Genomic DNA, 139,165 nt, shown 5'->3' on the forward strand with positions numbered 1-139,165 from the left:
TATGCTCTATCTATACGAGATATGATATATCCTCCTCAGCACGCATGAGAAACCTGAAACCCCAATGATGATGATGATGACGAAAATCCTGTTGTATTGTGTAAACGGAAGACTTTCTTTTTAGGACTACATATAGAGGAAATTGGAAATGCTTGTTTACAGAGCGTGACAAAATTATAATGATAGTCCCATTAAAAAAACTGAAAGTATCAGAATCGTTAGCTTAAAACTCACTCCGACTATGCGCGAACTTCATTCGAGAAACACACAACAAAAATCTTGAGACCAAAATGCGTTTACTAACAGATATACTCGTATAAACTACAGATCCCCCACAAAAGGAAGAGAGAAGCCGGCCTACCTATCATTAAATATTACTAGTAAATGTATACCGATTAGTTCGTTGACCAAAAGTCAATTACCAATTATATTGTATGTCTCTCACACACAACACACACACACCACACAGAACAAAGGCAGAAGCAGACAGAATAGGGGATTACATAACTGAGAAATTTGCATATTAACATATATAGGAGATTATTCATTTCGGTAGCCTATGGAGAACTATGTTGTTGAATTCGTAGATATTTTTGTTGTGCGTTGAAAATGAAACATAAACCAAAAGCAAAGCGTAAGATGAAAATATTTTTAAATTGTAACTTCTGTCAATTAAATTGTAGACTGGTGCATGTACCAAAAGAAAATGAAAATGAAAACTGTAAAACCAAAAAGAATTTGTTAACATCATCGATGGATGATGGTCCAAGATGGACGGATGGATGGATGGATGGATGATAGGTTCTGTTCTGTCCCATTGGAGTTTTTTGTTGTGCGTTCCAATAAAGTGCTTAGTATTTGTGTAATATACTACATATATATCATAGCTAATTAGTGCGGCATTATCCCAGCCTAGTGCGGGTACTTTTCCCACTCAGTGTCCAGTGCTTTGCCCCCCAACCAGTGTTGAGTAGTTTGCAAAATAAAAGAGTTTCTAGTTGTTGCGCACCGAACACAAAATTATTGCAAAATGTAATTCGCACAATTCGATGAGGCAGATTATTCAGGATATATAGCGATGCCAGAGAGATATACATACTACCTACATATAAACAGATACAAATATATATATATTTTGGGAGCATTTGATTCCATTTGCAATTGTTAGTCGGCTTGGCTGAAAAGGAGCTGAAGGAAGGGACCTCCCATATTGATCTACCCCCAGTTGCAGTATTCATTTTCAGCTTTATCGAATACAGAATACAGAATAAAGAGCCGAACCGAACCGAACCGAAATTGTATAAAAATCCACTTAGAACAGAGCACAACTCAGAGTCAACGCCATGACGAACGGTACATAAAATATAGCTATAGAAGGATTTGACAAGCAAAGAAGGGGCTATACACGATTTAAGATGAAGATACAAACAGATGAGATGGTAGTGGTGTTTATTTTTCTACCAACAGATTTGCAGGCAATGAAAATAGATGGAGTACTTACAGAGCAGAGCAGACAAGAGCAGAAAAGAGAAGCATCAGCAATTAGTAGATCAGTCAGTCGTCAGCCGTGTGTGTATATACGAGATACATATATATAGTATATCTACCTACATACAATATATATATATTTTTGGAAAGCAAATCAAGTATCTAGATGAATTTTGGCCACGGCCAAGTACTAAGCATATTCGCAGAAACGATATTAATTGATGTAAATGTTGAAAACAAAAAATGTGCTTTGGTTGTTTGTTTTTCGAATGGCATATGGTACATTCGTCGTTGTTCTTCGGTTATTCTAAATATTATATAGACAACAAACAGATCAGATCAAATCATGTGTGCAACTTGTATCGTATTTAAATAATATGGCCATTCTAGCGAAAACAAAAAATGAAACACACACAAACGCATGATGTGCAGAGCGTCAAGAGAATATATATAAATATATATACTATACATATATGTAAATGTAAAGTCATTACGAAAATGAACAACTTTTTCTGAAAAATAAAGTGTATATTCAAATATCAACATAAGTGGTATATTTTGTATGCTTTGGGAGAGTATTTATCGCTTGAGAGCTCGATATTATTTCTATATTATGTTTATGAGGCAGAAGCCAGATAAGCAAAGGACCTACTTTCCTACAGTCGGGGCACGCTACCCGATATTAGCTATTACATCTATAATTTATAGCCAGAGGCGCAGCTTAACGAAATTCCCTATTATTCTTGATCAGGGATTATCTTACGCTTGGTGATTACCATGCATAAATTCATCGTTCATGATCAGCAGAAAAGGAGACTAAAAATATAACGTTACCTTTTCTTGTTACGTGATTTATAGCTGTTGTTCAAGAACAAGCATCACTTAAGTAACAGGTAGGTATCACAGGCGTTCACCAGAACTCAAAAACATGATACCTGATCAGTGGTCATGACTCCATTGCCATGCTGTGCCACTCTCTCTTTTCTCGCCCTTTCTTTTACCAGAATCTAAGCTGCTGGTATCCCCTATCGCTCTCTCGACTTTTCCCTTTTGTTCTAAGCTTCACTTTCATTCAGACCGTCTGCCTTTGCAATTATTATTGATCTAGCTCTGGAGCGTCTTGACATAGTCTTCGATTAACTGTTCACCTGACTTTGTCCTGGCTCGGCTTAATCCTTAAACCGACTCCTGGGAACCCAGTCTTAAAGCTCTACCTATGTACATATCTCGAACGTTTCGCTTTTTAAACTTTTTTTAAGTAATCATAGAATCATTATACACAGAAAAAAACTTAGAGACACGTGTGGCATTTGCTCAGGCTTTCATTTAATAGAAAAATATACATAAATACATATATGTACATAGATACATACATATGTATGCAGATATGCCATAAATATGGATAATTTATCTTCTAGAATTTAACAAGAGAACAGATTTTGTTGTCGCCTAACGATATGAAAAAAATTTCTAACTACGAGTACTAGATGCATGAGAGTCGAAAGATTGAGTGAGTGGGTGGGAGGGGGGGCCAGCAGAAATCACATTTCATACAATCTACTGGCACAATTTTGAGATAGGATAGGATGAGCGTCGCGTTGCTTGGCGATTGTTATTGTTGATGCACTGCTCTTTAGATATAATACTTTGGCAGCCAGAAAAGTATGAAATGAATTTTGCCACTGCGAAAGTTTGTAACGAATTAAAAAGATGCTAAAACAATCGGCTCGATCGCTGACAAGGCAGTTAGCTAGGGGTTAATGTGTGAGACTAACTAAACGTACGACTTAGAGGCTATAACTAGAAGACTTAACGACTAAAGGAGCTTTGATTCACTTTTGCAAACTGGGCCTGACTCGAGTGGGCCGGAGCCTGGCCCGCTTCTAGACTTGTGTACATAAATAGTTTTTAACTAGCTTTTTACAGAGTGTTTTGGAAAAAATTTACACTTTTTGGTTGCCCTTCATTCCTCTGCCCTATGTTACGTGCATATCTCGCTGCCGGCGGCGCAGGAGTTGCTCGAGACATTCGCATTCAACGCCCCCGTGCCCGTGGACATGCTGGCGGGCAACGCGGCTGCAGGTGCGGGCGAAGAGGTTGAGGATGTCGCGGATGTGCTTGGTGTGGCTACTGTGGCGGGTGGTGGTGGTGGTGTGGTTGTGGAATCGGGCTCGGCCTGCTGTGCCTGGGACGTACTACTTGTGATGGCATTGTTCGTCCGGCTGTTCTCCAGCTTGGCCCGATTGAGCGCCTCCTCGCGCTCCTTGGCATCAAAGTACCAGACGGTTATGGCATAGCGGGTGCGATGGGCGGGCTGCACTTCGTGAGGATTGCGTATGTCCGACCAGAAGAAGATCAGTCGATCGAACTTGGGCTCAATGTCGGCCACAGTGGTTCCAGGCGTGGGTCGAATCCTATAACATAGTCAACGGATTACTTAATTGTCCAAATTCAAAGGAGACAGGGAGATCTATCAGCTTACCGCAGTATTCCACCGCTTTCTCTCGCATCCCAGTTGATATTCAGGTAGTAGATAGCTGTAATGACGCGGCCGTCCTTGTTGGGATTATCCACATGCATGACATAGTGTGTGCCCGATCCGGGATAGCAGGCAACCATCGCCTGAAGAGGGACAACCATTGCGATTAGCATATCTTTTGAGGATTCCCATAGTAACTGCTTACCCTCGTGCGCTCCCTGATGTGATAGTTGCCCAGGATGCCATTGTCCTTCATGGTATTCACGCGATAGACCACAGAATCAATCTGGCCAAGGAGGGGAAACAAATTAGTCACAGATCCTTTGATTCTAGAGGATGTCACACACTCACCTGATTGGTCAGATACCAGACGTTGCTGCAACCGGGCTCATTGCCGCCCACCCACTTGATCTTGTCCCCTCGAATCTTATCGCCACGCACCGCCGAGGTTGGGGCATCGGGCTTCTGGTTGTGCACCAGCTGTCCATCGTGGAAGGCGCCAGCATTGTACATGCTCCGCACTTCGTTGAGGATCTTCAGACCCGTCTCCATTCCCAGGAAGTCATCCACCACGGACAGGCCGTACTGGTTCATGTCGTTGATGATGTTCCGACACAGATCCTCATAGCGTCGTTCGCTGTGTGGGGGGAAGACAGAGAACAAAGAACTTTGATGAGTATCCAAGCCAATTGCATTTCAAAGATACATATATGTATATGGAAGATCTCTTTCAAGGCCCTCTATTTAGCTTTCTATCTATCTATCGATAGATAGATCTATAGATGCCTATCTGGGTGAGGTCACCTTGGGGGAAACCCCACCTGGCAGCATTCTACGGGTCTACTGTCGTCTACTGTCTAGACCTGCCTCGCCTGCATTTCCGATCTATTTATAGACCAACTACTGGGAACGGTTCACGCTGCGATATGCAAGTTTGATTGCATTTAAGCGTTATTTATTTGCTTTGGGTACATCTATAATAATGATATATACACAATATTTTACGACTTTTTTACGATGCCTCCATAAAACCAATATTTTTCCCACAAATCTCTCGGGCAGTCGGTTCTCCGTAGTCACGTAGGCCAGCCACCATCCAGATCGCCCCCAAGCACAACACTCATACGAGTATCATAAAACAGCACGAAAAGAAATAATAATAATAAAGATGAAACATTTCTCACAAGTTCAGAATTGCTTTAAAAGGAAAGACAGTCCAAAAACCGAAATAAATTAAAATTACTGAAACGTGTTGCACGTAGGATCAAGGGACAGCACGCCCGCCCGACCACATATGCTACAAGTTTTCAAATATCAAGTTTTTTGATACAAATTCATAGATTAAGCAAACAGAGAGAGAGAGATACAGATACGCGGCATTGAAGTTCACAAACAGAAGCCGTTAACCGGTTTAATTTTTGGCATTCATAACCGATGAAATCTGTTAATCAGTGCAAAAACCTCAGGAAAGAAATCAGTTGGGGATGCAATAAATGTACGAGCATCTATCCACAGAACGTATACTTCCACATAAATAATACCCAATAACATTGTATTCCTTTATAAGCACTAAGCATCAACTATAATTCCCTTTAAGGATCGGTTTAATTTGTATTCTTTCCACATAGAACTCAGTTCATCTTCTATCTCTGAGGACATCTTAATATTTCTGATGTATGATCCTTAGCATCTTCATATCGTTCCACTTGTAGTCCCCCTAGTATCCCTTTTAATTACCGCTTGTCCAAGAGTTCCCGAAAGAATTGTTCGGCATTGGCAGGATGCGCCGAGTGCTTGAAAAAGTTCTGATAGTCCGTTGTGGTGGAGGTTATCATTTTGCGTGGATCACTCAGCGTAGCGTAACCTTCTTTTGAAACTGTTCTGAATCACTTCTATTATCACTCGTCCGATGATTGTTCAGTTAGTCAAGAGCTCTTTGCAGATAGATCATTTATCTTAGCAGGACTGCAGGAGTTCTGTCTGAGCGACTTTTTAGCAACAATTCTCACGCACAAATGAAGAAAGTTTCAAACCGTTCGCGGGTTTTATGTGCCCCGAGAGAGTGGCGGAGAGTGCCACGCGCGTGAGAGCGAGGGAGAGGGAGAGCCGGTTTTATCGTATTGGTATAGGGCGGCTAAAGCTAATGATTTTTGTTGGCCTTGGCTTGGTGTGAGTGCACAGGTATGAATAATTGCAGATTGCATTTGTTTCAGCCAGCTGTTGCGTTTATTGTTTTTGTGTTTCTGTATTTGCAGCTGTTTGTTTTTATTAACATTTGTTTCTGCCTGTCTTTCTTCCTTAGTCACGTTTGTTTATCGTTCTAGCGCTTAAGCGTTTAATTTAATTGGAAAAAAAACGAGGCGATGCTCCGTTAGCACGAACCGCTCTCGACGACGATTTTGGACGAATGCGGTAGAGCGGCAGCATTTACTGTTGCCCCCCGTTGGTTACCTCATGGGCGAGAGTGAGACAAAGTAGTGCAGGTTGTCAAGGTATATTAATAGAAGGTAGGGTATTGCCAGAAGGCTCTCTTACGATTGTTCCCTTCCTGTTGAAAAGCCAACCTCTAACAGAATTACCAAAAATCGAACAGAGGGAATGCCTCACCCTACATCATTGTACCTTGGCTTGGGGAGAGTAAGAGCTGAGAGTGAGAGGAGAGTATTGGGGGCCTGGGAAGCGACAGTAGAGCAAAGCGATAAGCACGTCGAGTGTGAGTAAATAATTGACAAATGAAAACGGCGACCGCAGCAGCGACCGCAGCAGCAGCAGATAACAAACTTTGCGACTTGCACAGACAGAAAAGTATGCCAAAGCAGGGGAATGGAACGGGGGAATTTGCTGATGCGAAATATGACAGTTGCCGGTCACGGCGCCTCAGTTTTGATTCGTTATCAGATCAGAATATCAAATATATGATTGGTATGACTGGGATTTCCTTCCGTTTACCCTTCAAGCGCTTGCAACGCCCACAGCAGACAGCAAACACACTCGAAACAAATGCAAACAAACCCACAAAGCAAAGCAAACGCAAAGGCAAAGGCAGAAAAAGACAAGCGCAACAATCGTCACGTAGCCCAGCGCACACCAACACATGCACACAGCACGAAACGTACGCGAACACGCACACGCACACGCGTTAGTTGACCAAACGTTAGAGAGAGACGCCAAGCGAGCAAAAGGGAGTGCAAGAGCCACAGCAGAGCAGAGGGAAGCAGCGAGGGAAATGTAAAAATACCAAAAATAATGATTCAACAAGAATACAACAAATAAATTAAGACTAGGAAGAGGATGGGGATGGGGAAACAACATAAAACAAGAGCGTGTGTAGTAGCTCTGCAAAATTAGGTCAACGGCCCAGTTCAAAGTCAGAGAGGAGAGCACACAGCGGAATGAGTGTAACTAGCTCTCTCTCTCACTCTCTGCGTTCATACATACATACATACATACAAATGTAGTGTAATGATCGATTGTTAGCGCTACGAGCCCTTCGAGCCCTTCTCGCTTTTTTGGATGAATTACGTGCGACAACTGGCGCGCTGGCACGTGTACCACACGCAGGTCTCCCCACCACCCCCCACAGCCGGTTTCAGCGGGTGGCGGTAGGAAGAACACCCGCCAGGGGGTCGGGGTGCGGGCGGCGCACACGCACTGAGACGACCTTGATGACGTGCGTCTGTCTACGTAGTACAATACTATTTTTGTTCCGTCTGGTGTTTGATTTGTTGTGCGAGCGGCGATGGGTATGGGGAGGATGATTCGAGATCTATGGAAGATTTTCAGTCCATCTGACGACTATCTGAATTATTGCCCTCATCGTTTGAGAGGGAAAAGGCGGACATGTAAAGTGCATTCCAATTAGGCGACCAACATGGACCCAGGATCTACAAAGTACAGGTATAAAGGAGAAACAATCTGGTAATGGGAGTTAACATCTCTGAAAACTCTTCTGTGAACTTCTTTTCCAGGTATAATAAAAAACTGAATCTGCTTATTAATCTGCCATACTGTTATCTGGCATAAACTAATTTCGGCATCTCTGCGAAGTGCAAAGCAAATCCCTGCTTAAATCCACAGTATATTCGTATCTATCATGAGTTTCTTGCATTCCCCCATGTCGTAATTTCCACTGAAAAATATTTTATATCGTATATATTTTATAATCTATAAACAATCTGTATAAATTACGCATATTACGATTAGTGCTTCGAGTAGTTCCATCTGTACAGCCTGTTTCGAATGCTGTTCAATAAGTAAAAGAAAAAATAGCTAAACATTTCATAGATCTGTCAAAAGCATAGGTAAATATCCATAAATTAAAGAAAATAATGGTTTTCTTAGATTTTGCATTAAGTTAAATCCTGATTTACTGACAGATGGTAATGGGAACTCGCTTGTGGCTTGGGAACACCTAAGGAAACGTCTTATATGGCTTACAGCCTGTTGGGAGAACCCTTAATAAACCTAAACAAATTATAATTAGCTTCTGATTGAGAATAGTCAACAATCTACTATCAATTCGTGACAAGGTCATAGCCCCCCCATAGAATCGACTTTGCACTGGGTATTGCCCTTTCTTATCCGACGGAGACATTGATGCGGTTCCAGGCGGTTTGCTTTCTTGAAATTTTTGCGCAATGCTTTATTTATCTTGCCCCAAAATCCCAAGAACCCCAAACCCGTTCCCAATCCCGGACCCCAGTCGCTTGACAGGCGAACAGACGTGAGCAAAAGACCCCCAGCCCCAGAATTTTGTTAACACATTTATAAACAATGTAGAATTTTGTGCAAACCCCCTCTCTCCAATGAGATCATGCCACTGCTAATTGTTTGACAAAGAAAAACCTCAGTTGCTCATCCCAATCCCTATCCCGATCCCGGCATGAGCTGCGGGGAGCAGCAGCAGCAGCAGCAAGTAAACAAAACAAAAGCAAACGAGACGCAAATCGTACTACGATAAATGATAACAACATTTGAACGAAAGACTTGCGTACGCGCGGCACGTACGCAAAATCGGAGACGACCACCCAACTGAATGGAATGACAGTACGTAACGGAACGGCACGGCACGGCACGGACCACCCACCCGGTAAGCCCCGAACGATAACAACAAAAGGAACGAAACGCGCAAAATTATCGATGATTCAGCAACGAGCAACGTTTGCAAAAGAATTTCCACGTATATAGACAGGGTGTGCAAAAACCATATTTATGGTATCTGTTAATGCCGGTTCTGGTGTGTAAAATGAAAACAAACACACCTATGAGAAAAAACAGCAGAGAAAGTAGGGGAGCCTCGGATGCCGACGCTGTAGATACCCTAAGGAAAAACAATCATCAGGTAATCCATGCTACTATGCTGGAGATTATTATTAGTAGGGATTATTCACGAGTCTTAGCTGACAAAAAACAGCTGATTGTTGGCCTTCAAGCAATACAATATTTCATCTAAAATGTTGAACCTTTTTCGAAGAGAGTGTCCCTTCTCTTATGGGACATTTGTGCAGCAATGACTGCGAGTGGCACAGAGTGCAATCAATCGTAGAGGATATAGTATTAAAATTCTGCCTGTTTCGGTTCAGCACAGAGACTGTTTCTCCAGGAAACACTCGGATGAGATATGTATATCTCTCTCCCGGTTTCCATTCACTGCCCTTTAGAGGGTAGCCCCGTCCAGTGAGGGTATTTAAAAGTGATTATACACAATTTTTGGTACGGACAAACTGCGCAACAGAATAATTACAATGTCAGCGCTGTCCGGGTGTCGGTGTCCGGGAAAATGCGACTGCGGGCAGTCGAATCGCAACGAGCGACCGCCATATGCATTCGATTCCCGGGCACGTAATGCCCAAAGGTAAACATTCGGCCCGCTCTCCCCTCCCAGGAGCCCCCCCTCTTCTCTCCCACGGAACTCCGGGCACAATCTAATCGCCTCCGAGGGGGCAACAGCACACAAGCACGGGGCATGAGATTCATAATTTCCGAGCTCAAATAAAGAACTTTGAGTGGGGAGATGGCGGATGGCGGCACGGAGTGGCCGGGAAGAGTCATCCGTCATAAGTCATCGCACGTAACGCTTATCGATAATTGCCACGATATGCAAGTGAGAAAGGAATGCACACTAATCTGCCTTCGCGCACACACTTCACCTTCGTGGCAAGATGGTTTGGCTAATTGCGCAAAAGTACTTCGAGTGTGCGGACGACAACTGTTTCGACTCGAAATGTGATCTAATCAAATGCACAATAACTCGAATATCAGTTGTGGTAGGTGATATGGCAGATCCCACGTAGCCCAAAACAAATATTTATAAGTACTTAAGAATGAAGAATGTCATTTATTAAAGCTAGATCTATCGCTCAACAAAGAACACAAATGATATGCACCAAAGGACTCCCCTAGCTATAGGAAAACCCCTTTCCTCTGTCTAAACCGATTTGAAACAAACGTCACAAGCATGTAATCCCCAAAAACCATTCGAAACACACACGTTAGACGGTTAGGAATCAAAAAATACAAACAGAACAAAAGATCTCCTAGCAAAGGATCGACAGAAAAAAGACCACCGACACCACAATAGCGAGGGGTAGCCCAGAAGGAGGATGGAGTACGTTCGTCAGCCCTGTCCCATACGGATTGTGGAGGACGCCGGCGGTGCCTTCTTGATGGGCACCATTGGCGGGAGTCTGTTCCAGTTTTTGAAGGGGTTCAGGGATGCTCCCATGGGGATTCGGCGCGGGCTCTACGGCGGATTGGATTCCGTCAAGTTGAGGACACCCGTAATTGCCGGCAGCTTTGCCGTTTGGGCCGCCACATTCAGCACTGTGGACTGCACAATGATCCACTACAGACAGCGCGAGGACGCTTGGAACTCGATTGTGTGCGGCGCTGCAACGGGTGGCATTCTCTCTGCCCGCCAGGGCATCCGGCAAATGGCAAACGGTGCGCTGATCGGGTGTTTGGTGCTGGCCATGGTCGAGGGAGCAGGCGCAGCAGTGGCCAAAATCTCTGCAGCCGAACATCAGTCCATCGCTCCAGGAAAGGCCCAAGGCAAGCAGCAGCGTCCACAGTGGGACGTGCTCCAGGACGAGTCCAAAAAGGACTGCCACATGGGTACTGGCCCCCACTCGTTGTCGGACCTGGTCAAGATGGCCAAAGTTGTCTAGTTATCCAGTGAATTCTTCCCTAGAAAAGCCTTCTATTTCTTGGCAAGGTAAATCCAAATTATGTTCATGTTCGTATCGATTCATGTTGTGATCCTCACTCTCCGTCGAATGTCTCTGGAGTGCATTAAACGGAGGTGTCATTTATGTCGTTGCGCAGCCACACACTCACCTGCCCGATCCCATGAAGCTGGCGTCTGCCAGGCCGATCTGGTAGCTGGAGCTCTTCTCCCCACTGTGGTGGTGGTGGTGATGGTGATGGTGATGGGTCTGCCGCTGGCTGCCATCTCCCGATTGTTGGGTGTCCCCCTGTCCCGGTTGCCCGAGGAGATTCAACAGATTGTCCACCTCTGCCGGCCAGCTCTGGGCCTGATGGGCCGGCGTCATCATCTGGGCCGTGGAGCAATTGGCGCCAGCGCCACTGCCCTCCAGGGAGGTGGCTGCCACGGCCTGCTGCAGCTGTTGCATCTTGTTGTTGTTGTTCTTCTGGCGGGCCAACAGACGGCAGTCCTGCCGATGATTCGGCCAGTCCATGTGCTGGTGCGCCGCCGAGCAGTAGTAGATGGCCTTGCACTTGGCGCAGCGCAGCAGCTGCTGGGTGGTGCCGCAGATGGAGCAGCGCGGCGTCTCCATGTCTCGGTTCCGGTTGCGGTTCCCCGTGTCCTTGGCGCGTCCCCTGCTCATCATCACAGCATTGCAGTGGGCGGCAGTGGGCGCCGACGTCCGAGTTTAACCTTGAGAGCGCGCTGCGAGTGCGACTGCTTTTTTTGGGTGGGTGTGTTTGTACCTTCGCCCCCCGTCACACACACACACACAAACAAACAAACACAACCGCACAGAAATACAACACACGCGCGGATAAGCAAAAACACACACAGATAGAAAGCACCCACACACGGAAACGGGGCTGCGTCTCAGATTATTGGCGATTTCAGCTGGTTCCGACGAACGCTATCAATTATTTTGCAAAAATACGGCCTCGGCTCGTGTTAGCCACTTGTGCCCTGCACCATTTCACTCTTGGCCCTCTTTTCGTGGGTATTTAATCACGTAGGCCACACGAATATATGCCAAATAAACTACAACAAAAAAGCGCATACACAATGCAGGTGATGCTTTATTCTGCTTCTTATCGGCTTTTCTCTCTTTAGTTGCGCTTTTCACTAGTCCACTTTTACGCCCCGCACCCTGGAGGTGCTAACCTTGACCTGGTTTAACGATTATCAGCGCATATTATGCGAAAAATAGCGCAAATTAAAATTTTTAGCCTAAATTTCTTTACGAGCTAGCGATGGGCGTGGACCGATACCCAACGATAGGCGATAGCTTCATCGCGCCCACGATATTCGGGCACTGTGCAACACTAATAGCCGGCAACTATCGATAACAATATTTTTGTAAATTGTCATCACTGCTACGGTATATTTACGGTATCTCGGTATATAATGGTATATTTTGTCAATTTCATCAATCTATTATATTTATTTTCAACGGTATATAGAAATCCAATAAAAGCAAGTATTTAGAACAGGCCAGTCAAGTAGAAAACTGATTTATTAATCATATAAAATTATGTGGGCAAAGCAGAGAGATCTATATAGCTGGGAATATTCGACGGAAGATCAAAAACGAGGAATATGTAAAATAGAACTTAAATTCGTCAGTATTTTTAAGGTATATTTTGAAAATAAGACGGTATGTTTCGGTATATTTCTGAGGGTCGGACCGTATATTTTAACGATAAATCTGCGGTCACACTGATAAACAGATTCTGTGACATCCGGAATTTTTTTATTTTTTAAGACAATTTCCCTTTAATCAGTGATAATGCCGTCAACAGAACGTGTTGCCAAGGTGGTGCTGGTGGATATTGAAGGCACCACCACGTCCATCAGCTTTGTGCATGATGTTCTCTTTCCCTATGCCAAGAACAATGTGAAAAAGTTCCTCGAAGAATCCTGGGAGAGCAGTTCGGAGGTGAAACAGATTGTCCGAGAGCTGCAACAGGTGCCCCAATACGCGGAGTACACTGCCACGTTGCGTGTTCCTCCAAAGGAAGTGGATGTACAGGTCATCACAGACTTTGTGCGCTATCTGATTGACAAAGATTTGAAGGTGACGCCGCTGAAAACGCTCCAGGGCCTTATCTGGCAGCAGGGCTATGAAACCGGCGAACTCATGGGCCAGTAAGATCTTAATCTCAGATAATTACTGCCTAATAAACCAATTATGAACTTGTATCCCTTCGCAGTGTCTTTGATGATGTGCCTGGGGCCTTTGAAGCTTGGCGTGAGGCAGGCCTTCGGATTGCCGTCTACTCCAGCGGCAGTGTGGCCGCCCAGAAGCTTATCTTCAGGTACAGCATTGTGGGGGACCTGTTGACCCATCTCAGCGCACACTTCGACACCCATGTAGGCCATAAACAGGAGTCCCAATCGTATGCAAACATCGCCAAGTCTTTGGGTGAAGATCCAAGTCACATTCTCTTCCTCACGGATATTCCTGGAGGTAAGTGCCGGATGGCTGCCAGAATACATTCATTTAATAGTGTTCTTTCCCTTGCAGAAGCTGCCGCTGCTCGTTCCGCTGGTCTACAGACTATTATTCTCCAGCGTCCAGGCAACACTCCCCTGACCGATGACCAGAAGTACAGCAACGAGCTGATTGCAGACTTCTCCTCGCTCCACACCTTGCAACTGCCCGAATAAATTGCTGCCAATGGGATCATCCAAAAAAGTATACATGTATTGTGGCTAGGTGCTTCAGAATTAAGTGCTTCTCTAGAGGAAGGCGCGGTCCACGCTGCACAAATCATCGCCGCTGTCGTGACTGGGTGTCTCCTGGTCCCTGGGTCGACGTGCGGATCGCTTGCTACGCTGCGACTGGCGCGAACAGGACTTCTCCGATCCATAGATCTTACGCAGCTGCTGTATCTTGCCATCAGCGTCCCCGGCCGGGCAGCTAGACTTCTTTCTGCGCTGCTTGCTGCTCTCGCACGCGTGTCGCCTGCCCTCGCTCTGGCAGGTGTGGCTCAGCTTGCCTACCTCCGGGCCCCAGAAGGTGGGTCCCTCCAGCAGCAAGGGTGCGGACTTGACCCGCTGCCGCATCATGGTCATGTGCAGATCGTACTGACGCTCCTGCAGGGCCTGCTCCGCCTTCCGCGTGGCCAATCGGATGGATAGCAGGGCTTTATGGGATTCACTAAAGGACACACAAAAATAGTTAAGCGAATTAAAGGTCTTCAGATCCTCGAGGGATACTGCACTCACTTGAGCGACAAGGACTTCCAGGCGGGCGTCTTGCGAACCTCCCAATCGAAATGTGGCCTGGGATCGTGGTAGGTGCAGTTGTTCTTCAGCTCCTTGACCTTCTTCCGGGACACTTCGGCGCGCAGAGTGGCTGCCAGATTGGGACGCGCCACCGGATGAAGGGGGGACACGCTGGGCGTCCGCTTTGGCATATCCTCCTCCAGCTCGAAGATTCTCAAAGGTGGCCGACACTTTTCCTCCGGTTCTGACTGCATCGCTGTAATCTTTGGCTTGCGTCCCCTGCCACGACGTCCGCGCCCTCGCCCAGTTGTGGAGGCACTGCTGCTGCGCTTGGAAGACACGGATGGCGACTCTATCTGAATCTTGGGAACCACCTCCTCCTCCCCCTCCTTCTTCGGAAGGAAATACTTGCTCAGTTTTGGCTGGCCAGTTCTAGGTGGCGTGAAACTCGAGTGCGGGGCAATCCCGCCCAGATCGTTGACGCTGAAGCATCGGCGCAGCATCTCCCGGCGGCACTTGGCTCGCTCAGCCGTGTGGCTTCCGGGCGGACCCGTTGGATGAGGCTTTTGTGCCGTCTGTGTGCCACTGCTGCTGGTGGTCTTCGGCCGCTTGAACTCCTCCTCGAAGCTCTTCAGGGAACGCTTGAAGTCGGCCACTTCCACGGCATAGTCCTCCTTGAAGCTCTTCAGGCGACTCAGATCCCTCAGGCACTTGTCGTACTCCTCGCTTAGGCAACTGGAGATGGGAGTGATGACTACTGCGGGCGTGGAGCAGCGATTGGCATGGCTATGTGCTGTAGCTCTCAGTGGTGTTGGGGTGGGTGGCACTGAGGCGGGAGCTGGATCCAGCACCAACGGAAGTCTCTTCTTTTTCCCCTTTCCCGCGCGTTTTTTTGACTTTCCCAAGGAGCTGCTGCTGGCACTGGCACAACGCTCGGCCGGGGGCTCGGCTCTGGGTTGCGCTCTGAGCTCACGGCTGGTGCTTCGCAGGCTCTCCAGTGTCGAGTAGAACTCCTCCTGGTGCATGTGCTTCACATCACAGTAGTCTTGAAAAAAACTCAAGCAATAAGTCACCATGAATTATCCTTTCGGAACCACCACTCACCAGGTATACTGTCGTAAAACTTGGCCAGCGATCGAATCCCTGTCTGGGTTGTCCATCCAGGTGTCTCCGCCTCCATAGAGTCGGTGCCTTTGGCGCGCCCCGTCTTGCCCGTCTGCTTCTTGCCCAGACACAGCTTGGGACGATTGTAGACCGGAGCCGGACAGTTGTTGCATGGATCTATGGGCACTTTGAGACATGAATTCAGATACGCGCGACCCGAGTGCGTACTCATGCTGGCGGGCGGAATGTGTGAAAAATAGTGGAAAAAGGAGCTTTATCAATATTGTGAAACGACTGTTTGGTGCCATTGTTGCCAGCGGTTACCTCCATGGCGTTTGTTTTTGTGCATTTCCGTTTTGGCCGATCCATTCGCCAGGTCACGCACAGCCCGGACATGTCTACGCAGTCGCCGGAGTGGCTTTAATTGTCCCATATATTGTTAAACCTATATTTTAGATCATTTTAAATGATTTTACGATTATACATTTTTTTAGTAGTTTAAAATTAAGTACGAATTGCCTTTTTTAGTGGTTTTTCACGAAATTTGTTTATAAATGTTATATTTACGTTAGAATATAATACTTATTTTGGCTGTACTCATAACCAAAGGCCCATCCTATATAAATATATCCGTAATTTGAATACATATAACGACTTATATCGTATTGAAACCAGACCTTTTTTTATGCGACCCTGAAGCCGGAGAATAAGATTTTTATCACCCAAATCGGCTTTTGAGTAGGGAAAATCGTAGCAATACATTACCCTGGAGAGAAGGATATTATAGAATTGAGGAAATATTTGTCATCTCAGGCTCCAATAAATGCAGAAGCTAGTCAGCCTCTGTTTTATTACTATCTTCAACGAAATTTTACTTAGATCATAGTCTGCATACAGAGAACAAGAAATGTATTGGGATCGAGATATATAACTGAGAACTGTACCTCAGCGCAAGATCACTACCTTGCAATACATAAACTGTTAGTGGTATACCAAAACAGGTTTTTATAAATAAATATTCCTTTATTTAAGCGCTATACTTATTTCCTCATCGAACTTCTCTATTACGAAGTTCCATACAACGAAGTGTTCTATATAATGAATTTATTTCCAGAACACTGAAATTCTATATGCTGCAAAAACGAATTCTATATTACGAATTTTCCGTATAACGAATTTTCCATGAGATTCGCTATACGGAAGTTAGACTGTATATTTTTTGGATTTACTCATAATTGCGTTTTGGATACGATATGTTCTTTTATGCAACGAAAAAATGAGTTGTTATTTTGAATGGGCTATAAAAAGGGGTTTGGACTACAGGTAAAAACAGCCAATGCAAATTACAAGGAATCGTACGAACCTCACCTCGCATGTGACGTCTGATTTTGTCTTCAAGGTATATTAAGCATAAGGGGTGGACTTTACTTTGCTGCGTTGCACTTTCTTTTTCCGTTTTGCCCATTGTCCATACCCTCTTTTGCTCCCATTATGTAGAAAATGTGTAGTTACCGTGTAGTTGTCATTAGTGTTTTTTTTACCTGGATCCAAATAGCCCCCCAGTTTCGGTGGGAGCCGCCAGTCTGCACTGTTTTCCCCCGTTCGTTTGCCTAGACGCGTCGACTTTCGTTTCGTGTCGGAAAAAATACTATTTCGAAGCGGCGTATTTCCGCCAACATACGATTTTACCTGCGTTACGTGTGAAACCTTTTTCGCAAACGTCATTGGTGCTCAGACGAATAGATCAAAATTTGGCCATAAATTAAAGCAACCACAGCAGCAAGATGAGGCTGTACGCCGCAGCAACAGTTGCGCTCTTTTTGCTTTTGGGGGGCCAAGCAGCTGGTGTGGAGCTGATGGACGAGGAGGAGGCGGGGAATGATCAGGTGAGTGTGTGTGCGTGTTTTGTTATGATTCAGCAGCGCGAAAATTGCGACATTTAACGCTTTTCCGTGAGTGTGAAGGCCAATAACGCTTTAAGTGTATAACGAAATCCCGAGTGACTAAAGCTTTTAAAGGGGGATAAGGGCATAACGGTTAAATATTAAGAAAAATAAGCTATTCACAGTTAACTCACTTTGCTTGCTTTGTTACCACACACACACACACATGCAATACATACCTCACACACAAAGAAACGTACATGCATGGGCAAGGTGTACCAATATAAGGTGAAGCGGTCTAGAAACCCGTTCTCTCAATAAGTTACTATTTTTTTTGAAAGCAGAGAGCAGACAAAGAGTGGAAGTGATAGTGGAAAGCAAAATAGATAACTAGACGAAATAGCTCACCTTGTAGCAACTTTACCTTGTACAAATATGCGCCATATTTTCTTGTCTATTGTTTGCTCTCTTTTTTAACCGTTGATTAGCGGGCATGGTTCGTCTCTTTCTTTCGCACTTATCAAGCCGGGAAGGGACTGGCGAGCGTCTGCTTTGGATTCAATTTGTTCTACGTCGTGTTTTTTAAAATATGTAGTAGAATCATGTTAGTCAGCTGTTTTCTTATCAGTTTGACCGATTGCACCAATTTGATCCATCCTCTAACGCTATTTTAGTATATTTTTATTCACGATCGGCGGGGCTCTTAATTATACTTTTGAGACCGATTAGACTTTCTTTGTGTGCGCTGATTTTTTCACGCGACTTGCGAATCTTTGGAGGCAAAATTGCGACTTAATTTTTGCCTCTACAATTGGATTGGAAGGGAACTTTTGTTATACTTATCAGATCTCAGATCTGGATAAATCTTGGGAACTATTTCCCTTAGGCTATTATTAACAGAAATAAAATATTTTCAACGGTGGTTTTTTTTTCCCTCATTTATTCAGCAACAGGCGTATGCAACCTAAATATCCAAATATTATATGACATGGATGGATTTTACAATACAAATCTCAAGAGATTTCAGCGAAATAACCAATGGAATCAAATATTCTAGAAAGCTGTTTTATATTAAAATTTGTTGATTGGGAAACATGAGTATATATTCCTTAACTCCACTTAGTTTTCATAGTTCCAAAAGGTTATATATTTTATCACCTCTCCAAGCCCGTAATCCCCTTATCCCCTTTGAAAGAGCATCCTCCAATGTGACACAATAACTCAACAAACATTCCATAATTGATTGTATTAACTAAAACGAGTATATATCTATCCAAATATAATTCTCAGCAATCTTTAGACACAATACAACGAGTATATTTATGTATATATAGGCAAACGCAAACGACTGAACGTGAACGGATTTTCAAACGATGATTAACTCTTCAATGAGTCAGAGAAAGGAACAGATTTCAATTTAAATAAATTAAATTTCTGTTTCTGATCCGATACCCCCAATTCCACCAAGTAATGTGCTAGATTAATGACTGGGGGAATACGGTTGGATGAGCCTCCACTCCTACTCCTACTCCGGCTCCTGCTCCACTCTGGCGGTGCCGGCTGGACACCAGGCACAGGCTGAGAGCAGCGTCATCAATATCAATTAAATTTCCGGCTGGCGGCAGCCGGGCAAAAACCGACAACGAAAAAATCTCACAGCATTCATCATACGAAAATATTTATATATGCAAATAATTAAATATAGCGTAAAAAGGGTTCAACGTGTGGTTGAAGCCACAAAAGTGGTGGCACGCCACTCCACTCCCTTACCGGGGAAGTGAGGAAGTGGGGCGTGGGGCGTGGGGCTAGGGGTGGATAGAGAGCATTTCCCGGGCATTTGAAATTATTTACCACGCGCGTTCCAAATGTCGAATTTTAATTTGACACACGCCTCAGTGGAAATAAAAATAAGTTTAAATAAATCTAGTTAAAATGCAGTAAGGGATGGTTGCGACTGGATGGTATCCTTTACCTTGGATTGTATGAATATCATATATCAGAGCACATAACATTTGCAATTTTAAAGGCTCTTCCATGAACGATATGTCGTTAAAGGTATTCGCTTAAATAATAACATAGTTCTTAGGTGAACGGAAATATAATCGTATTATAAGACACTTTTTTACGTGGGTCAGGCCCACAATATCTCGGTTAGAGTGCATCTGAATCTTTTCCACCTCCAGACCCAGTGGCAGGGATTGAAGCAGAGCAGCAGCTCAGTATCCTGGAGCCCCTGCACGACCATGTCCAGATGTTGACATTGTTGTTTACATAAACGGCCACCGTAAAGCAGGACAGGCGCATTTTCTTGCCGAAGAACAGGACTGCTCCTCCTCAGTGGGCGCCATAACCAGCTCCTTGTTGCGCACCTCATTGAACAGCTTTCACAGATCGATTTTGGTGTTCGAGTCGACATCGAGACCAGCATTCAGCCACTTCTTAAGTCCGCCTGCTCGGATTTGCCTCTTTGATTTGTCGTCCAAGCGCCCTTTTTATGGCCATCTTTCTCCAAACATCCAAAAAAAGGATATACCCACCCTTTCGTGGAGTAGAGGGTACACAAAGAAACGTTTGGAACGCACACTAAAAGCCCCCCAGAGACTAGGAAGAATGCATGGCGCAAAAATTTGCATAAATGAATATTATTGCGGAACTACTACGAACAACGTTGGATATCAAGTCAACACTTCTACGTACATACATAAATTATATGTACATATGTACGGGGCACATACTTATGTGCACATACATTTATAGTATATTATTATATGTACATATAAATATTCATTCAGCCAAGTCAGAGGCAAAGATTCGCCCAAAACTGGCTGCCAAATTACGAGCTACTATTGTCTCACAAATATCTCAAAGGAATGGCGATAGTCATGGGAGTGGAGTGCGCAGATGGAGTCTTGGGGCGGTTTATGACTGTCATTTAGGAAATCAAATGGGATGATTCAGAAAACCGACAAAAAACAAAAGGAGAAATCGAAGGAGGAGCCGGAATCCATCGATGTCTTTGCCAGCAAATTGTCGGCAATTGTCAAATGCGATATCTTTTTTCGGTCTCGTTTTGGATTTATGCAAATCAGTGGCACGATTCTGCTGACTTGCTGACACTCTGGGGGTCTGGAAGTCCATCGTCCAGCCGTATCCATCGATAGATACAGATATCCTCATGGCATTTGTCTGGCGGGCACATCCTTTGTATAATTTTGTGCATGATTTGCTGCCTAATAGAAATGCTAAAGGAAATTACGGCATTGCGTCTCCCACTAAATGGTCCAGTCCACCCAAGACACCCGGATCCAATCAGTCCCCACCCCACACTGTGCGGGCCCCCCCCCCGCAGAGCACAAATTAGCACCCAGGGGAGCAGTGGAGGTAAAGTTTATAATGAGCTTGGCCCCGACAATGGAGAGAGAGAGATAACCGACAGCCCCATCTGGCTGTTAGTGCGTGTGTCTCCATACTCTGATTGGAAATTTAAGCAGGCAGATGGTTGGATAGTGGTGCAGGGAGGGGGGGGGGGCCTCTGGCTAATGCATAAGGCTAAAACTATGGGCCAGGGGTGTGGGAGGAAACACATATAGAGTGAGTACAAGTGGTTCTCTGGGGTGGGTTGTCATGGCATCAGCAGGGGTTACCACAATTGCAGGTATTCCGATAACATCGAACGAGGATGGAACAAAGCCAATATCATTCCAAAGAAGTTGGCTATGAGCGTGCGAGGAATTTCTAAATTTCAGCTGCAAAAATATGAATACGAAATGCCACAAATCTGCAAATGAATCCGAAAGTGGCTGGCAACAAATTCCCACATGAAAATTGTAAGGAATCCAAAAATGAAGACCTAAAAATGAGAACAAGGCTGGAAGCTCCACTAAAATGTGGCCAAAATCTAAATCTAAATGAAGTTTAGACAAAAAACCACCTGACAAACGGGTCTTAAGCTGTTTTTATGAAGAAATCAGCTTGAGAACCCTGCCCTACCATAAAACCCAAGAAAAAAAAACCCTTCTCAACAAAAAGTCACTTTAAAATGAGAACCCACCTGCACAGCAGGGGTCCAAAGAAAGCGGTCTCCCCCCCACCCCCCTCCACACTCCAGAGACCAAGGTTAATGTCTTTATTAACACAAAAACACACGCCCAAAACGTGCGCACCTCATCAAAGGCCTAAGGAGGCAACCATCTTGACCTTGGAGCCGGGCCCCGACTATGCGTTGCACAACAACGTAGCTCAGATTCAGATTTAGATTCGGAGACTCTGATGTGTGCGGCGGGGACAGACACTAAAACTATCTCTGACAGATATGATACCGGTTTTCCACTAACGAATAAATTTATATCGGACCTGTGGCTGTGGCTGTGGCTGCGGCTGTGGCTGGAGATGCGACTGGGTGCTGGAGGCAGGTCATGCGTAAGTGGATTTCAAAATGTTAATTAAGAGCTGTGTAAAAAAAAACCAAAAAAAAAAAAAAAAAAAAACATTAAGTCACCAAAGAGAGAATATTACGGCGGTCTCTTGATGATGCTGGCTGCTGCATTTATTTGCACTATGAGGACGTCTGCCCCGCCGCCTGCCTGCCTGCCTGCCAATCGCTTTAATTAAACTTTAATTAAAAACAACAGAAGCCAAATTGCCAATTTCACAGTTTCGGCGTTTGAGCCCAGCGCAGCGGCAGAGGTGCAACGGCGACGCGACGCCTGCTCGTTGATGTTTGTGTTGATTCAATTAAAGTTTTCCAACACTGCAATCTGCATGGTTTAATGCGCTTATCCACTCACACTTGGGCATTCTTTTCGGTTGTGCGGCATTCCCACCGGCTTACGTGTGCGTGCGTGAGCGTTTCAGCCGGCGGTGTTTGCACTGCACATCTGAATGTGAGAGTGGATCCATTGTACATATCCCCATATGCCCCATATGTACATATGTAAGCGGAGATTATGGAGATCCCGGGGAATTACCCTGTCGATTGGCGGGGAATAAGTGTTGAAGAGTGGCATAAACAAGGGGATTCCGTCATAAAGTGCAAAAAGGATGATGTGGAAAAGCCCATGTCAAATCGGAAGAGAGATTCTAGCCATGAAGGAAGGCCCAGTTGGTCTGTAAATGCCCATTTATTTCCTTTGGTTTTATTATTAATAATAATATCTGTGTTGGTTTTCTTTAATGTAAACTCCCATCAAATGCAAACGAGCATAATTCCCATATTAACCACCAAATGTAATATTTTTTTGCAAATTTTCGTTGGAAACCAAAACATCCTCTGGGCAGAAATTCGCAGAAATATTTGACTACGAGTAAGAGCTCAATCAACCAAGAGAATATGAAATATTTTGATTAAAAACAAGCCTAAATTAAATGAAAATATTAACCGAAAGAACGTTGATGGTTTTAGCACGATAAATGCATCAGAAATTGAATGGGAATTTTCATTTGGAATTCCTCAAGTTCCTCAGACAAAAGGCTGGTTTCTTCAGCATTCATTAAGTTGCCCTGAACTCCAAACTCAAGCTTCAAGCCCTCTTCGAAATAAGCTTCTTATATGATTACCACAGACAGGGAAAATTTTCCATTAAGAAGTTGGAATATAATCAACACGTTGCAGCCGTCTCACCGCAACTCAAGTTACGGACTTAATAACCCCAAGATTCTCAGAAGCAGTATCAATTTCTATTGGAGGGCTGCAGCATGCCGCATGCCCCCACACCGATGCGAGACGTGCATTAAAACGTGGCATGGGGCGGGTATTGCATCAAAATTGGTTACGCTTCTGCATTAAAGTTTCCAGGACAACAAAACGGGTGAAGGGGGCGGGCTGTGAACAGCAGCATAACCCGGAAAGACCTTAACCCAAACCGAATCGAGTCGAGTAGAGTCTTGGAGGAACTTAAAATCCCATCATGGGCATGGCATGGGCTCTGCCATTGTTGTTTTTGCTTAAAATGCCATAAAGTTTAATTGAAAAATAAGGCAACGGCCCAACGAAATACCGAAGCCACCACCACCCACTCAACATAATCAGCTTCAGAGCATCAAGCAGAAGCAGAAGCAGCAGCATTCAACATCATCCAGTGGCAGCAGCCATCAGCATTCAGCCATCAACGTCGACTGCAGGCAGTGACGCAACAACCGCTGTCAAAAGTTTTTATGCATTTTTCGGCTTTTTGTCACCGCGTCAACGGCAATGAGGATGAACGACCGAAACGTCAACAAGACGTTAAGACAGAGAGACTCTCTCTCTCTTGGCCAGAAGCTCCCCTCCGCCGAGCATGCCCGTTTGTCGTCTGTCTTCTACTTTTGTGTAAATACCTAACAGATGGAGTGGAAAGGGGTATATCGATGAGGTCTGGCTGTAGGTAGCAGAAGAAAAGCCTTCCTTCATGGAAATTACAGTCGATTAGGAAGTACTTTGGAGACTATAAGGATAGACTGTGGTATCTATAATCACAGAGATATGTATATATCGAAATAAGCACCCACAACTAACCATTCCCAAAACAATCATCATCTTAATCGGATAAGATACTAGATATGTGCCCAATGGAAAACCAATTCAGACCATCTCCCACGTCTTTAGCGGGTATCCTTCTGTCGAAATATCGATTGCATGTATCCCTCTCCTACTGGCTGTTGCTGTCAATGGCAATGCATCAGCTTTACTTTACCAGAAACACAAGCAGAAACAGCAGCAGTTGCAGAAGTGGCATCCACATCGTCAGTGGCATCAGTGGCGGGTAGCCTGTTTTCGAAGTCAGTAGTTGGCAGCCTTTTTGTGATTTCGATTTTTAAATTATTCAGCAAAATCTGTCTGCGGCCGGGCCGGCCTCCTGTCAGTCAATCCATCTACGAGTATTTCTGTCAGTCATCGCCTTTTTGCATCATGTGGCGCCTCATCATTTATCGATGAATTTCTGGCTTGGCCAGATAATCGGTTCGATTCGATTCAGTTTCTGGCTCAGTTTCCGATTTGGAAGCGACGGTTAATTAGTTTTTGCGGCTTAACCAAAGACCCAGTGAAGCGTTGGCCCACTGATTGAGTTTATTGGTCGCCAGATGATGTCCCCCATGCCGTTGCCACAGCATTTGACCGCAATTGCAGCTGCAATTATGCCGAGTTCATTAGGCTTTAGGCCTCTGGCCCTTATGCCTCTGGGCAGACCAGAAGCCACAAAGAGAGGGGGAGAGGGGTAGAGCAGGTGCGCCAGTGTGTGGGGGACAGACGATTAACAATGTTTCTGCACTGCAGTCATTTATAATTAACCTTAAATCTGCCTACAAATTGGGTGGGTAGGGCAGGGCTCTCCTTTGTGTGTGCTCTTCTGAATATTAAATCAGTGAAGGACTGGAGTGGTGATGGTTACGGGGTGTTAAAGCAGGTTTAATGGGATTATTTTAGGATGGTTTTATGGGATTAAAGTTGTGTTTTCGCGGCTATCGAATTATGTGATGGTTTGGCGGCTTACAAGTTAACGAAATTTGTGAATTATTGAATGAAAATAGATTAATTCCCCCAAGTGAATGGTCTTCGATATTGTAGATCTTATTTTAGAGCTTTCCCGCACTGTACCATCCCATTACACGGCTTGCCTCCCCTTCACCTTCACCTTCACCCTCAACCCCCACACACACACATCTTAACCCCCGATCCATGCTTTTTGCCAAAAGATCTCTCTGTTTTCTGTGTGTATCCTTATACGTGTTTTGCTTTCTGTTTTGTCTTCCTTCCCTGCCCCCCAACAAAAACCACAAAACATTCCACAAAAATATCGAAAATCAAAACCAGAGAGCCGCCCCAGCCGAAGCCGAATCCGAATCCGAGTCCCCCGCGACAGAGACAACCACTGAGGCACAGGGCGTGAGTGAGCCACCGATCAAATTGGTGCATGTCCTGAATCCCGGAGAGCGGGAGTATCTGTCGCCCAATCTGATCGGCGTGCAGAACATAGCCATGACCTTCCTGCCGCTCTCGATGAACTTCATCAACATTATCGATGCCTTCCGGGAGATCACCAGCGGCGTGCAGTACGAGATCCTGCTGAATGCTGTGGACACGAAGGACAAGGAGAACGCGGACACCATCTGCCGCCTGGTCATACTCGAGAAGCCCTGGCTGCGCACCCAGTGGGGGGACAAGCATCGGGAGTTGGTCACCTCGAACTGCACGGATTCCGCGGAGAACTCTGTCTCCTCGGATCCGGCAGAGCGGGGGCGGCTGCTGAACGAGAAATACGTGAGTAACAGCATCTTCAATGGCGGGCAGAGGAACGAGCTGAGTGACTCCGAAATGGCCAATCTGGAGGCCCAAATACTCACGGGCGTGGGGCCAACGAAGCGGAAAGTCAGCCAGAATAAGTCCGCTGCTACTCCTCCAGCTACCACCACTCCAGCTTCTGCCTCTCCTCTGGCTGGTGATCCTGCTCCTGCTGCTCCTGCCCTGTTGGCCACCATAACAGTCACCGATTGGAAGCCAACGCCACCTGGGCCCACTAATGAGGCCACAACGGCAATTAGCATTGATGAGGCGGCCACCGAACAGACCCAGACTCCCCCCGAGAGTGTGGCAAATGATGGAGTGGAGGCGCAGGAGCAGGAGGAGGAGCAGGAGCAGGTGGATGCCACAACGCCGCCTCCTGCCACCAGCGAGCTCAACGATAATGAGAAACGTTGGCTCGACGATATCCTATCGGTGGGTGCGTATAATTTTGAAAAGACCATTCAGAAGAAGGAGGACAGCGAGGAGCAGCAGCAGGAGGAGAAGGAGGAGAAGGTGGAGACCATTCAGGAGGAGGCTACCACTATTATACCATCTTCAGCGACATGAATATTATATTATCATCATCATCATCACACACACACACAGCACTCTATCATCCCATCCACCCCCAAGCATCATCAGAACATCTCCTGTGTCTTTCTCTGTTTAGTCCCCATACATACTCGTAAATACTCCGTACTCTTTATATAAAAAACACTCAACCTAAATGCGAACAATAAAAGAAGAAAATGTTATTTAATTGAATTTATTTAAGCTTTGCCTTTTGCACACACCTGCCACCCCTGTCCATGTCCATGTCCATGGATCCCTGGTGGTGTGGGAGGGTGTTTGGGGGGACAGGGTAGGGTTGAGCATCCCCCGCCCCCACACAACACTTATTTCACCTTAATAATCAAATGAGTTTCCGCTTTCAAATTACGGCCGCAATCTGTTTAAGCCCGTGAGGAAGATGGTCTCTCGGGGAGGGGGAGAGAGAGAGCGGGAGAGAGCATCTTCCACCCACCTGTCTATATTTCTCGAGGGGAACGAGTGGGAGAGAGAAGCTTAGCCCAGAGTCCCTCGGCAAGTACCGTTATATATATGAGAGGTTAAGTGGGTTTGCTGTGTCTGTATTTGTGTGTGTGCAAGTGTCGGCGCCTGTGGTGTCGAGGGGGAGAGAAGAAACACACACACACACACACACACACACACTGAACACGTGAGTGCGAAGCAAGTGTTCTCATTATCCTTGTGCTCTACTTTTTACAGCGGTTGACTCTCTGCAGCAGGAGAATGCACAGTGGTATGAAGATCGATGGAGAGTGGAAAGTGAAGAGTACATTTTTACCTGAAGAATAGACACTCCCAAGAGATCGCAAGATATTAAGAGACTGTTGGAGAATGGTGGTAGAGTCTACGTATGATTATAACTGACTTATCATATCTTCTTTCCTAAAAATACAATACAAACCATTCCATGATATAGTAGTAGATATACATACCTACATACAAATATACAATGCTCTTCTTAGATCCCAATAAAAAAGATCTATCTTATAGGATCTTGAGATATTATAATGCACATACCACAGAAATAGTATACGATATGAAAAGTTCAGAAAGTTATGGTATTACGGCTGAAATAGCCCTAACAATGTTCTCCCTAGCTATGGGGATTCCTCTAAAAGAGATCTACCATTGTAAGGGATCTCCCAAAAGATCAATAAGTCAAATATTAGTACCATGAAGAAAGAGATATGAAAAGGTAAAGATATTATTTGATTTAACGCTTAAAAAAAGCAAACAAGAGCACCTACGAGTAGACTCCCCTTGAAGAAGATTTCTTTACTGTTTAGAGGGATTATAAATACTATAATGGAGTGGTAAATCACCTATAATAAAGTACAAATGTGCGTGCCACCAAATATCCCAATTAATACTGTATTTTCATAAAGATAAACCTCCTGAAGAGACCTTTTATGATTAAAGTAAAAAAATATACCAATACCAAAATATCATGCACCAAAAGATCTACTTTGAAATTTTCTACCTATCTTTTTGGATAATATAATATTCTTTGAAAAATGCACAATATTCGTAATCAATGGGGAAAAAGATGTCCTCTCCGAAGTAGAGTTCTAACAGATATCGCTATATCCCATATGCCTCGTTAAGCAAATGAATTCTTTAATCATTTACCCAAATACCCCCGAAATCTGTTGTGGATCTTCAACACAATTAAGTGCTCAACCATTCGAGAGGGAGATCTAAATGCGATTCTAAAATACCATAAAATAGAATAAATGAATGGAAAACGAGAACGAAAACAATTCCCACTGATTTCGCTGATTTGCGGCAACTGTCAGAAACTGTAGAATCGGTGCCACACTTGACTGTCAATATATATAGTGTGTGTGTGTGTGTGTGTGTGTATATGTGTGTGCGGAGATGTGTACAACGTACGTACGGAGTACTTTCAACCGAATGGATTTTACGGGCCATTGCACACACTCCCATCTGGCTCCACTGTTCCTCCGCCCTCGGGGCTCGTTGAAACATCATTTACGTTATAATTCTTATTGAAATACACATTTGAATTAACAGCTCAGCGGTGGGGTTGAGGCGGGCACTGCGACTGGGGAATGGGGACAGTTGTGTTGTGGCAGGATCTATGGGATGGCTCGGATGGGTGGCTGGGGCATGGAGGTAGGTGGATGAAACGGAAGGCTTAATGAATTCATGTTCGGACAGGCCTGTACTGGAAATCCCGTCGAAACATTGCTCCGCCGTTGCTCTTTCGCTGGTTTTTTTCCCCCTCCTGTATTTTTAATTATACACACGTCGGAGCCATTACATTTCATTCGGGCATTGTTGTCGCTGGCCCCCATCTACTCCCGTGCTTGGGAGGTGACCTGTCCTGGTCCAACGACTCCTCTCCTCCTGCCCTGTCAGTTACCTGCCAACGGCAGCAGAGCAGCAGTAGTATCATCAGACATTTTGGGTTGTACTACACGGCACAACGAGAATCGGCAGCAGAACCGAAATCCCGCACTCCGAGCCCATCATCAGGAGCATCAGGAGCACCAGGAGGAGGAGGAGGAGGAGCTGGAGCAGAACAGCTTCGCCATCATCGATGCCAAGAGGCAAACGAATTTCCAGCCAAAATGTTTGGTTTAATTGGTTTTGTGTTCGGCATTGAATGGTTTATGTGCCCTGCCGCATGTGTCTTCCACTGTGTTATTGTTGGGATCTGATCTGCCTTTAGGGTGGTGCTGGTAGTGGTGGTGGTACACACTCGTCCGTCGTAGGGTTTTCTTTGGTGCAAGTTTTCCGGCACATCCGTTTGTGCCGTGTGTCCCGTGTGTGTCTTTCTGTCAATTTTGGTAATGTAAATTCCGACTTGTCTTTGTTTCATTTGCATTTATATGTAATTTATGTGCCAGGTTCCACACTCGCATTCCATCTTCCCTCTCCAACGAGGACTGTCGGTCACAGGACTGATGTGGCGACAGCTGTGTGTCCCTCTGTCTGTCATCCTGTTCGCAATGGATAAGTGTATCTATTTCGGTTAATTAGCAAGAGGATTAACGAGCTCAAAGATACAATATAAGACATACACGAGTACAGTAGAGGGCAAAGAGGGAGGGAAGGCAATGTAGTTTGACTTGCGACCTCTGTGCTCTTTGGCGGCTAATGCTTGTATCTGTTGGATCCTTTTATATGTTATTCCAGCTCATTTAGAATGATGGACATATATGTTCATTCCCCATAGGACTAATAATTTTATTCATACTGGTTTCTTATGCTTTAAGCCTTAAGTAATGAGCCTTGGCCATAGAGATGCTCATGGCTTGAGACGAAAAGCTAAATTACACTACAAATCGTATCCAGATGGCACTATTTGTGCCAAAACGATGTCTAACAATCCAAACTAAAGCATATTTCTCTCTCTTTCACTGCATGCCTTTCCCGTAAGGCTATATCTGTCTTTCAGATAAGAAAGGTAGTCAAGTGGGCAATTATGGGCAATCTTAAATAAATCTCCAAGATTGCTTGTTTAGATCGATGAATATTAGTATTAGTATTATTATTGATAGGATTTGCTTGAAACTCGTCAATGGGGGGCTTTTGAGATCGCTGATTACGAATTTGTATCGAGTTCTTTTCTCTTCAAAAGATTTATCTTTAAAGGGGGAAGATGTAGATGTAGCAAGGCCGGGGAGTTATTCGTTTTAATTGAATTCATATTCGTAATTATTGACCCCGAAAGCCCCCAGTGACGAGTTTCCAGCAAATCCGATCAATTTTTCAAATGAGTTTCCAACATGTTTCGACAATATAGGTTTTTTGAGGTTAGAAAAAAAACCTTACGTGATGGAGTAAATCTGACCTTGGATTCGTGGTCAGGGCCCCAAAATACTTGGGGATAGGATTCTCTAGTCAGCCGCGCACTACACTTTTTTTTGTGGGGCTTTGAAATTTAGTTTTACTTTCTTCAATCTTGAATTGTGTCAGAGAACTTGCCTGCTTGTAGAGTAACTCATGTTGCACTTTTTTCTTCAGTTCCACAGTTGAACTGACCATTGTTGAACTCTAAACAATAAACAATATGGATTTAGTATCGCAGAGTACTCATATATGGTGGCTTTATCTTCCCTATCCTACAAGATCTCAAGCCCACAGCATACTTTTGACTTTCTATAACGCAAATCCTCTGGAAACACTATTCCTACAAACATCAAAGTCAACGAGAAATCAGTCACTCTAGTTTTATAGAAGAATCTATACAAAATTCATTCACTTCTATACGTTAGACACGGGCAGGAGAAATCTAGAAAACTAGGAAATACTTTACACCAAAATATTTGAACGGTGCGTATGGTGATTTCTCTAGCAAAACATAACCTCTAGATATAGATATTTATTCATTGAAAGTAGAAGAATAAAGCTCAAGATGAAGCCTTCCGACCTGAGTGCGCGCATTCGACAGATTTGGATCATGACCGGATGGTTGCGTCACGAGGCAGCGGCCGCCGCTGGCATGATAGTGTTGCGGCGGGAAAGGGAACAATCGACGGAGGACAATCAAGGCGAGATGCCCGAGGCGGTGGTGGCGGTGGGCCAAGTGGGCTTCGATACCGAGGGAAAGCCGCACACAGTGCGCATTCTTGACGACTACGTAGTGCCCTTTGAGTGCGGTCTCTGATTTGACTGTACTTTATTTTTTGGGTGTGGTGTGCAACCGTTATTCATTTCACCTTTTGACAAGTTATCCGATTCGATAGTCTCTCGATACCGATAACCAGTATCAGAACCGCGCCAATGTCCCTCCACACCCAGAGCTGCGATCACAATTAATGTTATAATTTGATGAAAATGTAAAAAAAAAATTTGATGTTATTAAAAGAAAGTTTTTAAGTGGAAACATTGTGGCATTTTGGGGTTCCCATAATTCGATTTCAATTAAGAATATTCTGGAGTATGTTCTCATTAATCATGTTCATTGGGCAACCACCTACGATTTCCAGGGATTGGGGGGCCACACACTTCATTGCAAGTGTTAGAGCTATCCAATACTAAGCCATTTCCCTGCTTCGCCTCCTTCTTTCAGTTCGTGCGCAGCAAGCGTGGCCTGAATGATGTACCCCTGGGTGGCAGCAAGCCTTTCGATGCGCAGCAAGCAGAGGAGCAGCTCCAGCGCACCCTGGACAAGCTTACAGCCGGCGAGGGACCGCATTACAAGTGAGAATCATGGACAAACCCAATCGAAAGGGGGATTTAATCAACTGTCAATCTGTTACAGAATCGTGAAAGTCTACACGGCCTCGCGTCAGTTGGTGTCGGGCACTTTGACTCGCATCGACGCCGACCTCATTGACGGCAACACGGATGTGCAACACCGCTGCATCGTCGAGATCTGGGCAAAGCCCTGGCTGGAGGAGGGACACGATATCACCTTCAAGTGCCGCAACCAGAAGGTGGTGCAGGCCCGTCACAGCCGCTCCGTGGAGTGGGCCGAGAAGAAGACGCACAAGAAGCACAGCCACAGCCACCATGCGCTGGACAAGGTGGACCATCTGTTCCACAAGTTTCAGATCCGGTTCGGGCGTCGCTACGACAACACGGCAGAGCGCCAGATGAGGCTGCGCATCTTCCGGCAGAACCTGAAGACCATCGAGGAGCTGAACACCAACGAGATGGGCAGCGCCAAGTACGGCATCACGGAGTTCGCGGACATGACCAGCACGGAGTACAAGGAGCGCACCGGTCTCTGGCAGCGCGACGAGCAGAAGCCCACTGGCGGGGCGCCAGCCGTTGTGCCGGCCTATGAGGGGGAGTTTCCCAAGGAGTTCGACTGGAGGCAGAAGAACGCCGTCACCCCGGTGAAGAATCAGGGCTCCTGCGGCTCCTGCTGGGCCTTCAGTGTGACCGGCAACATCGAGGGCCTGTATGCCGTGAAGACGGGCGAGCTAAAGGAGTTCTCCGAGCAGGAGCTCCTCGACTGTGATACCACAGACAGTGCCTGCAATGGCGGACTCATGGACAATGCCTACAAGTAAGTGATGGCTGAGCGAAGACATCTACGCATTGATGCTCACGCTTCCTTCATTTTCTGTGCCCTAGAGCGATTAAGGACATCGGCGGCTTGGAGTACGAGGCCGAGTATCCCTATGAGGCCAAGAAGCAGCAGTGCCACTTCAACAGGACGCTCTCCCATGTCCAGGTCTCTGGATTTGTGGATCTGCCCAAGGGCAACGAAACGGCCATGCAGGAATGGCTCCTCACCCACGGACCCATCTCGATTGGTAAGTGATTGATGGAGCCTTTGTCATCAAGCAAACAGCATTCTCATCGCACGTATCCTCTGGTTCCAGGCCTCAATGCCAATGCCATGCAGTTCTATCGCGGCGGCGTCTCCCATCCCTGGAAGGCCTTGTGCTCCAAGAAGAACCTCGACCATGGCGTGCTCATTGTGGGCTACGGCGTCTCCGACTATCCCAACTTCCACAAGACCCTGCCCTATTGGATCGTGAAGAACTCGTGGGGACCGCGCTGGGGCGAGCAGGGCTACTACCGCGTCTATCGCGGCGACAACACCTGCGGCGTCAGCGAAATGGCCACCTCCGCCGTGTTGGCCTAATCCCCGACGGCGGCCACGACCACCCCGTCAACCCGTCACCCCGTCATGTATGACTATATGTATATCTAGGTTAATATTCGAGCCATTCAGCAAGACAGAAGATATCTATCTTGGAGCTTCTACTCTGTGTACTTTCCGTTTCAATGTTCAGCGACAGACGCGACGAGGATATCGTTTAGTTTCATGCGAGCTTCATGCGAGTCTTGTAAACAGTATAATCATTTCGAACATCTGTAATCTCACGACAAATTCAGCATCCCCCTCCCACTTAATGCAGCTTATAAACTGAAATAAATTTAAACTACGAACTGTACGAGGAATCAGAGACTCATTCTCATTCTGAGATGGATAAAAGGTGTGGCGGGCATAGGCCCCCAATCGATGCCAGCCTTGGTGCATGCAACAGTTGGCTGTGGGACAGTGGTGCGAGAAGTGATGGGAAAGGAATGAACATGGAAAGGTCAGGAAAACAGAAACTGCAATTTAATTCTGTTTAATATTAAATGTAGAGCTTTCGGTTCCACAATGGGAACTCTGGTCTTCCCTATGGCTATGGTGTCTCCTCATCACACAGGCTGCGTCCTCATCGAAGTTATTGACTGCATTCTTGACACAGAGAACAGATCTCTCCTGATCATCTCCTGAATTGTAAACTGGAAGATCAGGAAACATCCGAACACATCCTAGGCGAATCCCTTGCACTCTATGAAAGGAGATCCCTACATTTGCGGCGAAGCCAAAGTGCCCCTCACAGGGTTTGGAAAATATAACCCTAGTCCTGATCGAAAGCCTAAACAGACAGGATCTTTCACATAATCCTTGTAATAAGGTCTCTCTTGAGTTTCTGGCTCGGTTGGATGGGTAATGCAGAAATGCTGTGATGCCTGAGGAGCATTTGAATATCTACTAAATTTCGCATACCTTTTATGCAAACTGCCAACCCACTGTGCAGCCGTGCAATATGCTAATTAGATTTAGACCACCAGGGCCAGCCCATTGGCGCAATGGCCCAATGGAAGCCACACAAGACTCTGGTTTCTGGTGCGGAACAAGCAAAGCTCAGTAGCAGCTTGGAGCGCATCACGAACAGTGGACGGTGGACAGCGGTAGAAGCAATGGCCATGGACGACTACGACGATGACAGTAAGTGAACGAAGGAGGCGACGTCCAGTAGGCAGCAGAGTGAGCCAATCCCATCCGCCCTTTTAGTGAGCAGCGTGGGCGTGACCACGGCACGCATCGAGAACCAGCATCAACAGCACCACCAGGGCCAGCACGGACACGGACACGGATATGGCCAGGGTCAGAGTCAGTACAGTGCGGGCGCCGTGAAGGTGGGCGGCTGGCGGTACGAGGATGCCAGTCGCTACATCGGGGAGTGGAATCAGCTGGGCCAGAAGCACGGCATTGGCCACCTGCAGTTTGCCGACGGCACACGCTACGATGGTCAGTTCCAGGAGGGCCTCAGCCAGGGCGTGGGCTGCCTCTGGTTTCCCGATGGCGCCAAGTGAGTCTCCCAATGAAATCAATAGTCCAATCCCAACGATACAACGATCTCTGTGGCTTGCAGATATGAGGGCGAGTTCCATCAGGGATGGTTCCATGGCTATGGGATCTTCTGGCGCGCCGATGGCATGAAGTACGAGGGTGAGTTCCGTGGCGGCAAGATCTGGGGACTGGGACTGCTTACATTTCAGGACTTTACGCACGGATTTCCGCGTAACGAGGGCTTCTTCCAGGACTGCCGCTTCATGCGACGACGACGCTGTCCCGAGGTGGTGCAGCGGGCCCAGAAGTGCGCTCTCCTGGCCCGCTCCCAGTGCGAGCATCCATATTGAGCTTGAGAGATGGCAAATAAACTCCCGTAGATCCTATGGATTGTGCGTTCTCTTGTTTCTTATTTCGCTTAAAATGTTAACAATAATTTGTTTGTTCCTTGGCTAATCTTCGTTGGCGGCTCCCACCAGGTACCAGGCATTCCTTGCCTGAACCGCCGTGTTCCTCACCAGACGCTTCGGATCGTCGAGGGCTGCGGCCAGGGCCAGCGTAACATCCACCTTGTGGGGCAGCAGGGCGAACGTTGGATACTTCGTTATGTCGTAGAGCAGCTGAAGGGCCGCGATCCGCACTTGCTGTAGGGTAAACGAAAACACAAAGATTGAGTCTAGCCCTAATCCCCTACATAGAGCATCACTCACCATTGTATGCTGGGCCTTGTACTTGGATAGCTCCAGGCAACTGGGTATGAGATGGCCCAAATGCGCCTGGAAATACGCATCCTGCTGCTGCACAAAGCTCTCGCAGATCCCCAGCGCAATGCACAAGGACTGCGCCTCATTGTGCTCCTCCAGGCTCCGGAAAAGCAGCGGTCCCAGCTGCTCGATATTCAGCTTGATCACCGCCTGGGGCGTGGCCTTCAGCACATAGACAAAGGCCTTCAGGTGGTGCACACAATAGTCGGCCAGCTTGCTGCCCATTTTGCCCATGATGGTGTGAAAGAACTTTTGCTTGTACAGGAACTTGACGACCGGCAAATCCAGTTCGGGATATTCGGCTGCTATGATGTCAAAGCCCAAGGCAGCGGCAGTGCTCAGAGTGGGATGCTTGAGGAGATCCGACAGCTAACAAGAGATCGAAGATGGGAAGAGGTTTACTTCCAGTTTGTTGGTTGATTAAATCTTCCGTTTGCACTTACATCTCCCACAATATCGGCGGCCTCATCGAAACCGGCCACCACCAGACCCTTGGCCACCCAGGCAAGGATCTCCACAGCCCGCACATCGCCCGTCTTGATGGCCTTCTTCAGTTGCTCGGTGATCTGCTTCACCTTGCCCCGGTTCCCCTTGGTGTTCTCCATTTTGTTCACCAAACTGCAGAGCAAATGGTGGGCAATCACGCGCAGCTGCTCGTTGTCGGTGGTCAGGGAGAGCTGGGTGAGATCGCTCAGCAGCCGCTCGAAGTGATCGTCCAGGCTTATGTCCTTGTGGAGGTAGCCCAGCAGACCCTTGGCGATGTACAGGTCCGCCGACTTCTGCAGCTGGAGCCCCGGCAGATACTCGCTGATGATGGCACTCTGCTCGGAGTGCGGCAGCTGCTGGATGATGCGGCTGAGGGCTCCGGCAATCTGTTCCAGGGATTGCAGCGTAATATCCTTCGTCTGCTGGGCCAGCTCGATGAGCTGGTGCAGCAAATTTGACTGCTGCTGCAGGTCCACAATGAAGCGCTGATCCTCTTGCGTGAGGAGCGTGTTGAGCGCCTCCAGAGCCAGCAGCCGCACAGGCTCTGGGTTGTCGGGCTTGAACATCTGCGTCATGACCAGGTCCAAAATGCGTTGTGTAAATGCCATTTGGGGGATCAGCGGTAGCAGGTTGGTGTAGATCTTCCGCTTGATGAAGTTCGAGAAGATCTCAAAGTTCCGAATGCCAATGTCGATGAAGTTCGCCTGCAGCTCCACCGGCTGCAGGGCTCCCAGGCCGACCGTGAGCACAGTGAAGTCCAGGTCGATGGTGGGATGGCTGATCAGCTGCACCAGCGCCTTGTATACCAGGGCCCGCTGTGCCTCACTCAGCACCGGGGCGCATTCGTTAAGTACAGACAGGGCTGCCTTCTGCAGCTCGAGGTCCTCCTTCTTGGCATCGAAGTCTTCTCGCTCGCACAGTCGAAGCGCTGCTATAACATCGTCCAGCAGGGGCACGCTTATCGTGCTGTCCAGTTTCTGGAGGGACTCGCGCAGGGCGGCTAACTTGTACACCTGGGCGACAATCTGGTATATCTTGACGCGCTGGTCCGGGGGCGACGTACTGAGATCCGTGGCCTGCAGCTTGAGGAGGAAGCTGTTCAGGATCTTGTCGGCGGCAAACGGGGCGTCTCCGGCCACGCACACCAGCGCAATGGCAGTGGCCGGATGGAAGAGCCGCTGATTCACGTCGCTCAACTGGGGTAACACCACGCCCAGCACAGAGGTCTGATAGCTGTGGCTAATGCTGGGCACATGGGCGGCTCGCTCCAGCAAGGCACCCAAGGCCTTGAGCGAGGCTCTTAGGATGTCCTCGTTGTCGGCGCCAGGAAAGGTTTCTGTCTTGAGCGCCTGCCAGATCTGATCAAAGTGCGGCTCCAGCACAGATGGGGGAAACTTTACGGCAGCTTGATGCTGGAATACAAATGGTAGCGCAGGTTAGTCGCTGTGAAGGTTGAATGAAGGTCGTTTGCTTGCCAGCAGCTCAATGGAGTCCAGTTTGGCCACCAGCAGCTCGCTCTCCAGCTTCTCCACGGCCAGGACGACCGTCCACTCGGCAAACTCATTGTTGGCCACCAGACAGTTGGTCAGTTTGGCCGCCAACTGGTCGCGTGTGATGGCCGTGGGGTCCTGCTTGCTGGGATTGAAGTCGATAGGGAAGTAGCAGGCGAAGATCTCGAACATTTCCTCGGCCAAATGCAGCAGCGGATAGTTGGCCATGAACTCGGGCATGAAACTGAAGATGATCTCCAGATTGCGGGGATCGCGCTCCCCATCGATGGAGGTGATCAGGCCGTACACAAAGTCATGAGCCATCGTCGTGAGCTCTGTCCAAAAAGACGGCGTATAAAAAGAGGGAAAATCGATCGGAGTCTCGTTCACATACCCTCCTTGAAGTTGAGCGTCAGATACTTGAAGATGTTGAACAACTTGGTGCGGTCTCCACGCGTCTGCGACTGGCAGGTTGTGTGCTGGAAGAAGGCCTGTAGGATCAGTGGAACATTACCGGCTGGCAGAGCCTTCATGTGAACCATTGCATCAATACCATCGATGATCGCCGGCATCACGTTGTGGTGATCCCGCAGTCGGTCCGTGTAGAAGGTGGTGAGGAACTCCAGCTGCTCCGCATGGAGCAAGTCCACTGGCAGGGCACACAGGACCGCGGACAACAAATTGGTGCCGGCCACGCGCTGCTCCATGTCTGGCGAGGACAGGGCGAAGCCCAATTCCTCCGCCAGCAGCGATATGTCATATCCGCCAGCGGCCAAATCTGGAAAAACAAAGAAACTCTCCGATGAGAACAGAAGCAGTCGGAGATATCAATGTCAACTTGCCCTTGGCGATTTTTGTGGCCTCCTTCTGAAGTTTCGCATCGCTTTTCAGAGCCTTCTCGAGGGTGGCGCGCGTGGGCGTTGTCATATTGGCGCCGTCGCTTGCGTGATGTGCTAAATTTAATATAAACTTCTAAGCACGTTAAGCCGTATTATTAAGAACCGATAACCGATGACGACCTTATCTATGGTCGCAGGGCTGCCAGGTCGCAAGCAGCTGCATATTTGATATGTTAAATTTAAAATTTTAGATAACTGTTAATTTACACAACCAATTGTGGATTGGAGCAGCTTCTTTTCTTTTGATGGTATTTTACTAGCCTGACTTAAAGGCATTCATGAAATTCGACTTTGCTAACTGACTAGCTGGAAAAGCAGAGACAGCCTTATGGAAAAAGCTTGCAGCGAGAGCGAGATAGAAATATGGCTGGCTGACTGGATTTTTGTGTTGGAAAACATCATTCTGTGACAAATAGTGGGTTAAATTCGCTCTTTTCATCGGTATGTTAGCGGTATATAACGGTATATTTCTGAGGGTGGGACGGTATATGTTATCGATAAATCCGCGGTCACACTAGCGGCCACACTGGTCATAACAAACACAGCAGTTTTTTTTAGATAGCGCATCGTCTTTAATTATTAACTAAATAAGTTTCGTTTTAACTTTAAGCTTTCAACGCCGTGTAATAAATCCAATTTACTAATGTCCATAACCGTAAGTTCATCGAGTGGACGCCAAAATGTCGGTGTTGAAGCTAGCGGGTGCTGGGAGATGTCAACGTCAGACGCCCGCCCCCACGTAGCTGAGAGCATAAATTGAAAATTGTATTCAAAAGTGAAAAATGCAATCTTCAAAGCCCTGCAATTGACTTGAAATCTATTTAAATCGCATTCATTTGCATATACGTGCTGTGTTTGCAATGTGTGAGTGCGCGCCGCTGAAACTTGAGCTCTGGTTATATTTTTTTCCTTCCTTTTCGCTGCCTTTTGCATGTGTGTGCGAGCGTTGAATTTTTTTTTCTTTTTTTGCATACGAAACGACGTTTTGAACGTCGTTGAGTTGAAAGAATCATTCAAAAGCGAGCCAACAAGGTCGAGCGCCTTATTCGGGCGCTGCTGCTACGGCCATGGCTGCTTCCAATGCGGGTTTATAATATTTTTATTACATTTTTCCAATCGGCATTTCGGCCGGGGGCCCACGTCCCGCCTTGGAAGTATTAGAAGTGGATGTGGAAGTGGAAGAATGGGAATGTGAATTGGGAGCGCGTTTAAATATACGCTCGTATCGTTGACAATTTGCCGATTTTGTGTGTTTGTGTGCTTTATAATTAGCAACGCACTTCGGTCGTTGGCACTGCCACTCGTACCGAGTATCTTCCTTTTATTTAGTTCTTATTCGATTGTATTTTCTGGCTGTGCGGCGGCTCACTTTCCATTTTTACCTGCAAGGCAAAGGCAGCAATGGCGGCAGGGGGCTCTCTCCATGTTTGATTGTGTGATTGTGTCTGGCATTAGTGTGTGTGTGTGTGTGCGAGTGTGAGTGGAGTGACGCAGTGCCACCAAAGTCGCTTCGCTTCCGTTCTATTGTTCGCACTTACTGACACCAGCCCCGCCCCCACTCCCCTCCCGACACTCCGTAGCAACGACAGCAAGAGCAACAGCATTAGAAGCAGAGAAACTCACTCTACGCACTCGAATGCTTTAATTGGAACTAATCTTTGTATCGTTTTTGGTTACAACGACAACAACCTGTTCTGTTCCGTTCTGTTCCGTTCCGTTCGAATCCGAGCAGCTACTGCGAGGTGGCAAGCAAAAGACAAGCAACTGTGTAGGAATGACCGTAATGGCCAAAACTACGTTTGAAGAAATATGCGAGAATGCCAAATTAGCCAGGGACATGGCGCTGACGGGTAACTATGACTCGGCCTGCATCTACTACGAGGGATTGCAGGGACTGCTGGCACGCCAGCTCAAAGCCACAGCGGATCCCATGCGGAAGGGCAAGTGGAGCATGGTAAAATGCGACGATAAACCCCCTCTGTCACACCATCCACTCACCGCTCTCCCTTGTTTACAGATCAATCAGCAGATCAGCCAGGAGCATGCCAAAGTAAAGGCCATACAGCGCACACTGCAGGACATATCGCTGGATTTGCAGACCACTAAATTTGCCCACAAGCTGCGCCACCAGCTGAGCGACGAGAGCAATGTGAACAAAGATCCCGCCGCCTGGTTCAAGCCCGATCCGGATATTTGGACGCCACCGCCCAAGGATCCAGATGTCTGGGGTCCGCCCAAGCCCCCACCCTCGGCCTCGGCCAGCACCACGCAGGCTGTGGGCCGGCGAGCTGCTGCCAACAGCCGACGCACCACCTCCACCGCTCCGCAGAGCAACCGTCCCAGCACAATCCCACAGATCACGAACCGAAACGGTCCGAGCACGGTGCGCAATGTTCGCCACTCGTCCGCCACCGCCGCCTCCACATCAAACAGCGCACGTGCCACCAATGGCCGGGCGGGGGGACGAAAACTTTCCACCTCAAACAACGATCGCAATGCCAACAACAACGACACCAAGGATGAGGACTCCGTCGCAGGCAGCAATGGCGGTGGAGCGGGCGACGGCGAGGGCGGCGACACGCAGGCCGGCGAAGAGGAGCGCAAGTTCCAGCCAAACAATCACATCGAAGCCGAGCTGGTCGACATTCTGGGTTAGTTTGATCTCTATCGTTACCCCTCCATTCCTAACCATTGTCCACTATCCATTGTCTGTTTCAGAGCGTGATATACTGCAAAGGGATCCCAAGGTGCGGTGGAGCGACATTGCCGATCTGCAAGATGCCAAGCGGCTGCTCGAAGAGGCTGTGGTATTGCCCATGCTGATGCCGGACTATTTCAAGGTGCGTCATCGCTTGTCTTGTTTACCCTGAACTCTGAATCACTACGTTATTATCTACGGTCGGTGTTGGGTCAATAAACGCTATCCGTGTTCCACAATGTTTGTAGAGCGGTTTGGTAATTTCCATGATCACATAAATCATCAGAGCTGTAATGAAATGGCAGTGAAGCACTCTGCAGGGAATAGGTACCCCTCTTGTGGGGGGGGTTTATCTATGGCATTGTAAATCCACGTGGAAGCAAAGAATCAAGCATTTCCCTTCAGCTCTGATCATTTGGAAGAGGATTCCCCCACTTTATATGGCACTTGCTGAGAAAGTTGGCACAATCTTATCTACAAATTGTGTGTGTGTGATAAAGTGATTCGTCGTCTGATATCTATGTACAATACACACATGTATCTACATATATATCAGTGGCACAAACAAGTGGTTTAATTGATGTATTTTCATGTCGTTGACTGGCCGTCATTTGCCGACTGATTGAGGGTTAGGCTTCCAGTTTTAGTATTCCTTAAGTAGAGTAGATTTATTCACGTAATTTCTCTCTTGCAGGGCATTCGGAGGCCATGGAAGGGTGTGCTGATGGTCGGACCACCGGGCACGGGCAAGACGATGCTGGCCAAGGCAGTGGCCACCGAATGCGGCACAACCTTTTTCAATGTCAGCTCTGCGACGCTCACCTCCAAGTATCGCGGCGAGTCGGAGAAGATGGTGCGCCTACTGTTCGAAATGGCGCGCTTCTATGCGCCCAGCACGATCTTCATCGATGAGATTGACTCGCTCTGCTCGCGCAGGGGGTCGGAGACGGAGCACGAGGCCTCGCGACGCGTCAAATCAGAGCTGCTGGTGCAGATGGACGGCGTGGGCGGTGGCGAGGAGCAGGCCAAAGTTGTTATGGTGCTGGCAGCCACCAATTTTCCCTGGGACATTGATGAGGCGCTGCGTCGGCGGCTGGAGAAGCGCATTTACATACCACTGCCGTCGGATGAGGGGCGCGAGGCGCTGCTCAAGATCAATCTGCGCGAGGTGAAAGTGGACGATACGGTGGATCTCACCTACGTGGCCAACGAGCTGAAGGGCTACTCCGGAGCGGACATTACCAATGTTTGCAGGTGGGTAGACGTTTACTGCAGGAAGACTGCTCTGCTGCGTCAAGTGGGATTCTAACCTCTCGTTTGTCTGTCTTGTTTGTTCTCGCAGGGAGGCCAGCATGATGTCCATGCGGCGGAAGATTGCTGGCCTGACGCCCGAGCAGATCAGGCAGCTGGCCACCGAGGAGGTGGACCTGCCCGTGTCCAACAAGGACTTCAACGAGGCCATGAGTCGCTGCAACAAGAGTGTGTCCAGGGCGGATCTGGACAAGTACGAGAAGTGGATGAAGGAGTTCGGCTCGTCATGATGGCGTTACCGTCGCCCCCCCACAATTTCTGGCAATTGTAGGAATATATTTTTGAATACCCTAAAAATAGGCGCTTAAGTTATTAAGCTTTTAAAGTGAGGTCCGAACCGTTCCGTACCGATCCAATCCGATCCGCCCGGGGAATAGTTGAACATATTTTATATATAACATTTTGCATATACACCACATACGGTATGAACTATATATATTTACATATTTATATACATACGATGGAAACGGAAGCCGTTGGAATTACAAAACAAAAGACTAACCGTTCTCTAAGAGGAAACCCAATGAAATGCAAATCTGAAATGGAAACGAATTGAAATCTAACGATAGGCAATATGTTTATACTATATACACACGCTCGATAGATAGATAGCTGGATGGAAAGAGAGATAGAGATACAACCCACGCAACAATCACAGACCACACCATGCACCACACAATCCTTCCTATACTAATAGTACTAAAATAGTTAACCCAATCTGCACTCTATACTCCATATATATACACGATAAGGAATCGCTTTAAACGCCGCCTAGCGTTGGGCCCCATCCATCCCCCCCATCCCTCCATTATAAACCACACTCCATGAATCGTTTTTACCTAAAAAGTTGTATTTTTAACAAGCAAAGCAAAGCAAACGTTCACTGTCTAACATTTAATATTAATTGTCGCTTAATTTATACATTAAATTACGTACTATACATATATCATAGTCTAGTGCAGGCAGATGATGGCCGATGGCCGATGGCTGATGGCTGATAGAGCAACTCAAGAAATGTTAGCTTAAACCACATGCAAGAAACGTTCCCATTGTCCATTCGTCGGCGGATGAACCTGAAGCAATATGTACTTAAAGTGAAGATTCTGAAATTTTAAACAATAAACACAAGTTTTTAACTCGATGAGATGTCGTTTATTAAATATTTCATACTTTATACTGTCTGTTGTAAAAGTTCCCCAACTACTGGATGCAATGCGTCATGCGTCGCCCCCGCCTACCACTCTTCTACTACAACTACTACTATGGCAGTACATGGTACAACCCGTACACCCCCATCTAGTACGGCCTCGAGGGCGGCGGCATGGGCATTAGGGGACCCATCATGGGATACGGCGCCGGGCCACCAGCCGAGGGATAAGGGGGATAGGGCATCGATGATCCACCCGCCGAGGGATAGAAGCCGCTGCCTGGCACATTTCCGTACGCTGGCAGATGTGCGGGACCTGTGCTGCGACGCTTCTTGCGTAGCAGATCCTGCATCTTCTCGGCTTTCAGGCGGCGCAAGTGCATGGTGCGGCGGCTGGCAAGAAACTCCTCCAGAAAGGACTCCACGTTAAGCTCGTTGTCGTTGAACTTTTTGACCATCTCCTCGGTCTGCTCCTCGCTCTCGGAGGCGGCTGTCTGCAGAAGGGCCAGGGCCGTCTCCTGGCCCACTCCGCCTGTCTTTTTGTTGAGCTCTGTGAGCTTCTCCTTCACGGAACTGCAGCAGTTGCGTCCCTCCTCGGACAACTCCGACAGCTTGCCGCGCAGCTCGATGATCTGTGGCTCCTTCTCGATGTTCTGCTCCGCTCGGCTACGATTGTCTTCGAAAATGGTCTTCTTTTGTTCCTTCAGCGCTAGCAGCACCTCGTCCACCTTCTCGTCCAGCTTTTCGTCATTGTTGAGCAGCTCCTTGAGCTGGTCCGAGCTGAGCGGCGCCATCGAGGTCTGCAGTTGGTTCAGATATTCCCGGTACATGACTAAAATTTACGTGGAAAAATTAAACTAAAAAAATTTATTTGCGACTCTATTTTTAATGACTATTATTGGTATGACCATCGGTCACAGGGCACCAGCGACACTCAGAAATATATCAAAAATATACCGTAAATATACAGACGAATTCAAGTTATATTTTACATATTCCTCGTTTTTGATCTTCCGTCGAATATTCCCAGCTATATAGAATATTTAGCCATGCCCACATAATTTTAACAGATTAGTGAGTTAATTTTCTAATTGACTGGTTTATTTTAAACACTTGCTTTTATTGCATTTTGCTTAAAAAGAGGTTTAAGCGAAAATGTTCGAAAAAAACGAAAGAGAATAGTCGTTATAATTGTTCAATTTAGATTTATTACATAGCTTGGCAATTACTTAATTAAAAGATTAAATGTCTGATTGGGGCTATAGATCTGCAACGGATTGGCCGCATAGATGGTGACCGGTAGATTCCACACCATCGTCTCCACGGGCATCTCGGCGGGCGCTTTCAGTTCACCGGACTCAGGATTGGGGCCACCGAAATCCATCATCGTGCTGGTTACAAATTCAAAATGCAGCCGCCACTTGACATCGACGAGGTCGGTACGGAATGTGGGCGTCACGTGGAGGGGAATGGGCACCACCACCTGCGTCTGCAGTGTGGCATAGCACACCTGATGCGTGGTGGCGATGGTCGAGAGTTTGCCTGTGGGCGCTGGTGTGTCCTTCTCCCGGGCACTGCCCGAAGTAGCCGATCTGTGCATACTGTCCACTGCCACGCCGCTGGCAATGCTGGCCAGGTCGAAGGATTGGATGGAAGAGGCATCGTCCCCGACAGACGACTGCGACTGTGACAGGGCCTGTGCCGGCTGTGGACGGATAGGAAGCTCCTGCTGCTGCAGCTTCACCGAGAACTGGACGCAGCGCACCTGACAGCCATCAAAGTCCAGGCTCCCCACAATGTCCTCGCCTAGCTTATAGGCGGGTTTGAACAGGCAGTAGCGGCCAACGAACCCACGTTTGTTCGAAATGCGATAGAACTTTGGAGCCCGACGTGCAGTCACGTTCTAAAAGGGAATGAATGTCACTCTAAATGGTAAATGGTAGCTGGTACCCGGAGAGGTGCTTTACTCACCTTTAGATGATGCCAGGATATCTCCAGTTCGCTTATCTCACGCTTCTCCAGGAAGGGATTGGTGGGGGCCAATTCCTCGTTGGTTTCGACCGTCACCGGGAGCTCGTCTGGTCGGGCTATAATGGGGATGGGAAGCACGCGAATGGGCACTGTAAGTGTCTGAACCTTGGACTTGACCCGCTGCGTGGCTATGGTGATCTTGTAGAAGTATCTGATGTCGTGGCCGCGATATGTGGGCGGACCATCGCGCGGCACAAATTCATTGAAGAAATCTGTAGATTGGAGGTCACTTCTGGATAAATTCCATTTCCTCTGGCAGACTCCCACTCACATATCTTGGTCTCGCCGGGCTGCAGCTTTAGGTCGCAGAACAGTATCTTCGGTTTGGTGGCCACAATCACCTCTCCGGGCGCCTGAGTCACCGCGTCCAAGGCGGTTCTTCCTATGAGCTCGGTCAGCTCTTGCGTCTTGTCCGCTGCGGGCGTGGAATAGCTGGTCTTGCGGTAGCAGTGAAGCTGTGCCGAGGCCCAGGCAAGGTTCTCCAGGCTGTAAAATATGGAATTTAACAAGCTAATTCGCGTCATTGGCTGAAACTCGTACCCTGCTTCGTTGGCATTCCTATTGGACGGCGGCTGCTCGTCGGCAAAGACTTTGTGGGTGAATTCAATCAAACACTCTACGCGTTCGCCCGTGGCATAGATGGCCGAGTCGGCACGCACCAATTTGGCCTTAATTTCAATCATCTAAAAATGCACAGTTCTTATCACCTTCTGTTTGTTTTCTTTTCTTAAAATATACCGTCTCAGAAATATACCAAAATATACCGTAAAATTTTAAAAATATACCGACGAATTATTCATATTCCTCGTTTTTGATATTCCGTCGAATATAACTAGCTAAATAGAACTCCCAGCCCTGCTTAAAAAAGCAATCTACGACAAGGTCTTTACTAATTACGTTTGAAAGCAGATTGGAAAACAGTATCTTTATATAATATTAACGAAATAGGGTATACAAACGTCCATGCCCTGGTTGACAACAAATGAGTCTTCAAATACCAGCAACATTAAGACTGTTTTTTTTGTTGACCTATTTTGTTTAAACCTTGTTTTAGTCAAAATACAATAAAAGCAAGAACTAAAAACTAACCAATTGTGTAGAAAATTGATGCATTAATTGGATAAAAGTATGTGGGCAGCGCTGAGGGTTATATTTAATTAGTTATATTCCACGGAAGATAAAAAACGAGGAATATGTAAATAGAACTTGAATTCGTCAGTATATTCACGGTATATTTTAAAAATGAGGCGGTATGTTTCGGTATATTTCTGAGGGTCGGACGGTATATTTTATCTATAAATCCGCGGTCACACCGACGTCTAGTTCAAATCGAGACATTGTTGTTGGTTAAATGTTAAATGCTCTGCCCCAGCAGAGTAGTAACCGAAATCCGTGGCCCCGTAAACAACACGATCAGTGTTGTCGATTTTTTTTCTGAATTCAGAAAAGTCCGCTATTATTTTTCGCTAAGCCGCGCGCGTCGCTCAAAACTGCGGACTGCGCAGCCGTCGATGCCGTTGCGTCGCGAAATGTGCAACAACAAAAATACAAATACAAATACAAGTGCAACGAAAAAAGTGAACAAATCTGCAATTGTGGCCTTAATTTAATTAGTTTATTAGGCAAGAGAAGTGTAGTGTAGTGCAAAAAGTGCAGTTTTTACACCCGTACTTCACTGGAAAATTGGAATATACATAATAATACAATCACACGGCTAGACGCCAGAAAGAGGTATTGCAATTGAGTTAATTATGAGTTCTTGCTCTTAATTGTTTGCAAAATAAGTGCCCACCCCCACTCAACTGATTCCCCCTCGTCCACAACAAACAATTGCCATGTCCGGCTTAGCAACAAAAACAACAAAGACTGCCAGCAGCGCAACAGCAGCGACATTCCAACGGCGTCTGCAGTTCTACACACAAACACATACACATACACGCGTGCTCCACCCGCTCTTCTTTCTTTTTTGTACTTTCCGCTTTTGAAGCTCTTTCTCCCTCCTCGTAACAAAAGCTCATTCCCTCTTCCCTTTGAATACGTAACAGGATACGTAATTCTCTACGCTTATTCTCTCCCGCTCCAATACGTAACAGTGGCTTCTCCACGCGTGATGGGATGCGGTTTAGAGAGTAGATCTTCTTGTTAAGCCCCCGAAAAGGGTGCGACACAGCATTACTGGTCCTCCTTCTCCTCCTCTTCTTCTCCTTCTTGTTTTTCGGTTATTTTTTGTTGTGCTGCTCACCTTCATTTGTTATCAGCGTTTTACCTTTGTTTTTTGATCGTTTGTTTCGTGAAGATGTTGCTTCCATCACACGAAAAGTCTCCACTCTACTCCACACTCACTCAAGCGCGCTCTCTCCCCCTCTCACTCACTCACGCAGAAACAACAGCTATACCTGTTTTAGTGGAGGAGAACAGCTCTGCTTCATAGTGATGGTGTGTGAGAGAGAGAGAGAGGAGCAGAGCAGGGGCTCTGCTTGCGAGAGCACTGGAAACCTGTGGATAAAAAAATAACAACAACATCACTGGAGAGCAGACTGGAAGATTGGAATTTTTAGTGCTGCTTGGCTGTTGCTGTTCCTCTTTGACCAACAGGTTTTTAGTAGCAGCAGCGCAGCAGCAGAGGCGCTCTTTACATGATTATTTTTCTACTACGTTTTTGTTTTTTTTTTTGTTTGCGGGAGTTCTAGCTTTTGCCACCTCCCTCTTCTACTTCTACTTCTATTTCTCCTGCTTCTTCTTCCACTTCTTTTGCATGGCAAAAGTTTCGGTCATTGTACTGTTGTCTTGCCTACCACAAAGCAGCAGCAACAGCAACTACAATTACAAGCCTGTTTTGCGGTTCTTGCCAATTCTCGATTCTCTTTTTTTTGTAGCTCTATTTTGGCGCTCCCTTCCCGCATTCCCTCTCTCTCTCTCTCTTTTGTATGCTGCCGCTGCATGGCTATGCATTTTTCATTGCTGAACTTTGTACTTTTGTTGCATGACTCATGAGATTGTTACAGCGCCTAAGATGGCAGGGGGGGAGAGGGAGCAGAATTCTGGCCATGAATTGGTGACGGAGGCTAATTTGATCTTCTAAAGTGCGATAGAAAAGTCTACGTACGGCACTCTTATCGTTCCCAGAAAATCAAAGAAGATTTCCCTCTTAAAAGTCCATAAATAACAACAATTACTGGCAGAGGGAGTGAGTACAATGTACATATTACCTTTTTGGCCCATTATCAATGAGCACGTTCCACATTCCGTTCTATATGCCTTATCAATGTGTGTCCCAAAAAAATAAAGGTCCCAGATAAACCAAAAACTATGACAATAAACACACAATGCAATTGCATTGACAGCCGTAGAAAGAGGAGGAGCACAGGTGATAAGAAACCGGGGGAATGGGGAAGGGAAAAACAAATATCAAAAGTTCAACAAATAAGGTGGGAAACAGAGCCAAAGAGAAGACGAGAGCAAAAGCAAGAGGCGAATGTAGGCCGAATCGGATCCGATCAGACGCCCATGTGCGGCGAGAAAGAGAGAAACTGGGACACACACTCAGCGACAGAGAGACGGAGAGACGAGAGAGAGAGGCAGCACTTACACGTGTGTACAGGTGTGCGAGTGGGCCTGCCACACAGCCACAGCCAGACAGGTGCCCGATAATCCAATTACGATACGATACAGCCCATACTAGATTCCATTCAAACAACGGCCCACGGCGGTCTATTTGCTCATTGATAAAAGACTTTTAAACAAATCAAGGATCCACAAAGAGGGTAAACAATAGACTGTGTCCCTGTTTCAAGGCAACTCGCCGCATTCCATCTGGTTTTCCAGGTTGTTTTGGAAACACCTTCTGGCAAACGGAATGATTGTCCACTTCATTCTCAGCAAAGTTGTTGAGCAATCGCCGGACCCAACGATAGAATTGCTGCAACATCAGACGAGTACACACACGTATGGTGGGGTGTGGGGAATGGGGACTGGGGACTGGGGGGATCCAACTGGTTGACCAACTTATCGCCGCCTTTGCAACTTATCAGCAGTTCCGACTTTTAACTTAAGGAACTATTACGTAGAATTCGATTGCGTTTTAGTTGATTTCTTTTTGGGGTTCTCTTGGGGTAGCAGTGTAATAATTACTGATAGTATATCAGGTATGCTCTAAATATAAAAGTGAAGACAGACGACAGTCTTTCTGTTGAAAGAAGAGGGTTTTTTGCTGGCTGGAATTTTGAAACTCTTCCGCTTCTAAAGATCTCTGCAAAAACCTTCATATTTCTAGGGATTTCTGTGGATCTCTGGAGAACCCCCGTTATATTTCTGAAGCTCTTTGGAATGTTCCTATTTTGGGATTCTTTTCCCCTAAAATCACTGCTGATCTTGCGGCACAGCTGCAACTTAACGCCACTGCAGAATGGGGCACTGGAGCCCCTTCCACTGGTCATTGCGCCTCTCTCTCTTATGGATTTTCGCCTATTTAGCAATTCCTTTTTTCCCCCCATTTTGGCGCGTAATTGGAGTTGCTCTCAGATTTTCAGATTTCACAAAGATCCAGAATTCTCTTTCTGTTTAATTTTGTTCTTGTTGTTTTTGGTTCTGCCACTCCTCCGTCTGGCTGCTCCTGCGCCTGGCTCTGCCCCTGCACCGCCTCTTGTTTACATTACTTTTGCTTTCGACCGATCCGGCAATAATCCCAATACTTATATCTGTATATCTGTGTGTGTTTCGCCTTTGGCTTTGCTCTTTCGTTGGTTTTTGTTTTGTTTTTTGCACAAATTATAGTTTATTATTCCACAGATTTTTGGTGGGAAGGAGGGGAGTGGAAATCGAAGCTTTTGTTCGTGCAGCTGTTTGTCTCCCTCTCTCTCTGTATGTCTGTCTGTCTATAAGGTGGGTGCTCTCATAAACAAAAGATCGTATGGATCCGCCGCGCGTATATCATAATTCATGAGAAATCGTAAAATCCTCTATAAAAAACCTAAAAATTAGCTTGAAACAAATAAAAAAACAAAACAGAAATGTGTAAATAGTCGCACCTGAGTTATGGATATCCGTTTTTATTGTTTTCAATTTGTTTTTAGCGTTATTTTGTGGGGGCTTTTTGCATTGAAGATAAGATAATATTTTGTAAATTATATTCTCGAATAAAATTACAAAATTATTGAGATAATCAATAAGGAATATGAAACTCTTTCTTGGGGCGTTCTTTGGGACATTTAAATGTGTTTTATCTTAAGATTTCATCGAATATAGAATTCTCTTTGAAGTTCCCATGAGTTTTTCGCTTCGCTAATCTCCAGTTTCTTCAGGTTTTATGGTCTATATAAGGTATATAAAACCTTTTACCAAAATCCCAAATGAAGTCTCGAAAATGTGTTGAAAATTCATTGCACATTCAGTGCCGGATCGATTGAGTGTGTGCGGTCAGTGCCACGCCCATTTGTGATGAGGGGGCAAAGGGGAGGTTGCCCCTTTATAACGTGTGTGTGTGTGTGTGTGTGTGTGTGTGTGTGTGTGTGTGGAGGAAACCCGTTTCGCAAATCCATTCGCTTGAAGAATTCAAACCCGTTTCCATTTCCAACCGTCTCTCCAACGAGGCCTGACTGACCGTGATTTTTGCTGTTTCTTATTGTTGTTTTTTGTTTTGTTTGTTGTTTGTTTTTTTTTTGCGAGTGAGTGAGTGAGTGAGTTATTGTCGTAAACCGATGATCAGACTTGACTGTAGAGTGGAGGATATATAGCTATACATCTCTGAGTGTGTGTCTTGCTTTTTGTTCCATTTTCCATTTTATTTGCATTTTTCAATAACTACTCCTCGTGCTCTGTGAAGTGAGTGTGTGAGAAAGTTGTAGATCCATTGGGAGAGGCTTCCCCCCACCTATGACCAAATGCCACGCCTTGTACTCAGCCCTGGATTTCCGCACATTCCACACATTCCATTCCATTCCTTTCCACACGCCTCTCGCATTACACAAGAGAATTTAACAATCGGTTAACCGACAAAACAGACCAAGAATCAGGGGAACTCCCCTGCAAAAGACATTCTCTCGAGAGAGAGAGAGAGAGAGACGCGACGACTCCTTTTTCCATTGAAAGATGTGTTGGAATGTGACGCTAAAAAAGGGCCCTGCCCGTTGAGGAATTCCCCTGAAATTCATTGATTGATCGATTGATTGATTGAGTAAGCGATTTGAAAGGTATTGGCCTGATAAAGAAAATTATACGCCTGAATGTCTATTGACAAAAAACGTTTTCTAATGTGATTTTCTGTAATTCTTAATTTATTTATTTTGATTCTTTTTTTTTAAATTATTATTAACTATTACAGATAAAGATAAAGAAAATTATACGAGTGAATGTCTCTTGACTGGAACTTTTTCTAATTTGATTTTCTGTAAATTTGGTTCAATATAGTGGGATTTTGTTCTTGAATTAATTTTGATTGAATTTATTTTTGAATTATTTTTTTTGTATTGATTTTTGTATTTTTTTATTTATTATTTTTTTTTTATTTAATGATTTTCTTTTTATTTAATGATTTTTTATTTATTATTTTTTTTTTTATTTAATGATTTTTTATTTAGTATTTTTTTTTAAGTATTTATTATTTATTATAATTTTTTTTAATTATTTATTATTTATTTATTTTTCTTTTATTTTCTTAATTTTTTATTTATTTTCATTTTATTTTCTTATGTTTTTATTTATTTTCCTTTTATTTTTTTTTTTAAATTTATTTTCCTTTTATTTTTTTATTTGCATTTTTTATTTATTTCTATGAGTTTTCATACAAAATACAACGATTTTCTCTATAATTCCACTCTGGATATTCCATAATTTGCGATCAAAAATTGCATTCAAAGACAATCCGATGAATGAACCACTCAGTAAACCAAAGAACGAACCACTGAATGAACCCCAGAACGAACATATTAATGAGTCATAGAACAAACCATAGAACAAATGCCCTTTCCTCGTTTCAAATGGCACTACGTCAACGAGACAGATCTCTTTCTGTTCATAAAATTCTCTGTAAACGGGAGGGAAAGGAGAGGGGGTGCCCTTTTATGTACACATATGACACTTCCCTCAACCTAATCTGATGATCATGATCATCACCATCATTGAAATAGTGCCATCCTTCAGCGATGATCAATAAAATTGTGTAAAAGATTCCCCTCCCCTGCCGCCCATTGCACATCCATCGACAGTTCGATCTAATGGATATGTCTGCCACACAACATACGAAGGGGGGTGATGGAGGGAATCTCTTCGCCTACGAGGAAGATCTTTCTCCGGCCACAGACGGGCGCTCTTGACTCGAACAAAAAGATACAACAACTTTGTTGACTTTTACAGAAAGAAGGGCCGTGGAAATAGGGATTGGGATTGGGATTTGGAGGGTTTTAGGAGGGGGGTTTTCCTCATTGACATGCAGAGTGGCGGCCTTTGATGGACAATCGGGAGGCAGAAAAGTGCGACAGGAATAAAGGTAAAAGGTGCCACAAAAGGGAGGGAGTTGCGTCTTCAACTTGAAATGAAGAGAGAGGCAGAGGCGCAGGGGCAGGCACAGGGTCTAGGAGGATGACTGTACCTTTTTACTGAACCCCTCTCTCTCTCTCTTTCTCTCTATGGAGAGATTGTGCCCTGGAATTGTCAAATGCTGGTATCATTTATAACAGGGGGGGAAAGGGAAAACTCGTGTGCCAGTGTGCCTGTGTGTGTGTGTGTTTTTCCAACCACGTTTTGCGCCAGTGCACACCAGTACTCTCCCTCTCCCTCTCTCGCTCTCTTTTTCGTTACGATCCTTACTCTCTTCGTATCGTATCGGATCGTGCAGCTACCTGCTTTGCCTGCTCTTGATTTTAGGTTTTATTTTTTTTCGGGCCGCCGCCGCCTGCTGTACCTGGGAACCGAACCCTCAGGATCTCTGTGGATCCGTGGCCCTAAGCCCCGGACTTTTGCCTGTATCTTCTATGGGAATGTGTGTTCTCTTCGTGTTCTCTGTTTTTTCCACCCCTAACATAAACACTGGAATGCCAACTGAATCATAAAAGCGCGCTTGACAACAAGTTGGGATTGTCCATTGCATAGATACTTTTTTCTTTTCGTTCTAGAGGGTACTTGTTAGGGCCAAAACATGGTCTACGCATTGCAAAAATGCTTTAGGATGAGATTTTAATTGCATTTTGACACAGAATTGGAGTAAAAACTGATATTTTGGGATCTAAAATGACAGTAGAAATGGTAGAAAAAGAAGGCCTAAAGTTGGGGTAAAAAATTAAGAAAGATTACGGAGTGTTTTAATGGAATATTCAATCTAAAATATAGGCCTAAATGGAAGCTATAATAGTTAGAATGGTTTTTTAGAGTAATTTTAGTAGAGATTGGGTTTGAAAATTAAAGAAAATTGGAGCTAATGTTTGGAAAAGCTTTACTTTTGAGTGTAGGAATGCATTATGGAGTGATTTTTATGAAAATTCAAAATATTTGTGGGTAAAAACTGGCATTTTGATATCTGGAATGGGTTTTGAGTGTTATTTTGGCCAAAAAGGGATTGCCAAAGGGTTTCTGAAACCAGGATCGCGCTGAGGGATTAATCTTTATTGTTAAGTAATATTATAATGGATAGGTAAATACCCCAATACTTATAGTAGATAATTATTTTTACCGAACTGAACAAATGTTTCCTAGAAATAATATGCATACATGGCAAAACAACGTTTGCCGGGTCCCCTAGTATTCTATAAATATCTAGAATCTAGAACCAGTAGATATTTTTTCTTATTTTTCTTCATTTTTGACTTTTGCGGACTGTGACTCCTCTTTCAATGAGATATCCTCATTATCAATAGGTATACCCTCGTCTAGACACTGCCAGACACCAATGCATATTTCTGGTTATTGTTCTTTTGTTTGCTGAAATTTCGTTGATGTTTTTGCCTTTTGTTTTCACGGATTTGCTTAAGAATTCCTTCTGAGGAGACGATGACGACGACGACCCAGTGAATGGTGTCTCATTGCGGCACACAAATGAATGCATAATAGATACTTAATGTCCTCCAGAGTCTGGGTCGGAATCTGCTTGCCTGCCGCCTGAAAATTGTATCTTTTTTTTCGGTGGTTTTTCTTCAAGTGCCGCCTGCCGCCTCATTGAAACTAATTATTATGTACATCTGAGTGTCTGTCAGTCTTCTATCTGTCTATCTGTTAGGTCTTCTATCTGTCTGCTGGATGATTACCTTTTCGGCTGTTTGTTTTGCTGTTTTTGTGTTATTTTTGCACCTAGCGCTCGGGGGCAATCTTTTGGCCTTGTCTCTGGGTCTCTGGGTCTCGTCTTGGCCCTGTTTTAACAGCTGCAAACTTAACGCTTTGCTGCGGCTCTCCGACTGCTGCTGCTCCCAAAAGTAATCTTTAGATAATTACAGAAGATGTTAGATCTTATCCCAGCAGCTGTTCAATTTATGCAGGCAGTTTCTCTCACCACAGTAGATAGATAGATACACTATCTTGTACTAGAAAATTGCATCATTATTTCGTGGATAATGTTCGAAAGTTGACATGAATTTCAATGTTTTTCGAGGGCATTCCACTGGAACATTCGGTGTGTATTTTTGTGTCTCACTAGACGATGCACTAGATTGTATCTACAAGTGTGCAAAGTGCTGTAAAGTGGCTACATTTTCATAAGATTGAAATTTCAAACCCATTTCAAAGAGTTTGGATATTTTTGTGTATCCAAAGAGTGAAAATTTTGCAATTCCTTTGAGGTAAATAATTTATAAAAATTTATTTGGGTATATTTTCTGATATTTCAAGAGAAATTATGGCAAACCATGAAGAGGCTCGAAAGTAATTTTTTTGATAATTTAATGTAAAACCATAATTCAATGAAATTTCTCCTTTAATAGGGTCCACTTTTCCCAGAAAATTAAAGATTAGAACATGCGGATTTTCCAAGTAATTCTTAAATATTTTATATTAAATTTCTTTACTTTTTGTTGTATTTTTGTAGACATTTTTAACACCTATTAGGCAGATCCTAACTTTTTTAAAGAAAGGAAAATCAATATCATGTGTACTATGTGCTGCTAAGCCACACTGTAAGAGAGAAAAAGAATTATTTATTATTTATTTTATTTATTTATTTATTATTAAACATTGAAAATTCACCTTCATTTAGGCTCTGAATATGATCCTATTAATCGTGCCCCTTCCATAGATTCCATAGGTTTTATAGATCTGATATTTTCTATTGATTTGATTAAATATTCATCAAATCCATTCGAAAACAAACATTTCTCTAATTTTTAAAGCTTCAGTTCATGTTCGGTTTTTTGATGGAGACCCCTTAACCATTGCCACATAGCGAAAGTATCTACGAGTTTTGTGGCAAGAGAAGGTCAGTGAGAGGTCTATCAAAATTGAATTAAAATTGAGGGAAGCCTTGAACCAGTGGCAGTTCCAGAGACAGAGACAGAGTCATGGGCAGGCATTAAATCAAATTGAAATATTAATTGCTGTGCAACATTTTGGGGAAATCCAAAGAAATCATGCCACAAATCGAGTATCAAAGGTCGAAGAAACTTTCGTTAATTGCCAGAAACTCCCGACCAATTAAGCACTGAGGGGGGAAGGGGGATTGATTGGGTCATTCGGAGACACACAGATAGGGGGAGGTACTTGCAACATTCCTCGAGACACACGTAGCAATGTCCAACCGGTTCCGTTTTGGAATCCAATCTTCAATCTTGCATCTGGCATCTTCCGCCTTATGATGCCAGTGCCATGACGTTTCTTTTTTTTTTTTGCATGTGGCATGCGGCATTTCATTAACTCCAGACTGTTGGCAAATTTCAATATTTCATTGCACCGAGTATTCATAATTGCAACTACAACCTGCCACTGCCACAAGCCGTGTGTGTGTGTGTGGTGGAGGCATGAAATATTTGCAATTTCCCATTAAATTTGAAAAGTATTTGATGTGGCTTTTGATATGTGATTGGAGTCCATAATCTATACAAGAAGTATCTAAAAAATTAAAGACTTTTTAGGAATAAAAGATCCTAGAGAGACCACTATAAGGCAGGCCTATCTTGCTTGTAGGATATGTCCTCTAACAGAACTCCCTTTATGACACCTCTTCCTCAGTAATTTGATAGGTTTTTGATTGAATGGAACACCATATATCCCATAAGAGGACTAATGAAGCTTCTTGTATCGAAAACTATTCACAAATCAATCTTTTTTCCATCCCAACTCAAGAAACTTCATCAATGAACCATTTATTGGATCCTAACTCAAGAAACTCTTCAGAAATCAATAATTTATTAGATCCTATTTCAAGGAACATCCCCTAATTCTATACAAATGCTATAAAATTTGGTATTTACAGCGGAATGCTAAGAAATTGGAGTCGGAATCTACAAATATACGAAAGAAGAAAAGGCTCATATGTAGATCGGCAATCAAGTAATTTGAGATGGGATTTTTATTTAGATTATAAGCAAAAATTCGACCAAGGAACGAATTTGCATTAAAAACAATGCTCTGTCTTATCATGAGACGAGCACAACTCAAGTAACTTGACTTCCAACGATCTAATGGCAATGAAATTCGAAATCCAAACATTTCAGATGCAAATCTAACGAAATTGGAGTCATTGCAGATAGAAATGGAATGTACTCTTCCATAAGATCTAGATTTTCGTATCATTTTATAAGGATTTCACATTTTGTCATCTAAACTGAGACCCCAATGTGGGCTATGGAACTCTGTTAGGGGGAAACCTCAAGTAACTTGACTTCTAGCCGCCCGATGGTCATGAAAATGGAAAACTATTCAGATCTAAAACCCCAAGATGGAAATCCAACGAAATTGGAGTTATTAAAGAATTTCAAGCCTTTTAAAGGAATCTTTCATAGAGTTTATGGCACAGGCGGAGTTTCACTTGGCTTTCCATTTCCACATCCACTTTTATGATTTCGATTCGGTTTTTTTCTTTCACGTTAATTGAAACTTTATTGGCAATTGTCAATTGTGGCGCTGCTGGTGTGTCGTGTGTCTGTCGCTTTATCGTTTTGTACTCTTTTAATGTCTATCTGTCTCCCCTCTACCTCTCCCCATATGCATCTCTCTTTCTCCTTCTCGTTGGCTCTCTCTCTCTCTCTGTTTGTGTCTTTTATGGGCGTTGTTTTCGGGGCGCGAGTGAAAGTTTTTCGCATTTTAAAGAAGCACGCCCTGAGATCTGTCCGTCTGTCTCTCTCTCTCTCTCTCTCTCTCTCTGTTGTCGTATCTGTCAGATACATTAGAAGTAAGTACATGGCCATTTAGCAACTGCTGATGGCACTGCCACTGCCACAGCCGCACTGCCTGCCTCTTCTGGTGGCAACATCAAAAGCCACCAACAAGTTCCGCCCTGGCCATAATTTTTCCCACATTAAATATGCACCCAATGCGGGAATTCTTTTCCCGAGAAGGGGTTCGGGTTGCGGTTGGTTTTGTCTGTACAAATACAGTCCGTTTCGCTATGCTATGGAATGTGAAAAACACAGAAGAAGTCTCGGGATTCAAAGGGCAAAAAGAGAATAGAAAGAGTATTTTTTTTATTAAAAGGAGTATTATCAGAAAAAGGAGTATTTTTAAGAAAAAGAAGTAGTTTATAGAAAAAGTAGTAGTATTAGAAATTTCACCGTTTTTTTTAGAAAAGGAGTATTTAAAAAAAGAAACATTTAAAAAAATATTCAAATTTAATATTTAAAAATAAAATAAATAAAGAATAAATAAATAAATAATAAATAAATAAATAAGAACTAATAAAAAAATAAGAACTAATAAAAAAATAAAAAAATAAAAATAAAAAAAATAATAAAAAAATAAAAATAAAAAAAATAATAAAAAAATAATAAAAAAATAAACAAAAATAAACAAAAATAATAATAAAATAAAAAAAATAATAAAAAAATAAAAAATAATAAAAAAATAAAAAAATAATAAAAAAATAAAAAAAATAATAAAAAAATAAATAAAAATATTCAAAATATTTCAAAAGTTAAAAAAAATGATTAGTCTTTTAGAAAACGGAGTATTCTTTTTTAAGTATTATGATAATTTGTTTGAAGGTCGAAGCATAATTTTTCCCCATCGGAGCATTTTTTATGAGTAGTAGTACTATTTTTAGGAGTAGGTAGAAATATTTCATTCGTTATTTTTGGGAGAAGGTATCTCCAGCCATTTGATTGTGAAAAATAATCTTTCATTTTGTTCTTTTCTATCCACATTTGATCTTTTATCATTGTTCTCGTTTCATCTTAAGTTGATCTTCAGTTGTGATTGTTTTCTAATTAATTTTCGAATGAATTTTCTATTTTCTATTCCAAGCGGACCTTCCTTCTAGCTCCTAACGTCTTTATATCTCCAAAGACTTAAGTTTAAAAAATATTCTTATGGGTTATATGGAATCGACTCAGTTAAAATATGAAATTACATGAAAATAATAATGTATTTAATGATTCAAGGGGGTTTTAATGTTTATTAATGTCATTTCCCCTGTAGTTTCTGTTCGGCCACAACTGTCTTTATAGTTTCATAACGCACTGTATGTCTGTGTAAATCAAATGCATTAAACAAAACGCAGGCAGGCAGGCAGGCAGGCAGTTGGGCTGTTAGGCAGTTACGTCTATTAACCGGTTAATTGCTTCCTGGCCTAATTAGGGAGCACCAGCATCGTTTTAGCCACAACAACAATCTCTTGGAAAAAGCTCAGCAACATATGCAAAATCCACACAACAACAACAAAACAAAGCGTTGTCTTAGCCACGTTAACATCCCAGTAACTGTTTCTGCGTGTCTCTGTGCCTCTCTTTGTGCCTCTTGTTGCAATTATATTTTGTCCCCTTCTGCTGTCTCTTCCCCCCCCATTAGTGTGGCCAGATTGCACTAGAAGTGCAGCCACACCAATCGCCTTTGTGTGTGTGTGTGCCTCTCTTTCTTCTCCCAAAAATTTCACACTTTGTTTTTTAATTAAACGGAAAATTCAGAGATTTCTCTTTTTTTGTTTTATCTTTTTATTTGTTTTTTGTTTTTGCTTTGGAATAATCATAAAATCTATATTACTGCACACTTTTTTTTTTTGGTTTTTTATTTGATTGTTTGTTTTGTTTTGTGGCCAAAAGTTGCGTAAGCGATTTATGCCAAGAGAAAGCCAAATTTATGGCCAAAACGGCGGCTTGGAAGAGAGGCTTTGGGAGTGGAGTGGAGGCTTAATTATGTCATGAAACGTCGAGGGAAATTCGTTGGTATTTGATGCACCATTTATGTTGAGAGTAAAGGGTTAAGGGAAAGGAATAAATGGCAAATTATAGAACTTTTAGGGCAGTTTAAAAGAAGATTTTGTGGGGCTTATTAGGGGATAAAAGTAAAAGATGGAAATATGAAATATATCATATTTTTTGATGGAAATTATAGTGCTGAAAATATATCACTGTTTGAAGGGGGATAAATACGAAAAGGCATTTAAATATTTATATTCTTTTATGGAAATTATAGAACTTTTCTTTCTTTTTGGAGGAGAATTGAATAGGGTTTGTAAGCCTGTTAAATCTTTGGTAGAAATCATGGATCCACATTATTCCCTGGAAGTCGAATAAATTACAGGGTTTTTGGGAAAATAATAAAACAACAAAAAATTGGAAAATATTTATGTTCTTTCGTGGAAATCCTAGAAGTTATATTACGGAAATCTTAGATACATTTTGAGAAGGAATTGTCTTTTGGTGAATAAAAGTAAGTGATTGAAAATTGCATATACTTTGGAGAAAATTATACATCTTTAGGACTATTTTTGGATATATTTTTCCAGAAGCATTATATAGCAAAATATTTAAATATTTTTCATCGTGCTTTTGCTTACAAATCAATGAAATCTCCTCCTGTCCTTCCCTTTCCTTTCCTTAAACAATCCATGTATCTATCGCATACGGCTAAACGATCCATGTAACCATCGCTCAGGGCTAAATGCTTCGATCACGATGGTTTAAACCAACAAAAATCACAGCAGCAGAAGAGGAGATTAAGGAGTCGTAAAAACTTTCATAGACTGTTGGGGAAGTAAACACTTTATTTAATACGAATTTTATGAGATGATCACGGAAAAGAGCTTAAAATAAACCCAGAAAGAGAGAGAGAGAGAGAGGTAAGAAGAAGATAGAAAGATACATATATCTCTCGAATCTGAGTCTTAGCCTTCGCGTTCGTTCTTTGCCTCAATCGGAATATATTGAATCATAATTATGCATGCCTGAGCATCCCATGCCCCATACCCCATGCCACATGCCCCAATGCCGCACCCCACACACGACGATGATCCGTGCATACTTGATTAGCTAATTTCCCCATAAATCTTGGGGAGCAGAAGAACCTCCGAACCCCCGAACCCCAACCCCTGATGTCTGCTGCTGCTGCTGCTCCCTGGTACTCTCTGGGTGTGTCTTTTGGTGTGTAGACTGTGAGAATGTGCCATAGACAGCAGCAGCAAACTACTGCCGACCTGAAGATACCTGGTATTTGAACAGAATGTGTAGTTCTCTGAAATCTCTGAATACCTCTGAAAATAAAGAAATAAGAACTCCCCTTTAGCCTCCCCTCAAACTCTCAAACATCCAATAGTCTATGAATTATATTGCATTTTTGTAGAAACATTTTTATAAAAAATACCATTTATATGCTTTTATTTTTTGTTGGATTTAAAAAACAGAGATCTAAAAATTACTGAAAATTTTAAAGTATATTTTCTATGAGTGTAAGACATTTCCCTTCGCCTCCCTTCCATTATATTAAAAACCAAACACATAAATATTTATCCCTTCAAATCATTTATTTTTTTGATGGATTTTTTATAAAGGCATAATTTTTTCCCAATATTAAATCAAAAAGATACCATTTTTTTTTTTGTATTGCAAGATTAAAGTTTTTTAAATTTAATTTTTTTATTTTTTTTTTTTTAAATACCAAAAAACACCAAACTCTATTAAAAAATTATTAAAAATTTTAAACCTATTAAAAAATTAAAAAACTACAACTTTTTTTAAGTATTTAACAAAATAATTATGTGTGTAATATATTTTTAAATAATAAAAAAGAAAAATAACGTAAAGCTCTGAAATGTAAAAATTAAAATTATATATTTTTTTATGCTGTTATAATATCCCTTTCCACATAGAAACCTCTAAATATTAAATAGTATTTTAAAAAATCACAATTATTATTATTATTAAAAAATTCATAGGAAATATGTTTGTTTGGGGAGACCTTCCTTCTGAAAATAATGACCCACCCAGCCCTGACCTACATTTGGCCAAAATTCAAGTACCCTCCGCTGCTCGCGCGTACAGGGTATTCGGGTAAAAATAACTACTCATACCAATACCAATACGATTATATTCATGAATATTAAACAATGAATAACTTAATTATGCGCGCATGCAAAAATGCACAAATATGGCCGAGAGAGGAGGGGTCCAGACCCGCCGCCCCCCTCTTCCCCAAAGAAATGCCATTTGCATGCATTACTCAGACGATCCATAGGTTTTTCTTTATTTTATTTTCTTTGTTTTCTGTTTTATTGGTGGGAGAGGTTTTGGGTTGCGTGCTAATTGCGGGCTGTATAAATATTTGCCAAAGATATTTCTATCCCAAGAGACAGAAAACAGAAAACATAAATTGTAAAGAAACAGAAGCGAAGAAAAGCAGAAACAGAAACATACCTACCGTAAACGGAAACTATTTATCAACTTTCACTTGTTAGAGGTTTTTCTACCGATCCCGCCTCGCGCTCCCCTGGTATCTCTGGTATCTCGTATCTATTGATGATATTGCCTACAAAATTGTCGTGTTTGTTGTATCTATTAGCTCTGGAATTGTGGTATTCTGTTAATTAACGAGATGTGGTATGTGCCATTTTGTCCCACGCTTTTCTGCCCCGCCTGGCCCCCTGAATGGCTTCTACTTTTATCGGGCAACAGGTTATTGACTGATTATACATATTTATGGCTTTATCTGGCCATTGCCTTATCTGTATCTGTATCTGTAGCTGTATCTTTATCTTGATTTCTTATTTATATTTGATTTTCACTTTTAATTTGTCATTTGTATGCCCACAGCTTTGGTCTCTGAGTCTTTGTTTTGCCGGGTTTTCTTATTCGATCTTTAGGGAATACTTGATCTAATCTTTACCTTTCTTTTGTGTGTGGTCGATGATTTTTGGGAATTTATTATGGGAACTTTTCATAGGAGACCCTGGAGGACGTGGAATTCTAGAGCTTTGGGGAATCTGCTAATGGAAACGGTCTTCGGTTGGAGAGCTCCCATAACTATCTCTATTTTTAAGACCCTGAAAACTTATGATATTCCATTGAAGGACATATCTGTACTGCTGTACAGCCAGAGGCTAAGCCACTCTGTGAAAATATGGTAGAATTAGGAGTAGTAATAGTAGAAAGCCTTCCTCTTGTAGTGATCTTACCTCTGAAAACTCTTTCAAAACTCGGTGAGTTTTAGCCGGATATACCATTAGAGTATGGCTATAATTTCCCTTCAAATTTGACTAGAAATAATTCCATAATTTAATTTCACAACATCCCAGAGATTAGTCACAGTTCCCTCATCAGCGAACTTCTGATTCCATCCGGAACTTCCTCTGCTTTGAATTTGTTTCTTCTGTTTTTTTTTTTATTTCACATACATTGTACATCGTGGATCGTACAACGCGCTGACTCAGCTGGTCCCCCACTCTGTACTCTTCACTTCCAGCCACCCACCTGCCTGCTGCCCTGTCCTATTCAGGGCTCATTAAAAATTACTCTCTCAACCCAATTCCAGTAACCAATTAAGCGTGCCCGCCCGGCAGTTCGAAAAGGCAGCGCCACAACAGAAAGAAACAGAAACACGGCAACAATGACAACAAACTTGACTCACTGTGCTCCCAGTGAACATACTCGTACGTACAGGTACAGTGGTCTCTGTGCTTTGAGAACCAGGAACTAAAAGTAGCCGAAATTGTTGGAAAAAACAAGCTTTTAGTCGATTTTCATAGAAATATCCAAACAAAGTAAATGGTTTAAAGATCTGTAAAACGATTTTCATCGAAAAATCCAAAAGAAAAGCTTGAAGATTTGTAAATATTAAAATTTGTAAGGGAAAAACATGAATTTTAATAGGTATTTTATATGGCTTTTTCCCTTTTTATTTTTTATCGTTTAGATATTTGTTGTTCAAATTTGGGCAGTAAATCTTAAAAATGGAAATTATAGTTCCAGTTATTAAATAATTTGATTAAAAATCCATTAAAAAAAGCTTAAATTTGTACATTTATTTTTGTATAGAAATAAGTACAATTTTTAAATTAACCAAAAATTATATGGTGGTACAATTTATTGAGGAAAAAACTTCGTTTTTTTTTTCACAAAAATATATTAGAGATTTTTTTAGAGACGAATCTCTAGGATTATAGAATATTCATGATAATAATTTTTTTATTTTTGGCTTATAATTTAAACAAAAGTGTTATCCTCACAGAGACACCACTGTACATGTACTCGAATGTACCAATGTGTGTAGATATATATTTCCCACTCCGTTATTGTCTGTGGGACCGAAATTTCTTTGAGCTCTTCCTCTTGTCCGTCCATCCCTCTTCCCCTGCCCGTTCGCCTCGCTTAACGCCTATCCGTTGGGCGGTCAAGCAAATAATACCCGCAACAACAACAACAACAACAAAAACAACAAACAGCAAAAAAGAGTCAACAACCACAGTGGTATGCCGGTGCCTTTTGCCGGTTTATTGTTTTTGGTTTTTGGTTTTCGTTTTGCCTCAAAGGGAAAATTGTTTTCATATTTATTTTGCGAGCAGCAACAACAACAGCAACGCCAACAACAGTTACAGTGACTAAACACAAGAGAAAAAAAAAAATGCAAAAAATATAACAAGAGCGAAATATCAAAGCACTTTTCATCCGAAGCGCTGAGAAATGTCGCCAGAAATAAAATACTGTAAAATCGGATTATGGCAGAAAAGAAAAAGAAGCAAAGACAACAAAGAAGAGTGAAGTGGCGGGGAGGAGTTCAGTGAGGGAGGGGGAAAGGGTACTACAGGTGTAAGGTGTGGTAATGAATCACAAAGAAGAAATCACAGATCTATGGATTGGCCAACACGAAGTCCCCTTTGGAAGACTTTTATAGGTCATCTAGGGCGTCGGTATGTGAGCAACCCCAGTAGCTAAAGGGTATCCCAAGTTCGTTTTGGCTACTAAAATATTTCAAAGTTCCTTTTTGTGATTTTGTTGTGCATTTTGCCGACTCTTGTTTCGCTGACTCGCAGAAAAAAAGTGTCACAGGCTTAAAGCCTAAGAAGAAGCCACAGAAGAGCAGAACAGAAGGTGAAGTGAGCAAAGCAAACAGCAGAAAGGCGGGTGAAAGAGAGAGAGAGACAAAGAACAATTCAATTAAGCAAAAGCAAAGGCTTTTCCAATATTTATTCCGGACTTTTTTCTGTCGCGTCATTTATTGAGGTCTTGGCTTTTCTGATCCGCTAATTTACCGTTGCTTGAGGCACTTGACTTACTGTCTGTCTTTTCCATTGACTTTCAATTGGGCGCGGCCCCTAGATAGCACTTCCCATTCAGGTGGTCGCTTCCTCTCTCTGGACTGGATGCTGCTCGTAAAGAGGAACTGCAGATTAGTCATTTCCCCCTCTCCCCCTCCCCTGGCCGTTTCCGTTTGTTTTACAAACCCACTGACCCCGAAACAAATTTCAAATAAGAGGAAAAAAGCACTTAAACACAGCAAACAAAAACAAAACAAAAAACTGCAAGCAGCAACAAGTTTTGCAGCAGAGCAGCGAGGGGAGAGGTGTAGTCTATTGCCGCGCTGCAGGTGCCAAGCCGACAGCTGCACACACACAGAGCGTCAGAGAGGGCGACGAAGTGGAGAGGGAGGGTGTGAGTGAGTTATGCCTAGGCCAGCAACAATTCTGCATGTCCCAGACCCCATTGAGAGGTGAAGCTTCTGAGAAGCCAAGCTGCTGCTGCTGCCCAATTGATGCAAAAAGCAAGGGGCATTCCGACAAGGTGAGGCATTTGTCGGAGATTGCTCTCACGATAGGCAAAGCAGAGACGAGCAATGGAAATGCCTCACCTTTCTTATTAGCTTTGCTCGTGACTGCGCTGCTGCGACGCCCAATTGATGCGAAATGTTTGCCGACTGCGCTGCCTCCGCCTCAGTCTGCTCGCTCTCTGGCTCTCGCTCTCCCTCTCCCTCTCTGCGCTGTCGTCTTGGTACATTCACCTCTCTTCCTCCTCAATGGACAGGGCATTGTTGCTGCTGCTGCTTATGCACGCTGGCTTGCGGTACTTCTGTTACAGTCGCTCTCGTGATCTACCTCCCCGTCTCTCGCTCTCCCTCTGCAGTAAGCGACATTTTTCTTTTGTTGCGGTTTTCCGGCTCGTTTTATTTCGTTTCGTTATCTCTGCTTGCGATCTTTTGGGAGCACTGGTTGCTCGCTGCCTGCCTGCCGCCTGCGCGCAGTCGCAGAGCAACACTTTTGTTGGTGTAAATGTCACCTTTATGTCTTTTTAATAATGTTGTCCGCAATTACAGATGTTGTGCCTCCCTGCCACTGCCCTGCCACCGTCCCTGTTCTTTTTTGGAGGCACAATTTACATACATATTTCTGTTTACTTCTCACACGGAACGGAACCGGGGATTATTTGTCCATCATTTTGTATAATTTGTCACATTTTTTGAGGATCTGATTGCTCTTAATGACTATGGGAAAATACGAACTGGAATGGGATGGTAAATGGATGATAGATAAGGAATTAGATCTGGGAACAGCCACTGCTATAAGTATTTCCACAAATTGCGATACCCTTTATCCGTCATGGAATTCCAGGGGTTCTTCTATCCAACCCCTAATAGAAACATGTCCCGGAATTTTGGAAACCATAAAAATACCCAAACATCAATATAAAACCCCATATTCGATGGTTACGCCTGAATGCAGCAAGGAATTGTCCTGGAACAGCCCGACCCTTGCTTAACCCTTGAACCATGAAAGAGAGAGAGGGAATACCAAAAGTTTGAAACGCAATTTCCACTGACAACAGAAACGCCCTCGCCCGCGCCCTCGCCCTCGTCACGGACTCCATAAAGAGGAAATTGTGAAAATAGCTTTACTTAAATGGTACTCCTCATCAACTATTGTACTTCCCCCCCTCGATCCGCAGGGCAGCGACTCTACTGAACCCTCTACACTCTCGAGAACGAACCCCTCCCCTCCCCTCCCTATACGGCGACAGCGACGTGTTCCCCCAAGCAGAACCGTTGACGGTTATTAAACTACATAAGAAACGAAACAGAAACAGAAACATAACAAGAAGAGAACCGGGAAGAGGAAGAAGAGGAATACCAACAGGCAAAAAGACACCCAAAGTTTATAGAACTTCAAAGAGAGAGAGAGAGAGAGAGAGACAGTTCAGGCATAGTTCCGCTTCTTGACAACACTTTTTTTTCTCTCTGTGTTTTTTGAACTCTGGCACTGGATGGGCGGATAGGGGGATACACGCCCCAAATAACATCTTGTGATGTTATTTGTACAAATGGAATGAAATTTTCTGCTTTGATGAAGTTATTTGTTGAGGGTCGGTGGGTTCTACCACCAGATATGATCATGTAATGGAACTTTTAATTGGTTTAGAGACGGGGGACATTCATCAAATGTTGACTCAAGCAATCCTAAATAATAACTGAATGCCTGAATTCTTATCATAGATCCACTAGCCCAAAAATGGGTCCAAGAGTTCCATAGATACCTGAACAAGACACGACTCGCAAAAGTTTATTCGTTCAGACCACCCCCCTCCTCCTTTTACCTCTTTGTTTACATTTTCCCAATGGAAATTCAAATGTTTGCAACATCTGCGGCAAGTTTTTCCATTTTCCCTTTCTGTTTACGGTGCTTTTTTCGCTGGAATAGTTGTAAACCTACAAAAAGATCTAAATTTATCCGAATGTATGGTTTATTGTTTACAGATAGACGTCGGAGAGCTGCCACAAAACGGAGTCACACTGGAGTCACAATACAGTAAACTCTCCCAAAGACACACAGACACTAGGAGGAGCGTAGTCCTCCTCCTGTAAACCCAGCCCCCCCCCTTCAGACAGTCTCTGTACAGTATGTCCCATGACAAGAAGATGTTGGATCGCGAGGCAGTTCGTTCAGTGATACAGCAATGGAATGCGAATCGATTGGATCTGTTTGCGCTCTCCGAGCCAGATGAGGTATGATCTATGGCTACCCCTAAATACTGGGACTAATCTGTTTCTTTGTATAGAACCTGCTCTTCCATGGCGTTATGCGGTTTTACTTTCAAGATGCCGGCCAGAAGGTGGCCACCAAATGCATACGCGTGGCCTCAGACGCCACCGTCACAGATGTCATAGGTGGGGAAATGGCTGAAAGCTCCACAATATCTCACTTTATCTAACATTGTATATCTTTTTGTGATCCATAGACACCCTGATTGAGAAGTTCCGTCCCGACATGCGAATGCTGTCCGTGCCCAATTATGCCTTGTACGAGGTGCACGCCAACGGGGAGGAGAGGCGCCTCAATGCCGACGAGAAGCCCCTGCTGGTGCAGCTCAACTGGCACATAGACGACCGGGAGGGTCGCTTCCTGCTCAAGAACATTGACCAGAAGACCACAGTGAGTATTGTATTTGTTGTCCAAGGACCCCCGCAAGAAGAAACCATTATAACCCACTGCAATCCTTCGCCACAGCCCATCGAACAAACAGATCTGAACTTCAAGAGGAAGCTCTCCAAGCGGGAGAAGAAGGAGCAGAAGAAGAAGGAAAAGATGGCCAAACTCAGCTCCGATCCGCCCACCGCGAACGGCAGCCAGTTGGGGCTGGGCAACGGCCTTGGATCGGGCTCCAACTCCTCGCACATGAATGGCAATGCGGGCGGCAGCGGGCTCGATGGCAGCGATGCTGTGGCCGGAAAACTCTACACGGAACTGCCGGAAACCTCGTTCACGCGATCGATCTCAAACCCGGAGGCCGTTATGCGGCGAAGGCGACAGCAAAAGCTCGAGAAGAAGCTCCAGCAATTCCGATCCCGAGACGGAGGACCCGACACGGGCGGCACCCTCAAAATCTACGGCGAGAGCCTGTGCCAGGACGTGCCCTACAAGACACTGCTGCTGTCCATTCGGGACTGCGCCCAGGCGGTGGTCAGGGAAATGCTCACCAAATACGGACTCGAGAAGGCGGATCCACTGCATTATTGTTTGGTTCAGGTGGGGATTTGATAATAACGAGAGGAGAGAGTGCATCGGTGCTATGGAAGGGAGTTTCGAGGGGTGCTGAGATTGTTTACTGAAGGTTCTAGAATGAGGAAAGGGTGATATGTCTTAGAAATTGTAATAATTAGATGTCGAAAAGCTAAAAATTTCAATGTAAGATGACATTTCAAGGCTATCTTCCAGTTTTTTGTTCTTTCTTGTTGCGCATCTTATTTGTATATTGTTCTTTGATAAATTCTATTAGTTTTTGTCTGATTGAGATCTGTTTTAGCTGTGCAAATATGCGGATAGTATTTTCTAGGTAAAGATATTAGCTTTTAGACATGATTTATAGAAGAATTGATGCGAAAAATGACTTATGCCAAGGAAATTGATCAAATGTTAGATCCGTTTGAAATATAATCATTTTGATGCAACAATTTCACTGAAAAGCAGTTAAAAGATCCTTTATCAACTAGATGTATCCATAATTGTTGTTAAAATTGACCAAAACCATTCCATTTAACATTATTCAAAGCGATTTGATTCCCATTTATATTATATGAGTCGCGCGTCATGCGGCAGCTCCTGTCGGTCGTTTGGAAGGGCCGTTTCGGCTGGGCCATCGCTTGGGCCACTTGTTTGTAATAGATATCGGAAATTACACCTAAAATCCATTCAGTCTATGATATTTATATTTTTGGAACCTCTTTAATCTTAAAGCATGAGAGATGACACATAAGAGATGCCATTGCATCTACCATAGAATACTTTTCCTTCTTATAAAGAAAGCTCTAGAATATAAGTAAATTTTGGGTTTAGTTTCCCTCCCTGAATGGTCTCTATCCCCGCAAGACTCCGAATATGTCCTCTCTATCGTCTTGGACCCATATTAACATTCTCGTATACCATTCCGCAGGTCAACAGCGATGGAACGGAGTACATACTCGACGATGATGAGTGCCCCCTATCGATACTCATGAATCACCCGACGTCACGTGGTGAGTGCCCTCCTTTTTGCCTGATTCGATAACCGTTTAAAATCAATTTCCCTCCACTTCATTCATAAATATCCTTCGGTATCCTTTGGCCTGCAGTTAGAGACTTGTTTTATCAATAATTATGCTCCACTAAAGGCGGCCGTCACCTGCCTATCAACAGGAACCGCCGAACGGACTGTTGCTATTTGGTTATTTCATATTTTTCCGAGTGGGAAAATTCTCTAAGGGGAGGTCCTGACTGGGGCCGAAAGGCCTTTAGTTGTTTGCTGGCATTTCAAAGCGGTGTATCGTGATTTTATCGCCGTTGAAGTGAATATTAAGTGAATGGTAGTATTAATATTGCGAATACTCATCGAAATAGATTGATATTTGCATACAAATAATCAAATTCATCAAGGAAATATAAAAGTCAACATGAAAGATGATTTTTGTGAGAAACTACGTGAGTTTGCAATCCATTTATAAGGAATTTTCAAACAAATCTCTTTAAATCAAATCATGTTAAAAAAGTCCTATATATATTTATAGACTCAAAGCTGAATTAAACATTTTTTTTCTAATTTATTTGTCCTTTTTAGTCCTATGATTATTTATAGACCCAAAGACCAATTTTGGATTCTTGGTCTAATTTATTTGTCCTTATTTTCATTTTCAAAACGTTGAGCAGTGTTTGAATAAAAGATTTAAAAATAGTAAAAACAAAGCACCCTAAAGATATCCAAATTTTCCAAAGGTTTCCTGATATTTCTGAAATTTACTTAACATTTTTTAAGCGATTTTTTCAAGTTTTCTTAGACTTCTTTTTTATATATATTTTTTTAAATATTTTAGTTCTTGTACGTAGAATCACAGACAGCAACCAATCATGTTTAGAGCAAACCGCTTAGCGAATGCAACCACCCTGTTAGCCAGGACACACACCGTTTCCAGCCAGGACTAAATGTCGTAGCAGTCAGCTTACGCTTGCTTCAAAACAATGAAAGTCAAATCTTAAAAGTCTCAAAATACTTCCAAAATAGGGTTTTCTTCGCCATATTTAATAATTCACAAACTGAAAAGAAAATGAAATAATTTTAAGCGCAGGCGCAGCAATAAAAAGTAATGTTTAGGAATGTAAATATGTAAATATTATAGGTATAGCTGTGTGGGGGAAAAGGCAACAGCAACAGCAGCACCATGAAAATGACAGACACAAAGGTTTCCGGGTCGAAAAGTCCCGGGAAAACGCACACACAGACACACGCACACCGACAGGCAGGCACCTGGCGCTCAGACATGAAATGAATTTTGCCAAAACGACATACTTTACATATAAAAGTCCCTCTGGGAATCGGAGAGAAGGGACGAAAAAAACTCAAAGAAAAAAATAGAGAAAAAGGAAAGGCAAAAGTATGAACGAAATGTGGATGCTCTTAGACTGCAAAGAATGGCGGTAAAAGTCATTCGATGATGAAAACTGTAGGATGTTTTTGGTTTTTAAGGATAAGGATCCGTTTCAATGAAATAAAAATGAATTTTTAACCCCTCTCAGCGTTTACCTCCCCTTCTATGACAATACCCTCTGAATCATCAAGATACCCTACCCTTTTGGGCCTGCCTTGCACCTTTGCAGCCATAAACTAAAGCGATGATCATGAAGGACATTTAAATAAAGGAAACACACACACACACACACAATATATTTTATATGTAAGCAAAACTTTGGGCGGAAATGTTAGGGTGCCACACACAGGAAGCCGCACCACCCCCCACCCCCCGACCGCTCATAATAATTGACATTGGGAAAAGGTCCTTTTTTTTGCCGTTTGTTTGGCGAGGGTCTCCACATTCACGACCACTTAGCAGCCACATGTTGCCTCTCTGTGGGGCTCTCTCTTTTTTTTTTTGGTGGCTCCCCCCCAACCCCTGGCGTGCCCCTCACTGCGGCAGCTCCTTGTGGCGCCCAAAGGGCAGTCCAAAGGTGTAAAATGCAAATTGCGGCCGTTTTCGTTCTGTTGCTTCTGTATATCCTTGCAAAGGGTATGACGATTCTGAGCATCATTTGCTCCACGTCGGAACTGTCGATAGATATGGAAAACATCGCTTGAGAGCCAAATATTTGTGGGGAAATCTGCAGAAATCCGATCTCTCTCTTTTAGCCATGGCTCTTAAAGGGTATCAAATGCTTCGCATCTTCCAGTGCTGGCCTTCCTGTTGTTGTTGTCTGCCGCTGGCGTTCTGCTGCTGCTCTGCTGGCGTTCTTCTGCCGTTCTGCTGCTGCTCTGCTGGCGTTCTGCTGCTGCTAATTGCTTGACGCTTTTGTGCTGCCTACTTTTGTGTGTCTTTCCCTCGCCCTCTCTCTCTCTCTCGGGGGGAAACAAAATGTTTGCTTAAAAAATGATGTTGTTGGTTTTTCACGCATTTTATTTAGACATATTTTTGTGGGGGGCACAAACACAGCCACAGACAATCAATGTGGGTCAACATTTCCCCGAGGGTTCCATCAGCAGAATGTGGGTCATATTTCAGGTTTTGTGTCTTATCGGAAGGAAGGAAGTGTGTAATCTGGGGGAAATACTTTAAAGACAAATTGTTTCAAACATAAGACTATAATAGGGGGAGATCCATAGAGCTAGAGTCCTGATTCAATTAAAGTAAAAGCCACAATTTGGATGATATAGGGCTCATATTTCCAGAAGCTATAAACACGGTAATTATCTACATATATACCAAAAATCTTCCCTGTCCAATAATTATTAAAGGTGGAAAAGGGGGGCGAGAACTCGTATCTCGCTCTCTGCCTCCCCCTCTGGGAGATAAACCCCTTCTCCACCTAAACTCTCGTGGCACACTTAAATTCTACGAAACACCTGCGACTGATTGCCAAACACGAAACACTTTTCGTATGCGTGGCCCCCCCGCATTCCAGCATTATCTATGAGTTGGAAGGGGGTGGGAGGCGGGGGGATGCCCCACAATGTTTGTTTATTCTCGCTCTCGTGTGTTCCCTTTTGATTATGTTGTTGCTGTTGCTCTCTTACGGGGCCAAAGTCGGGAATTTAGTGGATTCTCTTAATATATTTTCAATATTTATTGCCTTGACTAAGAGAGAACGAGAGAGGGAGAGAGACCACAATTTATATGCTCTCTCTTCGCTGACAGGCTGCCTGCCTCCCCATCTCTCCCCCGCCCGTTGGCTCTTTCTTTTCTTTTGTGTTTCGGGGGCGTCGTTTTGGCCTTCGCTTTCGGTTTGAATTTTTGGTCGAGTTTCTATGTGGAAGAACAGTGGGATGGATTGAGGTTTCTGTGGATTACAATTTAGATGGAATATGGATAGAAAATAAATAGAAAAAAGGATAAATAGGAAATATATAGAATATTCATTGACCTGGATCGATGGTCTCGAATGATTTCGATTATTATAATATTTAGAAAATTATAGAATATGTTCTAAAAATGATTTCAATTATTATAATATTTAGAGTATTACAGAATATGTTCTAAAAATCTTTCTCAACAGATTATATCTTATATTTTTTAATAGATTGTTTTTAGATCTTTATTTTTGCGAATTAGATAAGAAAAAGCTTTAAAAATATGTCTGAAATTGTTATAATTTTTGTTTTATGTGTAAACAAGTTTACTTAATCTAGTTTTTTATGTCGAATTATGATATTTAGAGTATTATATATGTTCTAAAAATCATTCTTCAGATCAGATTATATCTTATATTATTTATTTATTTTTTGCGAATTAGTTGGGAAAAATCTTTGAACAGATTTCTTGAAATAATCACCAAAAGCCTTTCACTGTCGCTTTTCTGATTTGCGGAATCCTCTCTAGCCCACATTTATTGCCTACTTTTAAGCGGTTGGCCATCAATAAGACATTTCGCTTGAAAGCTTCTCAAATGTTTAGCGCCGGCCTCGCTGAGTGCCTCCACCAGCCCCCACCTCCTGCCTGGGGCACCCACTTCTGGGTCTCTCTTACGTGGCCCGTTCGTACGTGGGCTAATGGGCATTCCTTCGAATGTCCCACCTGAGTGGCAGCTCCCACGCGTTTATTTGGTCACTTGAACGTTTGAGCAATATCAAAAAAAATTGTTTGCCTGCATCCTTGGCTGTGGATCTGCCTGCCGCTCGGCAGAGGAGGAGTGGGAGTGGTTTAGGGCCACCACACACGCACTCTTCCAGTGTCCCGTTATCTACGCCGTGCACTTCGTTGCCGTCACACACGCACACACGCACGAGAAGCCCCGAAACAAAGCTCCCGACGACGACAACGATTCCGGCAGTGGCAGAGGCAGCGCCATCAGACATGTCCAGACACGTTCAGTCATGAAGTAATGCTGCTCGTGAAAGCACCGACAGCGCGCATGTCGTCGTGGCCGTAGAGTAACGGTAAAACACGAACATCGGGCACCGCAAGCCAAAGCGAAACACCACGTTTACCGGCAGCGAAGCGGCGCGGCGGCAACAGTTTTATTTGATTTTTCTGGAGGACAGCCCGACACCTTCACGGATGTCTCCAGCATCGGCTCCATCGTTACTCCTCTGAGGGGGGCGGGGCGGGGCGGGGACACCCGGCGCTTGATGCATACACAAAATTGACAAAATTAGAAGTCGTTTCGTTTCGTTCCAATTCAATTCAATTTGTGACGTGCCGCGCCGCGCCGCTTTCGCCGTTTATCGCCAAGTGATTCTCGTCCGCGGGCCGTCATGTAGGGCGCGACGGCGCGACTGACGCGAAGAGGACGTGGACAGGCGCTGCCCGCCGAGGGCTGCTCACAAATTGGTCTCTAATATCCCCCACCAGCAGCGAGGAAGTGTTGCAAAATGATGGATTGGGGCATAAGACGTAAGTGCCTGCCCATAAAGTGCCCATGGGGGATCATTTACCCACCGACTTACCCACAGATATTCCTAATAGAAACATCACATGGCAGAGACCACTGTACCCCCCATAGACCACGAAACTTTCAACTCATCCAAAAAAGTATGCTATCGAAAAAAGTTTGCTCCTTGAAGTTTTTGTTTTTGTTTTTATTTTTGTGAATGGGGTGCTAGATTTTTGAAATATTTGCGTTGTAACTTTTTCTGATTGTCATTGAAAGTTATTCAACGGCTGAGGTCGGACGGACCCCCAGATACTTTACGGAAATTGAGTTGCAAATTGGTTTTCGCTCTCAGGGATAATGAGAGCTGCAGGACAACAGCAAAGTCCTTCGTAGGTGGCAACACTAGGCTTGGGTTTCTTGTGGGCTTGATTGATATTTGAAGGTCCTTCCTTGGGGGCAGAGGGCGGCTATTTGTAGTGCGACTCAAGTGCTGTAATTATTGACATAATTGCCCCGATCCTATCTATATTTTAAGATGGCGTGCTAAGGGCATAAACCATTTATGGGTTGATTGTTTTCTCTGCGGAGTGCTGGGATCATTGGGGTCATTCATTCGTAGCAGAAATGCATAATTTATGGAGAGGATATTGAAGAAGGGCGGTATTTGCCCTTCCTACAGTACTTACGGGGGAATCATCCCAAATACCATCATTCATCGGTTAACCGGCGTGGAACCGTCCTGGTTTTCCATCTAGATAAGTGGATCCCCTAGTGAACCCTTCCTATCGCCATTCTTTAATCGTTTTCTATAGTCCTGTAATTACATTACCAATCAAGTTTCCACAGAAACAGAAACGCTTTCGACCCCGAAACCAAAATAAAGGCAACAATTATCGAACATCTGTTTGACATCTGAAGCGATTCCCAAATGACGAAAGAAAATCATAAAGAAATCATGTGTAACCTGTCATTAGCGTGGGCTATCCGATTGTTATTCATTAGCGGACTATCGAATGGTTCGAATGTGGTATCGGACATCCGATAGCCCCCAAGGCTGTGTCCTGATGGCATTTCCTTGTTTTTTTTTTTGTTCGTTGCTTGTGCGGAACAAGCGAAAATTAACGCTACATTTGTTTTACCAATAAAAAGAATACAGAAAATAAAGAAATAAAAGGGAAAAAGAAATGCCAGGGAAGGACTTTCACTCGGCTGCTTCTCACTCTCACTCTCACTCTCTCTCTCTGTCGCTGTCTCTGTCTCTCTCGGTGTGGAAAAGGTCAAGCCTAATGAAGCTCAAAAGGCTTCAGCGTAGACTTTGGCCCCCCTCCCCGCTCCCTCCATCCCAATCCCAGCCCGAACGTGGCAGCTCATAAATAATGTTGCCACGCCCTACGCCCCCCTGTCGTGCCACGTTCCTTATCCACCAGAGACGACTGCGCTGCCTCATAAACTTTTGTAAAATGCAGCGCATAATTTTCTGACTGTATTTTTTCTCCTGCGAAAACTCTCGGAAAACTTGGAACTCTCGAGACTTGTCCATGTCACACACTCCCCCCTCTCTGCCACTCCCACTCGATGCGAAGCCCTAGAAGTGGGAAGTGCAGTTTATTTTGAACGCCTGAAGGACGTCCTTCGTCCTGGCTGTTGCCCTCCCCCCCCCAGATGGTAGCTGAAAATGCGCTTAGACCCGGCCAAAAAGCGTCACACGAAATTGGGTTAACAATTTGTTCGCTTATTCGCTTTTTGTTTTTGTTTCATTGTATTTTCCGGAGGACTTTAAGTGGAAAATGGCATTTTGAAAAGCAAAAGAACGTGGCTTAAAAGTTAAACAATTTACGGGGAAATTGTAGAGTCTCAAAGTTTGAATAATGGAAATATAATGAGTGCCATCCTAGGGCTTAATATTAAAAGAATATTACGAATTGTATCTTGATATTTATGTGTGGAGGGAAATAATTCAATTCCACATCGAAATACTATCCTTGTGTTGATCTATCAAAATATCCTGCCTAGATTTCTTTTGCCTTCACAAATCAAAATCCAAAACCAAATCCGCATCAACAGAATCAATCATCAACAGTCATCGAGCGGGGAGGAGGCACCGACACCCCTCCAGTAATCATCATCATTTACATGATGGGGCCCTGCCCCCCCCCCCAGGCCCCTCGACACACCCAAGTTGTCAGTTAGTCAGGAAGATGGTCCCAAAAGATGACTAAACGAAATTGCTGGCCGAAATGTAAGCCATTTCCCTGAGAGAGGGAGGGGGCCAGGGAGGCCAGAGACAAAAGGCAAACGACAGAGACACATGTCACATACAACATGCAACATACAGCACACTGGAGAGAGCAGCGGAGTGGCCGAAGGAGAGAGGCATTTGATGAATACATTCCGTATTTCGTATTTCTATCCGGAATTGAATTATATTAGTTTCTCGCTATCTCGAATGCCTCTCGAGGCTAGGAAATTGCCTATTTATTTATGAGTCGAGACGGATTAGGATCCCTGAAACGATGCCCGAACGGAAATTGCAGGGATATTAATTTAAATGCGGCTCTCGGCTCTGGACTCTTGGCCTCTGCTATCCATCAGAGCTTAGATGCTACGACAGGGGTTGCAGCAATCCCAACAGGTTTTTGGGATCGCAAAGCTCGCGCCCAACCCCCCATGCCGATCGCTGAGGATCGGCAATGATTTGTGCCAGCTTCGAGCACTTGTAATTCCCAACTGGTACGCGCCGCAAGCCCATGAGGAGCCGCGCGACGCCCGGCAGTCGTCACTTCCTTGTCTTGGGGAGCAGAAATGTCCAATGAACGTCTAGTGAGGGCATTGCTGCTGACACCAATTACATTTATTCCCGTCTGCCAGGCCACTCACTGTGGCTGGTGTTCGGAATTTTTGGCCAAAGGCTCCCTTACTTTATAGGGAGCCGCATACGGAATACATTAGAGAGTGGAAATACTAGAGGAGTACTCCTCGGAGAGAGATTCATCTTGAATATCCTTGGGGTTAGTGCGCATTTAGTTTGATGGCTATCCATCCCCACACACATCCTGCCATGCTTCCTTCCCCCCCAAAAACTCGGCTGCTGGCGATGGTGGGGGAAAGAAAATGCAAGTTGGCCAACAATAAAGACGTTGACTGTGCGATGCTCGTTAGCCGAAAAGTAGCTTCCAGTATATCTCATGTTTTTATGTGGTCTCTCTCCCCACCCCACACACAGATAGAGATACACATATCCTTTGTCTTTCCCTTTTGTTTTTTCCTCTGGTGTGGGTGTGGGTTATGGGTATGGGTAGGTCGGGCATATTGATTGCCTCAATAAGAAGAGAGCCGGATCCAAACAGACCAGAACTGAGAGATGGAATGGGAGATGGAATGGGATATGGAATGGGATATGCGATGGGATGATGGAGTGGATTTGTGATTGACAGGCATTTGTGGTTTACCAGCTAAGGGCTCATTATAACCATTTTGTATGCGTAATTCGATACGTATCGATCATCTATACGATAGCGATAAGTCGATATTTTATTTTGGAAGTTGTTTTGGTTTCTTTTAAAACATTTATTCTAAATTCTAGAGAAAAACTTTTACAAAAATTAATGTTCAACCCTATCGATTAAAATTAGTTTGCTCTCGATTATTAGTCAGCACTGTAATCGATTATTATACAATAATAAAAAATAGATAAATAATATATTTTCTAGATATAGAAACTTCCTAACTTCGATGTCGATTAAAAGTAATCGATTGAACATAATATGTATAAACTTATCGATAACAAATATTATTTTGACCAAAAAAGTCTTACGTATTTTTCGATGTTTTTTAGTAAAAGTTTGTTATCGATTTTTAATCAGCACTGTTATCGATTTGAGTTCAAATCAACTTTAACTTAAAAAAATTAAAAAAATATTTAAATCTAAAGGATTTCTGATTTAAAAAATCGTATCGATTATTTTAGCAAAGTTATCGGCATAATTTTGTTCGATTTTTATCGATAACAAATATTTTGTTGGCCAAAAAACATAAATTATAATGTCCTTCTTATTTTTCGATGGTTTCTTTTTTTTTAGTAAAAGTTCTACATTTATCGATAAGCCTTCGCTTTTCAGCAACCCCCCCTCCATGCACAGAATTCCGGTAAATCCCTCTTAACGGCACTTTTGGTCCTGTGTTGCATGCAGATGATTCCTTTTGAAATTAAATTAAATTACATTTGCAATTTGCAATTTACATTTTCCGCGATTCAGTGCACTCGAATCGCCCCAAGCCCCCCCACCCCCCGCCCCCAAAGCTTTTAAGCTCCCAGCCATTCGAAGCGAAGCTTATCGCACGCCAAAACCGAAATGAAACCGAAACCAAAACCAAACCCAAAACACAAATGTAACCCTTCCTTTGGCCGCCCCCTTTGGGGCTTCTCGGCAGCGTATACAAAGGGTCGCCCTGGCCGTCATTCCTTCCTCTTTTTTTCGGGGAATGTCCTCTCTCTCGCTCGCTCTCTCGCTCGCTCTCTGGCAGCAAAAGTTGTGTGTCATGCAAAAGGGCCAAAAGCAAACGCACTTAAGCACACACCAATACTAGCAAACACACACCAATACCAGCACACACACACACACCAATACTAGCGCTCGGTTAGTGTTTGGCTGGGCTGTATGGGTGTGCTCCCCATTGAAAACATTGTAAACTAAATGTTGTTTCATACACCCATTCACCCACACACCCATACACCCACACACACAGTCATAATTTACTCTGCTTGCTTTATGTGCAGAGCGGTCTGTATGGTGGCATTCTGCTGGTTTGTCGATACCCTGTACTCGCAGGGCCGAAGGGTGTGCTCGAATCGTGCAAAAGATTGAAGAGCAGACTTGAGCCAGGTCTTCATTTAGGGAAAAGAGATCATTGGGGAGTTATTTTTGATGATAAAAGACACTGAGGCGAGTCTTGGGATGTATCCACCCAAAATCAATGGGTCTTCGAGCCATATCCTGGCTAAGAAGTTCCCTTAATGGATTTAACAGCTGTCTCTGTACAGATCTCTTTTCCTTTGGTGCGTGTTTTAGTGCCATGGTATCCTCTAGTCGGCCCTCTATACCCCTTTCGTGATATTCATTGCGTTCTTTTTTTGTATGCTATTCATTCATTCATTCACGCACTCATTCTCAGTCCCAGTCTCAGTCGAAGAGACAGCTAGTCGGCGAAGGACCCTGGCGCTGGCTCTGGCTCTGGCGCTGGCTTTGGCGCTGCCTTTGCCGCTTATTGCTCATACGCTCCGTTGTGCGCTCCTCAGTTATCCTCGCGCGCTGTCAACGCATTGTTGTGGGCAACCGGCAACCGGCGCCCTGTCGCCCCCCGCAACCGCCAAAAGCACCCTCTCCGCGTGCCCCCGGTCCATACGGTTTGTTTGTCTGTTAGTTCGTTAACAAATTATTAATCAAAAAATATACCTTTAATATTCCCCCCCCCCCCCCCCCCCCCCCCCCCCCACTCGCCCTTTGCCCCGCGTCGCGTTTGTGGTGGCAGAAAGTGTCGAAAAGTTTTTACCGCTCTCCCAGAAGTGAACTTTCCCCTTCCCCAACCCCTCCCCCCCCATCCTTTAACCGTTTTTCCTTTTGTCACCCGCGCCATTGATTCGAGTTCATTTTTCGCCATTTAATTTCAGTTTTTACGTTGTCTCTGGCATCTGCTGGGATTTCAATTTATCCGCGAACTTTGCTGCCGCATTCCCGGAGCGTAAATTGAATTTTCACACGTTGCTGGCTCTCACCTCTTGCCCCATAATGTGGCAGATTGCGGTTGACGAGTAGAGTGGAGCTGCCACGTCAGCCAGAAGCGATGATGGGCCATTAATTCACCAACAAAAAGTCGTATAAAAAAATGTAATTTTTTAGAAATATCCCCCCCTTGAATGGGGATCTCCTCCACTGTCCCCACTGCCACGGAGCCCTGAGCCCCGAGCCCAGAGCCCGTCCAAAACAAACAGACAAAAAATCGATATATTTCAGGAGTTATTTACAAAAGCTAAATGGTACATATGTATATATTTTTTGTTGTTGTTCGTGGCTGTATGTGTGTCTGTGTGGCATTTGAATGGTTAGGACATGGGCAAGGACATGCCTGGCTCGGACACAGTGTCCTGCCCTTGTCCGGGCGTCATCACTGGGCGTGCACATGACAGGACCTCGAAAAATCATCAAAAATTAGTCTCCATTCCACATTTGATGCGCGATGGGTTTTCGATTTGAATGCAGTTCCGTAAAAGTATTTAAAGAGGCCTAAAAATTCCATTGATTTTTCGGAAAATACCTTCTTTTATGGGGCAAGGCATTCATTAATCAATTTCGTTTGATTTCGATTGGTAGCGCAGCCTTTACTGCGAAGCTACTCTGTGAAAGAGACAGAAATGACTCTATGGAAGTAGATTTGTAGTAATTTCCAGTAAATATTGTTTTATTACTGAGTCCTTTTACTGAGAAACGCAAATGCAGAGGTCCTTCGACTCAACTTTGAAATAAAATCAAGCCTGGCAACGCCTTTTCTCTATGCTAAATATTATCTACGACAGAATTAAGGGATTCCCCAATAACCAGGACCACGTTCGACGTCCGCTCTCATCGATTCGCTACTAGGATCCGCTGTGAGCATAGACTCCTCCATAGACGTCACGAACAGGCAAGAAAAGAAAAGGCAAAGCACGTGAATAACGGATACCCAACGAGAAAAGAAGAAAAGACAATGCAGTCAGTAGTTAATAAAACACTGCGATTAACAAACAAATTAGTAGATTTTCCCTTCTAACACTTGAGTGCTAAGCTACTCTGTAAGAGGGAGAGGGAGACAGAGAGTTTTCTTGAATAAAATCTATGTTTAGTACATTTGGAAAGTGTTTCCTGGAATACCCGTTTTAAACCAGAAGGGCATTCGATCAACAAAGCCAGGAGACAGAGGGAAAGCACAGTCATTCACTCTCTCCCTCTCCGCCTCCCTCCCTCCCTCTCACTCACAAAAGAAAATCCAATCATGCTTCGCCGCTCAACGCTTTCCTCCACCTCCACCTCCACTTTTCGTTTCGTTTCGATGTGATTTCATCCTTGTTGCTGTTGCTTTTGTTTTTTGTGGGTTTTTATTTTGCTCTGGTTTCGGTTCGGTTCTAGCCAGCCAGCCGGCCGGCCTCCATCTCGAGTTGAGTGCGGCAATTATATTTTTATTGTTCCTGTTGCCAAATTGTCTAGCAAAAATGTTGATGGCCGCCTGGGGCGACCGGCAGCACTTGACTTGGATGAATGGTGGGTGGCTAACCGGGCTACTATCCGTACTGCTGTCCAGGGATCCTTTTGCGGGGAGGTAGCAGTCGCTGGTTAATTCGATTTTGTGCTTCGATTGCGATTTATACGCTTGTGGATTTTGGATAAAAGAATGAGCAGATGAGGGCTTAAATCTGTAAAAAAAGAGAGAGGTTTAAGGAGAGGTTTGTCCATGTTTTTGCTTAGAAAATTGTTTAAGAAGACTGAGAATAATATATCCCTAAGAATAGTAGATGAAATGGTAGTCAAAGTCCTCTTTAGTTGGCTGCTAAGCTACTCTGCGAGAGGGAGAACTCCCCCGCCAGGGTCCCATCCCCCTGAAACATTTGAAAGAAGGACCCACTTCGGAATTAAATAGCGGAATAATGTCAATATATTCCGCCCCGAATCCCCCTTGCATTCAATTTATTTTGTGGTCGAATTGCACAATTGATTGAATTTTCAATCGGTTCAATAAACGAAATTGGAAACTAAATTGAATTTCCTTCAAGGCTGAAAGTTAAGCAGAGTCCTTAATGAAGGCAGGACTTGCCGCAATTATATTTATCACAAAATAGACAGCATATATATATGGCATATAGTGGGTATACTTTAATGTGATTTAGTGTAATGTTTGCTCGGGCTTGCTCGAGGATTAAACTTTTGTCGTCCAGCAGTCCAGCAGTCCTTGGGGTCAAACGGAGAGAAAGGAAGGAAAACTTCTAGTGTGTGTGTGTGTGGGCGACAAGGGAAAACTTGGCTCATTAAATTTTCATCGACACAGAAAAGACGTCTGTGCGTTGCCGGAGTGTGCGGCTTCTGTGGTTAGAGGGGGGGCTAGAGTGGGGGCGGGGTCCTCGCAAGTCAAAGCGAAGCCAAGCCACGTTTTTACGACTAATTTGGCTAATTTGAGAGCACAATCACGGCTGTTCCTCGTGGAGCAGGCTGCTAAAATCAATCTCAGTCAATTAGGCGCCTCTCGAACATTAGTTTTTTGCACAGCGCACTTTTCTAAAGTTTCCCGATTCGCTTTTTATTCTTGCGCCTTGTTTGTTTTTCGTACAAATTACTTTTAATTAAATTCGTAGAGTGGATATCACTCCATGGCCCTGCTGGCTGGGCCCCAAAGTTTACTCCGCCTCGGTGCCAGGGCCAGGCAGTAATTAAAAGCAGGATAATGAAATTACACTCTCCGGATGGATGAATGATGGGCTCCACATTGAATACGCTCTCTTTTGGTACCCTATGCCGCAGGAGGAGGAGGGAGCGGCGGCACTCTGTCGAGAGACCCGAGAGGCATTAGCATATAGATTGGAAGACGCAGACGCAGACGCGGATGGACGTCTGGAATACAAAACGTATTCTGAACGGGTTCTTGAAGGTCAACAGCGAGAGAGCTGTGATCTTAACCTTCCCTAACCTTTGCTTTGCTTTGCTTTGTCCCTGCCCAGATCCGAATCTCCTTCCTAAACCCTGCCCTGACCTTTCGCTTTGGTTAGAGTATGAGGACGGGGGACCTTTTTCTGATTTATGCCTTTGGAAATGAGGTCCAACCCGCCCCACCCCTCTCTTTGGGTGCTCCCCACAAATGGCTCTGGTAATTAGAGCACAAGCAGCGCTAATAAAAATTAATGTGTCCAATGCACACACCCCCCCACAGGACTGTCCGCAGGATCCCTGGCCACATGACTCTGTGTGGCAAAGCCCTGACGGCTGCACCTCCACCTGGACTCTCCCTCGAGTCACTCAACTCGTTATGCAATTTTCTCGCTCATGGCTGCATTGTTTTCTTGGATACCCTGTAAATGCGGGAGGTTCGATGTCTGTAACGGGGAAGAAAAGGGAGTACTAGAAAGAGCTGTAGCCTCCACTCAGATACAGCAATAGGTATTACCCATCTATACACCGAAAAACAGCCAGATCGGTTGCCTTTATTAAAGCCAGAATCATTGAGGATGAAAGACAAGTACAGGCTTACCTTTTGGGAGCACTCTTTCCGTTTAAAGGGGTATCCTTTAGCCCGTATTACGAATATCGGCTTATCCTTTGCTTGTTTTTGGTTATGTTTTGCTCTCTCTTTCTCTGGCTTTTCTCTGTTGCCAATTTATTCGCACTTATGCACGTGTCCATACAATGGGCCCCACAGGCGGGCAGGCAGGCAGTCGGGCAGCCAGGCAGCATAGACAAGAGCCCAGAGGGGGGGCTCCATCACACAGACAGACACACATGATCCTCCTCAGGCACGTTGTTGCTGTTGTTGTTGTTGGACGAATCAATTTCATGGCTCGTTCATGGCCTCCCCTCTTCAGACCCGCCCATGCAATGGGCCCCCTCTCTTTTGTCTCTTTCTCGTTTGATGCCTTTTGCAATTTGTTCGTTTTCTTGTGTCAACAGCAACAACAACAGTCCTGTAGAGGGCTGCTGATGGGTGATGCCAGGATATATTCGATGGAGGGTAAGGCAGATGCCAGATGCCAGAAGCCAGAGAAGGAAACGAAGTCCGTAAGGCGGAAGCTGCAGAAAGAGAAAGAGAAATTGGGAGTGGCATAAAAGAGAGAGTATAAGCCCCACCTTCCCTTGAATATACCCTTGGAATGGTGACACCTTTTTTACCCTGTCTTTGGCTCTGTCTTTGGTTGTGTCTTTGGTTGGAGCTCTTGACCAAGTTGGAACAATTAAAACGATTTTTCTTCTTGCCTTCTGTTTGGCTGTGCACTCTATCAATGTCCCCCTGGCCCCCCCACGTCCTCCATCCTCTACGCGCCACTGGCCACTCGCCAAATGTCAGCTGCCAAGGACACAAAATGTTTACTTGAATTTGAGAGCCACGTAGCCGGGCCACAGGAGTCCTATGTGTGTGTGTGTGTGTGTGTGTGTGTGTGTATGGCTCCTGCATTGCAAATGAGGGGCACTCCAATTGCTCCGTCGAGCACTCTGTCAAAGTTGTCCATTCCTTGATTGATTTACAATTGAATGCCGGTCATGTTATGGCCATAAATTGACATTCAGGTGGACTCCTCGATTATAGAGCCCCAGAAGAGGCAGGAGGACTGGTGAAGGGAGTGCAAATTATTCGAAAGGAACCTAGGTTTTCCCCGGGAGTAAAGGTCAGGCGTGTAAAAACTTTAAATGAGGGGAAAATTCTTGGAATTTTACAAGAAGGATTACCCTTTTCAAAGAATTTCCACCTCCAAGCCAAGAATCTGCTTTCCATCTTATAATTTTAAACAGAAATGAAGCAACCCCTGGGCCCATTAGTGGCAAATAATCCCCTGGATTGATCCGTGATCAACTTTGCCACTTCAGCTGCTGCCTGCCACAAGTTTCGTGCAACAAACAAGGGGATTATTCATGTAAACATCCCACTCGTATCCCCCCTCCCTCCTCTGAACAGAAAACATCTAACATCCAACATCCATCAAGTATACGCACTGTGTTCTCGGGCTTCTTTTGATAAGCTTTTTCGGTTGACTTTTTGTTAGTTTTCTGGCACTTTGTTGGCTTTGCTCGCTGGCTGCTACTTTTGTCTGATTTTGATGTTGAGTTTTTCCTACGTTTTCCCCTACTTTTTTCCCTACTTTTTGCCTTTTCCCTTATAACTTGTTTGGCTACTTTTTGTTCTGTTTTCTGTTTGCTTTTTGCCGGCTTTCCCGAAAGTTCTCTCGGTACACTGTCGGCCATGTGTGCAAGGCTCGCATCCTAGAAATGTGGTTCCTTAGGTCTCGCAAAAAAGGTATTATTCTATTTTGTACAATGGAAAACCCGATTTGTTGTCAAGTTTTGAAGTTTCTGGGGAAATTGAAAGCCTTGCCAGATTTCCCCAGCGGCTACCACCCCACCACCCGCCCCACCCACACACCCGCAGTGGCACGCCCATGTCATGGCTTATTTAGCTTGTTCGAGGAAATGCCCAAAAGCATTTGGCAGATGCCAACTTTGGAGGTCTTGGAGTGTACGGATTTGCTGCTGCTGCTGCTGTTGCAACTGCTGCCCCCATAACCATGGAGGAGTCTGGAGGGAGGGAGGAGCGAGTGCTGCATACACATTTTGTATGCTTCGTTAAGCATTCTGTACAATGCACAACAGCAGCGGCAGCAGCCGCCACAGAGGTGGCAAAGTGGCAGCTCTGTTCGGAGGGGAGGCTGTACAGTGCGTTTCGGAAGTGTAAGATGGAGGTTAAATACCCATGAATACTGGAGGTTGAACCTCTCTGGAATATGAATCGTATTCAAGGATTGTGAATGTAATGAATGCCTGAATGTGATAGTTATTACAATGGGTATGCCTGCCAGAATCGACTCCATCTATCCCTATAGCTTTTAAACGCACTGTACAAATCCACAAAATATATTTTATCTAGGGGCGGAGGGAAGCACCGGGCACTGGCAGGGGTGTGTCATATTTATTTGCACATTTTATATATAAATTTTGATATCGAAAACTAGCGAAAAACCCGAATGTTGTGCCACTGAATTGTCAGTCAGTCAGTCATTCAGTCAACAGACTGACTGTCTGTCAGATAATTGTATCATTCAGTGTGTCAGTCCCCTCCCGCTCTCCCTCTCCCTCTCCCCCTGCCTCTCCGTCCCCATCTTATATCGAATTTGAAATTGATGATGCAGCCAGAATTTGATTTCATTTTCGGAATTCCTATTTTGCTCTTTGTCTCCACTTTGCGATGCGATGCGATGCGATGGGGGGGATGGGGCAATGGGAGGGCTGGGATGATGATGGGAAGCGATGCCAAGCGATGCCAAGCGATGCGATGAGATTGCCAGAGAGAGATAACAGATGGAAGAGGCGGTGCAAGGGAGAGGGCGGCAGACACACGGGGCTTTACACTGGCGGATGGTAATAGTGTGCACGGCTTACTTACAGAGGGGGAATGTGTGCTATTTATTGTGCATGTGGAGCCGTTCTTGGGTCCCCAGAAGATGTGCAGGAAAATTCCAAATAAAATAACTGGAATGGGAAATACTTCTATGCAAAGCTTCTTTAGAAAAAATACCCGTATGTGTTCCCTGGAAATCTTTAGCTTTAAAAGAGGGAAAAATTTAGGAGAAGTAAAAAAATAATAAATCCAGGAAAAGTCTTGAGAGAAAGTCTTTAATTTAGTTGGAAATTGATTGGAATTGTCATGAATATACATATTGTACGTAAATATTTTATTAAAAATACATATGTGTGTGTGGATAAATCAATGATTAAGGAAAATTAAGATCACTTTGAAATTACAGAAAATAGACAGTTTGCTGGAACAAAGCTCACTATTTTTCCCATGACTGTAGGAACGTAATTACCGGACTCAGTCGAGAGAGAGAGAGAGAGAGAGAGGGCAAGCTAGAGAGCGCTAGTCACATATAGCACGAGCCAGAGAGAGCGAACAATAGAGGACAAGTAACTCGTACCATGATGAAATTATACAAGATGGTCCGCTAACTCTATTTCGGGTCTTATTTTACGCTCAACAAAAATGATTAGAGAGAGAAGAACGAAGTTTGCTCTCGTACTGACCTAAGTAAGACCCGAAAAGGGAGCGGATCACCTTGTATAATTTCATCAAGACTCGTACATAGGACCTGAAATAAAGAACGAGATAGCAAGATAGGTAAGAGCATGACGAAATTATACCAGGTGGATTACTCTCGCAGGCTCTCTGACCACTCTCTTTCCGAGTCTTATTTTTCTGCCATCGAACAAGTCGTCAAAGCGCTCTCAGTTGTGCTGAGCGTAAAATAAGACCCGAAAGAGAGTTAGCGGAACACCTTGTATAATCTCATCATGGGCGAGAGATGGCAGTGTGCTCTCACGAGCTATTGGATATGCATTTCGCTTTGCTCAATATCTGGTACCGCCACTGTAATGCCAATCAGCCACCCATCCATTCATCCACCCATCCATCCATCCGTTTGTGGGGCAGAGATTTTCATTTTCGCCTAAACTGCACTTCACAGCGAGACACAAAAGACAAAAGGCCGCTGGAAAAAGCGTGTGGCAGCAGTTTTTTCTCTATTTATTTATTTCGAATATATTTCAGGATTAAAGCAAGAGATGAATCTCACAACGAGTACTGAAATAATCCCCAAAATATGATATTCTACTGCATTTCTAATCACATATTTGTACCTCTTTCTGTTGCAGGTTCCATCATGTTCCATGTGCGACGGCGACCGGCGGACTCGCAGCCGCGAAGGCGTAAGAAAAAACCGCTGGGCGCCGCCAACGGAGCATCGCACATGTCCGGGGATCGGGAGGGACCCGTCCTGGTGGAGGTGACGCACAGCGGCGATGGCGGGCGGCGCATCAAGCTGGGCAGCGATCCCGTGGAGGTGGGCTCAGCGAACACCAACTGCCTGCAGCTCTTCGGACCCTCCATCCAGCCGAGGCACTGCCTCATCTCGCTGCATGAGGGCGTCTGCACGGTGACCCCGCTGCACACGGACGCCCTGACCTTCGTGAATGGCCACCACATCAGTCAGCCGACGATTTTGCATGTAAGTGGTGACCTTTTGCCCCCCAAGCATGCCCTACCCTGCACCCTATCCACCCCCTGCTCGTCCTCCTGCTCCTCCTCCTGCTCCTCCATTATGTGTCTTCCATTAACTAATTGCGAATAATTCGCTTTAATTAGTTGAAATTCTGGCACGTCGCAGCTCGGGGCACGTCGGGGCGTATGCTTAATTTTACTGATGAAATTTATTGCCAGTCAGCAGGCGACGCTCCCCCCCCACATGACCTTGACCCGCTTAAAGTTTAAACTGCTTGAAAATTCGGAAAATGTGTGTGTACTCGCAAAAGCTGTCCCTTTTTCCCTGGTGCGACATTTTCCTTAGAGTTTGTGGCGATTTTCGGCAGGGAAAAGGTTCTAGTAATCGCCGAGGCTTAAGCACTTTTGACTGTCGAATGAACTGGAAGAACTGGCAGTTAGATGAGACGAAAGAAGGGATGCTACTTTTCTTGGGCTTAAATTTTGCTTTAAGAGGGTTTTCCTAGGGGTGTACTTAATATTAGAAGCCAGACTTCTTTAAGTTCCCAAATCCTAAGAAATTGAATAGATATTTTTATTTGTATCAAAAAAACAAAGAACAGTGGGATAAGAAAGAGATAATTTTGAAGGATTTACTACCATTGGATGTAGTTTTATACGATTTACAGAGCCAAGTCTATACTGAAGTATTCTATCTACTGGATTAAGGCAATATGTGACGATCAGCTCATTATTGTAGGCCAGAGGGCACGACCTCGCTAGACTCTTTGAACACCTGGCTTTACGCTTTCGAACACTCTTAATGCTAGTGCCAAACGCTTTCTAGGGCACTCTTAAAGGCTAGGAATAAGCAGATCAAGCTACGATATATAAAAGCTGATTAGTGGGGTATCCTAATGTCGAGGCACGTATGCCACGACTCCAAACTTTTGACTAGGTACCTCTACACTGGAGAGCCATCGGAATAGTAAAGAAGGAAACCTAGTTCAACGTCTGAATAACCCAATCGACTCTTATTTAAAAGGTTGTAAGCCGATACGCCAAAGTTCCCCCAAAGCCAAGCAAAAACCTATTCAATTCTCAGCCCGCATTCACTCGTTGATTCGTTGATTCATTTGCACTTTCAAGTTCATTATCAGCTTTAAGTTTTGACCAGAAAAAGCCATAAAATTACCCCCTCCACACTCACATCTTTTATATGGATGTATGAGTATGTGGCATAGACATCCCCTAGCCCCCACCCCCCCGAAAAAAGGCTTTGAGTTGCCGCCGCTGATTTATCTTTTGTTTTGACAACTTTTTCGACAAACAAACACACAACCGAAACACAAACCAAAAAACAACGAAAAATCGACAGAAAAAACAACAACAAAATCCAAGGGGAAAAGCTCTGAATTAAATGAATGGCTGGCTCTCTCGGCTTTCGATGTTCTCTATCAGAGAAAAGTCAAACGAGAAGCAACAAAAAAATTTGCCAGCCAGCGTTATATAAAGTTTTGTTGTTTTTTTTCTTTCTTTTGTTTTTATTTCGAGTTGAGTTTCCGCTTGATAAATTTGAAACCAAATAAAACAGAGAGGGAGAGAAACCCCAAAAGGGAATCCAGAATTCAGAATCTCGACATTAGCCACAAACTGTCTCCAGAGACAAAGTTCACAGAGCGAGAAAGAGAGAGAGAGAGTAAGAGAGTGAGAGAGTGAGAGAGTGAGAGAGTGAAAAAGGAGATAAATATTTTGCGTAATCCACTGAGCAATCTTTTTTCTTATTTTTGTTCAACTTTTATTCTGTCATTGGCTTTGTTTGCTCCTCTCTTCCCCCCCTCCTCCTGCTCCCCTCCTCCCGCGCTGCTTTTATTTTACTGATTTTTTGTTTGCTTGTCAATTGGCGAAATTGGGGTTTATGCTGCGGTTCGATGAACCTGAACCAAAAAGATACTCGTGTGTGCATACGAGAACATAATGCAAATGGAAAGCTCTCCCTTTTCACCATGCCACAGATAGAGAAAAGGTGCGCGTGGCAGAGATTTAAACAGAAGCCTAAATCAGCATTAGTTAGAGTGACGCACATACGAAAATTCCATCGATTCCGACTAGGAGATACCCCGGAAATGCCACCAAAATATAACCCAAAACAAACGGAGTTTCTCCGTTTAAATTAAAACTCTTTCCACTTTGTTTTAAAGTTTAAGCGAAGAGACATCACAGAAGGCAACTAAAAGAATGCAATGCCTCTGTCTCTTCTTTAGTCTCCAAGAGTGAGAGGTTTATAGTATTAATAGTATAAACTTTATACAGAAAAATAGACAAAGCATCAACTCCAAGGTGTTCCAAATTTTAATCGAAATCATCATTCATACACCCAGAGAAAAAAGCCCTGAGAACCCAATACCAATAGATTTTCACTGAGGGTGGAAATTTTAAAAGGAAATTAACATTTTGATCTAAATATTTAATTAAATCAAATTGAATTATTTAAATGTTTCTAAATAAAATATTCTTGTAATTAGATTAAATATATTTCCTACAAAATTAAATATTCTGGATATATTTATTTTAATATTTATCATTTTTAAATTAAATTAAAATTTTAAAAATATTTATTTTTAAATCAAAATTAGTTATATTTAATTTCTTTAAGTTTTTATTAGAAAACCGAATATTGAATTTAATTACGGATGTGTTTCATATTTCTAATGCATTTTTCTCTGAGTGTAATCCTAATAAGATGGGATGGGGTCTCCCCTCCATCCCCTTTCTGCTGCGTATCCCACCTCGAGCACAGCATACACCCTCAGATGTTAACCCTTTGGAGTACCCTGTAACCACACACACACACACACACACAAATACAAATCAGAGACCTCCCATAAAGAGGGGCGTCTCTGTGTATGTGTGACTGTGACTCGTCGTCGTCGTCGTTGTCGTTTTGGTCGTCATCAATGACAATTCTGCAACGCCCCGAAATTTTTCCAATCGAATCCGCTGCCCTGCCACAGTGCCCCAGAATCCGTCAGCCACTTCAGTGCTCCACTCTGATCTGATCCGATCCGCTCGCCTGTCGCCTGTCGCCCTGTTCTGCCTCCTCTCGCGTCACGTCGCGTCTCCCTCTGCTGTGTAAATATTTCAGTAATTGGTTAAATTAATTACAATTATTAAATCACTCGATGGTTTGTCAACGCGTTAACCCTCATCACACTGACGGACTGCGCTGCACTGGAATGGTCCTCCTCCTCCTCCTTTTTCATATGATACTGTCCTATAATTAATTCATGCTCGCTCATCCACAGAACGGTTCGGTTGTGATGTTTGGACGCGTGGCCTCGTACCGCTTCCTCGACTCCCCCACGGATGGACGCTACAATCTGGCCCTCTCCCAGTCCCAGTTGGACTCGGCCTGTCTCTACGAAAGGTGAGTGCCGCCGGAGTGATTATTCTGGTTAATATTTTAAGAATATTTTAAGTACCAAATCGCCTCGCTACACGCTTTATCTGCCCCATAAGCTTGTGTCAACAGAAGAGCTACTGTAATTCTGCGTTTTGTTTGTTTTGTGATAATTATTTATGGAAGATAGATAACAATTCAACGCATTTAGAAGACAATTCAATGCTGAAGATGTTAGAGAAGGCGAACAGGAGATTTATTGTTTATAGAGGAATATATTTGAGAGGACTTGGAATTAAAGAAAATACATTTTGATATGCCAAGATATCTATGAAGTGGCTATAGAACATAACTATGAAAGATTGAGCCTCTAGGTTCTGCTTAATCGGTGGATAGATTTCTTTTTAAAAGTTAGTTTTATAGGGAAATATTTTCCATCAAAATTACTGGACAGCCGTCGGAATTTACACAAATTTTCGTAGAGTTATTTTCTTAATTCATGGAATTACACGATCCAACAGAATGCCATTGCCACAGGCCTGCCCTTGGATGCCGTAGACTTTGGTTTCTCCTATCAGACCTATCAGAGTGTTAGCTACGTTCTAAGAAGAATCTAAACAGAGACTCCCAAGGGCCCTTAAAATACCCATGTGCGCTGTTGGTCTCTAACTTTCGCCTAATCCTCACCTAAACGAATATTTTTGGGTAACCTTTAAAGGAATTAAATCTGTTTCATTCAATAAGTGCTTGTAAAACTGAAATTTCAAACCGTTTCTCAACTCAAAAACTCGACAAAAATATTCATTCCATGCGAGTATAAATAACGCACTTGAAACGTGTAAAAGAGCCTCTCCATCTGTCGCTCTCGCAGAGCAAACAGAATTTTAAAGTCCGCCTTTCCCATTGGCGATTCTCAAGGGCCACTCGCCTCGCCCCCTGCACCTGAAACACTCTTGTATTCCATCAGTAGTACTCAAACGTATGCGTATTCCCTTTGTGAATAGACCAAAGAGAGGAAACCGAACCCGAACCCATCTGTTTGTAGGCGTGTCACTCGAATTTCCATATTTTAGACTTAGGGATAATATATATATATTAATGTATTTATGTATGCAATTGTTATTTTCATTATGCTTATTTATTTATTTATTATTCATGTACTTTTTTTTGTTTATGTTTATTTACACGCTATTTTGTGCTCTGTTTCGTTACGTGTTGTTTGTGTAAAACATTAATCTCATGCACATACCATACATACAAAAAAAACAAAAACAAATATGCAAAAATAATTTGCACAAACACCCACAAAAACACTGCCCAAACCCCCCAAAACCCACAAAACCCACAAAACGATTCAAACAACCACAGTCGGTCGCCCACTTCCCCAGGATCTTGGAATGACGAGGATGGTGCTTTGAGTTCGGTGAGTATATCCCCACAGAGGGGCATCCTTTGTGCTCCCTCTCTAACACTCTCTTCCTCTCGTAGACGCACAAAAGCGAATACGATCAGCATCAGCAATCGAATCAATCGAGTGGATATCAGAACAACAACAACAACAACAACTCCAGTGAACATCCTTTGAGCAGCACCCTGAGGGGCGATGTGGTAGACAGCAAGGCCACGGGCCAGGATCAGGCGGCCAACGCCACGGGTCTGTTGGGCGGCACCCACACGATGGCCTACGACGGCCAGAGTCTCGAAGGTAATCTGGAGAACGAAACCAAATCCATTTCCAGCATGAAGTCCAGCGGTTCCAACAGTCAAGATAGGTGAGAACCCCCAATCGCTTTCAACGATTTCAACGAATGACAAATGAATAAATATCTTTTTCCACACAAGAGAGAAATCCCAGCAGGAAAAGTCCTACCCGCACACACACACAAAACACACAGATACCATAACCATAATATATTATTCATTCACTGTCTGATTGAATTTTAAGTTGCTATTTTTTTCGTGTGCAATTTATTTATTTATATTTTATTGCACTCTGCAATTATTTGACACTCAATGTTTTAACTGCTTTCTCCAGCTATTTCTGTATCTGTATCTTTGTATCTTTGTATCCGTATCGTTGTGCTCTGTACTAATTGCTTAACAATTGCTTTCCCTGAACAGATCCCCCAAAATGCCAGGCTCTGGTCTGTTGGCCGGCGGCGGTGGCAGCGGCTCCGGCGATGCCCAAGGACAGGAGCCCATTCTGCCGGCCGTCTTGGAGTTTCCCGAAACGCATCAAGAGCTGTTTTTGCGCCACATCATCAGCGAATTGGACGTGAACGTGCCCCACTTTAAGCTGGCGCCTGTCTATTCGCTCTACCTGTGCGCCAGGTGTGTAACGAGTCGCGGTCCAGAAGGGGATTCGATAGAAAGAAAGATGATACTGCGCTTTGCCTGGCTTTAAATGTTGTTCAAGTGTATTAATATACTAAAAAATGGCAACTAAATCTAGTTTATAAGCAGGAAAATATGTTTAAGAGATGTTTTATATGATTTTAAAGAGTTTTTGTAAGGGGAGATATGTCTATCCATCTATCAACAGCTTCCATTTGAGGCGGCACATTGATGCTGGCAGAGAGAATGTCCGGGAATTTCTAGAAATAGCTTAAATATCGTGAGCAAGCAGGGCACATTGATGCACAAGCGAATGCTCCAAAAGAGAATAGTAGGAGGGCACTGCTTCCAAATTCCAAGAGCCTCACCATAGACCATGGACTTGGTTTCTGACTCTGCTCTTAATCTATCCATCCCTGTTTCTGGTACAGCTTGTACCCTGCCATTCACATTTGGGGTTAAAGAACAAATAGAAACATTAAATCTCTTCAAATTAGATGGAAAGGAGAGCAGTATGCAGCTCCAGGGGGAATGAGAGTAGCCCAAATGGTAATGTTTCATCATTAATTCTGCTACGCTCCCACATGGATGTGCACTTTACAGATAGATAGATAGATAAATAGATAGATGGCTGGCTGGCTGCACTTCTTCGTGCAACCTTCAACCTCTTTTGGGGGTCACACAGCAATGGGGCGTTCAATGAATCCATTTATATTTCAATTTCAAAATCAAAGCTTCATTTAACAAGACCCCAAAGGCGGACAGACAGACAGACAGATGGAAGGAAGGATAGATAGACAGGCAACACCATCTGACAAATGTGGGGGCATAAAGTGGATAGACTTGCCATGCCGCACACACACACACGCACACATGTGGGTAGCGTTAGAGGCAGGACTATCGGCTGCAGGAGGAGCAGCAGCAGTATCAACAATTCATTATCAATTATGATGATTTATCTTGGCCGTTGGCTGACCCAATTTGTGAGCCATTAATATTAATGTGTCCTGACAGCGGGAGGACCTGCAGGGTTGAAAGGGAATTTCGGCAATTGACAGGCGTAGAAATCAATAGATCCGAAGGCCCTGGCCTGAAAATTACTCATCCGATTTGGGCCCCTGTAATGAATGCTAATTGAACATGACATTGCTCTCTCGCTCTCCCCAGATACCGCGCCTCCACCCACTACCGTCCAGAGCTGCAGCCCACGGAGCGGGCCCACAAGCTGACGATGTTCCTGCACCATGTGGCCAATCTCGTGTACAGCGTCGTCCAGGAGCAGTACACCGACCCGCGGATCCTGGCCTTTTGGATGGCCAACAGCTCGGAGTTTCTGCACTTCCTCAAGTCGGATCGGCACATCAGTGCGTTCAGCGTCCAGGCCCAGGAGGTGCTCGCGGAGGCCGTGCAGACGGCGTTCCGCAATCTGGTCAACTGCTTCCGGCTGGAGCTCTCGCAGACCCTGAACCAGTTTCTGTCGGAGAACATCGATCACGATTCGGCGGCGGGTCTGGTGCTCACGGTCCTGGGCTCCGCCATGGCCCTGCTGCGTCGCTGTCGCGTGAATGCGGCGCTGACCATCCAGCTGTTCTCGCAGCTTTTCCACTACATCAATGTCATATGTTTCAATACGGTGAGCGGTGGCCATCCTGTGTATAGGGTGGGACTTCTAGGTCCTTAAGATGTACTTATTCGTCCTTGTTGTTCTTTGTAGATTGTGGCCAACTCTCAAATGTGTACCTCCGACTGGGGCAAGGTGATGACGGAGCGTCTGCAACTGCTGGAACTGTGGGCGGAGCGGCAGGGCCTGGAGCTGGCCGCCGACTGCCATCTGGCGAAGATCAACCAGTGCGCGCAGTTCCTGCAGGCGCCCAAGTCCTCGGTGGAGGAGATCCAGCAGTTGGCCTGCTCCTGCTTCCGCCTCAACTCGCTGCAGATGGGCGCCCTGCTGCAGCAGGAGAAGATACCCCGCAACCTGGTGGACACGGCCATACGCATGGCCGAGTCCGTCGCGGACGAGCTGACCCGCGCCGACGGCCGGGAGGTGCGCCTCGAGGAGTCGCCCGAACTGCACCTGGCCCTCCTGCTGCCCGACGACGGCTTCAGCTGCGATGTCGTCCGGGGCATACCCACTGGCCTGGTCGACTTCCTCAATCCCCTCCAGCAGCAGGGAATGTGCCGACTGGCCGCCCAGCCCACATCCATTGGCCTCTGGACCGTCTATATGCATCAGTTCAATGTAAGCAGATCCCAGCAGGCTTTGAAATTCCTGATTTTCTAACGAGACAGAAATCCCCTTTGCAGGCACGCAGCTCCAGTGCGATGTCCAACAAGCTGCCGCAGCCCGAGCTGCAGCTCATCAAACTCCACAAGAACAGCAACGGCATGGGCCTGTCCATTGTGGCGGCCAAGGGCGCCGGCCAGGAGCGTCTGGGGATCTACATCAAGAGCGTGGTGCCCGGCGGAGCAGCGGATGCCGATGGCCGCCTGCAGGCGGGCGATCAGCTGCTGCGCGTGGATGGCCAGAGTCTGATTGGGATCACTCAGGAGAGGTAGGGACATCTCCCAGAGGATGCAGCCGAGAATCCATTTATTGAATATTGAATCTTGCAGGGCCGCCGACTATCTGGTGAGGACCGGTCCGGTGGTCAGTCTGGAGGTGGCCAAGCAGGGGGCCATCTACCATGGACTGGCGACGCTGCTTCAGCAGCCCAGTCCCGTCATCCAGCGTGGTGAGTAGCATCCGCACTAGGACGCGCCTACACATAGATACACATTAGAGAGCTACTCCAGGTGTTGGGTAGAACGCTAAGAAGAACACACTCATTCACAGACACTCAAACACCCAAACACTCACACACTCCACCGAAAGATACTCACAAAGATACTCACACACTCAAAGATACATTCCACACTCTCCAGTCAGTCGTTGTGTAAGCTAACAAAAGTAACCAAAGGTCCTTCCCCCCACCCAAATCCATGCTGCTCCTCTACTCCGATCCGCTCTGATCTCTGATCTGCATAGAAGCCTCCTCGAGCAACTTCCTCCAGCAACTGCAGCCGAACCAGCAGCGGCGCCACTCCTCGTACCAGCAGCAGGCCCGCTACTACAGCAACTCCATCTCGGACGACAGCCTCAATCGGAGTCGTCGCGAGTCCTTTGCCTGCATGCGCGCCTCCTCGCCGCCGGTGCGCCGACTGAGCGCCTCCTGTCTGCAGGAGGAGCTGTGCGCCCAGGGCCACCAGCTGCACATCGATCCGCGGTACAGGGACACCCGACCGATAGCCCGATCCGCCAGCAGCTTGTATCTGGCCAACGACCAGGGCTACTACCATCCGATCCCCTCGGCGGCGGCTGCCGCTGCGCACTTCAGCCCCATGCGTCCGCTGCGCAGGACACCGCCGCCCTCGATCTTCATAGAGGAGTACCTGGATGAGCCGCCAAAGGAACCGGAGCCAGTGGCGACGGCCTCGGCGACGACGGCGACGGCGACGGCATGCACCTCCCAGGAGTCGTTTGGGCACTTTGCCACCTACAGCGATGCCCATCAGCCGCTGAACGAGGATGGGATCGCCTCCATGGCCGACTCGGATGATATACCCTTCATTGACGACGAGGAGGAGCAGCAGATGCCACCCATCTGCCCTCCAGTCGCTGCCGCCCCCTCCTTCACGGTGAAGCGCACTCCTGTGGCCGGCTATCGAAAGACAGTCAGCTTCGATCTGGAGCAGACGCCGACGACAGGAGCAGGAGCGGGAAGAGGAGGAGCAGCAGCCCCAGGGATCGACAGGAAGTACCACACGCACGATGCCATCAGTCACTTTGCGGCCAGCACCTCATCCAGCGAATCCCTGATGGCGGAGCAGGCCGAGCGCATGCCGCTGATCCAGAAGATCCGACGGGAGCTGAACAGCAAGCGGGCCACCAACTGCACGGCGGATGGCTTCAGTTCGGGCGGATCGGGCTCGAATAGTCAGCGCTCCTCCAGCGAGTCCCTCGAGCGGATGCCCCTGCTCCGACAGCAGCAGCAGTCGCCCGTCCAGCGACAGTTGAACACCCAGCGATCGCACAAAAGGTCAGGATTGAGTCCCAGTCCCAGTTCCGGCTCCGTTGCGGTCTCTGCTGCCGCTGCTCCACCACCTCTTGCTCCTATTATCAGCATCAAAGTTCCTAATCTGTGTGAAACCGAAAGTTCCTGCACCCGTTCTCGTTCTCTTTCTGTAAATACAAGCAATCGATATTGTGCCAGCACCATCCGTACCAGCACCACCTCCGCCTCCGCTTCCGCCTCTGCTTCCGTCTCTGCCAAAGCAAGCAGCCTCCCACCCCCACCACCAACACCCATCATCCGCAGGCGCCGCGCCAGCTGCCAGATGAATCTTAGCCCCAACTTCCTGCTGCCCCTGGGGCAGGGCAAAGTGCGGGAAATGGCCGCCTACTTCAATGCCAATCAGAACTTTCCCCCGAACATCGCCAGATCCAAGTCCAAGTCCACCTCCGCCCTGGCGGCAGCCACCAGCAGCGCCAGCTCCAAGCTCTCGCACTGCGAACAGGGCCACATACTCAAGCAGCTGAAGGAGTGGAGCCTGTATGGGAGTGCGGGCAAGGATTACGATGTCCCAGTCAAAGTCCCGGAGCCAGTCAAAACATCCTGCGATTGTCCCTGCTGTGGCCATTGTCGTGAAGGGATACAAACTCAAGATGAGCAGCATCAGCAGCAGCAGCAGGAGAAACATCTCCCTGGCTCCAGCGTTGGTTCCACTTTCAAATGCTACGATAGCTGTCGTGAGGATGCGGAGGCCAGCAGTCGGAAGCAGCCACCGGAATTGTCCCGCTTTGCCGCCTGCCGTCGGAGTGTCATGTGCAGCAATCGTCAGGTTCACAGTCTGCGGCAGCTGAAGCGCAACAAACAGCAGAGGCAGGAACATAAGCAGGAGCATCTGAAGCACAAAGCCAAGCACCATCACCATTGCCATCACCAGCCACGGCCCCAGGCGCCCGTCTCGCCTCCCTCCACAGCCAAATTGCTGCTGTCTCTGGTGAGCGGCAGTGGCAGCAGCAAGTACCCAGGCACCAGTACCCCCAACAAGGCCAGCAAGTCCTGCCCAAATTGCGAAAACGCATCCGATGATTACACAAATTCGTACTCCTGCTCCTGCAGTGAGGCAGAGTCCTGCTCTTCGACTGCTGATTCCACCTCCGGCTGTTGTTCGCACTGCAATGTGCGAGAAATGCATGTCAATGTCAGTGTCAATGCTCCTCCTCCTCCTCCTCCGGATGATAATGATGATGAAGATAATGGCGAGGATGATGGGGAGGATAATGAGGATGAGGCTCTGGCTGCCAGTGGCAGTGGGAACTGTGTCGGACTACGACTGGGACCAAGCACAGCCGCAGCCACAGCCACAGCCGTCGCCATGTGCTCCACACACAGATGACAACCCAATTATGCTGCACCGAGGTTCATGTTGTTCTCCTCGTCGTTGTTTTTGCTTCATTTTTAGCCTCTTGTTTTTCTTTTCTGTTGTTTCTAGATGTTTGCTGCAAATATACGCGTGTACAGCTTTGATTTCTAGATCACTTTCGTTGAATTCTTGTGGATTTGCTGTAGAATTTTCTGTTGATCCGCCTGTAGGTTGTATTTGCATATAATTTGTAGCTCTATTTGGAATGCTTCGCATATATTTTAGGCAAATTTTGGTTCCTTTTGTTCGTTTAAATTCAAAACCTATGGATGTACTATTCGCTTAGATGATTGAAGTAAGATTTTCCGATCCCAGAAGGTCTAATCAGTAGTTCGTCCATTCGCAAAGCAACCGAATTTTCTGTGATATTGGATGATTATTATAGCCAGTCGTTTGGCTCTTTGAACACCTGGCTTTCGAGCACTATTAATGCTACAGCAACCCCCCTTTTTTGTGCATCTTTTAGGAAGCGCACAGGCACATCAATAAAAACTCATTTCTGGGTATCTAAGGGTCAAGGCACGTGTGCCTCGAATCAGACTCAAGCTTGATTAAATGAACATTTTGGGAGTAGGAAGTGGAATATATAAAGCTGAACCAATACTGTTTTGAGTCATACGGATTGCATGCTTCCACAAGGAAAATAATCCTTTAAGGAGAGACCACTGTAGCGCTATTCCATGTGGAAAATCCAGCGTCAAGCCACAGCTCATTTGGTTTTAAATTTAATCAACTCTTGTGTTTATTTCCCATTGAATTTCTATAGGGAATTTATTCCACTTGCCGCATCAGATTTTTAATTGGATTTTATTATCTTTTTGCCCTTTTCAACTTCCGTTACTTTTCGCTTAACTTTTTCAATTAAATCAAATATTTATCAAGCAATTGCGAATGAGGAATTAATTTCAGCTTTATTCTCTGCCTGTCATGGGGCTTTTCGTTTGTTAGTTTATGCATAAAATTTAGCTATTTATTTCGAAAATATAATATAATTAATTCTGCTTTCCACCTGATTTTTGTAGAAAACTCGTATTTTTGTAATTACATTTTGCATGCATTAAACGATTAAAATATTTATCACATTTTCAACCAAAATTTACTAAAACTATCCAACCAAATATTCATCTAACTGTCTGTCTATCTGTCTATCTCTTCCCCAACCCATGCACAAATCCAAAACCAAAACCAAAAAAACCACCAACGCAACTCTCAATTCCCCAAACCAATGCACTCTCCAACGATGATGATGATGGTGGTGTTGCTGCTGGGATATCACAGGTAATCGACGGATGTCCGAGCGAGATCTAACGCGTATGGGAGCCGCCGAATCATCGAAATCCCTGGGCGGCATCGGTGGCCCACTGATTGCCACCGGGCATGCCAATCACAGCCTCAGCCTTAGCCAGCACCTGAACAACAGCCACAACATGAACAGCAACAGCAACAGCAACAGCCACAACAGCAACAGCAACAGTAGCATCATCAATCCGTTAGCTGCACACCTTCCAAATAGCAAATCAGTGCCGGCCTTGCATCATCACACGGGATCTGGTACCATATGTAAGTGGAATGCAATCGGCACCTCCAACCTCCATCCTCGAATCACCATCTCCATCCCAATCACAGTGAAATCTTCAGCGAAATTTAATCGATATCCAAGCCAGAGATTAATTCCATACTGCATCTTCTTGCATCTTTCTTTGCCCCTTAGCTCTGGCCAATTCCAAGTCACGCAGCACGCACAGTTTGCATAACAATACATCCGCAGCCATGGGTGGAATCGGAGGAGGAGTGGGACCAGGACCAGGACCAGGGTCAGGACCAGGACCAGGAGTGGGAGCTGGAATGTTGGGTCAACCAAATGGCAGCCACAACAATGCAAATGGAAATGGCAATGGAAACGGCAACGGCAACGAGCAAGGATTCTATCAGAATCTGAGCGTGTATCGGGCACAAAATCAAAGCCAACAGATACTGAATGAAAGGTAATACAAGATGCACACACATATAGTAGGGGCTATATACAGCGAAGGTCAAGAGATGCCTCTATAATAATAATAATAAGTACTTTAAGCTCTGAATCTTTTAAAGTCACTTTGGAGGAATATACGCTCTTAAAGCCATTTTTTTGTTAGCACTCCTATTATACTGACCCCTGCTGTATCCGTATATCCATTCTCTAGCATTTTGTCATTTAAAATTCGGTTGGGTTCCGCTAACCACTAAAATTGTTTTCGCTTTTGGTTATGTTTGGATTGTTTTTGGGTTTCGGTTCGGTCTGTGCTTTTGACGGGTTTGTTTTTGGTACTAGAGCTCGCAAATCATTTGCCAGTGTAGTTGCGATTAGTGTGGTTTTGGGTCAAATTGCTGGAACTAGTAACAGGCGTATAGAGCACACTTGTGGGGGAATTTGTTATGATTATGATTATGATTATGGTGTCCTTTTGCAAGAGTCCAAACGAGAGGAAAGTGATGGTAAATAATGTTATGTTTGACATGAAAAAGGTACGATTGTGATGACAGATTGTTATTTGGAAGAAGCATTGGGGAAAAGTGGAATAGTTACTGGTTACTGAATGGCTATGAATGATCATATGGGTAAAGCTTTGAGGAGTTGAGGAGCCCTTAGTATTGTATAAAGTGCAATTTGAAGTCTGATTTTGGTTTCTAAATTTAAAGAAAATCCTGTTTCAACTTTGGTTAAAGATTTATCGTTCCTCGAAAACGTGTAACCAACTCCTATTCCAAGCACCGAACCGAACCGAACCGAACCCAAAGGCACTTCCATCGCACACGAGGAAAAGAAAAGCCAAACCACTGAGGGACGGTGCAATTAATAATTTACAACAAAATGTGGGTGTTGTCGGTGTTGTTGCTGCCGGGGAAGGTGTGGCGGACAGCAGCAGGGAATGTGCCAGGTGGCACATGTGGCACAGAATGTGGTCACAGGAATTTGCACCCTGCCAGGATCTTAAATTGTGTGTTACCTCTCTCGTGTGTGTAATTCTAGGGTGACATTACGTTTAAAGAAATTACTTTACGGCTTCATACCCATCAAAAGTGAATACCAGATGGTAGAAACGATCCAAGTACGTGAGTAATTAGTGGCACACTCGAGTTGTGTTGCTCCGTGTTTCGTGTTTGGTGTTGCTGCTGCTGTACAGAGAGGCACACGCACCCTGGCACTTGTTTTGAAATGTGGGAGGGATGAACGAGAAGGAGCCCTTGCGCACCCCAAACACACACACAGACACGTTGCGTAATTAGAGCAAATGATGACACCCCCACCCACAGAGCAACACTTGAACACCTTTTTGGTAATAATTATGATAGTAATCCCGATTTTTTGTATGTCTTTCAGACCGCCGATGTCCACACATGCCGCCATGAACGCCTACAATGGCAATTCCCCGCTTGCACAGCAGCAACAACAGCCACAGCAGCCACAACCATCACCCTACCAGCAGCAGCAGCAGCAGCAGCTCCTCCAGAGCAATGCTAATCTGCCACCCACTCGACCCGTGTCCGCCTACTACCACAGCCAGCAAACGGCGCAGCAGCAACTCCAACAGCAGCAGCAGCAGCAACACACGCTGCAACAGCAACAGTTTGCACACAGCAGCAGCAATCTCAACGGCCAGCAGCAGCAGGCACAGGCGCAACATCAGCACCAGCTCACCCTCAACAATCGCACCAAGAGCCAGCAGAATTTCCAGCACACCCTACGCATGCAACAGATGATGGCTCCATCGATGCCGAATATCAGCAACATGTACCACCAGCAACAGCAGCAGCAACAGATGCCACTGCAACAGCAGCAGCAGCTGCAGCAACAACCTCCCATGAGCAGCAGCCAGAGCATGCAGAATGTCAACGATTTCCAGGGAGGCTTCCAGAATGGAGGCGGCCTGGAGTACCAGCATGCCCGACGCAGCCAGATCCATGAGCCTGCCACACTCTACGAACTCCAGCAGCAACAATTGCAACAGCAACAGCAGCAGCAGCCTTCGCCCAACTTCATTGCGTTGCCACCCAAGCCCCTGGGCAGCCTCCAGTCTCCCAACAAGCAGGCCGCTCCGCCCAGCACCGCACCGAAACCCCAGCAACAACAGAGAATGTCGCAGACGGGCTACTTGCCCGGCCATGGCCCTGCCGGCGTGCTGGGCGAGGATAAGCCACCGCTACCGCCCACCGCCACGCATCCGCTGTTCAAGGCCACGGCGCAGCTGGCGCCCGGCATGAACTACGTGGCGAGCACCCTGGACCCGCCGAAGGGCAGCTATCTGCCGACGAACCAACAGGCGGCCAACAGACCACCCCTCCACAGCGGCAGCAATCCGTGGGAGCGCGAGGAGCGGGAGAAGGACCTAGAGATGAGACGCGAACACATCCGCCAATGGCGAGAGCAGCAGATCTCCGATCTGTCGCAGACCATCTCCCGATCCGGTCAGCAGGAGGAGCAGCTGAAAACGCTCATCCTCGAGCGTGACTTTGAGCGGCGAGCGATGGAGCTGCAGGAGCAGGAGGATCAGGACCAGGATCAACAGTACGACAAGGAGAACATTCAGGAGCTGTTCAGGCTGGCGGCCAGTGGGCAGGTCAGTGCCATACAAACACCCATCACCAGCTACCGCCAGACGGAGATCAAGATGGCGGAGATTACCGACAGCAGCAGCAGCCCCGTGGATCAGGTGGCGGCCCAACCGCCGCCGATGGCCCCGATGAGCAGTCACCAGCAACAGCAGCAGCAGCAGCCCAAGAGCATACTCAAGCATAACCGCTACTCCGAGGGGGGAGCAGGCAGCAGTGGAGGAGCCCCCTCCTCGCCATCCAAGTCGCAAAAGTCGGCCAGCTTCGCGGACGACCGGCACCTGCAGACGGAGCATCCCATCTCCAGTCTGGCCAAGGAGCTGACACAGCTCACGATGCTGGACAAGGACAACAATAACGAGACCCTGGACGCTGCAGTGCCTCCGCCGCCGCCGCCAGAGCGAAACAGCTCCTATCTGATCATGTCGCAGCAGAAACTCAGGGGCAGCACCAGCTCCTCCATGGGATTGCTGAAGACAGCGACCGGCAATCAGGCAGCGGCCGCCGTCGAGATTAAGAAGACATCCCTACTGAACACCCAATCGAATAATAACAACAACAACAGCTTGAGCGGAAACCTGAACAACAACAGCACAAGCAGCATGCAGGCATCGCCCCTCAGTGCCATGGAGCTGAATGCCGCGTATGTGTCTGCCACGGGAACGGGAATGGTGGGAGGATTGGGCTCACCGCCCCCACCACCACTGCTGCAGCGGGACAACAAGCGGGTGAGCTTCCATGACGAGGAGAACAACTTCGTGAGCGGGAACAGCCAGCAGCAGCAGCAACAGCAGCTGCAGCAGCAATACATCATAGAGAACTATGGCATGGAGCATCAGGATTTGGACACAATCAGAGAAGATGCTAGTGTAAGTGGACGATAGAAAGATCAGACAGAATGTACAGCTAACGAATATTTTTGTATAGTATCTGCAGCATAATCTGGATGCCTCCATGCTGCCCTCCATGCCGGCCACGCCAGATGCGGCCCTCTGGAACACCTCAGTGCAATCAACGCCCGGCGTTATAGGCGCGCAAGAGGTGTACAGGTGTGTGGAGTCTTGAATAAACTCAATAGAGATCTCTGACAGAATCTTTTTTCCTTTGCAGAGATCCGCGTACGCGTCGCTTGGCGGAGAAGCAACAGCAGCAGCAGCAACAACGCGCTGGCGATGCCGTTCCCGAGAAGCTCTCCTTCAAGGAGAAGATGAAGATGTTCGCCCTCGAGTCGGGGGAGGACAACACGCCCAAGGATAAGCTGAAGATATCCCGAGCCCAGCGAGACATCGATGCAGTGCACTGAGCAGCAGCAGCAACAGGAGGAAGATGAAGAGCAGCAGAACGAATAGAGATCATGTACATACAGAAACCCGAACCCACAAAGCTTCTGAAACTTCAATTAATTGGGGGCCAAGTTGTTACGTTAGCTCTACATAGAACAACACATAGAAATATACATATATACATATACATTTAGATCGAGTTATATATTAGATTACGAGAAACCAGAAACAAACCTAACGAATTTGCTAAGCAAGGCAATAAACAATCCATAGTTATCGCGTAGTTCCAGAGTTGATTACATACCACAGAATGTTAACTGGATTCAATTAGTGAGAATTATCAGTGTATATCATAACATATAGTACTATATAAATACCCTTGTTTATATATACGAAACTATATAAATATATCTATGTAGAAACAGTAACGAGCCCAGGAAAAGGGCAACGAAAGCGGGGCGAGTCGAGGCGAGGCGAGCCACATTTGTAAAGCGTTTTAAACATTAACATTAACCTTAACAAAAATACCCTACAATTAACAGATTGTTACATCGGATTACAGAATACAATTTATGATTAGACAGTGTAAATGATGGGAGTTACGATAGTTTAGATATACGATGCATATGTGTGTGTATGTATTTACCTGGGAATCGTGCGGAACAAGAAACGTTTATATATACTAAATCTAATAGAGAATTTTAAGCCACAACAACGTTTAAACAAATGGTCCAATTATTCAATTATTAAAATTAAATATATATATATATATATATTTACAAAAAACAAAAAGAAAACTAACAAAAACACCACGAGCGAACGATTAAAGATTGTAGAACTAACGAAATGTTTAAATATTCACAGATACGAGTATATTTTTAATTGAAAAAGCATTTCGTACACCTTTTAAATGCAACAAAAGTACCAATTTAAATCACTACACAAGAACCTAATGGCTTTAAAAACAAAAAATAAGAAAAACGAAACGAAAAATGCACACCTAAATATCGTACATGTAGGATGTATCCTGTGCATGGGATTGGATTCTTTGTTATAGCTTAAAATTTAATTCGAAAACAAGAGACCAGACCACAAGGGCAACAAATTATTTTTGTGCATTCCAAGTATTTCAAATATATAGAACCAAGCAAAAATTACACTTAAAATTATATACATTATTTTTAAATATATCAAAAGCAACCCCTAAATTGTAATATATCTAAGACGCGATTTATTTTTTAATAAGCGAAACTATTTTTTAAAGAAATATTGAAAGAAATTCAACAAAAACCAACAAAAAATCTGCAATTATTGTATGTATAATTCTGTAAAAAGATATACGAAGATTGTCTGTCGTTTAGTTCCAACATTAAGCGCGTTTAGTTTTACATATTAAAATTATATATATTATATATCAAATTGCAAACAATTCAGCAACATATTGTGCATATTTATGCTAAATAAAAAGTTAATTATATGAAAAACGATTTGATGTGCGGTTTTTATTGTCTGCAATAGAATTGGTGGAAGTTTATTACTTTTCCTGGAAATAATTCAGACAATTAAATGATGTCAGAGCACCTTTTATTATTTATTTTGTTTCCTTTTGATACATTTTCTTGTAAGTAATAGTTGATATGTTTTTGGAAACCTGCTTGCTTCTTCTTTTGAATCAGCTGTTCGATGGGAACACTCGCGCACTTGGCGCCGCCACCAAATTCAAACGCCCGGGAACAGTCATGCGCGGACGACCCAACTGTTCCCGGGCATCAACAGGTTAGGGAATTGACCTACCCAAATACATTTTTCATGAGGCTGGCAAGTGGCAACTCAACCGGCTGACAAGTTATTGGCCCCCACCGCTATTTTTCCGGCCGCTGGTCTGCCTACCCGTGGCTGCCAGCGCTGAGCACCTTAAAAATTTAAATCAAAGTTTGGGAAGGGCAAATAATTTCGCACAAAAAGTTCAAGTATGCCTTTAGTGATTTATGTTTGCACTGTAACAAAATGGTTGAAAGTGAGACCCGGCGGCTGCCGGCGAAAGTTTTCGCTTTGAATGCGCAAATATTTGGCCAAATTATATGCCAATTTTCCGGCACCCCCGCAAACTTATTACATTGCTTCAATTGCTGCTATGACAAGAGTATCCACCGACAATTGCTAGCCTCTCCCTCATGCTCCGGCAGCCACTTAAAGCGTTGCCCTGGCTTCAAGATATTCATTCCCTCTAGCTCTCCCACTTCTCCTTCCGGTTCGGGGACACCTTTGCACGCACTTTGCTTCAGGGGGGGGAGGCTCGAAAGTTGCAGGCCAAGTTTCATTGCCGCCCCAGAACCAGAGGGGGACACTCACAACGTAATTTAAAAGTCAACCGACAAACTTTAACCGGCACCGGCATCAGCACCGGCATCAGCACCGGCACCAGGAACAATCTGGAACAGGAGGAGCGTAACCAGGAGCCGGGAACCAACGAGGACCAACCAACCTGTTTATGGCCTGGCGACAAGCGTGGGCCGCCTTAAAGCGCTGCCGCGTGGAATGTCTTTCGGGCCGAATGTATTTTTCAGCAGTTTGCCCTGTGAATTATTAAAATGCGCCAATCTCTTTGATACGCCCCATCCGCCACAAGCTGCAGGAGGCTGTTCGACCCATAATCAGATGGCAGGGGACGAAAACTTCACCCAATTTTTGACAGTGGCCTGGGGGAAGGCATTCAGATTGCAAGTCTCGGAATTTTTCAATATTCAAGGGAGATAATCCCGTCAATATCCTCCAGCTGGTGCTCCAGCTGCTGCTGGTCGCCACAAGCAACAGGGAAAACTGCGCGAAAACTGCGGACAAGCCGCAACCAAAGCCACAAGAAAAATATGAACTGTGGGGAAAACTTTCAGAACGCGACTATACCAAATAAATCAAAAAGTGATTAGGCCAGCGCCCAGGCGGCAGCTTCCTTTGGCCATCTCTCTTGGGTAGCGGCTAGCGGCTAGCAGCTTCCTTTCTCTTTCGCTGGCCATCTGTCCAGCTGTAAATTGTCTGTTGAGTGGCTGCTGGAAAAGACCAAGGTGTGTGTGTGTGTGTGTGTGTGTAACCATGAAGGGAAAGATGAAAATGTGGGCCAACTTCTGCTGAAAGGAAATTCAAACTTGGCCATAAAACTTTTGCCACATCTTTGGTTCACGGCTACGGCTACGGCTGCGGCTGCGGCTTTGGTCAGTGCCGGGTTGATAAATGAGCAGCGTAAAGTGCGCGGGCAATCAGAGGAATCGTGCAAAATTATAGTTGGCCAGGCCATAAAACAAAAGCCCCCCAGCCACAGATCCACCGAACCACAAAGCCACAAAGACGAAACAAAGGCCTTAGCAATACTAGTTTTTCCCATTTCCCTTTACCCTTCATTTCCTCCGTTTTGGTTCAGCTTAGAGACTTCCTTACCCCACAACCCTCCTCACCGTCAGAAGTTCTGACAGATTTCTTTATTTGCATTTGAAAATATACAGATAATTTGCTCAAGAGAAATGAAGAGCACTTGGCCAGGGAATGTGGGTGGATGTAGATGTAGACGAGGATGGGTTGCATTTTAATGAGTAAGGATTGGGGTTAAGAAACGGAACGAAACGGCGACGAAGGGGTAAAAGCACTAGGAGCAAACTTGGAGATTGCATAAGCTGCAGCTGTTAATTGGAGAGAGCTTAAGGTGAGATGGAAGGAGTCAGCTGCAGACAGAACTTAAGATGATGAAAACCATTTAGAGTCAATGGGTTTGTATGCAAAGTTGTTGAAGAAAAGCACAATATCAACATGATTTAAGATGCAAATATTATTGGGAATTTGTGGAAGTCTACAGAAGACCAGGAAATTTTCAGGGAATGACGGTTGTAATACAGAAAAACAACTCAGCTTTTTAGATAGACATACCTTTACTTAAGACGCCTTAGGCTTTATTTACGCAGATATTGGATTTCGTTACTCAGAATTATGTATGTAGATGCTTAGTATAATGCTTAGCCAGACCTAGACCTATCAGCTATAGCAAAGGAAATCAGTATTATGTCTAGAATTTGTATAAAAAACTTGTTTCGTATTGGGGAAAATGGAGCTTAGACTTTAAGAAGTGTCCGCCTAACAAACAATGAAATCGTGTGTGAAATGTACCTAAAAATTAAACTAATGTCTTAGACAAAGGACCCCGACTAGACGATGCCCAGAGGTGTTCTAGTATGGAGTGAACTCATGTCTTGTTCAATGCCACTAGGAGGAAGATTAGCCACTGGTGAAGACTGCTGTAGCCGTGGCCAAGTCTGTGGAGGCCGGCAGCCGCCGACTTGATGGCCGAGGCGGAGTATTCCCCTGAAATGGCACATAATGGGGGTGTTATGTATGTACATTCGAATTATTCTAAGTAATCCCACTTACCGCTAAGCACGTGCAGCTGCATGGACACCGCTGCACTGTTCTCCGGCTCACAGGTATAATTGCCGGAGTGGATCTTGCGCACCAGGGGAATGACCAACGAACCAATCTGCAAAACCGATTATCCTCATCATTGAAATCCTCTTTGGAAAGAGCTCAAAGCGCCCTGTTCCCCCTCACGCAATCCCCTTACCGTATTCCGATTGTGCTCGGTGCTGCCAAAGATATTCCTATCGATTTGCGTGTACCAGCCGCTCTGGGCACCGCTGACCTCGTTCTCGGCCGTCACTTGCTGCTCCCCGCGATACCAGAATATGTACTTAGGGGCCTCCAGAGTGCCCCGGACAATGCAGTGGAGCTCCACCTTGCTGCCCGCCTTCACAAAGCGCTGCCGATCGCCAATTAGCTCGGTTCTGGGTGCTGTGGTACAGATGAAAGATGAAAGGGATTTAGTTAGGAGCAGTGGAGTAGACAAAGATTAAAGTCGAGATTTTGAATGATTGCAAGGGTGCTTCAGAGGAGCATAATGCTGTTTCAACCGCAGTCATGTCAGCTAATTTCGTGTGTTTGGCATTTGATTGAAGCACTAGTTTGCTCTGAGCTGCTGACGGACCATGGGGACCGCTTGGGGCAATTCGAACGCAGACACACGTTGCACTTACTTATCACAAACAGCTGCACCTTGGCGCTCATTTTGGGCTCGGTGGCCAGCTGGCACTCGTACCAGCCGGCATCCTCGAGCCGCACGTATTTGATTTGCAGCGTCCAGCTCAGGCTGCTCCCATTGCCCCTATCCTCCGGGCTGGAGGCATTCGCAGGGATAACCATGATGGCAGTGGGGGTGGTTGTCATGGATGGGTCCGTGGCCGGGGCCGGGGCCGGGTCCGGGGCCGGGCCCGGCGATGTCGTTGACTGGAGCAGCGATGCGAAGCGGGCATCGTTGATGAAGGTTGTGTGATCCACCGCAATGATATGTTCGTCTCGCAAGCGCACCCAGGAGAGGGGCTTATTTGAGTGCTGGTTGAGCTGCAAAGCAAAGACAGAGGCAGAGACAGAGACAGTGGCAGAGGAGGAAGACAGAAGGTGCTTAGCGAGCCGGGCTCTATTCAGTGGAAGCTTTCAATTACGCCACTCAACTTGCAGCCCATTCTGGGAAACCCCTCCTTATTCCGCACTCACCTTGCAGGGCAGATAGGCATGCTGGCCGGCTTGCACGGTGGCATTCATCGGAGGCAGACTGAGCGGGCGACGTGGCAGCTGCTCCCGCTCCTTGGCCAGCTCCTTTTCACGCCTCAGCTGCAGCTCCTTTTGTTCGCTGTCGTAGGCATGGAGTCGTGGCTGTGACTGGGATTGGGACTGTGACTGCGACGACTGTCCCTGGGCCGGGGATTGCGATTGCGGTGGATGCTCATTAGATGGCATCAGTCTGCCATCCGTCGGACTTCTCGACCACGCACTGGCGTTCCTTTGAATCTGCGGCAAATCGGCAGGAATGAAGTCCGGAAAGGGCGGCAGATACGTGGGTATTGAAAAGCCCTTTGTCAGCGTTGCTGTGTCGGGCCTCTCGCTCCAGTTGTCCCCAGTTTGCTGCTGCTGCTGCTCCACTGAGGTAGCCTCCTGGTAGGCGGCCGTCCGAATCCCGCCGCCTCGCAGCCGCATGGCAGTTCCTTCCACTCCTGACACTGCCACCGCTGTGGCCATTGTGATTGTTGGGGAGGCTGTTGTTGGTGCAATTAGCGATGCGTTCTCGCCCATGGGCGCCGCACTCGCTGCCAGCGCTGCAAAATAGGTCAAGAATGAAACAGGCATCTTATCGAAGTTTTTCCTGTCGAATAATGGTTTCAGGCCTGCCAACTGACAGGAAAAGCGCACAGCTGTCAAACAGGGGCTGTGGAAAGTTTTTACTTAGATTGGCAAATCTGCTAGGGGTATTCCCGTGGGGATGGCAATTATTTTGCAACATCGAAACTGTTTGTTTACCCTGTAACTGGTATTAAGTTGAACTTAAAAATATATTAGATACCTTTTAGATAATATTAGCGGGCCCTGCCACGTTTCTCTGTGGTTGCACGGAGAAGAAATCAGGATAACTCAATTGGTTGTTTCGTCGATGGAGAATAATATATCGAGTTTGGATTTTATCAAAAATATTCGTTCATTAAACCTGGATTTTCCTGGCAAATACGAACCATTGAAGTTATTTAATTCTATACATTTTGCCTCTCTTAATTTGTATATATATTGTATTAAAGATTAAGATTAAATTTAAAACTGATTCGTCACTTAGAAATATTTGAGAAGCCCACAAAGACATACTATGTATGTAGTTCTTAGAAATAGCTTGAAAATAATTAAATAATTATATTGTGAAGCTTAAAGTCTTAAACAAATCTAATAATAATGGGGAGATGAATCATAGGGATATTCTTACCTAAAGGTAGTACCCCTACCTCTACCCCTACAACGGTCTGGCATCCCCTGCAGCACCCTAAGCATCCTAATGGCATTCCAACTAGCGACAAATGTTTTTCTATCTATACAATTCGGCGTATTAGCCAAAGCCTTTCTGTATTAATTGACAAATTGTGAAATATATTTTTGGAAAATGTATAAATTTTCCAGCAGAAAATTTCAATTCGTCATGGGGAAACGGGGAAAATGCAAATTTATTTGCTTAGGGCATTCGTTTCGTTTGCGTTTTGGGTCAAGTGTTCCTTTTTTTTCGGTGCGAGAACAATCTCGCAATTGATGGTGGATAATTTTGTGTGAATTTATATTTTGTCACAGCAGCTGTTACTCGTATTGTGGGGCTTTGGCGTAATTACCGATGGGGACAATTATGAAAACTCGAATTTGGCCAGCCATGAAATTATTTCATAGTGAAATCGGGGGAGAGAAGCAGAACGGGGAAACAGACACTTTTTAGGTCAAAAGGAAACCAGTAGTCTTTTTGAAATTAGGCAATCACCGACACTATACACTGGAAGAAAACTCATTGTTCATTTTTGTATTTATCACCACTTCCGCAACCACAAACGGACTTCCTTCTCCGAGCAGCTCCGACATGGAAGTGACCAAAATGTGGACAGACTGGCTGTCCCGGGCGGAGGATATGGGCGATGAGGTCGTCCGGCGGAGTCGTCTCGTGCTGCCCACAGTGGCGCGCCTCTGTCTGGTGGCCACCTTCTTCGAGGACGCCCTGCGCATGTGGTGCCAGTGGGAGGACCAGATCTCCTTCCTCCAGATCCACATGAATTTCTCCTGGGGCGGGGCCTTCCTGAGTTGCCAGGTCAATCTGTTGGGTCAGCTGGTGGGCTGCGGTCTGGTCTTGTTCCGAGTGTGGACCAATGTGGCCGTGGCACTGCTGGTCGGCCTGGTGCTCTTCCAGTTGCACGTCTACTCTGTGCCTCTGCAACTGGAGCAGCTGTTGCGAAACTTCTCCCTGCTTGGCGGACTGCTTCTGCTACTGGTGGAGGCCAATGAAGAGGCGGCCTCCTCCTGTCGGATCTATGGAGCGCGCGCAGGCCTTCCGCTGCTGGAGCAGCCCAGGCGATCGCAGCACCTGATGCAGCTCACGGGAAGGATTCTTTTGGCCCTCATGTATCTGACAGTGCTTCAGCAGTACTTTGGCCTCGCCGCCGTGGTGCTCAATAGCTTTGGCCTGCTCCTGATGACCCTCATCCTGTTGGGATATCGCACGAGGCCGGCGGCCCTTCTCCTGGCCATAATCCTGAGCATTTGGAACATGAGCGTCAATTCCTGGTGGTTCGCTGAGGGGCTAGAGCGGGACTATCTGATGTACAACTGCTTCCACACCCTGTCCGTGGTGGGGGGTCTGCTGATGGTCGTCGTCCTGGGCCCCGGCGAGGTCTCCCTCGAGCAGTACAAGAAGCACTGGTGATGGAGCCCAGGTGGGAGTTGCCTAACGAACTTAAATTTGTGTGTTGTACATCTGACGACAGCGGTCTTCGAAATTTGAAATCCAATTTGTTCAATTAGAGTTTTTCAGTCGGACGAGATTAAAGTGTCCTTTTACTGTGAGTGCTGTCCCTAGTCCTAGTCCTAGTCCTTATCCTGATCCAATCAAGCCGCCGGCTAGCGGCCACATTGCAATTTTATTAGAGCATAAAATCCCGCAGATGGGCCTGAAATTACAGTCCCTCCCAACGCCTACCACATTATATATTCTGTGGTGGCTTAGGACACCCTCCGTGGAAGCTCCTCCTCCGCCCAGCCCTGGGTTCACCCCTAAAACTCCTACCCCCCAAAGCTACAGCTAGGTTCAGCCTCCTTTTGGGGGCGGGGGGTTTCGTTTCTCTGGTTTCTCGTTCTGGTGTCTCGCCTCCGGCTGCAAATTTACGCGCAGCATAACAAATAACAACTAAGTATTTATTATGTAAATAATATTATGCCAAATGCTCACACACACACCCATGCAGAAGGAGAAAGGGAGAAGGGAGAGGCAGAGAAAGAGCAAAGCTTCAGCTGAATTTCCTCTCAAGCTTACATTTTTATTAAATGTTTCGCTTGAGAACAATTCGCTGAAATAGTTTTCCATTTTCCACTTTCAGCACGAACAGAAAGTGGTGCTCCTGCTGCTCTTTCTGCTTTTTCTACTCGTCCTGCTGGTGGTCCTGCTGCTCCACTGCCCGAAGGCGAAGGCGAATGTCCTAACTGAGTAGCCGATATTGTGGGCCTTAAATAACTTCCACTTTAATGCAAAGTTCCACCACTCATTGTGGCCAGATGGGAAAGCCATGCTCCACAGCATAAATGAGATTCGACCAAAGTTTGAGTAGGATTGTGGGCCATGGACATGGGCTTGGGCTTGGTTCCGTTCACCGCAATGCAGTTCTAGCAGGACTATTAACGTCTGACTAGTTTGTGGCTTAATTGTTCACTAGTTTCACTTATTAGCATTTGTTTTTCATTGGCTCTCCTCTCGACTGGGCTGAGGTTGAGTCGGAGCCTTGCTTCTCGCAAATTCCTAACAATGGGGTTGACCACATAAGCCCCTTATGCCCATCTGCACATCAGCTCATCCTAAAGTGCAAGGAGGTAATCTGATTCTGGGAAATCTGAATAGTTTTACAAGACCCAGGGTTTCGGAGTGCACTGTACATACTATATATGTAGAAGGGATACCAAAGATGTCGACTAATCCCTTACAAGGTATCCCCAGTTCGAGCCCTTAACTTTATTTCCTCGTTAGACTTGTTTGATTGTTTTTCACTTGCTGCCTGCATATCTATGTAATTAAAAACTATTTGCACACAAAAGTTTATAAAAAAACAAAAACAACCGACAGTTAAAACAATCCTAACAGCAACAAATGAGAGCTACAACAATTGTTGTTGTGCGGTAATTAGTGTAACTGTTCACTTAACCACATAAACTGATTTTGGTTTTAGGGTTTCTGTTGCCTGTTTCTGTTTCTGTTTCCGATTCCCCTTGCTGCCTCTCGTCACTCATTTCGGGCAAATACTAGTAATTGAAATCATTTAAAGGTCCCTGAAATATTACTTTGTTAATGCCATTGTGTGCTGTCGCATTGTTGGAGCAATAAATTTTAAATTTCTACTCTAATGGTTGAGCAATGATTGGTGGAAACTTTTTGGGTCGAGTTAGCTCTCCCCAATCCCCAATCCCCACCCCACCCTTCTTTATCCAACATCCAAAGCAGCAACAATAACATAATAATTCAAAATGGGGGATTGGGGGCTGAATGGGCTGCTGGTATGGGATTGTGGCATGGGGCAACTTTATCGTTGTGTCGCTGTCGTGGTGGGTACTGTCAGGGAATTTCGCGTGAATTTCGTATTCATTCGAGTGCAAAGTTGAAAAAGGCCAAACCCAGTCCGGCGCCCGGCGCCCTGCGCCCTGCGCCCGACTCCCGGCTCTCGACTCCGGACTTCGTATGAGGGGCGGGCGGCTTCGTATCTAATCGGACTGGTGGCATGAGAGATGATACATGGATTATATCGTTTGGAAACTGTAGGAATTAAAACCAAATGTTGCGGCGCTTAACATTTCACTGGGATTATGCTGCAGAATATAGTACGATTTTTGTTTCAATTTGATTAGAGATTTTGCCTACGAGAAACCTTGAATAAATATTTTAAAGATGTAATGTAAAAATGGTGAACATGAAGTTTAATTTGAAAGTTTTCATGTAGGAAATATATTAAACAATAAATATGTCACATACATAATTATTTATGTATAAAATATTAGTATTTTTCTATGAATATTTGGATAAAATTAATCAAAGAATAAAATATATTGTAATAATTATATATACATTTTAGGTATATAAACATCTATATTAAAACTGTCTTGCACATACATTCCACTTATAGGTTATATCCCCCGTTTCATCTGTTATCGTTCTATGTTTATTTTCTATGCATAATCCGCCTCTAGCACCACTTATGGTCTTGTCCAACCCAAACATCCATGCCAATGCAAGCACAGCTAATAGAATTTACGATCTTTGCTGTGTAGCATCCTCCACAGCTCCAGCTTTCCAAAGCTCTCCCTCCAGTATGGAGGTAACACCCAATTACAGCTGTTTAACATTGCTTTTGGGATTGGTTAACCCGATTAACTCGAGCAGGGCTGACTGGCAGTCCCGGAACCCCATTAGGTGGGCACAAACATAAAGTTTCAGGAAAATGACCAGGCGGTGGCGGTGGCTCTGGAAGGGAGGGGTATGCGGGTGGATGTGGGATTCGAGTTGGCCTAATTAAGCGCCATTCTGGACAGGCCAACAGGCCAGTTACACACACACTCACATGCAGATTCATTTAATTTGTTTGCGCGATTTCTTTTATTATTAATTACATGCGGTACATACATAAATTTCACTTCTGTCCTTGTTTTTGGCAACTTTTCGTTATTTATGCGACCTCTGATAACAAAAAAAATCAGAGCTCCCCAAAGAACCAGCTGAGCAAACAGAGATTCTAAAGCAAATATAACAGGGGGCACATGTGCCAACAGCCTTTTGAGGTTAGGCTTTGATAGATTGAGGTTATGCTGGATACCACGTGGTTCGAATGGGGGAACATTTGTCAACTTTGAGGGTATTTCTCGTACAGACATGTATGTGGGATTTTGGGTAATGTAAAAGGGTTACAAGATTCAATGATTTAATCATTTTTTATACCCGATACTCAAAATGAGTATTGGGGTATATTAGATTTGTGGTAAAAGTGGATGTGTGTAACGTCCAGAAGGAATCGTTTCCGACCCCATAAAGTATATATATTCTTGATCAGCATCAATAGCCGAGTCGATTGAGCCCTGTCTGTCTGTCCGTCTGTCCGTCCGTCCGTCCGTCCGTCCGTCCCCTTCAGCGCCTAGTGCTCAAAGACTATAAGAGCTAGAGCAACGATGTTTTGGATCCAGACATCTGTGATATGTCACTGCTACAAAAATATTTCAAAACTTTGCCCCGCCCACTTCCGCCCCCACAAAGGACGAAAATCTGTGGCATCCACATTTTTTAAGATACGATAAAACCAAAAATGCAGCATCGTAGAGGATGACTATATGTTCTAGAGTGTAAAATCTCAACCAGATCGTATAATTATTATAGCCAGAATCAAGAAAACAATTTCATTCTTTCTCGCTCTGTCTCTCTCTAACACACAGGTTTCATGGTCGGCTTTGCCAATTGCAAAATATGAGTTCAAGGATCTCAGAACCTATAAGAGCCAGAGCAACCAAATTTGGTATCCACACTCCTGTGATATCGGACCTTGACCGTTTCGTGTCCAAATTTCGCCACACCCCCTTCCGCCCCCGCAAAGAACGAAAATCTGGGGCATCCACAAATCTCAGAGACTATTAAGGCTAGAGTAACCAAATTTGGTATCCGCACTTCTGTTAGATCTCACTATAAAACGTATATCTCAGAATTTCGCCCCACCCCCTTCCGCCCCCACAAAGGACGAAAATCTGTTGCATCCACAATATTGCAGATTCGAGAAAACTAAAAACGCAGAATCATAGATAATGACCATATCTATCAGACTGCTGAATCTGGATCAGATCGGATCATTTTTGTAGCCAAAAGCAAGAAATCAATTTTCAGTGGCTACGCAGCCCCGACGTCACGCTCAGACTGATTTTCTGTCTCTCTCGCACGCACTCTTTGTCGTGTCGTTTAATATTAGCTGCGTCTGCCGGAGGAGAGCCAAATACAGACTAAGTATCGGGTATAACTGTAGAGTTGCGGTGTCCGCAGCAACTCACAACGTTCCCCCTCGATTTTTTTGTTAAGGAAAAAGGCCTCTCTTTTGCAGTGTCAGTCTCATAATAATATTGGTAATCTACAAATGTATGTAAAAACGTTATGTCTTCTAACGGAGGAGCCGTCTAGTTGGATCCTTCTCAGGTGGAGGAACAGCCTGATCCCATGTGTAAATTTCAGGTGAAAGGCTAGGCAGATCAGAACCCACATACAGAGTCCATTTCCTTCAATAGATCCGCGTTATCAAGCTGATTCTGATAGTCCGCCAGGTTGGTGGGAAAGCTTTTTATGGCTTGGCCAAATCGCATGGATATCAATCCCAGGCCCTGATCTTCCCAGGACGGAATATGATCTTCCTTGAGCACTTCAATCTCCAACCAAGGCTTAGCTGCCAGTTGCTGTTGCGGACTCCACTTGTTGTACTCGATCTCGAGCTCCGGCGACTGGAGAAGTTTGATCACCAGTGGGCTCATACAGGTCTGAGTCTTCCGCGTGGCGAGGGCCTCCGAGAGGAGGTTCGCTGTCTTGACGGACTGGCAGTTGAAGAGATCCATGTGCTGCAGCATGCAATCGCTGGCCAGTAGCAGGCTGAGCTTGGCGAGGGTGCAGTAGCGGATCCTCAGGCTGTGGCAGCTGAAGGGCAGTGGCGGCGGCAGCTTGCTGTCCCCCACGAGCTTGCAGTGGCTCAGACGCACCTCGGTCAGTGCGGTGCAGCGGGCCAGCAGGAGCACGGAGAGGTTCAGCGGTGCGCCAACGTAGGCGCCGTCGAAGCATATGCGGTCCAACTCGAACCGCTTGGCCTTGATGATCTCCTGGACAACGAGCAGCCACTCCTCCTTCTGCCACTGATCCTTGCTCTGCAGCGTGAGTTGCTTCAGATTGCTGAGCTGGCAGACGGCCAGCGGGCTCTTCAGCAGAAGAGGCAGCAGAAGCCCCTCCAAGAACGAGCATCGACCGATGTTCCGCATGTCCATGATTTTTGGCGAACGGCCTTCAGCCTTCATCTTAAAATGTTGCAGTAAGGGGCAGTTGCGAAACAGCTCTTCCAGGGTGCCCTGTGTCACAGTGCTGTAGAGGTGTACGATGCGCACCTTCTTCAGGTCCGGAAAGTGGCCATCGATGCAGCACAACACGCTCAAAATCTGCACGCCAGGCGTCAGCGACCCAAGCAGCTCTAACTGACTGCCGCCTGCTGCTGAATCCCCTTTATCGTCTGCCAGCACTATACAAACCCGGACTTTGGTTAGCTCCGATAGCCCCATGCGTTGGCACAAGTCATGTAGCCTGCGGATGTCCGCCATTTTCAGCCGCAGGCACCGCATGCGCCGGGCCAGCACGTGGAGAATGTTGCGAAGTTTCCCCTTCTCAATGCCGCTTCCGACCAGAAGTGGCACAATGTTAACCTGCTCCATGGCGAGCACGACCTTTCCACAGATTTCGCTCTGATTGCGCCCATTCACTAGATAATGGCGAAGACGTTTAGTTAAATCATCGGCAGCTTGACTCTGTTTGGGGACGACTTCTTCATTGGTGGTCATTTTGTTAAAGTATCCTTTGGAAGAAAACGTCGTGCGTCAGGTTGTTCAGAGAGGGGTTATTTGAGGGAATCACCTACTTCCTGCTAGTTTGCAAATGTTCCAAATTGCAGCCGAAATAGTCAAAATTCCAATGCAGTAAACCAAACAGCAGAGTTTTTCTTTATCGCTTTCCAGGGTTGTCATTTCGTTTGTTAAGTCAAAGAAAATGAATATTTATGCCGCTATGCCGATATATATTGATATCGATATCAAAGCTTTGGATTTGGCGATTTGTTCCCGAAACTGGTCACTGGCGAAAACCAAAGATTATACATTCAGCAAGATATTGCAGAAAGAACAAATTCCAATTAAATATTGGTTCGGCGCTTCTTATTGTGGCCGCGCAGGGTACTGATATTTCAATTCCTTTTTAGACTGTCATTCGACTCTGAACTGCTACTCGGTTTCGTCTGTTCGTCAATGCCTTTGTTGAGGAGCTAAGTCCCTTCCAGAATCCTACAACAAATACACAGTTTTTGGCGGCGCGCAGTCTGTGCCAGTCTCGGAGAAAAGATGCCCCATCATGCTCAAGACATGCATTTTGTTATTGTATTATTGGACATTCCGTTCTTAACCATTCGCTTGGTGGTGACCGACTTTTGCGCGTCGTCAAAGACTGTGTATTTGTTGCTAGAAAAATACCACACCTGAAAGTATGTCGTCTCTGCGCCTTTGTTTTTGTTGTAGGATTCTGGAACCCAGACGAGCTGAACAGACGAATCCGAGCAGGAAGTGGGCTGCTCTCAGAGACGCACTCTCTGTCTCGGGGGCGTCATTAAAAAAACCTTTAAAGAACAGCTTGTTGGTCCCGACCCTCAAGCAACATCTTGGTATTGGTGTTTGTGAGACCTTATGGAAAATAAGGCAGTGTGGGTGGGTGAAATATATAAATATATGAGCCATGAAATACTAAGGATTATAGTTTTGGCTATTTTTGAATGAGCTGGTCGGTTTTTTTACTTTATTATTTATTTCTTCATATGGCAACAATACAATAACGAAACTTTTCTGGTTCTTGAGTAAGAGAAAGTGAAGACAACCCCAACTCCAGATGCAAGTAAGGAACCACCGAAATTTGTAGGGTCTCCAGTCAAATTGTAAGGAGATGTGAATCGTTTATGTGCCTGTGGGCATGTGCCTTGGCCCCGACTTCCTAGTTTTATTTGTTAAGATTCGAATCAAACGAGTGTGTTATTTATTATAAAGTTTAAGTGCTACCCAATTGTGGCCCGAAGGCCAGTGTCGTTGGAGATAAAATGTGATTTTCATACCCAATTTCTTGTATAAAATTTACTACCAAAAAAAGAAACAAGAGAAGCAAAAGGAAGCAGCCATGGCTTGACTTTTTACGCCCGTCTGACCTAATGTCATTTTAATTTCTCTGCATGTAGGAGTATTCACGCCCGAGGCGCCACCAGATAACCCCATCCCGGGTCAAAAGTGTCACTGGCATTGTGGGTAGTCGGCTGACAGTTGAAAAATGAAATGCCAGACCGACCGGCCATGATGTGGCCACAAAAAGTGACTTCATGTGGGGCTTCCAGGCTCGTTCTTTGGGGAATGCGGGCTTCACAGAATTTATGTATGTATGTTCCGAAATTAAGAAGGGGCCATGGGTGGACTGGGGCCTTCCAAAGGATCCAGGCCATTAGCACAAGTCAGAAGCATTCAACTAGCGCCCCATATGCTTGTCGCATGTTTAAGAGCATTAATTAGAGGGCATAACTTGTCATTTATTGGTTCATAACATTCAGCAAATATTGGCAAGCGCACGCACTTCCCAAGCGCTTACCATGCTGCGTGCATGCCACATGCCCCATGCGACACCCCCTCTTGGCTCCACACATGCATAATCGAACAGTTCAAATGGTTGTCACACACAAGAGCCGAGCAGGGGCGTAGAGCCGACAGGGTTAGGCCAATGTTGCTCAGTCATGGGTTCCTGGGCTACGTTCAAACATTTCTCATTGTTGCGACGGAAATTCAGGAGCCGCAGAGCCATTTGCATGGCTCCACTCCCCAAAGACACCGATCCCTGCCTGCCGCACACCACACCGGAGGCTGTTTGGCAGAGAAAAGCCGAAGAAGAAAAGCAAAAATGGAATCATAAATTCCTGCTTCGCTCCCCAGCTACCGCCCCATTCCGTAGGCGACCCACATCAGCACCCGTCGCCCCATTTTATCAATGGCTGCACGTTTTTGTTGCGGTTACCCTTTGAATTGCGGGGCAACTTGGATTCAACTTTCATTGTGGTTGCCTCGATAGATGCTGATGGTGCGTTGAGAGTTGGTTTGATAGATTGTGGATAGATCTATGATGTATGATGAAGTGCTCCCCAGTGGGTAGATAAGCTGTACGTGTGTTTGGGTAACAAATCCATTGAAATTCGATATTCCTCCGCCGAATGTATCAATTTTCTGTGTCAGTTCTGTCAGAGAAAACTATTCTTAAAAGTAATGCATCTCTCTTTCGACAGACTCTACGAATCCCACCAGAGATTGGGCCATGAAAAGCACATTTCTAACGATTCTCAATCCCTTTCCCGTGCCCGCTCTTTCTTCAGAGCATTCATTGGTCGCCTATCGATCCCTTATAGGCTTCTTCGACATTCTTTGATTCTTTGTTGTTTTTCGTGTTGTTTTGAGGCAAATGGCGACGCGTCGTGCCGCTCACTTTGACGCCGATGCGACGACTTCTCAGAGCCGACTTTTTGTGTCATGGCAGGGCATATTCCTCTCAGAACAAAAGAGTGCGACATACAGCACGCCACACAGCAATTACACGGCATAAGTGCGGGGCGCGTGTGGGCGTGGCAGATTGACGATGAACGAGGGACGGACGCGCCCATTTAGCACTCGACTGGTTTCGATTGCTTTAAAGCGTTTCTGCCGCTTTTCTGCCCTTTTCGCAGCCCTTCGGGTTTCTTGTCGGCTGATTGACAATTGTTGTCTTTTCCTTCGTATTGATGCTGTCTTTGTTTTTTGGCCATAATTTACACGCATGGCTAAACAAATACACAAAAATCCACCCGAGCAGTCTATGAGGTTTGGCTTAATATCGGAGGCTCCTGCTGCTCATTATTGGCGGATGATGGGACAAACATCCGCGTGTGTATCCAGTATATAGGGCCCATATTACGGGCCTCTCTGACTGGGCTATTTATTTACTGAATAAATGGCATACTCGTGTGTACTTGATCAACATATTTAGAGAGTGGGGCATCCATTACAGGACAGGTTGAGCGACCATTGATATTTATTCAATCCCTAATCAGGACAGGTCACAGAAGTTTACACAACACTGCGGTGGAACAACACATTATTTTATGGACAATTTCCAGAGTATAGGCTTTGTATATGAATTGTTAAGTTCATGTTACAGTATTTCATATATGTGGTATGTAGTAGTGATATTATGAAGTACGTTTAAGGGTCTATCGTATATTTGAGACGAACATTACTCCAATAATAGCAGAATAAAACTACTTGTTCCTGCAACAACGTCAAAGAGTTTTCTCTATTTATTCTCTTGGCAAACCATAATACTAATCATATTAAATTGGGGATTTTAAGAGGGTTTAAGAATCCGCCACACTTCATCTCAAAAATATAAAACAAATACCTGAGAGCAAGGAACGCGGAATTCTTCGGATGAGAGCTGTTGCTTAGGAGTACATATGTAAAAACCGAATTTAATTAATTACATTTACTAGCCATCAACTCATTGGTAGCCCCTGACACCCCACGAAATGTGCTCAAAGGGAATTGTTTGGCGATTTCTGCCTCGGAACGTGCAAATTTATGGCCTCTCAACGAATACGGCTAATGGCTGTATTAGCGACGCCAAAGAGTTGGCTCCACTTAGCGCAGTTATTTAATTAAAGCCTTGGCGCCCAGCGCCTTTGGGCTGCTCCCACCCGTAACCCCACACGCACCCCACCGGCATCACTCCCCTCGCCCTGCCACATTTGTTGTGTGTCTTTGGGCCATAAATAAATTAAACGTGACATTTGACCGCCATTTGTCTTGGGAGCCCGTGCTATGGTAAATACTTGTATCCCCTATATAATATATACACAGTTGGAGTGTCCTCTTCAGCTCCTCAGCACCGCTGATTCCTTCTTTTGTATGCGGCTCATTGTCCTAACATAATTAACAGAGTTCCCTCGTGCAGATGGACATGGGCGTGGCCTTGGCTGGCAGCCCCGTCCTGCGACCTTGGCCATAGCTCTGATTGATGGCTTAAGTGTTATTTGAGTGTCTGCTGATTTTTTGTTTTCCCAAATTTTCTTCCAGTCTGTTTTTGCTGGTCCTGGTCCCCGATTTAATTATATCACATGTGAGTGTGGTAATGGCGTAGAAGCTGGGGGATGCGTGTTGTTAATGACATTGCTTTGGCCAGAGGAGTAGTTCAACTGAGATTGATTAGAGTCGAATGAGCCAGCAGTAAAAAGCAAAGAGATTACCAGCCGCCATCCAAGATGATAAATATTCGTATTATTTGCCAATTATTCAGTCCAAAAACGGACTTAAAGCTGCTCTAAAATACCTTAATTACTTGGTCATAGCTGTTGTCACATAAATATGTATTTGTGTGTGGGTGTGTTCAAGATGGCCATAAAGTGACATATATTTGAGGAAATTTATGTTTTTGAGTTTGAGTTTCAGCAGAGATCAAATTTCTCTCTCCCCAAACCTATCAATTAGGCAACTTCATTAAACCAATGTAGAACCTAGAGTTGATGTGAAAGAGCCACTTGGATTGATTGTAATTTCACAGACGAGGAACAATCACATTACGCATACGACCTGTTGAGCAGACGCCACACATGCAAGGCCTGACGCAGAAAATTTAATCAACTCGAGCTGAGATTCAGAGGTAAAGGCTAAGAGTGGGAGAGGGAGTGGCAGTGGGTCTGAGGTTGGTACTTGCTATGAGCTTGAGGCTGGTACCCGGTACTGTATCTGATGCTGGGACACACAGGGAGGGAGCTGTATCCTTTCTGAGACTGGGACTGAGCCTGTTGCCCAGGCTACGTTCCAATTAGTCGAGGCTAGAAAATATTTCAGGTATTTTCATAAACTACTCGAAAGCCAAAAGCCAAAAACGAAAGCAAATACCATACCGAACGCCAGGTAAAGCCAAGTCAAGTTGGGGCCTTGACACGATGCGTATGCGTATGTGTAATGAGTTTTTGTCACCCCCCCCCCCCCCCCCCACCTTCCCAGAAAAGGGAGCATTTCCCTGTGACAGGTGTCTAACAATCGTATTGTGTGTGAGTGTGTGGGTCTCAGTCTCATGGCGTGTGCGTGGCATTTGGCTAAATGAAAATTCGCACTGTACGATTAAATTAACTCGACAAGCTTATAAAAAGCGTGCCAACGAGTTGCCAACGACAATGCAGCCAGGCAAATCTCATCATGTAAATTAAATTTGGCAAACGCTTCTCGACACTTGCACAAAAATGTGCGAAATTGAATTAACTATGCATGCAAAAACAAAAGCCGAGCCCCGAGCAGATCTGAACAGGACAGGGCATACCGTTACCAAACAGTAGGGTACGGATACGAACCGGAGTGGAGCGTAACACGTAGCCAAAAAGTTGGACAGGGGGTGCACCGAGAAACGGGGCATATGCTAAAACACAACGTCCCTGGGGGTGTTCCGTGCTGCGGATTCGCCTGCGAGGGGATCAAGGGATTGTCCGGGAAATTGTTATGCGGTCGAAAGAGTTACTGCGGGAAGTGGTTAAGTTAGCGCTTTGAGATTTGTCAAAGGGCGAACATACTCGAACTTATGTAAAGTGCTATGGTGGTTCAGTGGTTCAGGATTATCCCAGAGAATGATTAGTCAACTTTTCAATCAATAAGTAATGCTATTTTTGGAATATTTAAATTAAAATAGTAATAGTTCTACGAGCTACCAGAATCTTAAGACTATTTAAGCATAGTAAATCCACATCAATATGCAACAAATTAATGCTCATCTGAACGGAATTTATATATGCTTATTAAAAACATAAAAGATCTCTCCTGTTTATGTAAATCAAAGCAAAGTATCGCTAATTAGATACAATACGTAACTTAGCTTAAGCTTAACGTCAATGTTCAAGGTTCGCATTTTATAATCCCCAAAAACAAATATGTGCGAATACAACAAATATCTGGCATTTTCAGCCAAAACTTTGGTGAATTTTGGGAGAATTTTGCGCGGAGAAATCTCGGGTGGGGGGAGGCATATCAGACCCCAACCCAGACACGACACCGACAAAGTAAAAGAAGTTTACACTTACGCGCACGCATGCCACGGAAGCTGACAGCTGCCAGAAATGCCAGCAGAATGCTGGCAGTGCCCGCCTTCCCGGGTTTCCCGGCGACTCCGACTAGGGAACAGACTCCTCTGCCCAGTGCGCCTCCTCCGGCTCCTAGTCCCGGCCTGCCTTGGCGCGCACTCCGACAGGGCATTTTATTGGGTGCGCGGCGACGAAGGATTTCTGTCGGATGTCGCACCTTGGCGGGGCTCCTGCTCCTCCGTGCCGGGATTGAGTTCGGTGTTTTGTTCGGGGTTTGGTTTGGGTTTGGTTTGGGGTTTTATTGTGTTATTTTTCGGTGCTATATTTATTTCTCTGCGAGCTAGTTAATCCAAGTTTCGCCAGCTCAAGTAGCATGTCATTTGGCACGGTTCCCCCGTGCTTCTGTTGCTGTTTGTTTCGTGCTCTGGTTATTGTGCTCAGGATTCTGGATTCTCTGTTCTCAGTTCTCCCGTCTGTTATTTAATTATTTGCATTGCTTTTATGAAGTCTTCTTGGTTGGATTTGCATACCGCACCCCGGGGTGGGGACAAAGTCAGTACGTGACTGTCTCTCTACTGACGGTACTTTTTTTGTTGATATTTCTTTGGAGTACATAGAACCGCAGGCAGGCCGAAAACGTATGTTTTAACTTATTTCGTGCTTTATTTGGCAAAGTCAACCGCAGCCGCCAGCCGAGAGAAAGGCAAAAATACATATAACTTTCCCTTTGGGTCCGAGCAAACAGAGCAGCAGCCACCAGGAGGCAAGCCAGGCGACCAGGAATCCACCACAGAGGAGTGCCTCGAGCTCCGACTTGGCCTCCGGGCTGCTGCTGTTAGCATTCTATTTATGTGATAAATGGATATTTATCTTCCCCTGCCCCTGGGCATAAGTTTTTGGCTGGCTTGATTATAAGTCAATAAATTAATGAATTGCATTGGCTTTCCCAGACTCTCTCTCTCTGCCCCAGCCTCCGTTAGCTCTACTTCACCTAATGCTCTTGTTTCTGCTTTCGCAGGCGAATCCTTGCTGAATTTTGGAAATTTTTAATGGCTGCTGAATCGGGGGTTTTTTTCCTCTTGTCGGTTGGCCTGAAAAACTGTGTCGACTTTTCCAGACTAAAGCCTGATGCATCCTGCAGGATTTATGCGGCTCATAGCCGGCAAATCGAAGTCCAGTCCCCAAACCACCCCCGACAACCAAATGCATTATTGCACTCTCTAATCTGGGGCGATTAGAAGGGGTCACGATGGGGCTCTACTCTATGGCTCTGTGGCTCTATGGCTCTATGGCTCTTTGGCTCTGTGGATGAGTGTGTAATTGGGTGAGCTAACAAACAAATTGATATTTATTTCCATGAACATTTCCTACTACTGACTAAGGACAAGTCCTGGGGTTTTCTGGGAAGTTAGGCGATGGCCTGCCGAAATGAAATACTAATCTAATTTCCAGCTAATTTCTCCATCAATATTAATGAAAATACGAAGACGATAGATTCTTTTTTCTTGGGAATTCCATTTATCTCGTAGCATGATTGACTAACGCTTATCTCTTTGTCCAACTATTTCACTTCAAATGAGCCTAAGATTGATGGTATTTGATCATATATGTACAAATGTATATTGTGCATATGTATTCCAGAGAAATCTCTCTTGGGCAGACAGCTATGGTTCCAGTGCTGGAATTGACACTACCTAAACATAAAATACATATTTTCGTTTATAATTCGATTTTTTGACCAAATCCTGTCTTCTACGAAAACGATAGCCTATTTAGCGATAAACGAAAAATCCTTGGCGAAGAATGGAATATTCCGTGTAATGATGCTCTACGATTTTCGACGTGCTTCGATGAACTCAGTTCAACTTTTGCCGATGAAGCACCATAGATTGCCCCTGATTTTCGCAGTAAAACGAATTCAGTTGTATTCACTGTATACGTCCTTCGCTGCAGAACGGATCTCGTGCGGGTCGTCAAAAAACGGTTGTTGCACCGGAAAAAACGAATGATGTGCGGGATTGGCTATTGCAATATTGTCATATGACATGCCATGCGATAGAGGCATCTTCGGGCATTCAAGGGACTTGTCCCCCAAAGCACTCGTTTCAGAGGAGGGGAAAAAGTGCTGTGAAGATTGGTTTTATCGGAGTCAAAGTCTATGGTGGTGAATATTTTGAATGAAAAATAAAATAATATTCAATGATATATTGTAGGTCCTTCACTATTAGGCTGCAGACTTAAAAGGCAGCCTACTTATATCCTAAATCTACAATTATTTTCAGTGTACTTCTGTCTATGCCTTTTTCCCACTTAATTATTCCTTAATCATCTCTTATGCGCTCTAACATTAATACGACTCTCCCTAGCTGTGAAAATTTACTCTGGATTGTTGTTTTTATATTTTTAGGAAACAAGATTAAACTTTTTCCATTCAATTAGCGCAAGAAGTCTATTCCAACGCCCACTTCCCCTCCCACTTAGCCCCCCACGTTCCCTTGCCTTCTCTGCTTTCGAATTTCCGTCCCGTCAATTAATCAACGATTTATATCGGTTTCAACTGGAGATATAATATTTTTTTGTCATTTTCTTTGCGCTGTCAGCCGTGAAATCCTTTCTCTTTTGTATTTATTTTATAATTCTTTTCTTTTCTCCTTTTTGAACTGCTATCCAATATCTTGGCCAAGCTGTGGCACCTGTTTCAACACCTTTATTGATTTGCCAGTATCATTGTCAGCTTTTATTTTTTCCCTTCCTCTCACCTCTCACCTCTCACGGTGTCCCGCTGTGTGTTTTCCTCGCCTGTCTAATGACACCAACAACGAAGGACGAAGACGTGGAAAATTGCCGTCTTTGCACATTAATGAGTTTTAAAATCTATTGCAGAGCACGCCCTGCAAACAAGGGAAGAAACAGATGGTGCGGGCATAACATATCCTTTAGGTGGAGCGGAGCTCCGTCTCGAGTGTCGCTAAGCGAAGTCGCACCACCCTCAGCCCCCCCACCCGACTTGTCTGCCTCTAATCAGATTATATTTCCATATATTAAATCATATGCTCATCAATATAATCAAATTGAAATACATGTGGGCTAAACAATGGCACCACCGCCTACGTGGAGCACGTGCCCCCTGTTGGGAATGATAATGGGAATGGGAATGGGGTTGTCCCATATCCCAGCACTAGCACGACCCGCACTCTCACTCGCACTCTCACTCGCATGGGAGTCACATCTTTCACTTCATTCACATCAGTCAAATCCTCCACGTTTCGTTTCCTTTTTATTCTATATATTTTTTGCTTTATTTTCTCTTTTGTGGATAGACGACGTCGCAATCAGCGTTTGACGGCGTTTGACTTTCGATCTGGCCTGGCTTTCAGTGCTTTCTCTGTGCTTTCTCTTTCTCCGCTTGCCTACGCCTTCGTCGTCTGCCTTGGCTTTTGTATCCGTTCTAATGCGCAGCAATTTAAAATGTGATTTTCCTTGATTTATAAAAGACACATTGCACTCACAATCATGGCTCACATCTGGCAGACTGTTGTCCCCGCCACTGATGGATGATGGAGCAGGCGACGATGCCACCATATATCTACCTCACTTCACTTCACTTCACTTCACTTAATGCTGCAACTAGAATGGGCGTGTCCACGCCCTCATCCCATTCGGCACACATTCCGTAAAACCCGCGTAAACAAAAGGCCCTCGAACGCGCGCGCTGATGAATCTCCGAAGTGCATTTAACATCCGCAAACTCTGCCTTTGCCCAAAACCGTTTCAAACGTTTGCCTTAGCCCGCTCTCGCTTCGGCTCTGTCTTTGAATTCGGATTTGGATTTGGCTCTGACTCTGATTCAGACTCTGGCTTCCTTTGGGTCCCGAGCGACTCGTTTTTCCCGCTCGACGTCCGACACAGAGCCATGCAAATGAATGAATGAATTGGAAACACACTCGGCACCGACGCTGTGCCAGTGCCAGGATGCCAGGATCCTACCCCTGTCGTGTGGTGTTTCATATCGCAGCATCCTCTGTGGTTCTACATTCCATGTTCCCCATTTACCCCTGCATTCCATGTTCCATGAACCTTTGAATCGTGTGCTACCCCTGCGCTCGCTCGTCGTGTTCCATTTCACTTCGTTTCGTTGCCATGTGTTTCCGTGTTAGGGGTAGAATTTCCTGGCAGCGCATGACTATTCCCAATGCGCTGTTAAAGGACTCTGTTAACCGTTGTGGCTGAAACGTCCGTTAAAACCATTATTCTGTGAATGGATATAACGAAGAATGTAAACGATTTATGGACAGTTATCAGGAACCTAACGAGAAAAACAGTAAGAATTAAGACCTATCACACAGCCTAAAATAATCTTCAATTCATCAAGACAGGAATTAAAGCTAGGATGTATTTGTATTATATTTAACTACATTTTGCAGGGACTTTCAAACGTTTGTTTCGTACTCTTTAACGCTGTTGATATATGTATGTACCTTTTTTTATTAATTATTTGAATAAGCGCATTCACAATGTACACATAAATCATGTAAATACGAATCTGCATCTGTAATATATCATTAGGTCAGAGTCGATTTCTCTTTGACAAAATAATAATCACAGGAAAAGTGTAATAAAATAATTGATTTTATCAAAAGCGAATTGAACAAGTAACAGGTTTATTGGTTTTCCTAGGAATCTATTTTATGTGTGTTTGTTGAGGTGGAAAAAAAAGGTAAAAATATTTACAAATTTCTGTGAAAGTGAAAAATGTCGTAAATAAATGTAGTAAAATTCGAATCAAAATAAAATCCGAAATTCAAGGGAACCCAGCTGAACATTTTGCAAGTAACACTTTTAATTGAATATAATATTTATTGAAGCTTCCTTTGTAAACACATTGTTTGCAACTTCAATAAGGCTTATCGAAAATTCGATTTCATTTTATTTTATATTTAATAAATGTTTAAATATTTATACGAACTTCTGTGAGGTCTATCGAAATGCCAGTCATTTCGACTGAGATGCTTCCCAACGAATCCTAGTGCCATACCAAATGTATCGAAGTCAGTAGAAAGTTGAACCTTATCCCAGATAGAATATACAACAGCTCCATAGGTCATATGTATGTATGTCTGTATGTGTGTACACTGTACGATAACTGATGGATTAGCTGGATAGCCTTGGCTTAAGTGGCATCTGCAGATTCCTCATTTCGCAGCTGCTCGGTGGGGTGGTAATCCACCCTGATATCATTTCCTTCTCTTAAATGTAAGCTCAGCTTTCCTTTGAGCAATCTTGCCCACCACTGCCGTTTCCCTTTCCCCTTTTCCCGTTCTCAGTCCGCTGTTTCGCCGATTCTTTTGAATATTAAATTCGCATTTATTCCCGCCAGTCCGCAAACACAATTGTATGAGTATTGCCCGGGAAAACAGAACCCAGTCACTTTCGCGGCAGCAGTTATTATGTGCTTACCTTGCCTTACCTTGCCCCATGGACGTGGATGGCTGCCTGCCGCACTTCGAGTGCGTGCTGCGAGTGTCGGTAGGCAAAAGGTAATAAGAAACAAGTAACGACCAAATAATTGAGTGCACACGGCACTGCACAAAGGATCCTCCATCTCCTCCCATAGGGCTGGTGATGGGGTTTTGTGATACAATCCATACCCACCATCCCCCACCAATCTGCCATTTTTCCATTGTTTTCCCAGAGTTGAGTTGAAAGTGAAATGCATGTTTTATTGGCAGCAAAAACAGAAACAGAAGACCCGAAATTGAGGAAGAAACTTGAAACAACAAAAAGGTTTTCCATACTCTCCCTCTCTCTCTCTCCTCCAGGGGTTACTTCAATCTATAGAGCAGTCGGCGGTGTGCTTACATAAATTATAGTTCTTTAACTTAACCAACAGTAAAGAAAGATTGAAGGATGTGTCGTAATATTTACGAGTAAATTTTATAACAAGTTATTGCATGTTTGGCCCCAGAGAAATGACATGATGCCTCCAATAGATGCCATACTAACATTCACCCCATATTCAATGTCTCCCAAATAGAAAGAGCATCAACTGCTTGCAACAATCAAGTATTTTACCAAAGCTACTCGCACTATTTCCATACAACAAGGTAGGTACAATGGCTCGATGGCGACTTAAGAACCCAGAAACAGCAGGAGCCATTAAAAATAAAGCCCTCAAAGAGGTAGCAAATTGAAAAGAGCAAAACAGCAGCTTCAATTGCTATTTGCATGCTATGTGTAGTCTCCCTCTGAACAGGTTCGGCTTGATTGTCAGCTTCTTACTCATCCAGCCAGTCAGTGAGTCAGTGAGTCAGTCAGTCACTCTGTACCCTACTCGTATGACTCTCGACGTCATTAAAAACTGTTTAAATAGGAAGAGCTGCGTTTCGCGCTGCGTATACGCAATGTTCTGGGCCATTACCTTTTATGACAGCGTCATGTGGATGGGTTAATCGGTCTGTCCGTCTCTCTGGTTGCCAGGTAAGCTGGGCAAATGGCTCTGACAGTGCAGTGCATTCCCATTTAATTTGCAACAATCGGAGTCGTGCAACTGGCCATAACTTTTGATGTTTCTGCTGAACAAATTTTGTATGCAAATTTAATTAAAACTCCTGACTTCAGTTTATCATATTTGCCGCTCTCCAAAGCTCCCAGCAATTTGGCTGCATTTTTATATTTACTTGAGGGTATATGTACAATATATGCCATTGATTGCATGACACAACAAAGGATGCGCTTTTCAATTCCAATTTCTGTGCCCGATCCCAAAGGACTGCACCAGGTCCAGCCCAAGCAATTATCCAAAATAAATGCCTGTGGAAATGTCAAGGTTTTGATAAATACTCCTTAGTACTCCGGGCTTCTGGGGTATGCAAAGTTGTTGGTAGTCAAGCCATCGTATTCTATGGACAAACCTTTACAGCATGCACCTCAAGTCGTTTTGCATTTCTCGCACTCTCTGAAAGTGCATTCTGCAAACAAACGCCTCTCAAGTGTTGGCAAGAATAATTCTTGGTTTTCTCTTTTTGTCAGGGTCTTGCAGTTGATAAAAAGTTGTACGTCCAAGATACTCGTATATTTGTTGGTTTGTTTGCTTCTTTCTGACTTTGTTTTTATATGCATTTTGGTTTATTTGATTTACTGGCAGGGCACGAGCTCTGATTGAACTTTGTTTCCATTTTTTGGCCAGACAAACGTGCTGAAATATATGTATGTTCGAGTACATGTGTCTGCGAGATACAGTGCGTGTTGAAACTAGAGTCGCAAAGCAGCAAGTCGCACGTTTCCATTCGGATAGAGTCAATAAAAATCCGAGTATCGTCGAAATGGTGTGATTTGTTGAGTTGAGAGATGAGTTGACCCCCGTAAACTTCACACGTCCTAATAGATATACTAGAAGTTGTATACCATTGTCCTTTCCGCTTCTAAAATGGAATTATTCCAGGTATGAACCATTTAGGGTCTTATGCTCGGCTTATAATTCCGTCTACCATGTTATATCTACTATCAATTCCCTCCCTCTTTCTAAACTATTAATACTTATACTAATATTTTGTGTTGTAATTAGTAGGTAGGCTCTTTTAGTAGGGTTAATTCTTTATCTTTCCTGCATGTACCCGTAGCGCGTCATGCGGCAGCACCCCTCCGTCGGACGGCTGCGCTTCCTGGGATGCTAGGGCCACTTGATGGTGCTAATCAATGGATATCAACGTATTAAACAGATGAGGATGTGAAATAGCTCTGAGTATCAATAAGGGCATTAATTATTGGCTCTAATGTTAGCTTGATTTATTCCATATCTAACCCTAGTCTTAACATCATTTAACAGACGAGTATCTTCTTTCGATTCTTGCAGTTACGTAACGCACTGTCAGTACGAAATATATATGCGGTGGAGACGACACAAAATGTCTGCTTTAAGCAACGTCTTTGCATTTCAAATTTTGGGCATAGAATTTGTTGTTGTATTTCGTGGTTTACGGGCTGCAGCTCGGAATGCCGCGACGCGCGCTCAAATGTTGTGCAAACACAATCAAGTGGTAAAATGAGTAGACAATGGCTCGGAAAAGGGATGCCGGCGACAGGAGTGGAGTAGGAGGAGGTGGCCAGGGACTACTTTGGAGCTGTCGATACAGCTAAGGCTCTTGAAACCGTATCCTGCAGCCAGCATCCTTTCTTGACTCTCCCTCTGTCTCTCTCCTTTTGGCTGTTGGTGTTGGGCCTGGTTCTGGTTCTGGTTCTGGCTTTAGTTTTGGTTCTGGTTCTGGTGCTGCGGGCATATAAATTGAATTGTGTGAAAATTTATATTTGTTTTGGCATTTTATGACACACTCTAGTGTTTTGCGGGTGGCCAGATTCCCCTATTTATCCAGCCCTGAACCTCTTGAGGTCCTCCCCCGTTTCTCTCCCGTTTCTGCCGGTGAGTGTATCTGATTTCAAGTGTGCTTCGTTTTCAGGTGGATCCTCACCAGAGTATGGCCCGTAAATTGATTAAAGGTGCTAGCTTGATTTGGAATTTAAAATAGCTTCCCCCTCAGCGCCCCACACTCTCTTTCTCTTCCTCTCACCCTCTGTGTCCCTGATGCCAATCAAATGAGGCGGAAATTGTGGTAAACTCTTAAAGCTGTGGGCCTTTCTGCTGATTGGTTGGGTTTTGTGTCAGGTTTGTTTCAACACAAAAGCCAGGTCCGTCCGTGCCTGGGATTGCCATAAATTCGGTTGGAGCCACCTCTCTCGCCTCCTGCGGCTTGAATATTATGGCCATTTGTGGCAGGGCCCTGCCCTAAGTGAGTTGTGGCCAAGTGCCGAGCGTTCAGCTGCTAAATCATACATACCACAGATGAACCGACAGCACACTATATGTACCATGTACATCGTACATGTGTAGGGATCGTGTGGGGGATATTCAGCTCGTAATATCGCATACAATTTGCATTACACACAGCCAGCTCCTGGCTGTTTCACTTCCAGCTGCTGCTGTTGTTTAAAGCCCTGCCTGGCTTGCATTCCGTTCCGGCTTCAATATTAATGAGCTGGTTATCTATTACTTTTGTTAAGTGATAACCGAAGGCCGGACCCCAATTTCTGATAGCCCGAAATTGTTGGTGGCATTGAAACCAGCTCTGAATAAGTGAATGGATGGATCCTTCTATTCACTTGCATACTCGTACGCGAGCATTCATGGGGAATAGTCTATGCAAAGGAATTTTGTGGCAGCCTTTCAATGGTAGTTCGCCCAGTAATTTCCACTATTTACAAGTATATTCCTATTAATGGTGGCATTTGGGGGGGAAAAAGGCAACTCCTCTCTGTGCCTCAGTCAAAATACCTCATTGCCTCATGGATTCAGCTGCAGCAGGCCAGCAATTAGAGAGAAATCCCCAGAACTGGCATTTAAATGGCAAACTTTTGCATGTGTAAATTAATAAAAATTCAATTTTTATTCGCTCCCCCATGAACATCCATGGATTAAATAAATAAATTACAAATCGGGTCAATTGCAATTAATTATATTTGAAAATAGCTTTAGTTTTGATTTGGCCATAGCAATAACAACAAATTTACACGCTCCGCTCAGCTTCGGGTCGGGTCGAGGCGCACTGCAGTGGCTTGTACGACTGCAAATTTGCATAAATAAATTATAGACAACAGCATGAGAATTGTCCATTATAAATAACACGAATTGTCCAAAACGAGTGCAACCACGACAGCGTCCGCGTCCGCGAGCAGGGCCAAAAGGCGAGCGCAGTGACAATTTCCATATAGGATGTTTGTACATACATATATCTATCTGTATGTTAAACATATACTCGTACGTACAAATAACTGTCTGTATGTTAAATATGTTTACCTACTTTCTGGCCAAAAAGGGCTGTGGCCCCTGTCCAGGGGTCTTTGCTATTTACTGGCCACACAAACAACGAGCAAATTTGTCGGTATGTCAGTTCCCTTTTTTTTTTTTTGTTCGGTAGCTCCCCAAAGTGATATATGGGGTCGAAGGACAAATAGGGAGCATCAGCAACAGCGCTTTTCAAATAAAATATTACACTGTTCAGCATACGAGTGGAACCAGATAGCAGTGCGTGGTGGGTGTAATAAGTGGAACTCATGGAGGCGGCAGTCAGTATGGGCAAGTCTGTACTTAACTTTGAACTACATACATATATTTCTGTAATTGATTTAGACTTGGTTACCACTTGCTCTTCCAATCTCAAATAGCTATGCCCAATTAGAGCCCATCGGTCTCTAGACGGTACATAAATATGTACACAAATATTTTAATTTTAAATTCGGAAAAGGACAAAAGGCTTATCGGTTAAAAGATTGGTGGAAGCGTGCAGCCGGAATTACCGTTCCCCCTGTTTCCGGGATAATTTCTATCATTTCCGCCATCTTGCAACCCGAAAATATTACTAGAGAATAGTTTGTTTTTGGATGCCAATTACTCCCAATCGGTTAAGAAGATTCGACTTCAAAGATAACTACGAGATTCATCTTAAGATAAAATGGCTTCATGGTAAAAATGCATCTTTTCTTTAAAAAATTATTCTTTTTTGTTTCGTTCAAGGAAAATATCTTCAAAGGAGTCACCCAATACTTTGTACACCAAATAAATAATGAGTTTCTGTTGCTGGACTCGTTTTCAGGAGCAGTCCCACTGAATGAAGAACGACCGAGCGTCTCCATCAATGGTGTTATATGTTTTCTGTGGGCCCCAATAAAGCCCCAAAGTATCTTTAAATCCACTTATAGAAATCGATGCGATTGAATGTGATGGAAAAAATGTTGAACAAATTGCAATTAAAACCGAGCGAGTCGCCAGGCGACCGACAAGCAGTCGGAGAAAGACAGAACAACACTTTCACCAGCCGGAGGACACGTCAGAGGCTCGAAACTACGGCAGAAACTCTTTGATTTTTGTCTCTTTTTTTAAGGATTGAAAATGTTAAACGGTTATAACGGTAGCCGTGCAACCACCTCGGCATTTACCTGAACGAGTCTCCATTTCAGCCCCCGCTCAGGGTAGTCTGAGGTCTGGCCAGACCGCGACCACTCGACTCCGGGTTCAATTAGCATTTCCCGTAATTACTGCAAATGCCGCTGGGTTAATAACGGCCCTGATAAGTCGCTCGCCGTGCCGACCCCTATTTTATTTTTTATATTTTTTGTGGCCCTCTGAAAGAGATTCCTCGTTGGGCAAACAAGAACCCCATGGTCGATGCAATTTCAGGCGAATGACTCGAAATTATTGCCGCGTATCGCTGCTATTTCTGTAATTTTGGGTCAACAAGGGGAGCAGACAGCAAAGAAAAGAAAAATTAAACAATTAAATAAAGAATGCAGAAAAATCAGTATAATTGAAGGCCGAACTGCTGAGCAGAGGAGCCCACTGGAAATTGCTGATTAAATATTTCATGTCAAAAGGATTAAAGCTGGGGAGTGCGAGGAGCTGCAATAAGTGGAGATATGGCATTAATATGAATCATAATTTATTGATTGCGTAATGAGAGTATCGCATTAATGAGCGCCGAAAAGCAAAGCAGTCAAAAGAGAGAACAAGACTAGAGAAAAGGCAGGGATCAAGCACCAATGGCTTTAATATACTATGTTGGGAAATGTGGAATAAATTTAAAGGATCCCAAAGCACTTCCCGATGGGTAGGTGCTCCATATACGACCCCTCACACTACTTAAAAATTCAACTTCCTGAAAGAATGTTCAGCATACCCTGGCATCGGAGTAATGAATTTGTTACCTATTTTCCCAGCTTCGGTTTTACCTTTTTCCTGTTTGCCTTTTCCCCGGTGAACTCATTATCATTCTGTTCAGTCGGCGCCATCTCATTGTTTATGCCCAACCAATTTTCTTCGTCCATTAAGAATTTTCCCATTACTCATACGCATCATGTGCGCCGCTCGCTTTCCTCACTTTCCTTTTGCGCTTCTTTCGACCGCGTTTCCGGGGTAAAATCAATGGCACTCGTTAATGCAGCAGCTCCCCCTCCAAGTGCTTGCAGTTCGCCTTCTCTTCAGCGTACAGCGTTCTGCGTTCCGCCTGACAGCCGCATGTCAGCGCCACCGCCACCGCCACCGTCAACAGGCTCTCGCATTGCAGAAATGTTTTTAATGCGCTTATTGACAGCCGCCGATAATGGCGAACAATTTTAAACACTTCAATTTGACAACCAGGCGAAGACGTGTCCTTGAAATACTATACGTACTACTATACATATATATATCAAATGGCATTGTCCGCCGTCGAATGGAAGGAGTTCAATCATTCGTTCTTTGCACTTTGCACCTGTCTGTCTGCTTTCGGTGTTCGAATCTTTCATCACGTCGCCATCATCCTGAGAAGTATCCCTCGAGGACCTCCAGGAGGTTTCTTTTATTCAGTTTATTACGAGTGGGTGGCGTCGCCAATGAAAATGTGTCAACCGTTGAAGGTGGTACAGATGGCGGATGAAATCTTCAGGACTGCTGAGGGAGAGATTTTGTATGTTTTGGACAATGAAGGTGTTTAGTTAACACTGTGAACTTCATGTACATTGAGGGGTCTAGTCTTATAATGATGTTTGAATGAAATGAAAGAACAGATCCGTATAATGAGTAAACATGCAACGTGTTACGCTCCTGAAGAAACATTTGTTATTACTACATCATTTAACACATTAAAATATCACTCGTTTGGATCCAAAGGCAGTTCAATGTTGGCTCTTAAGAAACAAATCCTATAAGTCAAAATGACACAATGTTGTACCTATTAGTGAGAACAATAACCCTATAATTATTACTGTCAATCCGCAATACCCTCAGACCTTAAGTTGCTTCTGTCTCCCATATTTGTAATACATTAAAGATAAAAAAGATAATCATTCTGGAATAAAAACAACACTTTTCCCGCCTTTCCTCTCATTACTTTTCGTGGGACCATTAGTAAAGCTCTTCAAAATCCTCTCAAAGACTTCCAAGCTCTTTAGAATCACAATTTTACTACCACTAGCAAAACTCTGGAACAAGAAATCAAAGGATTTTGAAGTATTTTGTTGCACCAAATACTCGTGGAACACCAAAGAGTATTTATGGGTCGAGATCCTCCAGACGACGTGCTGCTTGACTTATTTGCCGTGTATTGTTCTGGTCCGCAGGTCCCATGCCCCATGCCCCATGCCCCATGACATTACCAGAAACCGAATGCGTCATGTTGGTGGCTGCCATGATGGTTTCCATGTCGTGTATCTTTATTTCTATTTAGTTGTACGAGCACTCGTACTTCTTCCCGCTGTGCGAGACGTTGCACTACGGACTGGCTACGGCTAAGGGCTTACTGTTTACGGTTTATGTCGCTCCTTGACCCACTAAAGCTAGATTACGTGATTTGTCTGTCGCCGGAAGCGGAGACGGCGACAACAAAAACAGAAACAGAAACCGAAACAGCAAGAGATGGAGACACAGATGGGGATACAGGCAGGAATGTAGGCATTGAAGGGGAGAGAGGAAGGGGCGGAGGCAGAGGCAGAGATAGCCACATCAACGTCTGCCGTGGCGATAAGCG

General features: G+C 44.8%; 14 protein-coding genes and 1 non-coding gene across 27 annotated transcripts; 8 read left to right on the forward strand and 7 right to left on the reverse strand.

The window, feature by feature from the left end:
• Window positions 1-2,792: 2,792 nt before the first annotated feature.
• On the reverse strand, window positions 2,793-12,450 carry LOC108154932 (egl nine homolog 1). 2 transcript variants are annotated; one of them, XM_017285419.2, is made up of 5 exons: window positions 11,303-12,450; window positions 4,319-4,604; window positions 4,173-4,253; window positions 3,971-4,110; window positions 2,793-3,902 (listed from the first exon to the last, which is right to left on the reverse strand). In XM_017285419.2, the coding sequence occupies exons 1-5, from the start codon at window positions 11,815-11,817 to the stop codon at window positions 3,470-3,472; spliced, it is 1,455 nt and encodes a 484-aa protein (XP_017140908.1). In that variant the 5' UTR covers window positions 11,818-12,450; the 3' UTR covers window positions 2,793-3,469. The 2 variants fall into 2 exon arrangements, with proteins under 2 accessions (XP_017140908.1, XP_017140909.1); XM_017285420.2 differs by lacking the exon at window positions 11,303-12,450 and adding an exon at window positions 5,705-6,374 and having other exon boundaries at window positions 2,797-3,902.
• Window positions 10,337-11,235, forward strand: LOC108154934 (probable mitochondrial import inner membrane translocase subunit Tim17 3). The gene has a single exon (XM_017285421.2). The coding sequence runs from the start codon at window positions 10,570-10,572 to the stop codon at window positions 11,131-11,133; it is 564 nt and encodes a 187-aa protein (XP_017140910.1). The 5' UTR covers window positions 10,337-10,569; the 3' UTR covers window positions 11,134-11,235.
• Window positions 12,451-12,881: 431 nt separating the features above from the next.
• On the forward strand, window positions 12,882-13,869 carry LOC108157321 (enolase-phosphatase E1). Its single transcript, XM_017289337.2, has 3 exons — window positions 12,882-13,316; window positions 13,382-13,638; window positions 13,696-13,869. Exons 1-3 carry the CDS (start codon window positions 12,958-12,960, stop codon window positions 13,836-13,838), a joined length of 759 nt encoding a protein of 252 aa, XP_017144826.1. The 5' UTR covers window positions 12,882-12,957; the 3' UTR covers window positions 13,839-13,869.
• On the reverse strand, window positions 13,398-16,143 carry LOC108157320. 3 transcript variants are annotated; one of them, XM_017289336.2, is made up of 4 exons: window positions 15,828-16,143; window positions 15,504-15,736; window positions 14,400-15,444; window positions 13,398-14,331 (listed from the first exon to the last, which is right to left on the reverse strand). In XM_017289336.2, exons 2-4 carry the CDS (start codon window positions 15,733-15,735, stop codon window positions 13,911-13,913), a joined length of 1,698 nt encoding a protein of 565 aa, XP_017144825.1. In that variant the 5' UTR covers window position 15,736; window positions 15,828-16,143; the 3' UTR covers window positions 13,398-13,910. The 3 variants fall into 3 exon arrangements, with proteins under 3 accessions (XP_017144825.1, XP_033245743.1, XP_017144824.1); XM_033389852.1 differs by having other exon boundaries at window positions 15,504-15,775; XM_017289335.2 differs by having other exon boundaries at window positions 15,504-16,143.
• A 919-nt stretch (window positions 16,144-17,062) lies between these two features.
• On the forward strand, window positions 17,063-33,100 carry LOC108155256 (putative cysteine proteinase CG12163). Of its 2 annotated transcripts, XM_017285951.2 has the most exons (6): window positions 17,063-17,389; window positions 25,176-25,622; window positions 31,258-31,388; window positions 31,450-32,202; window positions 32,271-32,452; window positions 32,522-33,100. In XM_017285951.2, the coding sequence occupies exons 1-6, from the start codon at window positions 17,288-17,290 to the stop codon at window positions 32,785-32,787; spliced, it is 1,881 nt and encodes a 626-aa protein (XP_017141440.1). In that variant the 5' UTR covers window positions 17,063-17,287; the 3' UTR covers window positions 32,788-33,100. The 2 variants fall into 2 exon arrangements, with proteins under 2 accessions (XP_017141440.1, XP_017141441.1); XM_017285952.2 differs by lacking the exon at window positions 25,176-25,622 and having other exon boundaries at window positions 17,068-17,389.
• LOC108155260 lies at window positions 30,392-31,057 on the forward strand. The gene is made up of 2 exons (XM_017285958.2): window positions 30,392-30,518; window positions 30,585-31,057. The coding sequence occupies exon 2, from the start codon at window positions 30,601-30,603 to the stop codon at window positions 30,850-30,852; it is 252 nt and encodes an 83-aa protein (XP_017141447.1). The 5' UTR covers window positions 30,392-30,518; window positions 30,585-30,600; the 3' UTR covers window positions 30,853-31,057.
• A 718-nt stretch (window positions 33,101-33,818) lies between the features above and the next one.
• On the forward strand, window positions 33,819-34,670 carry LOC108155258 (MORN repeat-containing protein 4 homolog). The gene is made up of 3 exons (XM_017285956.2): window positions 33,819-33,930; window positions 33,997-34,294; window positions 34,358-34,670. Exons 1-3 carry the CDS (start codon window positions 33,903-33,905, stop codon window positions 34,623-34,625), a joined length of 594 nt encoding a protein of 197 aa, XP_017141445.2. The 5' UTR covers window positions 33,819-33,902; the 3' UTR covers window positions 34,626-34,670.
• Window positions 34,659-38,044, reverse strand: LOC108155255 (MMS19 nucleotide excision repair protein homolog). Its single transcript, XM_017285950.2, has 6 exons — window positions 37,858-38,044; window positions 37,410-37,793; window positions 37,001-37,350; window positions 35,483-36,937; window positions 34,986-35,408; window positions 34,659-34,919 (listed from the first exon to the last, which is right to left on the reverse strand). Exons 1-6 carry the CDS (start codon window positions 37,940-37,942, stop codon window positions 34,728-34,730), a joined length of 2,889 nt encoding a protein of 962 aa, XP_017141439.1. The 5' UTR covers window positions 37,943-38,044; the 3' UTR covers window positions 34,659-34,727.
• Window positions 38,045-38,418: 374 nt separating this feature from the next.
• On the forward strand, window positions 38,419-43,064 carry LOC108155257 (katanin p60 ATPase-containing subunit A-like 1). 2 transcript variants are annotated; one of them, XM_017285954.2, is made up of 6 exons: window positions 38,419-38,569; window positions 39,647-39,868; window positions 39,932-40,565; window positions 40,633-40,754; window positions 41,307-41,866; window positions 41,955-43,064. In XM_017285954.2, the coding sequence occupies exons 1-6, from the start codon at window positions 38,558-38,560 to the stop codon at window positions 42,151-42,153; spliced, it is 1,749 nt and encodes a 582-aa protein (XP_017141443.1). In that variant the 5' UTR covers window positions 38,419-38,557; the 3' UTR covers window positions 42,154-43,064. The 2 variants fall into 2 exon arrangements, with proteins under 2 accessions (XP_017141443.1, XP_017141444.1); XM_017285955.2 differs by lacking the exon at window positions 38,419-38,569 and adding an exon at window positions 38,980-39,000.
• LOC108155259 (vacuolar protein sorting-associated protein 37B) lies at window positions 43,053-43,984 on the reverse strand. The gene has a single exon (XM_033389853.1). The coding sequence runs from the start codon at window positions 43,898-43,900 to the stop codon at window positions 43,220-43,222; it is 681 nt and encodes a 226-aa protein (XP_033245744.1). The 5' UTR covers window positions 43,901-43,984; the 3' UTR covers window positions 43,053-43,219.
• Window positions 43,985-44,249: 265 nt separating this feature from the next.
• On the reverse strand, window positions 44,250-45,843 carry LOC108157352 (RAB6A-GEF complex partner protein 2). Of its 2 annotated transcripts, XM_017289372.2 has the most exons (4): window positions 45,642-45,840; window positions 45,373-45,587; window positions 45,042-45,313; window positions 44,250-44,973 (listed from the first exon to the last, which is right to left on the reverse strand). In XM_017289372.2, exons 1-4 carry the CDS (start codon window positions 45,782-45,784, stop codon window positions 44,296-44,298), a joined length of 1,308 nt encoding a protein of 435 aa, XP_017144861.1. In that variant the 5' UTR covers window positions 45,785-45,840; the 3' UTR covers window positions 44,250-44,295. The 2 variants fall into 2 exon arrangements, with proteins under 2 accessions (XP_017144861.1, XP_033245524.1); XM_033389633.1 differs by having other exon boundaries at window positions 45,373-45,843.
• A 584-nt stretch (window positions 45,844-46,427) lies between these two features.
• LOC108155427 (afadin) lies at window positions 46,428-105,937 on the forward strand. Of its 7 annotated transcripts, XM_017286233.2 has the most exons (20): window positions 46,442-46,832; window positions 67,179-67,427; window positions 67,481-67,589; window positions 67,661-67,854; window positions 67,930-68,448; window positions 69,353-69,434; window positions 87,681-88,033; window positions 91,311-91,432; window positions 92,774-92,828; window positions 92,894-93,177; window positions 93,527-93,736; window positions 94,907-95,372; window positions 95,454-95,978; window positions 96,044-96,291; window positions 96,353-96,471; window positions 100,484-100,765; window positions 100,917-101,190; window positions 102,567-104,664; window positions 104,723-104,844; window positions 104,906-105,937. In XM_017286233.2, exons 2-20 carry the CDS (start codon window positions 67,323-67,325, stop codon window positions 105,096-105,098), a joined length of 6,360 nt encoding a protein of 2,119 aa, XP_017141722.1. In that variant the 5' UTR covers window positions 46,442-46,832; window positions 67,179-67,322; the 3' UTR covers window positions 105,099-105,937. The 7 variants fall into 7 exon arrangements, with proteins under 7 accessions (XP_017141725.1, XP_033246017.1, XP_033246016.1 ...); XM_033390125.1 differs by lacking the exon at window positions 100,484-100,765 and having other exon boundaries at window positions 46,441-46,832; XM_017286235.2 differs by lacking the exons at window positions 92,774-92,828; window positions 92,894-93,177 and having other exon boundaries at window positions 46,441-46,832.
• Window positions 77,028-77,156, forward strand: LOC117187601. The gene has a single exon (XR_004472256.1). It is a non-coding gene; the product is annotated as a U4atac minor spliceosomal RNA (small nuclear RNA).
• Window positions 105,938-108,998: 3,061 nt separating the features above from the next.
• On the reverse strand, window positions 108,999-126,249 carry LOC108157494. Its single transcript, XM_017289590.2, has 6 exons — window positions 125,616-126,249; window positions 110,668-111,266; window positions 110,151-110,514; window positions 109,682-109,908; window positions 109,492-109,597; window positions 108,999-109,425 (listed from the first exon to the last, which is right to left on the reverse strand). The coding sequence occupies exons 1-6, from the start codon at window positions 125,785-125,787 to the stop codon at window positions 109,307-109,309; spliced, it is 1,587 nt and encodes a 528-aa protein (XP_017145079.1). The 5' UTR covers window positions 125,788-126,249; the 3' UTR covers window positions 108,999-109,306.
• Window positions 117,771-119,665, reverse strand: LOC108157495. The gene is made up of 2 exons (XM_017289592.2): window positions 119,361-119,665; window positions 117,771-119,297 (listed from the first exon to the last, which is right to left on the reverse strand). Exons 1-2 carry the CDS (start codon window positions 119,464-119,466, stop codon window positions 117,943-117,945), a joined length of 1,461 nt encoding a protein of 486 aa, XP_017145081.1. The 5' UTR covers window positions 119,467-119,665; the 3' UTR covers window positions 117,771-117,942.
• Window positions 126,250-139,165: the final 12,916 nt, after the last annotated feature.

This window comes from Drosophila miranda, chromosome 2, assembly GCF_003369915.1.
Source record: "Drosophila miranda strain MSH22 chromosome 2, D.miranda_PacBio2.1, whole genome shotgun sequence".
NCBI classification, from domain to species: Eukaryota; Metazoa; Arthropoda; class Insecta; order Diptera; family Drosophilidae; genus Drosophila; species Drosophila miranda.

Bases quoted from the DNA above. Each gene is read 5' to 3' on its own strand.
- LOC108154934 (XM_017285421.2), top strand. From the start codon at position 10,570: ATGGAGTACGTTCGTCAGCCCTGTCCCATACGGATTGTGGAGGACGCC.
- LOC108154932 (XM_017285419.2), bottom strand. From the start codon at position 11,817: ATGATGAGCAGGGGACGCGCCAAGGACACGGGGAACCGCAACCGGAAC. The intron at 4,605-11,302 runs GTGAGTGTGTGG...CCCCCCACACAG, and splicing joins AGCTTCATGGGATCGGGCAG to CGAACGACGCTATGAGGATC. The intron at 4,254-4,318 runs GTGAGTGTGTGA...CTCCTTGGCCAG, and splicing joins TCTGGTATCTGACCAATCAG to ATTGATTCTGTGGTCTATCG.
- LOC108157321 (XM_017289337.2), top strand. From the start codon at position 12,958: ATGCCGTCAACAGAACGTGTTGCCAAGGTGGTGCTGGTGGATATTGAA. The intron at 13,317-13,381 runs GTAAGATCTTAA...ATCCCTTCGCAG, and splicing joins ACCGGCGAACTCATGGGCCA to TGTCTTTGATGATGTGCCTG. The intron at 13,639-13,695 runs GTAAGTGCCGGA...TTTCCCTTGCAG, and splicing joins CCTCACGGATATTCCTGGAG to AAGCTGCCGCTGCTCGTTCC.
- LOC108157320 (XM_017289336.2), bottom strand. From the start codon at position 15,735: ATGAGTACGCACTCGGGTCGCGCGTATCTGAATTCATGTCTCAAAGTG. The intron at 15,445-15,503 runs GTGAGTGGTGGT...GTTTTTTTCAAG, and splicing joins GTTTTACGACAGTATACCTG to ACTACTGTGATGTGAAGCAC. The intron at 14,332-14,399 runs GTGAGTGCAGTA...TGTGTCCTTTAG, and splicing joins TGGAAGTCCTTGTCGCTCAA to TGAATCCCATAAAGCCCTGC.
- LOC108155256 (XM_017285951.2), top strand. From the start codon at position 17,288: ATGAGGCTGTACGCCGCAGCAACAGTTGCGCTCTTTTTGCTTTTGGGG. The intron at 31,389-31,449 runs GTGAGAATCATG...AATCTGTTACAG, and splicing joins GGCGAGGGACCGCATTACAA to AATCGTGAAAGTCTACACGG. The intron at 32,203-32,270 runs GTAAGTGATGGC...TCTGTGCCCTAG, and splicing joins CTCATGGACAATGCCTACAA to AGCGATTAAGGACATCGGCG.
- LOC108155260 (XM_017285958.2), top strand. From the start codon at position 30,601: ATGAAGCCTTCCGACCTGAGTGCGCGCATTCGACAGATTTGGATCATG.
- LOC108155258 (XM_017285956.2), top strand. From the start codon at position 33,903: ATGGCCATGGACGACTACGACGATGACA. The intron at 33,931-33,996 runs GTAAGTGAACGA...CCGCCCTTTTAG, and splicing joins GGACGACTACGACGATGACA to TGAGCAGCGTGGGCGTGACC. The intron at 34,295-34,357 runs GTGAGTCTCCCA...TGTGGCTTGCAG, and splicing joins TGGTTTCCCGATGGCGCCAA to ATATGAGGGCGAGTTCCATC.
- LOC108155255 (XM_017285950.2), bottom strand. From the start codon at position 37,942: ATGACAACGCCCACGCGCGCCACCCTCGAGAAGGCTCTGAAAAGCGAT. The intron at 37,794-37,857 runs GCAAGTTGACAT...TTGTTTTTCCAG, and splicing joins GGCCACAAAAATCGCCAAGG to ATTTGGCCGCTGGCGGATAT. The intron at 34,920-34,985 runs GTGAGTGATGCT...TTTACCCTACAG, and splicing joins ACAAGGCCCAGCATACAATG to CAAGTGCGGATCGCGGCCCT.
- LOC108155257 (XM_017285954.2), top strand. The intron at 40,566-40,632 runs GTTAGTTTGATC...TGTCTGTTTCAG, and splicing joins CGAGCTGGTCGACATTCTGG to AGCGTGATATACTGCAAAGG. The intron at 41,867-41,954 runs GTGGGTAGACGT...TTGTTCTCGCAG, and splicing joins GACATTACCAATGTTTGCAG to GGAGGCCAGCATGATGTCCA.
- LOC108155259 (XM_033389853.1), bottom strand. From the start codon at position 43,900: ATGTACCGGGAATATCTGAACCAACTGCAGACCTCGATGGCGCCGCTC.
- LOC108157352 (XM_033389633.1), bottom strand. From the start codon at position 45,784: ATGATTGAAATTAAGGCCAAATTGGTGCGTGCCGACTCGGCCATCTAT. The intron at 45,314-45,372 runs GTGAGTGGGAGT...TCCAATCTACAG, and splicing joins GCCCGGCGAGACCAAGATAT to ATTTCTTCAATGAATTTGTG. The intron at 44,974-45,041 runs GTGAGTAAAGCA...ATTCCCTTTTAG, and splicing joins TATCCTGGCATCATCTAAAG to AACGTGACTGCACGTCGGGC.
- LOC108155427 (XM_017286233.2), top strand. From the start codon at position 67,323: ATGTCCCATGACAAGAAGATGTTGGATCGCGAGGCAGTTCGTTCAGTG. The intron at 68,449-69,352 runs GTGGGGATTTGA...ACCATTCCGCAG, and splicing joins TGCATTATTGTTTGGTTCAG to GTCAACAGCGATGGAACGGA. The intron at 95,979-96,043 runs GTAAGCAGATCC...TCCCCTTTGCAG, and splicing joins TCTATATGCATCAGTTCAAT to GCACGCAGCTCCAGTGCGAT.
- LOC108157495 (XM_017289592.2), bottom strand. From the start codon at position 119,466: ATGACAACCCTGGAAAGCGATAAAGAAAAACTCTGCTGTTTGGTTTAC. The intron at 119,298-119,360 runs GTAGGTGATTCC...TTTCTTCCAAAG, and splicing joins CATTTGCAAACTAGCAGGAA to GATACTTTAACAAAATGACC.
- LOC108157494 (XM_017289590.2), bottom strand. From the start codon at position 125,787: ATGCCCTGTCGGAGTGCGCGCCAAGGCAGGCCGGGACTAGGAGCCGGA. The intron at 110,515-110,667 runs GTGAGTGCGGAA...TTTGCTTTGCAG, and splicing joins ATGCCTATCTGCCCTGCAAG to CTCAACCAGCACTCAAATAA. The intron at 109,598-109,681 runs GTAAGGGGATTG...TCGGTTTTGCAG, and splicing joins CCGAGCACAATCGGAATACG to ATTGGTTCGTTGGTCATTCC.